This window comes from Bos taurus, chromosome 17, assembly GCF_002263795.3.
Source record: "Bos taurus isolate L1 Dominette 01449 registration number 42190680 breed Hereford chromosome 17, ARS-UCD2.0, whole genome shotgun sequence".
Taxonomy (NCBI): domain Eukaryota; kingdom Metazoa; phylum Chordata; class Mammalia; order Artiodactyla; family Bovidae; genus Bos; species Bos taurus.
In genome coordinates, this window is record NC_037344.1 from 44,847,746 (window position 1) to 44,975,582 (window position 127,837).

The 127,837-nt window shown below is 51.4% G+C and overlaps 1 protein-coding gene across 3 annotated transcripts; it reads left to right on the top strand.

The window, feature by feature from the left end:
- The first annotated feature begins 6,213 nt into the window (after nucleotides 1–6,213).
- GALNT9 (polypeptide N-acetylgalactosaminyltransferase 9) lies at nucleotides 6,214–121,156 on the top strand. 3 transcript variants are annotated; one of them, XM_005217645.5, is made up of 11 exons: nucleotides 6,214–6,930; nucleotides 40,434–40,614; nucleotides 59,431–59,597; nucleotides 61,820–61,994; nucleotides 66,391–66,588; nucleotides 80,048–80,165; nucleotides 109,193–109,378; nucleotides 111,255–111,392; nucleotides 112,888–112,983; nucleotides 118,933–119,100; nucleotides 120,248–121,156. In XM_005217645.5, the coding sequence occupies exons 1-11, from the start codon at nucleotides 6,690–6,692 to the stop codon at nucleotides 120,392–120,394; spliced, it is 1,815 nt and encodes a 604-aa protein (XP_005217702.1). In that variant the 5' UTR covers nucleotides 6,214–6,689; the 3' UTR covers nucleotides 120,395–121,156. The 3 variants fall into 3 exon arrangements, with proteins under 3 accessions (XP_005217702.1, NP_001077110.1, XP_010812120.1); XM_010813818.4 differs by lacking the exons at nucleotides 6,214–6,930; nucleotides 40,434–40,614 and adding an exon at nucleotides 54,479–54,701; NM_001083641.1 differs by lacking the exons at nucleotides 109,193–109,378; nucleotides 111,255–111,392; nucleotides 112,888–112,983; nucleotides 118,933–119,100; nucleotides 120,248–121,156 and adding an exon at nucleotides 91,357–91,883 and having other exon boundaries at nucleotides 6,302–6,930.
- Nucleotides 121,157–127,837: the final 6,681 nt, after the last annotated feature.

Genomic DNA, 127,837 nt, shown 5'->3' on the forward strand with positions numbered 1-127,837 from the left:
CACAATTGGCTAATATGATCACCTGTCTTACTGCGTTCTTTCTTATAACAAGATAGCATAGACTGAGTAGCTTATAAACAGCAGACCCTTATTTCTCATAGTTCTGGGGACTGGAGGTCTAAGGTCAAGGCACTAGCATGGCTGGGTGAGGCCCCTCTCATGGGCCACAGACTGCTGATTTCTGGCTGTGCCCTCACCTGGTGGAAGGGGCAAGAGAACTCTCTGGGGTCTCTTTAATAAGGGCACTAACCTCAACCATGAGGGCTCCATCCTCATGATCTAAGCACCTCCCAAAGGCCAAATCTTCTAATAATACCATCACCTTTAGGGGTTAGGATTTCAACACATGAACTTTTGGGGAGACACAAGCATTCAGACCACAGACCATCATAGACTTATCAAGGGTTGCTTTCAACTAATCACGATTTACTTCTTGGTCTGAAATAGGTGCTTCTGGCCAAGAGGCATTTGCTGTTGCTCTTACATCAGGGGAGGAAAGGAGGTTGGGTAGCACTGACAGCATCTGCCTGGCTGAGACACCAGCCCAGGGTTTATGATGTTCGTCTCACCTACTCAGGTGGTACAGTTGCTAAAACCTAAACGCAATCAAGAGTCGTTCCCATTCAGATGAGACTCCTGGACCCACCAGAGGTCAGTCCTCCAAGCAGCTGACCTTGAGCCACATCCTTCCAACAGCTGGGAGATATGCAGCAAGAGACATTTCATCAGGTTATGGAGAAGCCCCCTCCAGGTGTCCACAAAGAAATATTGTCTGTGTCCTTCCCTTGAACCTGCGTGGCAGAAGCAAAACTGTGTGACTTCTGAGGCTAGTTCACGAAAGACGGTGTGGCTGGCCCTCTCAGAAGTCTTGGTCTCAGGACCAGCCTCCATGTTGTGAGGAAGCCCAGGCCACACAGAGGGGCCAGTGTGAGAGGAGGGGCCAGCATGGGTGCTCAGGCAGTCCAGCCCAGATCCAGCCACCTACTGGCCACAACTACAGACATCTGAGCAAACGAACCTTCAGATGACCCCATTCCACTGCTTAATGCCAACAGGGGCCTCAGAGATGAGCCTATCCTGTGAGTCCTGCCTTGGTTGTAGACACACATGCTGAGAGACTGAATGCTGTGGATTTAAGCTGATGTTTGGTGGTGGTTTGAATACCCTGATGGAGTAACGATTCAACAGCCCAGGCCTCTGTGATGAAGGGACATCGTGAAGTTAGCATCATGGATCAGTAGGAAACAGGAGAGATTAGCCTTCAATATGGCAAAAGAAAGAATATATTTTAGGATACTTTACGGGCAGAAGAGGCAGCTGAGTGTAGAGTTTAAAAGTTGAAGCCAGATGGCCTGGGTTGAATCCCACCTCCATCTCTAATATCCGTGTGACTTTAGGCAGTTATGAAACCTCTCTGTGCCTCTATTTCCACATCTACAAAATGGGCATTATGGCACCTCCTTTTGTGGGTTGCATGAGAGTTAAGTGAGTGCCTTTTGTACAGTACTTGGACCAGCATCCGGCATGTGGTCAAACACTCTTTACGTGTTTGGTAAATAAATTAAGAGTCAGATACTGATAGTCTCCCAGATGATGTTTTTTTCTGTGTGATACCAGTGAGAAATAGACATTTGAACCTGCTGACAATTACTGTTGGGAAACAGATGATGCTATTCTGCTGGAGCAGTTGTGAAGCTGGGTCAGCTTCGGGACCCAAGAGACAGAGGAGATTCAGCTGTGAGGACACTCACAAATTCTATCACCCTTTTAGAATGCCTTGGGGAGAAAAGATAGCAGAAAAGAGTACCCAACATCTTTCATTCGGATTAACACTTCCTTGTTCCCCACCTCCCAGCAAAATCTTTCTCCACCTCCTTCCCCCTCTTTCTCTCCCTCTCCATCTCTCTCACACATCCCTCTGACCTCCCTCCCTTCCCCTTACATGCACCTTCCTGTCGTCCTGTGCTTCTTTCCTCTCTTGACCCAGTGAATCGTGGCCATTCTGCCCGGAGAAGGCAGGTGGTGGCCTGGCTTGCAGATCTCAAATCTCCCTGCCTCTCTTGCCCACTGGGAGCCTGTATCACCTGCCCGAGGACTGATGTGTCCATCTGTGTAGCTAATGGGCTGTGGGCCTACCAGCTGTCATGGGGAGGGCATCCAAGAGGGGATCTGTGCTAATGAATAGACTGCCAACATCTCTGTTGATTTTTTTTAAAGATTTTTTGATGCAGACCATTAAAAAAATAATTTTATTTATTTATAGCTGTGCTGGGTCTTTGCTGCTGCACAGGTGGCAGTGCACTGGCTTCTCACTGTGGTGGCTTCTCTTTTTGCAAAGCGTGGGCTCTGGGGCACACAGGCTTCAGTAGTTGCGGCACATGGGCTCAGTAGTGGCTCCCAGGCTCTAGAGCATGGGCTCAGCAGTTGTGGCATACGGACTTAGTTGCCCACGGCACATGGGATATTCTTGGATCAGGGATCGAGTCCGTGTCTCTTGCCTTAGCAGGTGGATTCTTTACCACTGAGCCACCTGGGAAGCCCTCTGCTGACTCTTTTAAGCTTCCTAGAGTCAAATCTAGTCAAGTCTCAGTCCGGAAGGCAGGACTGAAGTTGGAATCCCGGGGTATCATTAACTCCCCACTTCATCTCGGCATGAACTGGAGCTGTCGGGTGTTTCTGCAGCTCAGTGTTTGGAGGTCAATCACTCAGGGAGAACTTGGCCCGCACAACCTCTGCCCTCACCTCAGGCCACTGCCAGCTGAGAATCTCCACCGGGAGGAGCCACGATGATTCAGAAGCTCAAATTTCAATTCTCAGAGGATCTTGGCTCAGGAGCAGATGCCTGAGATCCAACCTCATCAATGAATCTGGTCTTAAGCAAAATTCACCACATATTTCTTTCCCACCTTCATCTTCTCTTCTATAAAATGGTTGCTTTAAATTTTAATTTGACAACAATCATGCATTGCTACCTTGGGGAGCTTGGTGATTGGGAGTGTGGCTGGAGGGGAGGTTGGAATAAAATCCGATTTTCTGGAAGGTTGCTGTGTGGATTGTGAGCGCCCTTTACCCAAATATCTCCAGATTGTCCTCTTCCAAGAGCACAGTAGAATTTCACTTCTATCCCAGCTGTTGGTGCTGGGTGGTCCACATGATGCTTTCTGGATGATACATTTTGAGTGGAAATAGCTGGCGTCACTTTTAGACTGGGTGTTTAATGACCTCGTGAGGCCCTCCTGGGCCATCTTCTCCCCTCTGTACAGCTGTGGGCAATGCTCAAGGTGGCTACTCTCTGAAGACTGGGTCCTGAAGTGAGTAGTTAGCAGAACACCCCTGTTGATCCCCATAGATGTAAAGCATGTTTGAGAAATAGCCCTCCATTGTTTGAGCTGTTGAGATTTGGGCATTTGTTTCTACATCACCCAGCCTCTCCTGACTGATAACTTTAAGATAATAAAACACAGCATGCCATATTCTCAGGCTGAATCCTGAATAGGACCTGTCCTCTCCATGAGCCAGGAAAGAATCATCAATGAGTCCTGACTTTCAGTTTGTGGTCCACGAAAGGGCAAGACCCAACTCAGAGTGAATTCTGTTCAGACCCTAGTGTTATCTCAAGGTAGACCTCACAAGGGAGGCTGACTTCAAGGACATTAGAGGACCCAGCACACCCCTTCTGGGGGAGCCATTTCATGTTTCCATGTTTCCACCCTCTCGTGGTCTGCACCAGCATGATGTTCATGCTCCTCAAGGTTGCGACCACAAGACTCCCTTAGTCCCATGCATACCTTCCAATGTGGTATCTGAATACCAGTGAGGGTTTTCCCAGGCCAGCAAACCAGCACTCTGGTCTTGCAGCTTCTGAAGGGCTGGCATCTGAGGGAAACCTGGGAGGCCAGAGCTTTGTCAGAGGGAAAACAGTGGTGGTGGAAAGAAGGTGGAGTGCTTCTCCTTCCATGGTCCTGCCTCAGATCCACATTATTGGTAGCACAGCTCATAGTTAAAATATATTCAGTATATTTTACAAAATCAAGTGAATACCAGGTTGCTAGCCTACTAGATGCATTCTCCTCCCTGCATAGCAGCACCCCCCCAAATTTCCCAAGTCAGTGTGGTTATATTTCAAATGAAATGTCACCCAATATTAATGCATATTGGATGCATCATATCCTACTAAACCTTAGAATGCAGAAGAACGTATTTACATGGACAAAATTATGTTTCCTCCAGCAAAACCACTTTAACATTGCATTCAATAGACATACAATGAAAAGTGCTTCATTTTTTTTTTCTTGAGTGACAGTGGCTAATAAATTTGACTCTGGAGTCAAAATGTCAGGCCTTGAAGCCCGGATCCATGTTTTGCCCTTGATGTGACCTTGAGCAAGGCGTTTGCCTTCTCGATGCCTCAGTTTCCTCACAGTTTAATTAGATCATGCCAGCTTGTACTGTAATGCTATTGGTCTTAATCAGTTAATGGCCATAAAGGACCTAGAACAAGGCCTGGCAAAATCTTACCACTGCATAAATGTTTGTATTATTATTCCAAAAGCCATCCTTGTAAAATGGGGAGACATCCTAGAACTTGGCATTTTTATAAACAGGAAAAATGCAATATTTCTTAAGGAGAGACAGGGGAATGGCTATTCATCAAAAACAGACCAGTGTTTATCTAACTTGCTGCATTGTGAGACTCTCCTGGAATGATGATGAAAACAGAATCCAGGTTCCTCGAAAAGGAAGTGATTTATTTGGTGAGCACCTTGTGGACAGCTGGCCTCAAGTCCCAGTGGCTATGTCCTTCCTGGTGATGGTCCTCTGAATTTCTTGGACTAATGTCCTGAGAAAGAAAGGAGAGTTTTGATGAGGGAGAGGAGCAAGGAATCTTTCAGCTCTCAAGAGAATCTACCCAGGGGCACAAAACCTCCAAGCTGGATAGACTGGTATGGCTGAAGTCTAGAAATGCATGTTTGCAAAAAGAACATTGAACTAAGAGCTGGGAGACCCCCAAAGTCCCCCTATACACTCATACATGGATACACACACACACGGACACATACATAGACACATGCCCATGGACATACACACAAATGCATACATGGACACACACATAAATGCACACACAGACAAATACACACATGTACACATGTGGATGCACACAAATGCACTAATGAACACATAAATGCACATACATGGACACACACAGGAGCACACACTCAAGTGCACACACAGAGACACACATGCATACATGTATACACACATGTGCATATGCACACACACACCAAGAGCTCCCTCAAGCCCAAAGGTCCTTATTCATCTCTTTGTAGTGAGCGACCAACAGAAACCAGCTCTTAATGAATGTTCCTGCCTTTATTCACTGAACAAATATTTACTGAGCACCAAGCATCAAGCACTGGGGAGAAAGTGTGAAGTAGATAGAGCCTCCTGCCTTCTCGGTGCTCAGGGTCCAAAGCTGGGTCTTTACTCTCTTGAACCCCGGCTGTCTCACCTATAAAACGCGGGTTTGAGGCTGTATTAGAGATTGACGTGGAGGCGGGGTCAGCCAGGTTTGCTGTTCCCTGAGGTCTGAGGACCGCGTCCTGGAGCACCGGATGCCCAAGAGCCTACGCCTCCCCCGTCCCGCAGTGGCTTTTGCGGTTCTGCCTGTGTGTCTCTGGGTACCACGGACTCTCAAGCCCTGGGCACCAGTTCTTGGACTCAGCTCTTCCCAGCCCTCTGCCCTGCAGAGAGGGAAGGGGAGGGAGGCCGGGGGTTGATTCAGTTTGAATGAGGGAAAGGTGAGACAAACCACCAAGGAGGCTTTGACCCTACTGTCCCCCTTCCTTCTCACAAAGAGCCTCCCCTCCCACCTACCCCTGCTCATCCACGCAGACTACACTGCCTTGACCAGACACTCACTCCCCAAGATCCTGCTTCCGCAGGTCAAGTTTGGGGAGGGGGCGTGTGGAGAGATTGTTCGCGCGCTCCGCCCCGCCGCACCCGCCGGGACGCCCTTGGACTGGGTCTCCTGAACGCGAGGCCCCGCCCCGCCCCACCCGGTTCTGGCGCCTAGGGCGCGAGCCAGACCTTGCGCCCCACCGGGTGGGGTGGGGTGGGGGTGGTCCCTGAGGGGGCGGTCCCGGAGGGACGGGCCTGCGGGGGCGGGCACGGGGCCCCGCGTGCATGCTGATGAGCTGGGCGGCCGCGTCACTCCGCACCGGCGCCGTGGCTGCGGGGCGGGCAGGAGCTGCACACCAGCCGAGTGCCTGCCGGCCCGCGCCTCCCTCGCTTCTCCGGGTCCCGAGGCCCTCCCCGCCGCCCCTGAGAGGGGGCCGCGCCCCTCTGAGGAGGATGCCGAGTGCCCCCTGCGCCCACGGCCCCGGGCAGCCCCTGCTGGTGGGGAACCCGGGAGGTAGAGGGGCGCGCTGAGAGGGCGCGGGTGGTGCTGAAGGGACAGCTCCCGGGCGCGGGCGGCAGAGCGCGCAGCTCTCCCGCAGCATCCGCCTGCAGCCCCTGCCTGCAGCTCCCGGCCCTCAGCCCCCCTCCTTCAGCACCCCAAGCCCGCAGCCCGCGGTGAGCTGGGCTGGCTCATGGTCCCCGAAGCAGCGGGCCAGGCGGAGGCTCCTGTGTCCACCGGGCCCACGGGGATGCCCCGTGGGTGAGGCAGCCCCCAGCTTCCAACCGCGTTCATGGCGGTGGCCAGGAAGATCAAAACTTTGCTGACGGTCAACATCCTGGTGTTCGTGGGCATCATCCTCTTCTCCGTGTACTGCCGCCTGCAGGACCGCTCAGAGGGGCTGGTGCAGATCGTTCGCAGTGCCGACCGCCGGGTGCGCAGCCGGCACGCCAAGGTGGGCGCGCTGGCTGAGCGCGAAGCCATCCTGCAGCGCCTTGACCACCTGGAGGAGGTAGTCTACAACCAGCTGAATGGTGAGCTGAGCCAGCGCCCCGCTCAGGACAAAGAGGCTGGGAGAGTGGGTGGGGGAAGAATTGTTTCCGGGCTTGGGACGCTGAACTGTGTCCCTGGCGCTACAACCTGCGAGGACCCCAGGGACCTGGTGGCCAACCAGGGCTAGGATCGATTTCCTGTTACTTGTGGAGTGAATCAGGTAGAAGGCAGATGGGAATACAGCCTCTGTGTAGCTGAGGATGCTGGTCTGAATGACTACGCATACACTTATGTGCCCAGAGGACACTTGAGTACCCCAACCCACCAGTACACATGAAGGGACTCCACCTTGTTCCCTGAGAAACTGAGAGAACTTCTAGAGGTTGTAGGACCTGTGTTAAGAGCAGGCAGTGCCCAGATCTAAGAGCAAGGGAGTCTGCCATGCTGCTTCAGGAGCTGTGGGGCATCAGGGCTAAGCCTGGACTCACTCCCCTCTCTTGAGGAAGAAGTGGAGAGAGGCAGGATGGCTATGCTGTCCTTCAGAGGTGTCCTTTAGATGTTGGTGGAGAAAAGTGGGCTTCCCTGGTGGCTCAGACAGTAAAGAATCTGCCTGCAATATAGGAGACCTGGGTTCAATCCCTGGGTCAGGAAGATCACCTGGAGAAGGGAATGGCAACCTACTCCAGTATTCTTGCCAGGAGAGTTCCATGGACAGAGGAGCCTGGTGGGCTACAATCCGTGGGGTTGCAAAGAGTTATGCCCCAACCACTGGAGCTGTTCAGTTCCCTATCCTGGGGATGCTCAGGGCTCAATCAACCAAGTGCTGTGGGTCAAGTATGAGGCTGTGAACCTGTGACTCATGGACAAATAGAGTCTAGGTCCTGGCAGGGGCTTGGCAGATATTAATTACCTAAATGGACCCTGAGCCATGGTGCTTGGGAACCTGGAGTCCTTGGAAGCTTCTACAGGAACTGGCTCCTGGAGGTGGGCTCCTTGTTTCATCCCAAGCGGATGTGAGTCACCCTGAGGGTCAGTGTGGGAGTCAAGGAGGGTCAGGGCCAATGTGGAGCTAGGTGGTGGGGGAAGAGGAGTACTTTTCCACATTGGGTTGCAGCAGAGCAGAATAAAGCAACTGCTGCTCCCTGGGCTTACTCTGTGCCAGTTGCAAGGAGGAAAGAGGAAAGTTTATGTTTACCCCATTAGTAGGTATTCCCCTTCTGTCCTGTGCTATTCTGGTTTCTGCACCAGCAGCCCCTGGCAATGCTCTTTAGGAAGAGTCAGTAACAGGATCCAGCAGGAGCTGTCTGGGAGCCAGCTTGCATAGACGGGGCCTGTTCCACACATCACTCAGTCCAATGTGGAGATCCTCTTGGGATTTCCTTCTGGATGCCCAGCTGGCCTTGGAGCAGCAGCTCTGAACCCGAGGCTTGGTTCCTGATGCCCGGGATACGAGAGCTGTCTGCAGCCATGCCCACCCTCTCTGGGAGAGTAGCGCATCCTCTGACTTCCCAAGTGCCTTCTCACCACCCCTGAGCTCCTGGGTTTTTGTCTGGAGGTAGTTCTGGTGGGTTGCTTGGCTTTTCTGATCTTCCCTATTCAGCTGAAACCACGAGGGGAGAAAAGTTTAGTTCAGCTGTCACTTGACCATTCCAGTGGTGATTCATCTCCAGGAAGGCAGTGTGCCCCGGTAATAGCACACAGCTTTATTGAAGTGTGTTTGCCAGGGTGTTATGGTCTGTTTTATGGGGAGAAGTGGAGGATTATATAAAAACATTGGCAGCACGTCGGGTTGTGTAACATCCTGACGGCCAGCTCAGTGCTGAGAGCCGTTCTCTCCCCTCCCCCACGTCAAGGTGAGAAGGAGCTGGGATTCTTGGAGGCAGGAAAAGCCAGGACCTTCAACCAACTGATGGGGGATGATGAAGTGTTTTGGGAAAGTGGAGTGTCATTCCCAGGCCCACCCCAGCCTCTCCCCCTCCCTTCTCCTGGCTTCTTCCTCCTCCCTCCTCTCTTCTCTCTTCCTACTCCTCTTCCCACCCCTTTCTCCTTTTTAAAATCCTTTCTCCCTCACCCCTTCACCAAATCTCTTCCTCCTATCAATTTTCCTCTCTTCTTTCTTTGCCCATCCCTTAGCCCAACTGTTCTGTCCCTCTCCAATCTCTGTTCTGTCTCTCCCACCAATCCCACTCTTTATCTTGCATACCCATCTCAGACCATGTGCCTAGCATAGCGCCTTACCCAGGGGTCATTCAGTATTTGTTTCTGGACATGACAAGAGAGCCCCAATCTAGCACTCAGCCTGGGTGGGTCCCTAAGGAGAGGACAGTGCAGGAATGGTTGACCTTTGTTCACAAGAAGCCCTTTGAGAACAGTGCTCACCCTTCAAACTGGCACAGATTCTTCTGTTAAAGGATTCTGAAAAACATCAAGGAGCGTGCTTCCCAGAGGAGGCAAGCCACAGCCTTTTACACTAGTGTCTATTGTGTTTTAGATCCAAGGAATAGGATATGGATTCCTAGGAGCTTCTACTTGATACGAATTCAGCTGAGTTTAGAAAGGAGAGGGAGAAACCCCAACAAAATTGATTTATTGCTTATATTTGCTTTGCCTTGACTGCTTCCTAGAAACACTTCTCCTGGCTTGAAGGAGCTGGTGGGGAGGAAAGATTGTCCCTGGGGAGCAGGGCCCAGAAGCAGAGCATCCTCCCCAATACCCCCCACAGCTTTTCTTTAGCTGGTCCAGTGCCCTTTACTTGAAATGTCTTGTTGACTCAGCAAAGACTTATTAATGGTGTGTGTAGATTCAAATTCACAGGACCTGGAGAAGGGTGGGGGTGGATTTTCTTTAAGGAAATTCAGTGTAGTCACATGCTGTATGTACATAAGAGTTTGCTTCTAAGTTTAGTGCTCAAGGCAAGAAAAAATGTTTATAGGCAAAAATTATCCTTCCAAATATCTTAAACTGCACATCAAGTACAGCATCCCTGGTTTCATGCCTGCAACTGGCACAGTGAGTCTTATGAAGGTGGAATTGGAGAACCTCTAAGCTCAGTGGGCTTCCCTGGTGGCTCAGGCAGTAAAGAGTCTGCTTGCAATTCAGATGGCCTGGATTCAATCCCTGGGTTGAGAAGATCCCTGGAAAAGGGAATGGCTACCCGCTCCAGTATTCTTGCCTGGAGAATTCTATGGACAGTGGAGCCTGGTGGGCTACAGTCCATAGGGTTGCAAAGAGTCAGACAGGACTGAGCAACCAACTTTCAATTTCACTTTAAGCTCAATGAGAAGGGAGGGGAAATCCCATTCAGTTGGTCATACGTTCAAGCCCTTCTGCCTTCTATGACCCCTTAGGAGCAGAGGCTGAATTCGAGCTGGGGATGGGAGGGGGAGGTTTCCATTTGGGTTGGTTGGCTGCTTTTTAAAATTCAGACAACATGCGTGTTAATTCCCTCTAACTTGACCCTCTAACCAGCCCAAGTCCCTCACAATCAGAGGTCAAAACCATGTATCCTCTGTACAGATGGAAAAGCTGAGGGCCGGCGAGACAGCAGGGTTTGCTCAAGGTTGTTTAGGAAGTTAGCTGTGGCGGCTGCTAGAAGCATACTTGCTTTAGAATGATCTACATTTCTTAATTTATCAAAAATTCAAGTTAAAATAACAGAAGGTCCAGTTGTGGTCTATCGGGTAATGGCCTTGTACATCTCAGGTGGGGCCCGCCTCCCACCAGCTGTGCCAACACCACTTCCCCTCCATTGGGAAGAGGTACTTGCTGGCCCTGCTCTCTCAAATTAAAGAAATTCACATAAGACTGGTACTGGGTTTTGCCATAATTGTGCATCACACCTGTTCTATTGTTCATCTGAGGGTGGGAATTTTTGTCTGTTTTATTCACAGTTCTAATGCCAAGGGTCTTGGGTGGTACCTTGCACACAGTTCATGCTCCAGAAATATTTGTTGGATGAGACAGTGAGTGGATCTTTCTCTAAACGATTGATTGTTTTTGTTTAGAATAAGTTTATGTAAAAAGACATTTGCAAATCACCACTGTACTCGTAAGCAGGAGGGGACTAGGCGAATGAATGTAATGAAAACAAAATCATGCTCTTTAATTCCAGCATGACAGGGCTGTCAGCAGAGGCTCTGAGCCAGAAACCTGCCCTCTCTTTGTTAGAAGGGAGATTCTCAAGTGTGGGGGATATATTGACATGAAACCAAGATTTTCTCCTTGAAGAAATCAGGGGATTGAGACAGGCTTTAAGAGGGGATAAGTCTCACGGTGTGAGTCAATGTTATTTAACGCTGTGTTCGTTTTCAGCCAACAACCCTGTCCCACGTGCTGGTCCTCCCGGGATTCTGACTGCACACTTTGGGAAGCCCGGGTCTGTAGCAGAGTATTGCTTAAGGGGATGTGATGGGGGGTGAAGTGGGTGGAAAGAGTGGGGAAGTGGCTGTCAGGTTGCCAAGGGGCACTTGTCTCCGAGGCTCCATCCACTGGAGGGGGCCCAGATCAGGAAGCTGAAATCCTAACAATAGTCTGAGCACCATGAGTGATGTTTTTGTTTTTTTAAGTCTTTATTGAATTTGTTACAATATTGCTTCTGTTTTTACCTTCTGCTTTTTTGGCCATGAGGTGTGGAGGGGGTTGTTTGACTTGAATCGCTTTTTCTGTTCTCCTCCATTGGATCTCAGCTCCCCCACCAGGGATTGAGCCCACAGCCCCTGCATTCAAAGTCTTCACTACTGAACTGACAGGGAAGTCCCCACCCTGAGTTTTAGTAATCGAAGAATTTTGGAGTTGAGACCAGGAGGTGCCTGGAGAGAGGCGAGAAGGAGGCAGATGGAGAGAATGCCAGGAGGTCACCCTGTGTTTGCCTTGGCCCCTCGGGCTGCAGGGGGAGCAAACCCCTCCGTGTGGAACTTTCCTGCACTGTGGTGGTTGCTTTGGTGGTAGGCAGGTGTCACAGCTGAGAAGCTGAATTTGGAGAGGTATCCAAACAGTCCCCACCTGGCGTGGGAATTCAAATATCACATGGGAGCACAAGCCATGTGAGGACAGCAAGTGCCTCAAACCTGGCATGGGGTGGATGCCCGATCAGTGCCCTTCCAGTGACCAAAGGATGAATGCCCCAGGTGGGTGGAGCCTGCAGAAGAGCCTGGTGGAGGGGGGCGGGGTGGGTGTCTGAGAGGGGCCTGGAAGGTTCCTGGGGACGGCGAGGGGCTGGCTGCCCCTCTGGACCACTCCTCACCTCTGTGGTATGCCTGTCCCAGTCTGCCCACTCCTGAGAGCCCGTGTGCATAGAAGGTGCTGACTTCTCAAGAAGGGTTTTCAAGCCCTTTGCTATGCACGAGCAGCTCCGTTTTGAAGATGCCTAAGATATTCCACTTGCAGGGCATGTGTGTTTCATCGGAAAGATTTCCCTAGTCATTGTGAATTTTAATTCTAGAAGTAGCTCCCCGCTGGTTCCTGGGCCCTTCCAGCTAGAGTTCATCAATCTCCTCCATCTTCCTTGAATCTGCTTTATGAGTTAAAACGTCCTGCATTGCTGATCCCAGCAGTCAAAGCCACCGTGGCCGGAGAAATAGTTGCCATTCGTTCAGGATTTAATCACGGGTCCTGGCAGGTCTTGCTTCAGAATGGCAGCAATTAATTGGTTGGCCACTTCCTCCCCCAACCCCCACCCCCACCCCAAGTCATTAATTGGCTGGCCTCTCCCCCTGCATCTGTCTCACATCCCCCACAGTTGTTGATTTACTACAGAAAGTGAAAAAATAGTTGGTGCTCCCAACCAGAGCCCAGGCTTTTGCACAACCACAGCCAGCGAGGGGGCTTTTGACACGAATGGCTTTTTCCATTCTCCTACATGGGAGCCGCCTGCAATTACATTTCACTCACCCTGAGAAGATTAACAGCATGTTGGTTTTGTTTTTTTTCCCCTTCTTTGCCTGTGCTCCTCTGCCTGCTGGTCTGCCTGTGACCCCATCCAACCACCCATATCAGAACAGCCGAAGCCACTTATGGTCACAGAGGTTAGCGCTGTGCAGTCCTGGGCCTTGGCATCTGGGGCGATGAGAGGTAGGGGTGCTTCACCCTGAGATAAACACCCCTCACGCAATTCCCCTGGGAGGAGCAGACCTCACTCTGGAGGGGCTGGCTCTATCCAGAGACTCTGCAGATCCAGCCGGGGCCCCACTTCTAGGAATAACTCAGGCCAACCGTGACCCTCACCTTGGGAGCCTGCCAGGGCTGAGTGATTGCATTTACAATTCAGCTCAGCAATTTGCATATTTCAGAGGTTCGGCACTATTTTCTGAAAGGACAGTTTATCCTTCGTTGGCTGATAACTTGACAAAAATAAGTCTCTATTCACTTCCATATCCCATGTCCTACTGGGGGCATTACTGCCTGGGATCCAGCTCTTGGAACAGCTTTTCTGCTCTTTGGTCAGCTTTTCTGTTCTGCTCTCAAAAAGCACAGGTACCCTTGAAGGGAGGATAGCCAGGTGTCAAAAGAGGGATGGGGAGAGGCTGATTCATGGTGAGATGGGTCCTTGGAAACTGCTCTGCAGGCTGAAGCTTCTCATTTTCTGGAATGAAGGCAGTATCTTCTTTATCCTTATCATTCACCCCTCCTATGTTCCTGATGCTGAGTCAGGGTGTAGGAGCGAAGGAGATGCAGGTCCCTGCCTCTCAGGGCTGACGTCCTAGGAGGGAGGCAGGTGAGCAACGAGTGCTGTGAACAGGGCAACTCCAGACAGAAAGGAAGCCACCAAGAGGAAGAGTGATGGAGAGTGGGTGGGTGGGACGGGGTCTCACTTTAGATGGGGTGTGGCTTGAATAGCATTTCCCCAGATTCGTGTCCTCAGAATGTAACCCTGTTTGCAGACGTACGCAGATGAGGTTGTACTGGAGTAAGGTGGGCCCTGATCCAGTGATTTATAAGGACAATATTGTCCTTATGAGACCAAGAGGGACGCAGACATAGAAGATAGAAGGCAGAGACGGAGACTGGGGTGATGCGTCTACAAGCCAAGGACTCCGAGGATGCCAGCAACTCCAGAGGCTGGAATAGGCAGGAAGGACCCTTTCCTGGAGCCTCCAAAGGGAGTGTAACCATGATGCCCTGAGTTCTGACCACCAGAGGACCACAGTGGCTGTGTGTGCTGGGAGACTGACACCAAGGGTGGGTGGGGAGCTCCTCTATGATGATCGAACTCAGATGTGAGTGAGCTGTGAGGGGATCGGGGAAGGGCATCGGGGCAGGGGCCAGCCCCACGTGAGTGGTGCTGTGCTTCATCACTCAGTCCAACTCTTTGCGACCTCATGGATTATAGCCCGCCAGGCTCCTCTGTCCATGGGGATTCTCCAGGCAAGGACACTGGAGTGGGTTGCCATGCCCTCCTCCAGGGGATCTTCCCAACCTACGTGAGTGCTATGAAGGAGGAGAGTGGTGTGTGGCTATCAGGAGAACGCTTGGACTTCATCTGCGACCATGGAAGTCTGTGCCTCTGTCTAGCTGGTTGGATTTATAAAGCACATTTGAGATCTCACTCAGATCTGAGGGACCGAAATGACAGCAGTGACAACACACAGTCTCTCCAGCCACCTGAGGGACAGGACAGTCTTGATTCTGGCCTGCTCAGCCTGTGGCCTGCCTTGGGGTCCCTAGTCAGGGCTTCTCAACATGTTGCTGTTGACATCTGGGCCAGGTAATCTTTGCACACGGTGGTACGGTGCTGGTAAGCTGTTGAGCAGCATCTCTGGCCTCCACCCACTGGACACCAGCAGTTCTCTCTGCTCCCACCTCCAGCTGCGGCATGAGACATTGTCAAGTGTCCCCTGGGGGCCAGAAAACTCCCGTGGAGATCCCTGCCTTCTGTCTAGAACATAGGGGTTGACTGGCTGGGTTCATACCTGGCTCCACATCTCAGCAAGTCAGTCACCCCCCTCTAGTCTCAGTTTTCTCATCTGTAAAGTGGGGATGATGGAAACACCAACCTCAGCAGAACCTTGTAGAGGCAAAAAGAATTGGCTTGAGTGAAGGGAGTCATCCTTGTGTCCAGTGAGATGGCTAACCCATACTGATCAAAGTTCGGGATCCTGCTGGGCACAGGAAGAGTGCCATCCTGAAGGCTGTCCCCCATGCATCCTCTTTGACCTTGCTGACTATACCAAGACAGTCTCAATTCAATGGCAACGTGCCTCTTGCATGCTCTGAACTTGCCTATCTACCTTTAGAGCCACCCCCAGGCTCAGCATCCTTGGCTGGCTGTGTATCCAGCTAGACTTTAATAGCCAAATGCTGTTTCATTTTTTACTGATTAACATTTTGGGCAAAGGATAGAGGTCTCCTATCTTGCGTATCAATACCTCACTTATTTAAGAAGCAAATTCACTTAATTCAAAAGTGCATCAGTTTAAAGCAGGCTATTAAGTAACATGAATCGAGTGGTTTACAGAGACATGGATACTGCAGGAAGGCTGGAGGAAAGACCAGTGTGAGGTTGCTGTCATGGATGGCCCTCGAGGCTCCTTGCTGTAGCACCTGGTCTTAGAAAGTGGTCTCCCCTAGGGTTGTGGATTGATGGCCTCAGAATTGATGAAGGGAGATGCTGGACTCTGGATCTGTGCTCTTTCCAAGGCTTTCTGAAGCTCTGAGTCTGATAAAACATAAATAAAAATAAAATAACCCACTTGTGCAGATGTAGCCCTGACTCCTGGGTCTTGAGAAGGAGGCAGCAGCATTGAACACACCCCAGGCCACTCCCCAGCACCCCTCGCCCTGCCTCGCTTCGCGGGGGTGGTCCACCTTGGCAGGCAATCCTGCCATACACGTCTGGCCTGGCTCAGGCAGCGACCTTCGACCTTCCGGTCCTCCAGAGAGGGGCTTTGCTCAGAAGCCTCAGCTGTTGGGTTTTATTTTTAAGTAAATGAGCCCAAGTGCAATGGCTCTTAATATGCTGCCCCAGGCCTAGCAGTGTGCCAGAGAAATAAGATCTACAGGTGCCTGGCCTATGATGGGTCCTGGCCCCGGTAGCTGCTCCAGTAGCCTCCTGGATGGCTCCTCCCTGGGTTTTCCACCCTGGTTAGAAGTGAGGCTTGGCTTCAAGGCTAGAGGGGCAGTGTGTGCCCAGAGCCAGACACAGGGCTGGTACAGGGGGACAGTGGCTGGGACGAGGGGAAGTCCTAATTGTCCCAATTGTGTGTGGACTGACTTGCCAGACAGGACCTCCTGGAGGTTGAGAGGCTCAGGTCGCAGCTGGTTCATGAGCCTCTAAGTATATTTCTTTAAAAATGGAAGAAATCTCAACAGGAAGTTACCAAAATAGTCATATATTGTAGACATTTTTATGTAACGAGTTAATGCTTTTGACACTGGAGTGCAATGTAGTTGTGCTGTTCACAGAAAGATCATGGAATTTGTAGAAATACTGGTTCTTGCAGATGTCCTGGTCCGAGAACACAGCGTGTTTAGAGGTGTGTGATGAAAGCCTTCTTCTCAGGCTCCTGCAGGTCAAAGGCTGACACGGGTCTCCTGGGGAGGGTGCCCTGTGGAGGCTTTTCCTGCCTGTTTCCTTGCCTTTCCTGGGGTTCAGCACCCATATCCTGCATCCATATCTGGCCTCCATCTCCGAATCCAGCAGTGTTTCGCCTTTTTGTGCCATTCCCCCAAAGTCACATCCCAACCCCCACTCTCCTCTTCGCCTCCCTCTTCTACCTTTAAGCGTCCTTATGATCACAGGGGCCCACTGGATAATCCAGCTCAAATTCAGCTGATGAACACCTTTAATTTTCTCTGCCATGTTAACCTAACATATTCCCAGGTTCTGGGGGCTGGGATGTGAACAGCTTTGGGGTCCATGATTCTGCTGATCGCAGTGAGCAAACTGAACAGACTACTGAACATGAATACATGGTAGGGGGCAAAATAAGGCAGAAGGATGAAGTGTCAGGGGAGAGGCACTGGCATCTCCATCCAGTGTCCGGAGAAGGCCCCAAGAAGGGAGTGACTTTTAAGTGAAGTCTGAAAGTAAGGATGGGGATGTGACCTGCAGAGATCTGAAGGAGGGAGCTCCAGGCCCAGCAAGTGCAAGAGTCCTGAGGCACAGTGCATGCTGGAGGGTTGGCTAGAATATTGGTCAGGGAGTCCGTGCTGGAGACTCACACTGGGAGCTGTATGAGTGCTCCAGCTGCTTTAACCAGGTATCACACTTGGAGGGCTTAAACCACGGAAATTCATTGTCTCACAATTCTGAAGGCTTGAAAACCAAGATCAAGGTGCTGGCATGGCTGGTTTCTGATGAGGCCTCCCTCCTGGCTTGCGGACAGCTTCTTCTGTGTGCCTGAGCATTCCTGGTGTCTCTCCCTCTGTAAGGCCACAGTCCTATTAGTTTAGGGTCCCCCGGTGACCTCATTTAATCTTAATCACCCCCCTAAGGCCCCTCTCCAGATACAGTCACATTGAAGTTAGGTCTTCAACATACAACCTTTTTTTTAAAAAAGTATTTATTTATTTGACTGCATGGGGTCTTAGTTGTGACACGCAGGATCTTTTGTTGCAGTACACGGACTCTCCAGTTGGGGCACATGCGTTCCAGAGTGTGCAAGCTCAGTAGTTGTGCCATGCAGCCTTAGTTGCTCCTTGGTATGTGGGACCTTAGTTTCCTGATCAGGGATCAAACTTATGTCCCCTGCATTGCAAGGTGGATTCTTAACCACTGGACCACCAGGGAAGTCCCCTCAATGCACAGCTTTTAGAGGACATAGTTGAGCCCATAGCAGGAGTTACCCACATGCAGATGCTATCGAAACCCACATAGCTTTATGGTCTCACCCAGACCAGGGAGTGAGTGCAGGGGAAGAGACAGGTTGGCCGAGCTGGGACAGTCTACCAGGAGATGAGGAGTAGCCAGAAGAGAGGTGAGGCAGGCCAGTGTCTGATCCTGGGCATCAAGGGGACCAGCACCGCTGAGTACTTTGATGGGTCACACTCCATGAGCACTGAGGGCTGACTGCTGCTCCAAGGGTGGGGGTGACCTGGACAAAGGCAGCTTAGATGAGGGTTGGGGGTGAAGTTGGAAGCGGCAGACATGGGGCCTTTCTGCAAAGCACTGTGGATTTGGGGGCTGGATGACTATTGGTGGTTGGACCCCCATGCAACATGGGACATGGAGAAGTACTGTCAAATTTCCCCTGGGGGCATCTCCTCCCCCAATTGAGAACCAGTCCTGTGAAGGAGGATGAGATGAAGGTCTGTCCTGGAGAGGGAGATGGGGCAGACAGAGGGTGTTATTTCCAAGATAAGAATTAGCTGAGAGGGGAGGATTGGGTGCCAGAACCCATCCTGGAGCCCATGAGAGGGTGGCACCCCAGCTCAGGAGCTGGGGCCTGTCCAGCACCTCGGACAGCTCCTCCTGCTCCTGCTTCTGAGGTAGAGGGACAGTAAGTGAGCTAGCCAGGTGGGGTGGAAGCTGGGGTACTCTCTTTTTTTCCATTTTCTCAGAGAGGCAGCAAATAAAGTTATCAGTTGAGGTTTCGATCCTGAGCTGGAAAGATCCCCTGGAGAAGGGCATGGCAACCCACTCCAGTATTCTTGCTTGGAGAATCCCATGGACAAAAGAGCCTGGCGGACTCTGGTCCATAGGGTCGCAAAGAGTCGGACACGACTGAAGTGGCTTAGCACACATGTACTATTAAATGGGTTTTTAAAAAGAAAGCATATGTCTGGTTTTGTATTACCTACATCCTATTTCAGAATAGGGGCCACTACAGATGTGTGTTGTGAATAGGAACACTGAGTTGGTGGGGCTGAGAACCCCTGGTCTGTAAGGTGGGACCCCCTCACAGGGCAGGTAGGAGCCTGGGAGAGGCTGCTAAAGGCCTAAGGGGCTGCAAGGGCCTGGGCAGAGAGGGGCCTTGTCACCTCCCAGCCGCGAGGGGAGCTGATCTCCTCCCCCCATTCCCCTCAAGAGTGGTGCATCCCCAGGCCTTTTCTGGAGAGCAGGGGGAAAGTTTAGGAAAGATCCGTCTGGCTCCAAAGGCAGTGGGCACTGGCGGGGGGCTGCCTGGCCCGCTGTGCCTCCTCCGGGATTCTCATCTTGGACGCCCCTTCCTCTCTGGCACTGCCACCCCCACCGTCCTTCGCCTCCACCCTGTAGATGTTGCCACCTCTTGGAGAGCATTCTCAGGTGAAGGGCTGCTCTCCTTCCCACACCCTGAGCCCTGCTTCCCAGCCTTCACGTTTCTGGGGGAGACCCCAGGACAAAGGTTGCTCACAGCTCCAGAGTTGAGTCCCAGCCATTGGTTGGCATCATTCTGAGATGTTTCGCACTCACCTGATGGTAACAATAACCAAGGTGGATGCACCATGCTATGCGCTCGAGGTCTGTGACCATGTTTGGTGCTCACAACAGCCTGTGCAGGAGATAATCTATCTTCAATTCGCTGATGCGACCATGGCCAAGCAAGGTCAGCCCCCACTGGCAGCAGTGGGACTGGGACCCAGGCACACTGGTGCCAGGGTCCCTGCCCTGCCCTGCCTCCCCGACGATGAGCTGGAAGACATCAACTTAGTGAGCTCGGTGGTGAGGACTGATACCTCCTGCTCGAGCAAAAAGGACTACTTTTACTTTTAACAGAATAGTTAAGTCAAATCGGTTCTATGTGCAGCCCCCATCTGAAACCCAGCAAGCTTCAATTTTATTCCAGAGAAAGACAATAACGGAAAGTGCCTGGGACTATTTTCACACTATTTGAGCATATTGTGGAAAATGTGTTAATATTCTGTGTGCTTGAGCACTTTGCAGTGGACACAGGGAAGCAAACAAGCTTATATCTTCCTTGATGGGGGCAGAGCCTTGCAGCTGCAATGTGACTGCGGAGTCAAAACACCCAGGTGAGCAGCCCTGCTCCCTGCAGCCTTGTGCAGGTTCCTTCACAGCCTTGCTCAGTTTCCTCACCTGTACAATGGGATGAAATAGTAATTATCTCTTGGTTTTATTCTAAGAAGTAAGTGGAGGAAGCATGTAAGCTCGTGGGGGTAATGCCTGGCATGTGGTTCTGGCTCAGATGACCTGGTTCAGCACCAGCTCTGGTTTCTGCTTGTCCACAGTTTCTCTGACCTCCCCTCATCCAACTCCACCAGGCCTGTGATTCTGTTTCTTATGCAGCCCCACCCCTGCAGAAAAACATAATGCTCCAAGATGTCCACGGGAGGTTGAAGAAGGGGAATCAGGGAGATAGCTTAATCCAATTAATACTTTACTCACAGAACACGATCTGCTGTGCAGAGCACAGGAGGGTGTGCCCAAAGCTCGGAGGTTGGGTGGGTGCTTTCCTCTGAGAATTTACAGTGAGGTGGGAAAGAGGCAGCCAACTGGCATTCTCTGTCCTCTAAGGCACTGAGTATCAGCAACAAAAGGGAGCACTGTGTTGATGGGTTGTGTTGAAGGTTAGGAGGCTTTCATGGATGAGGAGGAGTTTGGAGCTGCACACTGGAGTTGGATGGACCTGGGTCCAAACCCCAACTGGATGACCATGTCAGGCCAGTTCTCCTTGCTGAGCTGTGCTTTTCCCATCTGTGAAATGGGAAACATGATCACCCTTCCATGATAGGATTTTGAGGAGATTAGACAAGGTGATGCATGTGAAAGTGCCTGACACATAGTGACTCCTCAGAAATGTAAGCAAAGACAATGGAAGGAAAAGAATTGAAATGGGGCAGAGTTTGAACAGATAGGGTAGCATGATGCCTGATACATAACATTTTCTCAATAAATATTTGTTCCCCGGATGGGTGGGTGAATTGATGGATGGGTGGAGGGAGGGAGGAAGGAAGGATGCTTGAATGGATGAGTGGATGCGTGGGGAGGTGGATGGATGATGGATGACAGTCAGGCGGATCTTCACAAACCCACTGGACAGTGGGCCTATGACTCTCGCATCTTGTTGGCTGTTGGGATGGAGTGAGTGTATTTTCCATGAGAGAAGGATGTGAATTTGGGGAGCTGGGGTGAAATGCAATGGACTGAATGTCTGTGTTCCCCGCATTCCTATGTTGGAGCCCTAACCCTGGTGGGGCCTCTGGGATGTGATTAGGGTTAGGTGAGGTCATGAGGGCAGCCCCTGTGATGGGATCACTGGCCTCCTAAGAAGAGGAGGATGGGAATCTCATGGTCTGTGCACGCACACACCAAGGAAGGGCCCTGAGGACGCAGCAGGAAGGCTGCCCTCTGCAAGCTAAGGAGAGGGTTCTCATCAGGAACCAAACTGCTGCTTTGATCTGGACTTCTTGCCTCCAAAGCCATAAGAAATGTCTGCTGTTTGGCCCCCTGTTGGTGGTACTTGTTATGCAGCTTAAGCTGACTGAGCTGGGGGGCCACACTGGGATGGGGGCACCCTGCCTTTTCGAGGTCAACATAAACTCTCATGCTTATCCACCATTCTTTGTCTGGAAGGTCACTGTCTCCAGGACAGAGCTCAGGGGCAGTACTCCTGGTCCCCATTCTGTTTCCTTCCCTTGGGGGCCTGCGGTGGCCCCTTCATTCATGCATTCATTCCTTCCTTCATTCATAAGCACCTACTATGCACAAAGTCCTGGGGCTCTGGCCTGAGCATGGCAGGCAGCAACTGCCCTGGAGGGCAGCAAGCAGGCCAGGGTGAGGCTGAGCCCTGTCCCCAGTGGGGCTGGGGGCACTGAGTCAGCCTCACTCTCTGTGGCACCCAAGCTCTCGGCTCCCTAAGGACCTGAGTGTAGCCTCCGAGGTCTCCTTCTGCCTGTGACCCCCCAGAGCTGGGCTGGTCCGGGGGACAAGCATTTCCTGGGAGACTCTGCCATCAGGACTGGAGTCTGATGCCATGGGCATGGGGGTGTCAGGCCCTGGCCACCCTGACAGTCTCGGGAGGCTTTAATCAGAACCAGGTGACCTTGAAGTGACAGGACACCCAAACATTCCCCCATTACTGCTCCCCAGTAGCAACCAGACCCAAATCCGGGGACATATTCCTGCACAGAGCTGACAGAGGGACGTTCCACGGCCCCACGTACTTAACAAAGTGAAGGAGCCAGGAAATCCATTTTGCCAGATATTTCCAGTCATTCCTTATCTCCCTTGCTTTGGACCCATAAATATTCATATTAGTTGAACACAAGTACTATGTGTGAAGATTTATCAAATATTATATTAGTCTCAGTGAGAATATATTTTACAGGTACTGCCGTGTCCTGCGAAATCTTCATGACTTCATAGTTGCAGAAGGGCAGTCAGTCTTCCCGCTATTGACAATATGTTATTGGTTTGGGTCCCCAGGGAATCTTAAAAGACCTGTCTGTAATGAAATTACCCGTTGTGTTTGGAGAGAGTGGATAAAACGGAAGCTGGGAGGGACGTTATCTTCAAAGGCAAACCAGGGGCTCTTGCTTTTATCTCTGCTTTGTAATCATTAAAATTAATAGCCAAGCACATAAAATTAGCCTAAATTCTCACTGGGGAAGAGAGAGGGAAGCTGGGGTGGTGGGATGTTTGGCTTGCCATCATTGCCACCCCTCAACCCCCAAACCCATGCTCCGTGAAGTCTCTGGTCAAGGTCATGGGCACATGGAGGACTGTCAGGAGTCTGGTGGGTGATTAGTGGGTCATGGCGGGTAGGATGTGTTTCTCCACTGCAAACTGTGGAGTCCCACTTTCTGGGTGATGCTAGGAGAGGAGACTGATGGTGTCTTTTTTTTTGTTCTGGCTGCACTGGGTCTTTGCAACGCCTGGGCTTCTCTAGCTGTTGTGTGTGGGTTTAATCACCCCACGGCATGGGGGAATCTTAGTTCCCCACCTAGGGATTTAATCTGTGTCCCCTGCAGAGGAAGGTTGATTCTTAACCACTGGACCACCAGCGAAATCCCCTGATACCTCTTTGATCCCAGGGGAGTGTAAGGACCCACCACCTGGCACCACCCATCTGGAGTCTGTCTGTTCTTCTCGAGCATCCCAGTGTGTTTGCTGTGTGCTGATCATCTTCAGAAAGCATGGATTCATGGTCTCATTGGAGGCCTGGAAGGGTAAATTTTGCATCTCCTCCTCCAGGTTCATGGGGGTGAGGGGCTGGGAGGAGGAAGGTCTTTAGTAGAGCCCCTCCTTACCATACCTGTTCAAGGCCTGTGGGTCCCCAGGCCACCCAGAGGCTATGTGCCCCTCACAGGGGCCCATCTGGCCCTCTGACTTCCTCCCCTCTGTGTCCCTAAGTTCCCCATGTTCAGAGCATCCTCAGGGAAAAAAGCAAGTCCTGGACTCAGTCATCTTTCAGATCCCTTCTGTTCTTCCCTTTTGTCCTAGTAATTTCTTCCCATCTTGTCAGATATTTACTGCTTTTTCGCAATTGATCTTGCTACTTGGTTTTAAATCTAACATTCTTAGGTGGTTTTAGGGCGCAAGTTGGCCTGACTGGCCTGGCCTGGCCCTGTGGGTCCCCTACTGATGGAGTCCCCTTATCTGGGCTGCCAGCTGCCGTGTGTCTCCAGAGGTGTCCTGCCCGACTTTCTGGTGAGGACAGCCTCTGACTTCCTGAAGGTGTCTCCATCCGACCTCTTCCTCTCAGATTATCTTGTGACCGGCAGCCTCTTCATTTGGGCGGCTTCCTCTCCTGGAATATTGGCTTAAGTCGCCGTGACAGATGGAAATCAGTGACTCAAAGACAAGCTGGAAGCTTGAAAGCCACGCTTCCTTCCAAGTTGAAAAATCACAGCCGCCCACATAGCCCAGGTTTCTGTGCTGGAAGGAGTGGGTTGGCCAAGTGTGAAATGACTTTGCTGGGGGAGAGGAAGGTTGGAGGAGCTCCTCTGGAGCTGGTGGCTTCGTCTGCGTACCTGTAAGGCTCTTGGCCCGGGATGGGCAGCCAAGTCCTTCTTGGGTGGGAGTCCACTGGGGAAGGTGGCCTGGTCTTTCTCGTTGTGGTGTCCTCTTATTCCTAACATGGACCCCCTTACTTCTCTGGGTGGAGAATTCAGAGTTCTGACAAAACCCTGATTGATATGACGTAACTGCACTATGCTTTGTTTTTCTTATGGAACACGAAATCCAGAGGATGATAGACATCCTCAAGAGCCCAATCCCATTTAAGTTCCAGCCCCCACCTTTCTCTTGTGTGAGTCTACTTCATGGTCATACAATGGCTGCTTGGACCCCAGGCATTGAGTCCTCATTCCAGGTAGGAGAAAGGGGGGAAAGAATGTAGATAAAAGGCAAAAAACAAAAACAGATCCCACATATACTAGCTGAGTCTGTGCCTTTTAGACACATTTCCCAGAAATTCCACCCAGAAAATTCCATTTAAATCTTAATGACCAGATCTTGGGCATGTGCCACTTCTAGCTGCAAGGTCAGCCCAAGGAGGTGAGCGCTTTAGCTTTTTTTTTTTTACTATCCAAAACAAATTGTGGTTCTACTAATAAAAAGGATGGAGAGAGTAGATGCTAGCCGAGCAACCATGGGGTCTGCCGCTGGCCTTTTTCTTACAATTCCCCCCCTCCTCCCCCTCCCCCTTCACCATTGTATGAGTTTCCTGGGGCTGCTACATAACAAATGACCACAAACAGGGTAGCTGTAAACATCCAGAATTTATCCTTTCCCTGTCCTAGAGGCCAGAAGTCTGAAATCAAAGTGTTGGCAGGTTGAATCCTCCTGGAGGCGCTGAGGCAGAATCTGTTCCAGGCCTCTCTTCAGCTTCTCTTGGCTCCTGGCAGTCCTGGCTCCCTGGCGATCCTTGGCTTGTAGGCACTTCACTCAGATCTCTGTCTCCCTCCTCATGTGGCTTCTCCTTCTGTGTCTCTCTGAACTGTAAGGACGCTCATCGTTGGATTTAGGACCCACCTCATCCAGATGACTTCACCTAGAGTCCTTAGCTTAGTTAACATCTGCAAAGACCCTGTTTCTGAATAAGGCCATGGTCACAGGTCACATGTGCAGGGCTTTGGGGCCACCATTCAACCCACCACCCTTGTCCATTCACCTAAACCAAGGGCACAAGCTCTTGACTCCTCAAGGCGCTGTGCAGAACCCGCAGTGAGGCGGGGGCTGCAGCCCTGCCTATGGAGGGGTGGGGCCCTAGGCTGCAGCCTGTGAAGAAGCAGACCTAGGAAGCCATCCTGCTGGATCCTTCCAGAGGAAGGCTTCTCACAAGACCTGCTTGCACTGATTTCTACGAACACCACGTGGGGACTTGGCGTGCCTCTGGGACTTGATCCCCATGCTGGGCCCTTCTTCCTGTTGGCTGCTCGCTCCCCTGCAGGGTCTGGGCCGTCTGCTGAAGGTCAGTGCCCAAGTTTCCTGAGGTGTACCCAGCCTCTGGGCACCCCAGAACCCAGGCTCCTGCATTCTAGCTGGCTACCCTGGGGTTCTGAGGTACCCAGTGGCTGGAGCATCCCTCTGGACTCCAGGGTCAGGGTACCGGGACAGCTGGCCTCCAGGCCTGGCCCTGCCTCCACCTGGCTCCTGTGGCTTCTCAGCAGATGCCTTTACCCCTCTCTCCCCGAACTTCTACATCTGATGGTCTGTGCCCCCACCATCCCTAGGGCACTGTGGTTCACATGCGCCGACTGTAGACAAAAGTTGTTGGACTGTCCAGCCCAGGGCTCCTGGGAAGGACTGGTGAGAGCAGACCATTCCAAGATCCCAGTTCTGGGGGCCTCCCCACCCCCATGAGACTGCACTTCAGCAGGCAGGTCTCCACCCAGCTCTCTGCTGGGTCCCTTGCCCCATCCTGAGGATGTCAGGATGTGAGGCCTGGGGCAGAGGAGCGAGGAAGGGACCACCCAGGATATGAACATCTGAAGCTGTTACAGTGGCTTCTTCTGTCCTGTGCATCTCTCCACTGCTGCTGTGACAACTCATGGGCTGGGAGTTGCTTAAAACCACACAGATATTTTTCTCTCACGGTTACAGAGGTCAGGAGCCTAAGATGGGTTTCCCTGGGCTAAGATCGGGGTGTGGGCAGGGCCACACTCTCTGAAGGCTCCAGGGGGCTCCTTCCCAGACTCTCCCAGAGGCCCAGGTGTCCCTTCCTTTGTGCCTTCACTGCCGGCCCAGGCTCCATGCCACAGGCCTCCTCTCTGTGTCAGATTTCCCTGCCCTCTCCTTTCAAGGACACTGGTGATGGCATTTGGGGCCCTCCTGGGTAACCCATCTATCTCTCATCTCAAGGGTAATACCTTAATCCCACCTGCAGGGTCCCATATAAGGCAATGCGTTCACACATCTGGGGATTAAAACCTGATACGTTTGGGAGACATTACTCAGCCCACCACACCCGTCCCAGCTAACTAACAGATATAAACTCTATTTGTTAACTTAATGTGATTTTTTTTCCAAAATATGAATGAGATGCTAATATTTAGAGATACGAATATGTACTGCTGCCTTCTCTCCGAAGTCTAGAAGATCTAGTGTTTTTGGACCCATTAGATCTGGAGCAGTGGCCACTGTGCGTGGGGCATGTGCACCCATTCACCCCATCCCCACCACTCCCTTTGGCCCCCTGACACATGCCAAGTGACAGTCCTATTTATCATTGACAGCCATTGTCACTTTTCTCAGGGCACAAGAGAAAGCGTCTGGGAAACGGGATCCAAACTCCTCCTAGCCGCTCCCCCCTCCCCAACCCCCCACCCCCACTATCCTGCCTCCAGCCCCAAGTCAGTCCCCCCTCCCCCGACATGGCATGAATAGCATCTCACACCCATGCTCTGATAGAGCTGTCTCCTCCTCCCCATGGTGTCTTCCAAATTATCTCTTCTAATTAGAAAACTGCGTTCCCTCAGGTCACGGGAAAGGAACTTCCAATGATTATTCCATAAAAGTAGAATTGCTGTGGGCCTTCAGCAGCCTTTCACATCCGTGTGCGATCTCTGCCAATTACAGCCATGATGATGAATTTAAGAGGGGAGGGCCCTCTGGTCACCCAATCCTCAAACGGAAGCCACTTTTCCTCTCGAAAGTCCAATCTCTACCTCAGAAACCAAATGCGTTTCACTGAAAGTGTCACCTCGGGCTCTGGACAAGAGCACCGGAGCAGAGAGAGTTCTGGACACACACTCCATCTGCAGGAGCGTGGTGGGACTTTGGATTTGAAAAGGGCCCATGAGTTGTGCCTGCCCTCTTGGAGCCCAACCTTGACCACTTGCTTCCTTTAGCCCGGGACCCAACTCGGTTCCCTGCACCTGAGCTCCCAGTGATCTGGGCTCCTAGGAGAGCCACCCACCCACCAGGCCTCTGTGTTGGGGCCTCAGGCACCTGTTCTGCCTTGGTGAGTCCAGCTCCTGTCTACCTGGACGGAGCTGGAGCATACCTGAGCAGGTTACCCACCTGGGCTAGAGCACAACTGAGTGGGCCACCTCCCTTTGTGTAGACAAAGATGGCCAGCACCCTGCACGGCTCTTGACATTTGAGATACATCATATATTTTTGATGGACAGATGAAGAAATAAATGGTACAATCACAAGATGAGATTTTATGTTTGCAGCCATATAAAGTTACACTTATGTAGAATTTTTAGTGACATAAGAAAATGCTTAAGATGTAGCGATAAGAACAGAACATGGACTTATATATACATCACATGTATTTATTAAACATGTTTGAAACTATTATATGTAAACTTATAAAAATAATATAGGGCACTAAAATATTGATATTGGTTTTCCTGGTGGAGTGACATCCTGGGTGATTCTGTGTGTATATGTTTTCAGAATTTTCCACAATAAGTATTTATGACTTTTTCAATCAGAAGAAATGCACTTTCTAATTAGAAACATAAAAACAGATACTGCTGACCACAGTATAAAGCACATCTAACCCTTTTGGAAAGTAATTTGGCACCAAGATCCACAAAAATATTTTACCCTTGACCCAGTGGTTCAATTTCTGAAATAAGAACATGATCCTAAATATGTAAAATAAGTAAATGTATAAGCATAGAGGAACTGTTAAGTAAATGTTTAAATATCATGGTGGTTTAAAAGATGGCTGTTAATTATAATTATTATCGACTCACATAAAACAGTGTGGGAGACACTGACAGTAACTTTATTCTTTTTCATCTTTATTTATTCATGGGGTCTTAGTTGCATTAACACGAGAACTTTCATGGTGGTACACAGACTCTTCAGTTGTAACACAAGTGCTCCAGAGCTCTCAGGCTTCAGTAATTGCAGCATGTGGGCTTTGTTGCTCCAAGGCAACTAAGTTGCCTTGCGGAATCTTAGTTCCTGGGCCAGGGATCGAACCTACATCCCCTGCAGCAGCAGACCGATTCTTAACCAGTGGACCAACAGGCAAGTCCTGACAGTAACTTGAAGTGGCAGCAAAAGCAGGATGCAGCTTTGCGCCTTGTGCTCCCCTGACTTTTGTGCTCCCCGGGCCCCTCTGCAAGGGCGGTGCAGAAGCCAGGAGCCAGCGGGTGTCTGGGAAGCCTTGTTCATCCTGGCCTTCCCGCTGAGCTGGAGAAGCTTCCTGAACTCCAGCTGGCAGCTCATTTTCTGAGTAAGATGTGATGCCCCACTGGGCATGCAGAGAGCTTCTGCGGATCCCCTGACCAGGCTTGTGTTCAATCTAGATGCTGTGACACGGCCGCACTGGTTATCCACCGTCACTTAGTTGGTCCTCAAGCTATGCTAACTGTGAGTGTTCCCACCACCATCCTTACCTCTAACCCCAGCTGAGAGGGGAAAGAGCTGGTATCCGCCCCATGGAGGGAGCCCTTTACCTTCCTGGAGGGGAATTATGCAGCCAGGAGCACCATGGAGCAGCAGATGCCCTTGAAGCCTTCTGTCACTCATCTGCAGTGAGGGCCTGGTGTTCACCTACACACTGGTCACCAGCCTGGGCCAAGGCACAGCCAGAGGCCTTCCACTAGTACCCTGTCATGAGGGTGAATCCTTCCTGCCCAGGATGTAGTGTAGCCCCTTCTTTCTTGAGACTGTAGTAATAGTTGTTCAGCCACTCAGTTGGGTCCGACTCTTTGAGACCCCATGGCCTGCAGCACACCAGGCTTCCCTGTCCTTCACCATCTCCCTGAGTGTGCTCAATTTCATGTCTATTGAGTCGGTGATGCTACCCACCCCTCTTGTCCTCTGTTGCTCCCTTCTCCTCCTGCTTTCAATCTTCCCCAGGATCAGAGTCTTTTCTAATGAGTCGGCTCTTTGCATCAGATGGCCAAAGTATTGGAGCCTCAGCTTCAACATCAGTCCTTCCGATGACCATTCAGGGTTGATTTCCTTTAGGATTGACCGGTTTGATCTCCTTGCAGTCCAAGGGACTCTCAAGAGTTTTCTCTAACAGTACAGTTCAAAAGCATCAATTCTTTGGCACTCAGCCTCCTTTATGGTCCAACTCTCACATCTATACATGACTACTGGAAAAACCATAGCTTTGACTATATGGACCTTTGTCGGCAAAGTAATGTCTCTACTTTTTAATACGCTGTCTAGGTTTATCATAGCTTTTCGTCCAAGGAGCAAGTGTCTTTTATTCTCATGGCTTCAGTCACCATCCGCAGTGATTTTGGAATAGTAATAATTGTAATTAAAATGTCCCTGGTGTCAAAATGAAAAACCGATGATCTTTATGAGTCCTCTCTAAGATGCTTCTTTGAGATTCTCAGAAGTTTAGAGCATGTGGCTAAGAGGCTGGGTGGCCAGGGAGAGCCTCGGGGCTCTCTGTGAAGTGGGCAGAATGAAAGCACTTGGCACAGAAAGGCCCTTGGGGGTAAAGAGACAGATGTAGGCTGCACCTGTCATGGCTTGGCCACTGCAGCGACCTCCAGTCCCAAAAATGCAGAGAGGATGCTGGCTTTTGTTTGTCTCCTTTGTCGGATTGTCTGAAAAGTTGTCCAACAGAAGTTTCAAAGGCTGAGCTAATGAATGCAAATTTCCCATTGTTCTCAAAATCACATCTATTCAAGGATAAAATGAGAAGCTTGGGTCACCCTTCCCTGGAGGAGGAAATGGAGGATTTCAAAACAGGAAAAACCACCCTTCCGCTCTTGTTGAGGAAGCCCAGCGCCTCTGAATCTGCACCTGCATGGGCACGCATCAGCCGGACGACAGGCTGAGCGCCTGTGGGATGTGACTGTTGCTCCACCCTGGCACGCCCAGTTCTTGGGATCCGTGTCCCCGCGGGTGGGGTGAGGTTGCATCTGTGTGTAGGTTTTCTGGTGCCACTCTGACAAGACGCCACAGACCTGATGGCCAAAGCAGCAGACGTTGCCCTCTCACGGTCCAGGAGGTCAGATACCTGAAACCAAGGTGTCAGCAGGGCTGAGATCCTTCTGAGCCTCCAGGGACAGATCTGTTGCAGAAAGGGGGACCCCTCCCATGGCCTGAGAGTGGGCTCTTGACTAACACTCGGATATGAATTGTCCAAGGAGACACATGTGCTGGCAAAGCAAGAGACTTTATTGGGAAGGGGTGCCTGGGCAGAGAGCAGGAGGGTCAGGGAACCCAAGAGGACTGTTCTGCCCCGTGGCTCCCAATCTCAGGTTTTGTGATGATGGGATTAGTTTCCAGGTTGTCTTTGGCCAATTATTCTGACTTAGGGTCTTTCCTGGTGATGCACGCGTCACTCAGCCAAGGTAGATGCCAGTGAGAAGGATCCTGGGAGGTGGTAGGACATGCGCTGTCACCTTTTGACCCTTCCTGAACTCTTCTGGTTCAGTACAGTTCAGTTCAGTTCAGTTCATTCGCTCAGTCGTATCCGACTATTTGCAACCCCATGGACTGCAGCATGCCAGGCTTCCCTGTCCTTCACCATCTCCCAGAGCTTGCTCGAACTCATGTCCGTCGAGTTGGTGATGCTATCCAACCATCTCATCCTCTGTCATCCCCTTCTCCTCCTGCCTTCAATCTTTCCCTGCATCAGGGTCTTTTCCAATGAGTCATTCCTGGTTGGTGGTGGCTTATTAGTTCCATGTTCCTTACCAGGACCTCCTGTCGTAAAATAACTCACGCAAATGGTTACTGTGATGCCTGGCCAGCATGGGCGGTTTTGGTCAGTGTTTCCCCTAAAAGATCCTTCCTCCCTCTTTCAACTCCTGGCGGCGCCAGCTGTCCGGGGCTCATGGCCACATCACTGCTGTCACCACTTCTGCTCGCCATTGTCTGTGTGTGTGTCCCAAATTCCATCTTATATAAGGTCCTAGTCACTGGGGCCCCATTCAGGATGACCTCATCGTAACTACATCTGCAAAGACCCTCTATCCAAATAAGTTCGCACCTACGGGTCAGCAGGGTCAGGACCTTGGCATGTCTTTGGCGGGAGGGGGAGGGGGGCATGTTTCAACCCACAACCGTCTGCAGAATCTGGTCTTTTGCTTTTTCAGGGGCCCTCAAACCAAGGACAATTAATTGGAACAGGAGCCCCCCAGAAGCAGGGTGGGAAGGAGGGGACCTGGCTGTCCCCCAACACCCACCCTTACCCCCTGTGCCGGTTATTTGGTGGACCTTGGAGTTGGCAGATCTGAGGAGGAAAACCCACTGCAGGTGTGACTCAAGAAGGCCTTGGCAGGCCCTCCCTGACCATAGGTTCAGGGAAATGTGGGCCTCAGATCCCACAGTAACGGCTGAGCCATCTTTAATCTTTACAATTTCCCTCTCTCTCCATTTGCCCTCATTTCCTGGGGGATCAATCAATCCTGCCTCTGTAGAAGGAATTCTTTGTGAGAAAAGATGTGAGTCAATGCTGGGATGTGAGAAAAGAGGGGAGATGAGAGCTTCGGGAACCCTGCAGGGAAGCACCGATGTGCGTGACTTTCCTTCAAAGTGAAATCAGATCCATGGGTTTTCAATCAGGGGAGCTGTGACAGATGTCTCCTGCTCCAGAGAACTGTGATGAGGACTATCAGAGATCCAAGGTTGGCGGGGCTTGCCTCCCTGAGCGGGTACAGGGGTGCTCTGGAGGGCCAGCCTCTCAGAGCCCCTGCTGCCTCTCCTGGGTCAGCCATCAGCAGAGCAAGAGGGGCCAGGACGAGGCCCAGAAGTTACCCACCCAGGACGCTGGCCTGGCTCTCAGCACCTCTAGAGCCCAGAAGCAGTGTCTGTACATTATTCCTGTCTGCAGTGTATCATGTACCCTTGAAAAGGTGAAAGGCCATGAGCCCCTGTTCCACACACGGCAGAGGTCCTCCACGTGGGATCCCCAGCCAGCATCAGCATCCCTTGGGGCCTTCTCAGAGATGCCAGCTCTCTGGCCCACCTGGACCTGCAGAATCAGATATTTTGAGTGGGTCCCTGCAGCCTGTGTCCTCCAGGGGGCGCTGCTCTAGATTGATAACTGCTATTCTAAGGGCTGCTGTTCCTCCCTCCTCCAGGGCTCAGTCTCAAGGGTGTGCACCCATGGAGCTGGCTTGCTGGTTTGCTGCCCACCCTAGCTGCCAGGCTCAGTCACTCCTTCTCCTTTCACTCTACCAGCTCATGTTCCCTCCAGGCTCCATGGCTGTTGGGGGATGAGCAAAGAAGAATGCAAGCAAGGCTCCCGGGGCTCTGGTTCCAACCTTGACCATGTCCAGCTGGTCCCATCAGCATGTCCACAGTAAAGGCTAAATTATTGTCAACTAGAAAAAAATGCACAACATGAGAGTTTCGAATTAAGTTTTATTTGGGGACAAAATGGGGACTGCAGCCTGGGAGACAGCGCCTCTGATAGCTGTGAGAAAACTGTTCCAAAGGTAGGGGAGAAGAAAAGGCAGAGGAACCAGAGATCAAATTGTCAACATCCTCTGGATCATCAAAAAAGCAAAGCTCCTAAAATGTCTCCCTCCACAGGTGTGCCTTGTTCTTCTCGTGAAATCCTTCAGGATTTAGTGTCTTTAGTATTGTTCCTATTCTCCGTAAAAAAAAAAAAAAAAGAGTTCCAGAAAAACATCTATTTCTGCTTTATTGACTATGCCAAAGCCTTTGACTGTGTGGATCACAATAAACTGTGGAAAATTCTGAAAGAGATGGGAATACTAGACCACCTGACCTGCCTCTTGAGAAACCTATATGCAGATCAGGAAGCAACAGTTAGAACTGGACATGGAACAACAGACTGGTTCCAAATAGGAAAAGGAGTACGTCAAGGCTGTATATTGTCATCCTGCTTATTTAACTTATATGCAGAGTACATCATGAGAAACACTGGGCTGGATGAAGCACAAGCTGGAATCAAGATAGCCGGGAGAAATATCAATAACCTCTGATATGCAGATGACACCACCCTTATGGCAGAAAGTGAAGAACTAAAGAGCCTCTTGATGAAAGTGAAAGAGGAGAGTGAAAAAGTTGGCTTAAAGCTCAACATTCAGAAAATTAAGATTATGGCATCTGGTCCCATCACTTCATGTCAAATAGATGGGGAAACAGTGGAAACACTGGCTGACTTTATTTTTTTGGGCTCCAAAACCACTGCAGATGGTGATTGCAGCCATGAAATTAAAAGACGCTTACTCCTTGGAAGGAAAGTTATGACCAACCTAGACAGCATATTAAAAAGCAGAGACATTACTTTGTCAACAAAGGTTTGTCTAGTCAAGGCTATGGTTTTTCCAGTAGTCATGTATAGATGTGTAAGTTGGACTATAAAGAAAGCTGAGTGCTGAAGAATTGATGCTTCTGAACTGTGGTGTTGGAGAAGACTCTTGAGAGTCCCTTGGTCTGCAAGGAGATCCAACCAGTCCATCCTAAGGGAGATCAGTCCTGGGTATTCATTGGAGGGACTGATGTTGAAGCTGAAACTCCAATACTCTGGCCACCTGATGCAAAGAACTGACTCATTTGAAAAGACCCTGATGCTGGGAGGGATTGGGGGCAGGAGGAGAAGGGGATGGCAGAGGATGAGATGGTTGGATGGCATCACTGACTCAATGGACAAAAGTTTGGGTAAACTCTGGGGGTTGGTTATGGACAGGGAAGCCTGCATGTTGTGGTTCATGGGGTCGCAAAGAGTTGGACACAACTGAGCGACTGAACTGAAACTGAAACATATATATGATTTTGGTGAAGGGGGAATACATGCTACCAAACACATATTTTTCCAGAAAGTTTCTACTGGTCTCATGACGCTTCTTTCTGGTCATGAGAAACAGTCGTCACCATGAAGGAGCTTAATGCTTTTCTAGATATAAGGAGATACAAGAATTTGGCTCATAAAATCAGCTCCTGAGAATGTCTAAGTATCTGAAGACCTGTCCTCCCAGTTCTCCCCTCACTCAAGCACAGAGTGCCTCATCTCTGCTCTGCACCCTGAACTCCTTTCAGGGGTGTTGAAGGTCAGCAGCTGCAGCAGCACATGGCTCAATCCTTGTAGAGGTAGCTGGCAAGTGCCCATGGCAAGTGCCAACTTGTAGCTGACAATATTGAAGGGCAGCCCTGCCCTGATATTCACAGATCCTGCATTTGTGAACCCACTTGCTCAGTAAACTTTATTTATAACCCTCAAATCAATACGCATGGTGCTTTTGTGGTTATTTGTGGATGTGGGCACCTGGCAGATGGCTGATTCAGGGAGTAAAGACATGGAGAGTTTTCTGAGAGAGGGGACCCTCACAGCAGGGATTTCCTTGAATCCTGCACCCCAGGCACCTTGGTCTAGTCCCAGCCCTGCTGTGAGGAGAATCTGTGGGAGGAACCTGGACCCCATTCTGTAGGCAGGGGTTCGGAAGCTCTGGAGAGGCAGCAGCACATAGCAGCGAAGCACCTTCCTATGGTGCCATGTTGCCTGCCTGCAGATGCAGGTTCTGGTGCTTGCAAACTGTGTGACCTTGAGCAGGTCACTTGACCTCTCTGTGCCTCAGTTAACTCATCTGCAAAATGGGGTGAATTATAGCCCTACCTCACAGGGGTGTTGTGGGAAATGAATGTGCTCATATCTAAAAGACACATGCTACCTGACTGTTACTGTTATCGTCTTTATGTTTGTTGTTGTTTAGTCACTAAACCATGTCTGACTCTTTTGCAGCCCCATGAACTGTAGCCCACCAGCCTCTTCTGTCTATGGGATTTACCAAACAAGAATATTGGACAAGTGTGTGTTAGTTGCTCAATCGTGTCCGACTCTTTGCAACCCCATGGACTGTAGCTCACTAGGCTCCTCTGTCCATGGGATTCTCCAGGCAAGTTACTGGAGTGGTTGCCATTCCCTCCTCCAGGGGATCCTCCCAACCCAGAGATCAAACTTGGGTGTTTTGCATTGCAGGCAGATACTTTACCAGGGAAGCCCAAGAATATTGGAACAGGTTGCCATTTCCTTCTACTTTCACCCTATAATGCTGTACAGAAAGCCAAGATGCAGGGACTTCCCTGGAGGTCCAGTGGTTAAGAATCCACCTTCCACTGCCAGGGACGTGGGTTCAATCTCTGATCGAGGAACTAACATCCCACGTGCCTTGTGGCAACTAAGCCCCCGCACCATGACTAGAGAGAAGCCCTCGAGATGAAATGAAAGATCCCATGTGCCACAACAAAGACCTGACACAGCCAAATAAACAAATATTTTTTTAAAAAATAAAGTCAAGATGCAAACCAAAAAAAAAGATGCAAACCAAAATATGCATACTTGGGGGAAATTAACAGAATGTCAGAAAAAGCCATCAATACTGTCTTGACATTTGAAAAATCTTCACTAGGTGCATGGGTGCAGTTACTGATAGAATTCCACTTTGGTCCTCATGGACCCACATTGCCTGGCTCCACAGAGAATAGTATTTACATCATCACCATGTGGCAAATGTGGCCTCCTCTCTCATTTTAGAATCAATGCATGGACCAATCTGCGGAAATCTCGATTGTAATTACAGAGCAAAATGTAGATGTTACAAACGGTCATTTAAAAAAAAAAAAAAAAAACTTATTTATTTGGCTGCACTGGGCCTTGGTTGCTGCATGGGGGATCTAGTTCCCTGACCAGGGACCAAACCCAGGCCCCCTGCATTGGAAGTGCAGAGTCTTAGCCACTGGACCACCAGGGAAGCCCTCAAATGATCTTTGACACCATCAAAGTGATGGCAAAGCTAAATGGAAGATGCAGAGAGAAGTATGTTAAGGTCTTTTCTGTTTTTTGCAGTTCAACATTTTATGTTTTTCTTTTTATTGTGGTCAGAACATTGAACATGAGATCTGCCTTCTTAACACATTAAAAAAAATGTTTCTAAGTGGAGTGTGGTTGAATACAAAGCTTTGTTGATTTCAGGTGTACAGCCAAGTGAATCGTTAACACATTTTTAAGTGCGCAAGGCAGTATTGCTAACTAGGCACAGTGTTCCGCAGTAGACCTCCAAGTTGGTTCAGATATATATGTATCCCTGAAACAAATACATATACACCGAAACTTCATATAATTGAACAGCAACCCTGGGAGTATGCTAATTTCTCATCTAACCTGGTAGGGAGTCCATAGACAGCAGCTAAAGTGGATATTTCCTGAAATAGATCCTTAAGTGTTCCTTTTAAGGTCACAAAAGTAACCATGAGAATAACTAAAAATAATAACATAGCTAGGAAAAATCAAGGGAGGGAGGAAGAGGGACAAGGATGTAGGCGGTAGGACTAAATCCTCATCTTTCATGCCAGGAATGCAAGGGAAATTGTCTCAGGCTGACAGAGCAAGAACTAGCCCCATAAAATTATTATGTGTGCCGGCAGTGGACAAAAGGAGAAAGCCTAAAACCGCAAGAAAATTATTTCCCTTGAAGAGAGGGAGACAGCGCAGGAAACGTTAAGTCTGTGTTTTATAACTTTCTGGATGGTTTGAATTTTCCAGTGCATGCTTTCTGCTTTTGCAAACGGAAACTGGTGTGAAGGAGTCTGGTTGCCGCTGTCAGGGCCTGACTACAGCGGGTCAGGGTCAGTGGGCCCAGGCCCCCCCGGCCCCCCTACACACAGTCTCTGGCCCCAATGAGCCGTGAGACTTTCTCTTTAGGTCTGGAAGTACATGTGCCCATGGGAGACATCTATTTACAGACCTTTCAAAGAAAATTGCAAGTACAGTACAGACGTTTAAAAACAGCATGATTATATATATTTTGCAGTATTAAAATAACTGGAAGTGATTTGCGTCATGTGATTTTTCAATTTTACATCCAACAAGTATCCTTCAGTTCAACATAGATACCAATGCTACATTTGTCATTTAAAATGGAATATTCTGGATCATGGGAGGTCCCTGGAGCCTGTGGCCATGGCTTTGGTGAGCACAGGAGCCCCTTGTGTGTATGGAGGAGGGAGGTCAGCCCCCCACATTCCTGCCCTCACTGGGAAGTGTTAAAAGATAAACTGAGGCAGATTACAAATCTTAAGATTAACCCACGGCAGATGCATGGTGATGTATGGCAAATCCAATACAATATTATAAAGTAAAAATAATAATAATAATATTTAAAAAATGCAAAGCAATAAAAAAAAAAAAACAAATCTTAAGATTATATTTGGGCTGGGGAATTCCCTGTTGGTCCAGTGGTTAGGGCTCCATGCTTCCACTGCAAAGGGTGCCAGTTTGGTCCCTGGTTGGGGAACTAAGATCCTGAATGCCACTGGACGAAAAAAAGAAAAAAAGATCATGTTTGGACAAAAATTGACTGGAATGGGACAACCTCCAACAGGAAGTGGTAGAGCGCCCCACCCCCAGGAGCTGGAGAAAGTATAGAGAAAAAGTGTAAAAACAAAGGAGGTTGTTGATTGGTAGGGCTTAAAGCCCAGCTTTGTGTAGTTAGCTGTGATTGGCTGTGTGTGATTGGGATCTCCATTTCCCAACCTTGAGGTATTCACAGGCTTAGGTTTGGGTTTACTTGCATAGCTATCATGCATTAGACCCCCCCAGCCAAGTGGACTTCTTGCTTAATTAATTTAAAACCTTAAGGAGGGAGTGGGTATCACAAGGGAAGAGCCTGATATCCAGTGTGGAGCAGCATGTGACATTAGTGTTAGATATTTCTCAGGTTGGCACTTCTAGTGGCCTGAACTAAGACCAGAAACTTCTCTGTGAAAGCTAATAAATGCATTTCCAGGATGGGAGTTCACTTCAACCCTTTCTGTCTTAAGCTTCTGCTCCCTGGACCTCACTCTCAAAGCCAAGATGCCCCACAGTCGTCCATCCCAGAGAGAGCAAGGTGTGTGGTCCTTGCCTGGTGGGCACTGCTCTGGTCCCTGATTCCCCCTGGGATGATGTCTCCTCTCCTGGCACAAGTGACCAAATAGAACATTCCAGAAGACCGCTCCCCTGACTTGTCCTTCTCAGGCACTCACAGGTCCTTGGCTCCTGTAAGCAGAGGAGACCCTTGGGCATGTGGAAGACGGAGGTCAGCCCTCTCCCAATCCCTGCCCTGGTCACCCCGGGAGGGTTCCTTTTCAGCAAGTGCCACCCTCGTCCTGGAGGTCCCCTGGTGTCACCAGAGAGTAGCTTCATCTGTTCTTGAACTTTTGTAATTTCAACTTTTAAAAAATGCACAGCAAGAGAGTTGCAAGTTAGGTTTTTATTTGAAGCAGAATGAGGACTGCGACCCAGATAGAGCACCTCAGATACTTCTGAGAAACTGCTCCAAGGAAGTAGTGGGGAAGACAGGATATAGTGATTTTGGTGAAGGGGGAGTACAGGCAATCAAGCACTTATTTTTTTTTTTGTAGGAAGTTTCTGCTTATCTCATGAAGTTTCTGCTAGTCCCAAGAAACAGTCGCCACCATGAAGGATTTTAGTGCTTTTCTAGATATGAGGAGATATAAGAGTTGGGCTCATAAGATCAGCTCCTGAGAATATCTATCTGAAGACCTGTCCTGCTGGTTTTCCCAGAGCCCAGAGTGTTGAGGTGGTCTAAACACAGATTGGAAAAGAAATTCCAGACACAGAGCATTTCAGAAGGGAGTGAGTTTATTAAGAATAAAGAGCAGTGGGCACTGTGAGTGTAGTGGGCCAACCTCCTGACAGACCTGGGAGAGTTGACAGCTTTCATGAGTTAATAGCCAAATTTTATAGCCTCAAGACAAAGAAAATGCCTGATGGAAGGTTGGCATCAGGTGATTGGCTAGGGTGCTGTAGGATGGGTAACAGGATGGGCACTTTTGCCTAACTTGGAGTCAGGAAGCCTGCTGGTGGTGATCAGAGGGGCTTTTGGCAAATTACAAAGGGGGTTCAGGCAGTTCCAGAGAGGACCTTGTTTCTGGGCTTTGCTTATATGGTCTTGGGACAGGACTCAACAGAATGCCTTGTTTCTGCTCTCCACCCTGAGCTCCTTCAGAGGGTGTGGAAGGTTGGCAGCCACAGCAGCACATGACTTAATCCTTGTAGAGGTAGATGGCAAGTGCCTGTGGCAAGTGCCAATCTGTTCAGTTCAGTTCAGTTGCTCAGTCGTGTCCGACTCTTTGCGACCCCATGAATTGCAGCACACCAGGCCTCCCTGTCCATCACCAACTCCCAGAGTTCACCCAAACCCACGTCCATCAAGTCAGTGATGCCATCCAGCCATCTCATCCTCTGTCGTCCCCTTCTCCTCCTGCCCCCAATCCCTCCCAGCATCAGGGTCTTTTCCAATGAGTCAGCTCTTCGCATGAGGTGGCCAAAGTACTGGAGTTTCGGCTTTAGCATCATTCCTTCCAAAGAAATCCCAGGGCTGATCTCCTTCAGAATGGACTGGTTGGATCTCCTTGCAGTCCAAGGGTCTCTCAAGAGTCTTCTCCAACACCACAGTTCAAAAGCATCAATTCTTCGGCGCTCAGCTTTCTTCACAGTCCAACTCTCACATCCACACATGACTACTGGAAAACCATAGCCAATCTGTAGTTGACGGTAAATAGAATTGTACTTATGTTTTCCTCTGTGCCTTGGGAGGCTTCTTGCTCAACAATACTTTTGAGACTCATCCAGGTTGTTGCATATTTGGTAGTTCCTTCCTTTCCATCCCAAAGTAGCGTTGCATTGTGTGGATGTGCGATTAGTTGGAATTACGACGATCAACAATATTAAGGACTGGGAGCAGCTGCTTTACATTTTTAAAGTTCACTTATTTTTATTTGACATTAAAAAAACCCAGTAGCGTTTGCTTCTTCGAACAGTTTTGGGTTTGCAGAAACACTGAGTAGAAAGTACAGAGAGTTGCCATGTAGCCCCTCCCCTGACTCAGTTTACCCTGTTATTCACACCTTGCATTAATGTGGTACATTTGTTAAGATTAATGAACCCACATTGACTCATCCTAATTACTCAAAGTCCATAATTTACATGAGGGTTCACTCTTGGTGTCCTACTTGCTCTGGGTTTGAACAAATGTATGTTAACATGTATCCATCATCATAGAAAGTTTCACTGCCCTAAAAATTCTCTGGGTTCTGTCTGTTCATTCCTACCCTGAAACCTTGGCACTGGTCCTTATACTGTTCCCATAGCTTTGCTTTCCTGCAATGTCCTATAGTTGGAATTCTGCAACATGTGAGAAATTGGCTGCGCTTGCATCCGAAAGAAAGGGGCTGTCAGGGCGAGGCCGGGAGGAGGGTGGGGGAGGGACACGGTAGGACCTGCAACCTGCCTGACCCCTTCTTTTCTCCCACCAGGTCTTGCCAAGCCCATTGGTCTGGTGGAGGGGCCAGGAGGCCTGGGCCAGGGCGGCATGGCGGCCACGCTGCGGGATGACAGCCAGGAGACGGAAGGCAAGTTCGAGGAATACGGGTACAACGCACAGCTCAGCGACCGCATCTCCCTGGACCGTACCATCCCGGACTACAGGCCCAAAAAGTGAGTACGTGGCCTCTCCCACAGGCACCTCCAAGCAGCACCCCTGCAGGCCCGGGCTCCTGGCACCCAGACATTTACAGAGCAGAGCGGAGGCAAGGGCGCCCTGGCTGGTTGGGCCCTCCCCATCTGCCTTCTCCGGGTTCTCTGCCCTCGGCGTCCTGCCCCCTGTGCCCTGGGTGTCCCCTGCGGGTGCCTACCACAGGACTGAGTCTGGACCCGCCCAGGAGGCTGGGCCTCACCAGCTGATGCTCCAGCTGATGCTTTAGATGACACAAGTGACAAGTGACACAAGCTTGAAGCATCAGGCTCTGCCAAGTACATTTGTCCAGGAACTGCGACGGTGGGTGGAGAGTCTGCCTGAAATGAGCCTTGCCTATGTCTAAAAGATATTCCCATGTCTGTCAGTTGCCTCTAAATCCCAGGCTCACTGATCCCCAAAGCCACAGCAGTTGAGTCAGAAAAGTCAGACCCACGGATGGCTGTGGCCTTGCCTTCCGGTCCCTTGACTGATTCCTGGTCTCAGACCACTGCATTCTATACTAAAGCTCACCAGGTCCTTTGGCAGAGGTGAGATTGGAACAAAATGCCATACTGAATGGACCTCATTGCTTTAATAAATCACCCAAGCAGGGTGCCTAGGCACTGGGCATGAATTAAGAGTTTGGCCAGACTCCTTGCTATGGCTCCAGCCACAGCTGGGAACCTAGAACAAGCAAAACACTTTCAGCCACACCTTTCCAGCAGAGATCGGAGTTTAGGCCTAGGCTGGGCTGAGCAGCCGTGTAGTCAGAGTTGATACCGTGGGTCCTGAGTTGGTGACAGGTCGTGCCTTGGCCTCTGAAGCAGTCTTTCAGGAAAGGCAGATGGGGGTGGGAGTGTGTCTACTCTTAGCTCCTGTCTTGGCTTACCCCTCTTCCTGCCGTGGCCTCTGAGACAGGACTCTGGTTTATAAAGTGGTCCCAGAAGCTCTTCCCCGATGGCTCAGTGGTAAAGAATCTGCCTGCCAATGCAGGAAATGCAGGAGACATGAGTTTTATCTCTGGGTCAGGAAGATCCCCTGGAGAAGGAAATAACAATCCACTCCAGTATTCTTGCCTGGGAAATCCCCTGGACAGAAGAGCCTAGCAGGCAACATTCCATCGGTTTGCAGAGTCTGATGACAGCAACTGAGCACAAACACACACCCAGAAGCCCTGGGAGGGAATGGGAAGGCTGACGGGAAGGGCTGGACCCTGAGAGGGTGCATCATTGTTGTGGGTTCAGGTGGACGGTGGCAGATCAGTTCCACTGGGGATGGGGGCAGCTATGGAGTTGGCCGCGGGGTTACCCCAGCCTAGGGAGGACCGGGGAGCGGTTCTCCCAGACTCCTCATTCATCCAAACTTGAGGGCTTGCAGCAGGGGCAGTGAGGTAAGATGCCCAGAGACCAATTTCCTGGTGTGGGGCAGGGCTGGTGTGACCACGGGGCCACAGCAGAAAGTGCTGGGGCCTGGGACCTGGTAACCAGCCTGTCTGCCCCATTCTGATTCCATGTCCTCACCCCACCCTGTCCCTCAGATGTGCTGGTGTGTTCCCTGGACAGCTTGGAGCCACACGGTGGGAGGTTAGGCTCCCTTGTGACTCCATCCCAAGAAATTACCCTTCTGTCCCCGTTACAGTCAGAGAGCCTAGAGCGGGCGGCTCCCACCTGCTCCACCATGCGCTGCAGGTGACCGTGCTACTCTATTTTCATCACATTTATTTTCATGGTAACCACTGAAATAGCACAAGTAGTGCCTCTTTCCATTTGCAGGGATGACATAAAGGTCCCCTTTTGAATAAAAAGTGCATTTAGGTGTAAAAAGCCCAATTTGGAGAAATATCCTAGGTAAGTAAGAAGGCAGGGGGTGCCGAGATTGACAGCAGACAAGCATGGACCTGAACGAGTCAGGTTTGGGAAACGCCAGTCTGTGCTCTGAGGGTGCGTGAGCACGCGCATGTGCTCGCGTGAGAACTTATGTGAGTGCGCCTGTGTTCCAGTGTGCGTTGATTTCTGAAAGCCACCCCCACCCCCGCCACCCTTCAACTGTGTCCTGACTTTTGGAGAATGACCCCAGTTATCCAGTCAGCAGAGTCAGCACAGCTGCTGGAATTTAGCACCATTCTTGGCTCTGAGCCCCTGGGCAGCCGTGGTGTCATTCAGAGGACCCCAAAGGGCAGCTTCAATAACTCACTAAAGGGCTCGCAGGGCTCAGCAGAGCTGTTACACATGTGGTACAGCTTGTTGTCACTGAAGGACAACAGGAAGGAGTCCCAGATGCCCCTCGGAGCCGTGGGGCTCACGGGGACAGTGCCAGATTCTCTCTGCAGTGAGGTGTTAGCACACGGGGACGTACTGCCATCAGGGGCACCCTTGAGCCTTGGTGTCTGGGTTTTTACTGGCTGACCTCAGTCTCCAAGCTCCTGCAGAGGTCCAGCGGAGGCCCCACATGAACTCGCTTGCAGCAAAGATTATCCTGCGAGGCTCCAGGCTTCTCATCAAGCAGGATGTTCCAAGGGCTCAGAGGTCACCTCCCAGGAGGTACAGAGCGTGGACAAGCCAGACTCCCTCCTGTGACCTCTCCCCATGCACATGGTCTTAGTGGGGACACCTCAGCTGACTTGGCTCAGAGGTGGTGCCATGCTCCACCTCCCTGTGTCACATGGCATATCGGGTCACAGGACCCCGTCCCTGTGACTCCAGGAGACTTGCAGCCACTGGACGTGGGTCAGAGACAGTAGGAGAGTGTTCCTTCCCCTGCTGCATCTCTTCCTTTACCTCATAGCATTCGTTGTCATGACTGAAGAAAGCCCTTTCTTACCCTGTTTCCCAGTTACCACATCCTTTCTGTGGTTCTGTGGAACCTTCTAGAACCCTTCCACGCTGCCTCTGTATGGCTGTACCCCTTGCCCAATAGGCATCGGGCTTGTGTCCAGTCACAAAGAAGTTATGGCGGTGCTGAAGCCTCTGTGATCCTCTGATTCCCCCAGGCCTGCTTTCCAAGTGGTCCCAGCCCTCAGGGCTCAGAGTGACTGGACCTCTGGCATTCCAGACGCCCCAGCCCTGGGCCAAGGGCAGAGGTCTCCCAATGGTCTTGCTACCTCTCCAAACATCAGAGCAGTGGCAGTTACAGAACAGATGAGAATCTGCCTGTAACACACTTGCCCTTTGCCTCCTCCAGATCCACTTCTCTTTCTTTGGGTAGTAGCTCCTGGTTCAATGTGGGGACCAATGGAAACCTCCCACTTCTGCTGGAGTTGGTCACATGACCCAGGGCTAAGCCAATCAGAGCTTATGGTCAACTAGCCACAGTGATTGGATCAGGAAGATCACATGGTCTACAGCAGTTGAGAATGTGTCTTGGAATTACTTGAGGCCATGAGGAAAAGCCAAGCTTTTACCCCCCAAAGTAAAACTGCAAGTTTAGGAGCCTGGGGAGCTACACCATCTTATCAACAGGAAGAGCTTGAGCTCCCAGGGCTCACCTGCGAAACCCAAGAAAAATATCCAGTGCAGGGTAAGGCAGAGCTGGGAGGTGGAGAGGAACTGGGTTCTAGTGTCATGCTATGAGCACCTAGATTTAGCTGTCCCTGAATCCACTTGCAATAAATTACCAATAAATGAAAAAATAAATCCTCTAGACTCTGCAGTAAATTAGAATATGCACACATTCGTTGTTGTTTTAGTTACCAAGTCACGTCCAAGTCTTTGCAACCCCAGGCTCCTCTGTCCTTCTCTGGGGACAGGAGCTTCTGTCCCCAGGCTCCTCCTGGGATTTCCCAGGCAAGAATACTGGAGTGGGTTGCCATTTCCCTCTCTAGGGTGGTCTTCCTGGTGCAGAGATGGAATCCATGTCTCCTGCTTGGCAGGTGGATTCTTTACACCTACATGTGTATATTTAAATGTTTTGCTCAAGCAAATTTGCATTGGCCTTTCTGATTTCTAAGTGGAAAGTGCTCCACCTGATGTGTGTGGTGTGTCACTGCACACCCTCCTGTCCTTGGAAGCACCTCCCGGGTCTTGCTGGGCCTGGGATCTGCTCAAGCAGCTAGAGCAATTCTGACTTTCCCTTTGAGGATTCAGACCCGCCCTCCCCTCACAGAGCAGGCGGGCCACCTGTGAGGGACCTCAGTCTGCCAGAATAAAAACTGACAGAGCGATCAATCCCAGTTGTCATTCTCACATTACAAAAGAAGACATCAGGGCGAACTTTGAAAGAGCTGACATTTACAATCCACCTTAATTGATAGAAACCTGATTTACAGAAACTGTGATCTGCAGGGGCAGAGCTCTCTGCCTCCCTGAATTAGAGAATGTGGATTATATTTAGTTACTTGTTTGTTTATATACAAATTCTTCCCCCCAAAAAGAAATGAGAAGTCTTTGGCACCAGGCGCCCCTATCCCCATGGGCAATGTGGCTGGGGAACTAGAAATAAAAGGAGGCCTTCCCATTCTCCTCCCCATGCCTCTCCTTCATGTCCCTCCCCCATACCCTTCCACCTCTCCCCTCCTGCCCCATATGCTCTACCCTGGGCCTCTCTCGAGCTTATTGCCTCCAGTCACTCAGCCCAGAGCTTTCCTCTATGCTCAGCAGACTGCATCCAGGGGATTATTCAAGGCATTTTGAGAGCATTGCATAAAACATGGGCCCCAGTTTGCTAAGTTGGTAAGACTTAAAACCCAGTTGAAAATGACTTAAGGAAAAAAAAAAGGAATTTATTGGCTCAGGCACCAAATTGTAGGCTTTCAGGTGTGGCTTGATCTAGGGGATGCTGCTGTTAGCCATCAGCTCTGCTTGCCTTCAAGTCGGCCCCAGGATCAGTCGGGATCCTGGAAGGAAACTGATGGCATCCTCAGGTGGAATGTAGGCAGAATCTAGGAAACCCACGAGGGATGTTGAGGCATCAGAGAGTACAGCAATAAGTGCTCAATAAAATGCAGTATTCTTGTGCCTTATGTTCTGCAGTGGGGTGGGGGAGTGTCAGAAAATCTTTTCTGAAAAAGGCCATGTGTTAAAAATAAAACAAACCCCTCACTGTTTACTCTCACAATGATACCACACTCACAAGAATTATGGTATGGGATGTGTAAGTTTTCCCACACTGACCAATTCTCTGACATCAGCTACATGTCCTACAGTTCGATTCTGTTCTGACACCATCTGCTTGCAGTCAGTGTTAGACCCCACAGGTGAAACTCAGATGTGAATCTCAAATCTAGGCTGCCCCTGGCACTTCTGACCCCTCCTTGGCTTCAGACACTTGCTCACGGAACTCAGGCAAACACCTCTGTTTACTGGCCTCTTCTGTAATAAAGATATGATAAAGGTCACAGAGGGACAGCCAGATGGGGAGTGCCCAGGGACATCTGGGAGGGTCCCAAGCACAGGAGATTCCCCTGGAGGAGTACCCACCCTCCCGGCTTCCCAGGCACTCGTCGTAAAGAGCCTGCCTCCAGTGCGGGCAGATGTAGGAGACGCAGGTTTGATCCTTGGGTCTGGAAGATTCTCTGGAGGAGGGCATGGCAACCCACTGCAGTATTCTTGCCTGGAGAATCCCGTGGACAGAGAAGTCTGGCAGGCTACAGTCCATGGGGTCACAAAGAGTCAGACACGACTGAAGTGACTTAGCATGCAACCTCTTGGCACGGGTTATTTGGGAACCCAGAAACTCTGAATCACCTACTTTAGAGACTTTTATAAATGCTTCATCACATAGGCATGGTCCATTTTTAGCTTCACTTTCAGCCCCTTCCTCCCTGGAGGGTGGAGATGGGGGTGAGTGTTCTAACTTCTAATCATGGTTTGGTCCTTCTGGTGACCGGTCCCCAAGCAGGACCCACCCAGAATCACCTCATTAGAACAAAACTTCTTCCCTAAACCCAGGAGCTTTCAAGGCACTCAGGAGCTCAGTGTAGGCACTCTGACTTCGCCCATCACCCTGGAGGTTCCAAGGGTGTCACCCTGTGTCAGGAGATGGGGGCAGAGACCAGTATGTATTTCTCATAATTTCATGAGGCAGAGAGTAAATGTTTCAGGCTTTTGGGAAGGGTTGAGAGCAGCCACATTTGATACGTAAGTGAATGGGCTTGACTATGGCCCCACAAAACTATTTACACCATCAGGAAGCAGCCTGTGTCTGGCGAATTTTCCCGGTCTTACCTTCTCACATCACCCGGTTCACATATCACATTTTTCAAAGGTGGATTCAAAACCCTTCTCTGGAGCCCTGCCCCGCCTTCATCAAGAGGTGGAGACAGTGTCCCTCTGCTTGCAATCGGGTGGGCTTGTATGGCTGGTCATCCCACTGAGGAGGACGGAGGGGAGGCAGTAGGGCTTCAGGGGTCCCCAGCCAGCCAGCCACGGCCCCTGGCACACGAGCTGTCATGTTGTGAGGAAACCTCAGCGTGTTCTGTCAGAGTGTCCACCTGGCCAGGCTCTGAGAGCCAGGATCAGAGACACGCCAGCCAGCGCGCCTGCCCCCGGCCCCACCCAACAGCCCAGCCTGCAGTACCTGACCTGATATCGCCAGCTGAGGCTTCTAGGGGCCACGACAGGGACTCAGAGGACGATGTGATGGGCTAAGGATGCCTGGCACCCAAGGGAGGAGGTCCCAGCCTGGCCCTGCAGCGAGGCTGATACAGGGCTTGCGAGGCTGACAGTGGCAGCTGATATGTCATTGTCATGGCCATGCCTGCTGCTTTTGAGGCCCTCAGCAAACGTCCATGGAGGATTAAATGAGCAAATGCACAAATGCAAGCTCGGTCTATGCCCATTGGAAACTTTCAGAGTTTGGTTTCCTGAGCAGCCTTTAGCTCCCGGAGCCCATCCATCCAATCAGAAACTTCCCTACTGACTGGTTCTGGCAGGTGTGGTCCTCAGAATCACACGTGAAGGTAGGAGCCTGTGCATGTCTGCACTGGGCCTGCACACACGTGTGGATGTGTGCTAATCCCAGCTGGCAACCCCTTCCAGTCTCAAACCAAAGTCTCTACCTTTCTCCGTTAGGTACACTATCGATTTCCCTTTGTCTGGAGGTAGATAGGTTTTCTAATTAAGCAGCAGCTTTAATTATGCCACAAAGCACATAGCATAGATCTTGATTATTAAGACTGGGTCTCGGATAATGGAAGGAAGACTGGCAAACCCAAATTAAACAGCATCATAAAAATGAATGGCCTCATCTGAGACCCCATCCTGCCCCCCGTTAGGTGTTGGCGAAGACTTAGGGCCTGTTAATCGTCTCCGCTGCGCACGGCTTGGCTGTCAAGTGTAATAAGTGCAGACTTAGTGGATGGCGACTGTGAGGCACTGCAGGCAGGCCCCGCATGCCGATCCGACTCCACGCCGTGGCTCCAACACCGCTGCTGGCGGGCTGAGGGTCTGCGAGTGGAGGCGTGTCCCAGACGGATGGGATGGGATGGACAGTGTGGGGTTGTCATGGAAACATGCCGGTTTCTTTCCTCCTCGGGTGGAACTGCTGTAGCCAGTTGACCCTCTTCCCCTCCCACCAGCTCCCAGAGCCCCCGGAGCCGCGTCTGTGCTCAGGGAAAGAGGGGTCTACAGAGGGTGGGGACCCAGCAGGTGAGCCTGCTTCTCAGCGTGGGATGGTCACTGCTGGGAACAGACCCCCAACCTCTTGCTGTCCTGCTGACTGGGCTCTTCCTTGGAGCCAGCTGGTCCCCTGGTAGCAGGTCCAAGGCTTTATTAGTTTCAAGAGACAGGAGAAGCAGGGGCCGCCTGCCCCGTGGCTCCATCTCAGCTGCGGATGTGCTGGATGGCAGACAAGGGCCCAGTCAATGTGGGGCTGGATGAACAAACACCTGGGGTCCCATGTTTCCCTTCCCTTCCACCGTCCTCCCCATGGGCTCACCAAGCATCCTCAGAGGCCATGCTGGGGCTTCTGGAGCAACAGAATGAAGACATCGGTGCTGGGCTGGCCTCCTGCATGTGAAAGGTCATTGGCCTCTGGCCCAGCGACCTCAGGGGCTGTCTGAGGGAGGGCCTGGAGGGACCGGAGGTCATAGGCCCTGAAGATCGTGCACTTGGGCCCTGATGGACCTTGCTGTCCAGGCAGAGGCACTCCAGGAGGCCCAGGGCTCCTCTGTAGCATTGCACCCAGGGATTTGCGGCCTGGCCACTGGTGTAGTCCACTCGTTTTCCTGGGTGTGGGCAGGCCTCAGGGCACCTGGATAGCGACCATGCCCTTCAGCCCACAATTCCAAGTGTGACTATCCCACCGGGCCTCTTATGAGGGGGATGTGGGAGGGGTCTTTCTGTGCATGGCCCAACATTCTATTTCTGACTGGCTTTTGCTCTGAGCTCTGAAGGTGTGCGTGCTCAGATCTCCTCAAATATGTGGTGTCGAGATCGTGCATCGCAGTCCACACGTCTCTCTGAGGGTTCATGCAAGTCACCCTGCAGCTGCTTACTGCATGCAAGTGGGGGCCTGGGTGTCGGAGAGTGAGTGCTCCATCTGTGCTTGCCTTCAGCTCCACGCGCAGGTGCCTCCAACAAATGTGAGCCATTTGGCTTCCCTCAAATCTGCCTGCTAATGTGGGGGACACGGTTTTGATCCCTAGTCCGGGAAGACCCCACATGCCTCAGGGCAACTAAGTCCTTGTGCCACAGCTGCTGAGCTGGTGCTTTAAAGCCGGAGAGCCAAAACAAGAGAAGCCACCGCCATGAGAAGCCTGGCACCGCAACCAGAGATTAACCCCCACTTGCCACAACTAGAGAAAGCCCTCCATCAACAACAAAGACCCAGTAGAGCCGCAAATCATTAAAAATAAATAAATGAATAAAATGTGAGCCGTTAACATCTCCACGGCGTGTGGTCGTGTGCAAGGTGCCCTATGTGTGCACGCATGAGAACGCACACATGGGCATGTGTAATACATGCGTGTACATCTATGTTGTATGTATGTGTATTTGCATAGTGTTTTACTTGTGTGAAAGTGAAAGTTGCTCAGTCGTGTCTGACTCTGTGTGTGGGCTTCCTTGGTAGCTCAGCTCGTAAAGAATCCACCTGCCATGCAGGATACCCCGGTTCAATCCTGGGTCAGGAAGATCCGCTGGAGAAGGGATAGGCTACCCACTCGAGTATTCTTGGGCTTCCCTGGTGGCTCAGCTGATAAAGAATCTGCCTGTGATGTCGGAGACCTGGGTTCAGTCCCTGGGTTGGGAAGATTCCCTGGAGAATGGAACAGCTACCCATTCCAGTATTCTGGACTGGAGAATGCCATGGACATGGGGTCACAAAGAGGCGGACACGAATGAGCAACTTTCACTTCACTATTACTTGTGTGCATGTGTGCTTATACATCTGTGCAGTGTATGCACACAAGTGCATGTGTGTGCATATACAGATTGTTTCTGAGAGGTCTTGTAGCCAACTCCCTGGACAGAAGGATGGACTCAGTCTTGGGAAGACAGAACCCCTAAGCAGGAGGCTCTGGTGTTTCTCATCCTGCTGGTCTTCAGTTCCTACCTTCCCTAGCAGCCTCGTCTGTGCTGGTTTTCTGTGGGGGCTGCTCTGCCTCTGTGCCCATCAGAATCCTGCCTTGGGCATTGTGGTGGCCTGAGCTAGTTGGGGATTCCAGGCTCACCTTGATGTCCCCGAGAGGGCAGGAGCATATTGACCCCGCAGGCAGATGCCGCTGCCTTGGTGACAGGCTTCCTACAACCCTCCTGGCAGCTGTTCCCTGAAACATCAGTCTCAGCTTCCCTGGCCTGTGCTCAGCCCAGACCTGTATCCTCCGCCTGGAGATGGATGTGTGCCCTGTTGTCACCAGGCGAAGCTTACTGTCCCCCTGGGAGGCCACCGCCACTTCATCCCCTCTCCATCCCGAGTTTATCTCTCCTGCGGCACAAAGGGCGTCCCCATAAATTTCCATTAGTGTCGCTGCCATGGCCCCGCTTCCCGTGAGGCCAGCCGGGACACCGCCTGCTGCGCATTCCAGCCACGACCTCGGAAGTGGCTTCGAGAGCTCATAACCGCCTGCTGCTCTCCGGGTCTATAAATCCTCTCCAAATGGCTTGGTGGTTGAGGATGTCTGACTTCTCTGGCTCCAGGTGGGGCACGCAAAGGCCGAGTCAGAGCCTCTTGGTGTGGGGGGAGCACACAGCCCAGCCCCTCCTGCAACTGTGATCTGGTGGGCGTGGGGGCGAGTGTGAAGCCCGCCAGCCTGCGGAAGCCTCCACTGTGTGCCCAGCACCGCGCAGGACACCGTGTGTCCACGAGAAGGATGGAGCTGCCAGGCTTTGGGGAACATACCTGTCGCAGTTATAGCTGCTGCTCAGTCAGCTGTGTTAAACCACATTTTAATGGACTCAGAGGCAAGGGGTCAGACCGGGTGCAGAGGAAATTGACTCTGAGCGATGCCTTCTGGGGCTGCTCTGAGAAGGAGTGATGTTGGTGGGGGCGCTCAGTGATGGGGGCTGGAGTCACCTGAGGGTGCCATCATATACGTGCCTGCCAGCAGATGTGCAGTCCACCGAGCACCCACACAGGGCCCCTTTGCATGGCCTGCACCTCCTCTCAGCCTGGCAGCCAGGGCAGAGTCCGGTTCCCTCTGTGGTACCACTTGGCCCCAGAACAGAGACCCAGCACACGGAACCTTGTTGCTCTTCATGGCGCAGCTCAGAAGCCAAGTGACATCCTTCCCTGTGTTCTGTTGGCGAGAGGCTGCTGAGCCCCTGAGGTTCGAGGGGAGGGAGGCAAAGTGCCAGGAGGGTTGGGAGCTGATGTTGCAGCATCTTTGGAAAGCATAATCTGCCAGAACACCCATCTCAGACTGTCGTGGGGTGACATTTGGGGGTACAGGGGCTGATGACATTTCAAGGTAGAAGTGGGATTCCCCCTAAAAAGAATGAATGTTCCATATCAGAAAGAATGCTTTCATATGAATAACCCAGCAACTCAGGAGTGGCTGCAACTACAATGGAATTCCTAATCTCAGATAACAAGAAGTCCACAGGCTTGAGAGGGGACAAAGCTGTGCATTGGTGGCTCAGTGACATCACCGGGGACCTGTACTCTTTCCAACTTTCTGCTCTGCCACACTCAGTGCGTTGGGCTTATGCTCCTCATGGTCACAATATGGCTGCTGCAGCTCTCAGCATCACATCTTCATAAGTCAAATTTCCAAAGGGCTAGAATAAATACGTTCCTACATCTTGTTGCTCTTTAAGAACAGAGGAAGCTTCCCAGGGCCCCCAGCAGGCTTTCCCTCACGTGTCCTGGGTTGTTGTGTGTCTCACCTGTGAACCATGAAAGGCAAGGGTGCTTTCCTGCTCCTTCTCAGAGCCCCTGCAGAGTTTGGTTTGTTCAGTCTCTGCCTCACAGGATGATGGGGACACCCGAGTCTTGGAGATGGGAGTTTGCTGAGAATTTAACTCAGGGGTTTGGCAGTTGGTTCTCCCCTCCTCTAGAGGCAATCAAGGTTCCAAGCTGGGACTGTGTGTGTCCCAGACAAGGACAGGGTTAGGATGAAGCAGCTCGTGTCATCTCCACCAACAATATGATAAAAGCCCCTAGCTCACCCGGACAGGGACATCTTGAGATGGAATGTGCTATGGCCAAGGCAGTGGCCAGGCTAACCCCTGTGAGCGTTGAACCCACCAGCTCCCCTGTCTTCCCCTCTCTGCATGCTCAGGGACTCCAGGATGCTGCAGCCAGGCAGACCCCTCCTGAGGGGCATCCTTGATTTCAGACAAGTGCATCCCTGCATCACGCACATTTTAGGACCTGTGCTGGATCAGGACTCCTTCTATCACAAGTGACAGAAAATCCATCTCAAATTGTCTTAGTCTGGAAAAAGAGAGAAAGGGGAAGAGGCAGGGAGGGGATATATGATTCCTGCAACTACAAAGTCTGGAGGAAGCGCTGGCTTCATGTCGAGTTGGATTTGAGGATCAGCTGATGTCATCTGGACCTGGCATCTCACCGTCTCTCTGGTCTGCTCTTGCCTCATGGCTTCATCCTGACCACTGGGAGCAAAATGAATGCAGCTGCTGCAGCCTCACATCTTATCTCCCCAAGGCCTCAGACAACATTTCTGTGGCTCTGTGTGTCTATTCCGGAGCTATTGGTGAACTGCCTGGCTCAGACCTAGTCACATCCCTCACTGCATCCAGGGGCTGGGACTTAGAATGTGATGATGGGAAGTGGACTTCATGTGTTACTGGGGAAGGGGAAGGGGAAGGGGCTGAGCTGGACCACAGCAAATGTCCTCAGCCTGAGACAGGATGGACAGGACTCTGGCTGGCGTTACATTTTCAGGGGGAGGAAGGGACCTTGAGAGGGTTGCACTGCAACAGGTGTCAGTCACCAGGTACACTGGGATGGGTGCCGAGAGCCTGATAATGCTAGAATGGTTGCCGAATTCAAGGCCTCCAGGGTCAGACCTCAGATCCTGGACCAGGGCTCCTTACTGGGTAATGTCACCTCAGGGCACATTTAGAGGTGTTTGGAGGCACTCTGGATTGTCTCGACCTAGGTGGGGGCCAGGGATGCTGCTAAATGCTATCGTTTACAAGACAACCCCCACAACAGAGAATTAACTGAATTATCCCGCCCCAAAATCCAGAGGGCTGAGACTGGGAAAACCTGGTCTGGTTGGATTACACGTGGCTCAGCAGGGACTGAAGAGTCCTCTGAATAAGGCAAATGCCCCCAAGGTGGGTACACAACTCCTCTGTCAAGGGCTCATGGGTGTGTGTGGCATGTGTGAGCGTGGACATGCGTGTGCCCATGTGGGGTATACATGCACACGTACCCTCAAATTCAGCTTGAACCTCACTCACGTTTAGACTTCTGGTGTTTCCCCCATACAGAATTATCCAGAGGTTTGTCCACATGTGTCATAGCTTTAAACGTGCATCTCACAGCCCGCCTTTGAGTTCACAAGGAGCTATGATGATATGTGTTGAAGCCTTTGGAGCGTCTGCAGTCCTGGGTGCTGGTGAGGCAGTGACCAGACAAATTGGAAGCCCTGCCTGGGGCTCCCAGCCCGGGAGGCAGAGCAGAGTAGTAGTCAGTGATGTGGCCATATAGGGGAGATGTGTGCCAGGCAGGGCGGGCACGCAAGGCCCTGAGGCAGGAGCAGACTCTCGTGCTCTTGGAAGCACTGGGGCCCTGAGGGGCCATCAGGTGAGCAAGAGGAAAAATACAGAGGTCAGGTCAGAGGGGACCCAGCTCACATCCTAGAGATCGTGCCTTTCTTAGTGGGTGGTGAGCACATGCAGGAAGAGGGTCAAGGGACAGGTAGGGGAGACCAAAGTCAATGCCAAGGCTTTGCCAGAGCAGCTGGGGCTGGAAAGGGATGAATTTGTCGTGAAGGGGAGCAGGGAGGGTAATAGTAGGAGGGAGGGGGTCTGGGAGACAGGGTCTCGTTCTCTCCTGACCTGTGACTGTCTAGGGAAGGGTGGGGACACCCCGCTACGGGTTTGAACATAAAAATGTTATGTTGATGTAACATTCAATGTCGAGTTGAAATAATTATAGTGTATCACCCGGTCTTCTCTCAGTTTTACAGTAAGCCAAGAGCGCGTGGGTGTGCCCTGGGTCTCCCTCCCCCTCCGGAGGCCCCGGGTGGGGATGATGGAGGTCCTTCTCCCTCTTTTCCCATGTCCCCCACTCTGTCCCCTGCATCTGCCCCACTCCCAGACCCATTCTGGATCACTGTGATTACAAGCTCTCAGAGCCGCCCTCTTGCTGAACTCTGATTCTTTCCAAACTCCGTCAACTTGGTTTATTTTCTGTCTGACAGAAATAGGCCTTTTAATTACAAAGAGCCCTCTGGTTCTACTTAGACGGACTTATTCCAGGACTGCTGCGTGATGGTCAGTTTTGTTTCCACCATCACATCCAGCCCCTCCCTGGCTCCAGTGCAGGGCAGGGAGGCCACTGAGCCTTGAAACTGAAAGCTGATTCAGGCACAGAAAGAGATGTGGAAACACAGTGCCACGGCTGGGAGGAGAAGCAGGCACATCGTGGGACGGGCTGGCCCGGCGGCCAGTGGAGCTTGTCCTGGTACAAAGGCAGGACCAGAGCAGCTCGGCCTAAGGTAAAGTTCACGTGCGCTACGGGCTGGGTACCTGGGATCAGAGACTGTAAAGAAAAGCAGAGAGGAGGAGGCTGCTCTTTGGACGGTAACATTCCTATCTCCAGTGGGGTATTAGCACAGGTTTCTTACTGCCTCACTGACATCTTACCTACTTATGTGTGAAAAACAAACCCTTCTATCGGCTCAATATTTATTTTTTTAATTTTTATTTTTTGTGGCCCCTGCAAAGCTTGTGGAATCTTGGCTCCCCGATCAGGCATTGAATTTGGGCCCTCAGCAGTGAAAGCAAAGAGTCCTAACCACTGAACCACCAGGGAACACCCTCTGCTCAATATTTAACACAAACAATTTTATTTTCCAACTGAGAAGGGGATTATATGCTAAGGAAAACAGATTATTTTTATGCAAATTTGCGCTGGAGAAAAATGAGCCACCTCTATTGCACGATTTCTAACTTAAATAACAATTTGTAAGCTGCAAATGTTTGCAACGGGTGTGATTTGTTAAGTGTAGACAAACAATAAAGTGAGACAGCTCATCGCCCAGTGGGAAACATGCCCTACACACCCCCAGCCCATGGGACGGCCCGGTCCTTGCCTGGCTGGGTCCTACTTATCTTTTGGATTTTTCTGTGGGCTGAGTTGTGTGTCCCCCCAAATCCATATGTTAAAGTCCTAATGCCAGGACCTCAGGATGTAACTGTATGTGGAGGTGGGGCCTATAAACGGGTGACTGAGGTAAAGTGAGGCTGCAAAGTGGGGCTAATCCCACAGGACTGGTGTCCTTATGAGAGGAGATCCGGACACAGACACACAGGTACAACTGTGTGGGGATGCAGGGAGGAGACGGCTGTATGCATGTCAAGGAGCGAGGTCTCAGAGACCAGCCCTGGGACACCCCGGCCTTGGACTTCCAGCCTCTGGACCTGGGACTATAAATATCTGGGTGTATGTTTCCAGGGCCTAAACGGACTGACTGTTCTGGGACCCCCATACCTCCTCCACTGCCTTGTCCAAAGACACCTCCCTGTGGCCACTCTTCACCCCGTCACCCTGCTCTATTCTCTGCAGTCAAAACCTTTGTTTCCGTGCTCGCCCCCCAACCCCCGTGCCCTCACAAGTGGAAGCCGTGGGGGCGGGCACCTTGTCCCTTCTGGCCAGTATGGCCTCCAGCCCCTGAAAGGAGTCTCATGTGAAATGTGTCCCCGGGAGACGGCTGCAGATGCTGGTGGCTTCTCCACAGGCAGCGCCAGGTGGCTATTGCCAGTTGAAACCTCTTTTAGAACAGAAGTTTGTGGCCCAGTGGCAAAGCCGGAGAGGTCCCTGGCCTCCTAACCTGGTCATGGAGGGAGAGGAAGGGGGACGAGAGCTCCCACGCCCTCCAGACTCCGCCAGCTTCCTCCACACCCTGAACACAGTGGAGGTTCCTGCTGCGCTGAGGTCGCTGTGCACCGAGACGGGGGCGGGGGAGCCCATGAGTGTCAGGACTCGGCCATGCATGACCTATTTACTTGTTCTTTCTTCCCCTTGTCAACAAGTGCTTGTAAGCCCTACTGCGTGACCAACTTTGGGGTCTTGGGGTACAGCAGTGAAGGAGCCTGCTCTTGGGTGGCCTGCAGTGGGGGGCGAGAGACCCTAAAGAAGCCACGTGAGGACGCCTGAGGACAGTGGGCTGGGAAGAAGGTGCAGGAATGCCAGCACCCAGGCCTTTGGGATGGGGAGGCAGTGGGGGGCACTGCAGCCCCTCCCCTGCAGGCCCCCAAGAACCCCTCCTCCAAACCCATCCTTCCTGTCTGCAACTGCAGCTGCGGCCACTCTCAAGATAGATTTCCTTCCTCAAGGTGTGTTTTTTTTTTTTCCTGTTTTACACATTTTGCAGGTTCATGAAAATCATACATTCCAACTTTCTTCCTCTACAGAAACATGGAGTGAAGTCTTCTTGTCAGAAAGCATTTTCCTGAGTGATGAACTCTCCCTGCAGCACCGCAGCCCATACCAATGTGACAGTGACGCAGGGCTCTCCTTAGTCATAGAGCCAGGCTGGCACTCTAACCCCAGCTGGGAGCAGGCAGGGAGGGAGGGCCCCCCTCAAGGCTCGCTCCCCGCTGGCTGGGGGCAGCCAGCACCAGCTCTGAGGGCAGCACTCACTACAGGAGGGGGGAGTTAACCGCCAGGATCCTCACATTTCTGTTAGGGCTGCTGAGGGAGCTGGAGGGCTGAGATACAGAGAGCAGGTGCTGTGCGCTGGGGACCCTCAGCTGTTGCTATCATCCTGATTGGTTGTCATCATGATTAATTATCCATTAGTATTAGTTATTATCACAATTCGTTATCATCAGTATCAGTTATCCTCGTTATTATTTATCATCATGATCAGTTATTCTCATAATTGATTATTATAGTTATTGCTTATCATCATGGTTGGTTATGCCCAGTATTGGTCATCTTTCTCAAACAGCTCTACCCCGTTCTCACCCTTGCTGCTGCTGCTGCTGCTAAGTCGCTTCAGTTGTGTCCGACTCTGTGCAACCCCATAGATGGCAGCCCACCAGGCTCCCCCGTCCCTGGGATTCTCCAGGCAAGAACACTGGAGTGGGTTGCTATTTCCTCCAATGCATGAAAGTGAAAAGTGAAAGTGAAGTCGCTCAGTTGTGTCCGACTCCTATCGACCCCATGGACTGAAGCCTACCAGGCTCCTCCGTCCACGGGATTTTCCAGGCAAGAGTACTGGAGTGGGGTGCTATTGCCTTCTCCGTTCTCACCCTTAGCCCCCAACAACTACAATGACTTCCCATTTTTATTTTTTTTTAATATTTATTTTTGTTTATTTGTTGACTGCACAGGGTCTTATTTGCAGCAGGTAGGATCTAGTTCCTTGACCAGCGATCAAACCCAGGAGCCCTGTATTGGGAGTGTAGAGTCCTAGTCACTGGACCACCAGGGAAGTCCCCCCGCCACCACCATCTTTAAGTAAAGCTCTTTCTCCCGTTGTGGGATAGGCATGACTGATCTTGGTCTAAGTGTGTCCCCCAAAAGATGTCCAAATCTATCCGCCAGGACCTCAGAATGTTTCTGATTAGGAAATGGGGTTGTTGAAGGTGTAATTAGTTAAGATGAGGCCATACTGGAGCAGTATGACCCCTAACCTAATGACTGGTTAGCTGATGAGAGTAGGAAGCACATGGATGGATAGGAAGGAGGCTGTGATGAGAGTGGGTCACTCCCAGTGTGGGCCCTGTGGGACTGCCCAGGTCACAGGCCCACAGACCCAGCCCAGCCTGTGAAATTCCTGCTTCATAAAAATCTAAATTTCTCTGTTTTGCAAATACATGACCACTTTCTGTAAATGTCCTATGAGCCTAAGGAAAAAAAAAAATTCCCTGAAGGAATTAGGGGTTTCCTTATGTAAATTCCTTCATGGTCTCAATTTTTCAGTCTGCCCAGTCTGAAGGTGACGCACAGTTATGGTTTCATCAAACTCTCCTTACTTTTCTAGTCATTTTCCCTTTTATACCCAGCTGCAAGTTCACTTTGGGATAACAGTTTATAATTATTATGTCTCCTTCATAAAGAGCTTTCTCCATCCTGTGTGATATCTGTGCTGAATGTCTGGCTTAGGGAGGCAGTATTTGTCTGGCATCTCTTTCTCACTTGTTTATATTTCCAATCTTTTTTTTAAAAAACCACTCTATTTTAATTGTGTTTATTATAAACCATAAACAGCAGAGCTGTGTGTGTATGAATATGTGAGTGAATGTGTGCATGTGTGTATGTGCATTAGTGTGTAAGTATCTAACTTCATTGAACAGCCTCTGCTATTTTAAAGAGAATTAGTTTACTTACATTTATTGTAGCAGCCAACATACTTGAGTTCCTTCTGTCTTACTTTATTACCTACTTCAATTTTTGTTCCTTTTCCCCCCACTTCTCTATTTTTGATAATTTCCCCATGTTCCCTTGTGAATTTATTCCACTGTATTATTACATTAACAGGCACTCACCAGCCTTATCCCACGCTCAATTATGGAATATTTTGCTTTCCCTGCTCCCTTCATTTCCCTTCCTACATCCCTACTTCCAAGATAAGACCTTTGGAGAAGATACTTCATCATTCTATTTTATCTTGACGCTGAGGTTAGGCGGAGGCCACGACTAGGCTGTCCCATACTGACATCTCTCCTAGTTCCACAGCCCTCATCTGACCCTTGTGTACTTGTCATCACTGTTTACTCAGATCCCACTTCAGAGGACAGCGTCTGTTGAGCGTAGGACCTTCCCAGTAGACGCCCTCTGTCTAGCAGCCACCAACACCATGACCTCCTGGGGCACAGATAGAGCTGGGCATGGGGAGTGGCTGATGTGGGCTCCAGGCTGGAGCTCTCCCGGACCCTCCACTGGACTGCACTAAGAGATGGTCATCTCTCCTTCACTTCTCTTTCATGCCTCCCAAGGGTGTCAAAACAAATACAGGTGCAATTTCCCTGTCTTTCCTCAAGGAGAGAGCAGGGTCCAGGGTCAGAGTATGGAAGTCGGGGTTTCTGAGATGAACATCATCCCTCTGTTTCTCTCCCTGTGCTCATTCCTTTTCTAACCGTGGTATCCCTATTGCTCTTCCATCGGTAGCGGGATTTAGAAGTGGTCCCGATGGGCCTCCTACGGGGGCTCCAGGCTCCCACCTCCCCGTCCTGTCCCGACACTGACCTCTGCCCCCCATGCCGTCTCTCCTGCAGGTGCAGACAGATGACCTACTCGGATGACCTGCCCCAGATCTCTGTGGTGTTCATCTTTGTCAATGAAGCCCTCTCAGTCATCCTGCGCTCCGTCCACAGCGTGGTCAACCACACGCCCTCCCAGCTCCTCAAGGAGGTGATCCTGGTGGACGACAACAGTGATAATGGTGAGTGGGGCCAGCTCAGCACCCCAGCGAGGGAAGCATGTTGCAGCCCTGGAGCCCAGAATTCTGAATTCAGGGTATGGCCAGGGCCACGTTTCCTCCAGAGGCTGCAGGAGAGGATCCCTCCTGCCTCTCCCAGCTTCTGCCGGCTGTTGGCATCCTTGGTGTCCTGGGCTTATGGCCACACCTCTCCCGTCTCTGCCTCCATCTTCACAAGGTGTCTTCTGGTGTGCTTGTGTCTCTCCTTTTCTTATAAAGACCTTCGTCCTTGAATTTAAGGCCCATCCTAATCCAGAAGGTTTTCATCTCAAGACCCTTAACCATTTATATCCACAAAACCCCTATTTCCAATTGAGGTTCTGGGTGGACCTGAGTTTGGGGGTGGTGGCTATTCAACCCCTACAGCCATCATCCAGAAAGGCCCCCCATGTGTTAAGTCTCTCTATGCTAATCACACCTTCACTTCTTGTTTGTGGACAAAACTCCAGTGGGAGGCTTGCTGATGGGGAAGGGGCCAGTGCTCACAGCTGGAGTGTGGGCCCCAGGGATCTCTTGTCATGGCCCCGCATCAGCCTCCACCCAGCCCAGGCATTTATCCACACCCACCAGGCACATGGGGCTCCAAGCCCCCAACAAGGGTCTGGAGGTTCCTGGCCTGTCCTCATCTGTTCCTCTGCAGAAGCAGAGAGGAGCATGGACCCCACTACCGGCAGCTCCCACACCAAGGTCCTGGTGCGCTGAGCTGTGACTGTTGGGTCTCTCCGTCATTGCAGTCTCTCCTTCTCACGTCAGGAGTCAGGGGGAGCATGGAGGAAAGCGGGGAGAGGCGTCCCAGAGCCCTCCTGGCCTGAAGGAGCTCCAGACTCGCCTGTGCTCTGTGTCTGTGCCAGGAGAGCCCCGCCCGACACTGTCAAGGGAGGGAGAATGAGGCCTGGAGAGGGCAGGACAGAGCACGGGGACACTGCTCCGGGACCCACTGGCTATGCAGCTGGAGCCCTCTGTGGGGCCAGGCTGCCCTCCTGGGAGTATCCACTAGAGCCTGGTGGTGGGCATGTAGGGGAAGGCCTCTGGGTGGTGGAGGTCTTCTGCGAGAAGTCCCTATAGCCAAGGCATGAGAGTATTGACAAAGACCCAGGAGCAAGGATCCGGTTCAAACCCTCTCAGCTCCTCCTGCTCAGCCCCGAGCCCACACCCCAGCCCTCTGCTCCTCCCTGCACCTCCTGCCCACCCACTCCCCTACCCCTAAGAGCAGCCAAGGGTGTCTCCACACTGCTCATTTCCCATACCTGTAACGTCCTCCTCTCTTCCCCGCCGGCTCCCTGTCCTGTCACAGCCCACGTGACCTTCACAGGCCGCCCCTGTCCCTGCCCCGCCGACCTGGAGAAGCCCCCGCCACACTCAGACGCCCACTCCCTTTCCCCTTTTTCTTTTTTCATTTTGGCTAATGTTTGCTATTATTGTGACCTATTTTGTTGCTTGTAGTTTTAGCCCTCGGGAGCTTCCTCACAAAGACTCCTGGGCCCTCATCCGTTTTTTCAATGACTTATTGAGTTGAAATTCTCATAATGTAAAATTAACCATTTACAAAATAATTATAGGGCTCAGGGGTATCAAGGACATTCATATCATTGTATAGCCATCACCACCATCACCAGCAGAACCTTTTCATCTTCCCCAAATGAAACTCTGTCCCCATTAACTCCCCACCCCCCTCCCATTCTGCTTTCTGTCCCTGTGGATATGTCTGCTCCAGGGACCTCATGTAAGTGGAATCACACAGCACTTGTCCTTTGGGGACTGGATTATTTCACTGAGCATCATGTTCTCGAGTTTATCTACCTTGTAACATGTGTCAGAGTTTCCTTCTAAGGCCGGACCGTATTCCATTGTGTGGATGCGCCACACTTTGTTTATCCATCCATCTGCCCGTGGACTGCATTCCTACAGTTGAGTAATTCAGCCCCGTTTTCTCTTATTCTCAAAACACGTTCTCTGCCTGGATCAATCTGGCTTGATAGCTCGTGGTCTCTCCCGCTGGAACACAGCTCCACAAGGTGGGGGTCTTATCTCTCCGAAATGCCCCCAGCACCTTGAGCCATGTCCAGCTGTGGTGTGTCCTCTTACAGTTTATGAAGTATGGATCCGGAGCCCACAATGACCGTGCATCTCAGTGGCCTCGGGCTCTCCCACAGTGCCATACCTGAAACTTCTCTGTGTCCCCACAGTGGAACTCAAGCTCAACCTGGACCAATACGTCAGCAAGAGATACCCGGGCCTGGTGAAGATTGTCCGCAACAGCAGGCGAGAAGGCCTGATCCGGGCACGGTTACAGGGTTGGAAGGTCGCCACGGCCCCCGTCGTTGGCTTCTTTGATGCCCATGTGGAGTTCAGCACAGGCTGGTAAGGCTGGGGCCCGGGGCCAAGTGGAGCTGTGCCCTGGGTGGGGTCTGCTAGGGCCTGCAGGAGCCGGGCAAAGAGGATGAGTCTGGTGGGCCACGAGGCCACTCCATGTGCAGTTCCTAGAACCCAGAACCCTGTTTGTGATGCCTGTGTATGAGGACTGATCTGTGTCCCCACCTTGTTCCCAAAGGAATTTGAATTGTCCAGTCATTCCAGCAGCGACAGTTCAAATGAGGATGTTCATGTGACCTTAGGTCACAAGGTTGGGTCTCGTGTATATGAAATGTGGTCTATCGGGTCTCGGTTAATAGAAACCCAAATCTAGTTGGAAGCAATTTCTCATCCTTGTGAGAAAGTCCTAGGACACAGCATCTGCCCATTTTCTCCCACCCATCTATTCAGGGGCGAGATGGGCTTCTAATGAGAAACCTGGAGGGGGATCTGGCCAGGGGAGTGATCAGGACACCAAGGAGTGGCTGGGATACAGGGTAGTGGCCGGGACACCACAGAGACACCCAAGCACGTGTGCAGGACGACCTAGAGGTGCCCCGGGGGGCAGGGACCCTGCAGGGCCTCGGTGCTCAGTGTGAACCCCAGATCAGCAGCATCTGATGCCCCTGAGAGCTACCAGGAAGTACAGGTCTGTGGGATACAGGGTCTCAGGGTGGGGCCCCAGATCTGTGCTCTCTCGCCTGGGGATGTTCATGAGGCTCTGCCCAAAGGTGGCCAGTGATGCCTTAAGAACAGAGTCATTTGTCCAGCAAATTATCCACACAAGGCTTCAGAGCTGCGGGTGGCCCTGCTGCCTCTATCCAGACCCTGCTGTCCCTAGGCAGGCGGTGAGCTGATGCTCTCACAGCAGGTGCCTGAGGATGTGTTGCTAGAACAGAAGGATGTGCTTCAAAGTTTTCTGGAAAGCGCCTGCTGGGCTCTTGGTATATTTCCTAATTTCCTCTCTGGTGGCTGCATCTGGGAGTCGCCCCCTGAGCCCTCACTCCCACCAGGCCCTGCAGAGGACCTGAGAGGAATAAACAGCAGCTGGGTGGGGAGGGCAGAGCTTGGCGATCCCATGGGAAGGATCGGGACAGGACAGTTGGGCCACCAACATGATGCGAGTGTTTGAGCCCTGGGCAAGCCTTGGTTTCTTCATGCACTGACTGGTGATGTTAGAGAGCTGGATTGTTGCCAAGGTTACATGTGGGATGCTTGTGAACAGTGCCGGCTTCGGCACACAGGTGTCAGACAAGTGCCCAGCTGGGACTGAAGACTGAAACCCCAGGGGACCACCTGTGTTGGAGGGGCTGGGACATGAGAAAGTGGAGGGAGGGTCACCCAGTGCATGTCCTGGGGCTGCCATAACAATGACCAAAGGCTAGTGGCTCAAAACGAGAGAAATTCATTCTCTCACAGCTCTGAGGCCAGAAGTCAAAATCAAGGTGCAGGCAGGGCTGGGCTCCCCAGGAAGCCCTTGGGGGGGAGCCTCCCACCTCTTCCAGCTCTGATGGCTCCGGGTGTCCAGGCCTGTGGCAGCATCCGTCCATCTCTGCCTCCGCCATCACATGGCTTCTCCTTTGTGTCCTCCCTCTCCTTTCTCTTAGAAGGACACACCTTGGATTCAAGGCTCACCCCAATCCAGGGTGATCTCATCTTGGGTTTTTTAACTGAATTACCTCTGCAAAGACTCTGTTTCCCAGTAAGGTCACATCCCAGGTTCCAAGTGGACCAGTCTTTGTGGGAGGACACCATTCACCCCTCTTCCAGCTCTGGGGCCCCAGGAGTCCCTGCGCTTGTGACCGCATCCCTCCAATCTTTGTGTCCGTCTTCACATGGCTTCTCCCCTCTGTGTGACTGTGCCTCTCCCCTTCTCTCTTCTAAAGACCCTTGTCTGTGGATTTAGGGCCTGCCTAGGCTTGCCTGGTGGCTCAGATGGTAAAGAATCTGCCTGCAATGCAAGAGACCTGGGTTCGATCCCTGGGTCAGGAAGATCTCCTGGAGAAGGAAATGGCAACCCACTCCAGTATTCTTGCCCGGAGAATTCCATGGACAGAGGAGCCTGGTGGGCTAAAGTCCATGGGGTTGCAAAGAGTCGGACACACCTGAGCCATAATGCACACACACACACAGGTCACTCAGTGTGATCTCACCTGAAGATCATTATGTTAAACCCACAGTGGTAGGGTATGCAAGGGGTCCACAGTGGGCGGGGAGCATGAACCCCTCACCCAGGGGCAGCCTGCAGCCCCTACCAGCCGAGCAGCAGGGAAAAGTCAGCCCTGTGTACCCAGTTTGCCCCATTTCAAGAGAAACTAAAACTCACTCTTCTTTATATCAAATCTCCCAAGTCACATCTTTAAACTCTCTGAAGCCTAAACTAAGAGGTTCACTGAGATATTCCCTCAAGGGAGATGAGAGGGTCATAGGGAGGGGGTGGGCATGCTGATCAAGCCCCACAGTGCCTGGCCAGGTGTCCCCAGCTGGGGCCCCTGAGGGTCTGGCCTTCGGGACCTCTCAAAGTTCCCGGTTTTCCTAACTGCTGCTTTGGTTGGACCAGGGGTTTGGTGCCTGGTAAGCAGGTGAATGGAGCCCTTTCCTTCCACACTCCTGCACTCCCGCTGGTACATCTCAGCCAGCCCAGGACCACCAGTGTGTTCTCAGGGCTGGTTCTGACCCAGCGCATGCCTAACCGAGATGTGAGTTCTGAATTCCCCTGCTGGCCCCCATTTCCCTCTCCTGCCACCCTCATGAAGCGACTTCTTTTCCCATGACATCTGTCACCTTCGGTCAGTAATGACATGCTATGGTCCGCCCTCCACCAGGGTCATGCATACTGTTGTGTAGGTTGTGCCCTGCTCAGCTGTACTCGAAGGGCTTTCTGTCCCTCTCATGTATGTTAAACTCCCTGGAGCATTTGGAGGATGTTTGGGAGAGTCACAAGTCTATCACATCAAAATGCCATTTGAAACTACTGTAACTTTAATTTTACCACTGAAAACCCAGTTATCCATCTGCAAATAGCCCTCCCCTCCCAGAACTGCCTCTATAAAGATTCTGCCTTATTAGCGCATGTGGCATTTGCAGAGAGCTTTTCATCTCTGAAGCACTTTGCTAACAGTAATTAATTAATCCTTCTCATGAAGCTGAAAGGCAGGTAAATACCAGGCTCTTGCTTGGAAGGATGGGAAGAAAGGCTGGCTATAAGGTGAATCTGGCCAGGCAGGGTCAGAAACCTCTCACCCTGACCCCAGCCCCCGCTGTCCCTCCCTGAGCTCGGCCCCTGTCCCCCTGTTCATCTCTCTGGTCCCCCAGTCAGCAGGCTGCTCATGACCCTGTTGAACTCCAGCCCCTTGGGCAGCATCTCATCCTTGCAGGAGACAAGGTCATCTCCAGAGTGAAATGCTACCTGTTTGCCCCTGGGGACTCCTGCATTGGAAATTCACAACCCACAGCCTTTGTCCTCTGGTCTCTCTCCTCTCTGCCTTCCTCGCCTGCACGGCCACCATCTCTCCACTCCCGCTGCCTGGCCTGCTTCCCAAGCACACCAGCACATCCCAGGGGCTCAGTGCTGGCTGCTCTTTCTGTGTGCAGCACCCCACTTGCCTCCCCTAACAACCAGCTGCTACATCCTACACCACCTCTGCTCATCACCCAGTGCAACCTACCCTGAACACCCTATTTAAAACAGCAATTCCAAATCACCCTTATTTTACCCTCTTTTTCTGTCACAATGCATATCACCTCCTAATATATCATTTACTTATACATTTTTGTCTGTCCCCCCATACCCACTCAGTCAGGCCCACCACATACTGTTGTGTAGGTTGTGCACTGCACAACAGCGCTTTCTGTCCCTTCAGTATATCCTAAGGTCCCGGAGGCATAGCTTTTTTTTTTTTTTTTTTCTTTTCTAGTTCACGGGTATGTGCCTAGGTGTTACAAGAGGGTGTGGCACATTCAGGCCTCCATTCCTGCTTGTAAATGAATGTACCTTCCAGCCCTGGAGGGAAGGCCTGCCAGGAAGTAGGATTCACTTGCCAGAAAAGCCAGGCTGTGAGGCAGGCCGGCTGTCAGACTAAGCTGACTCACAGAGCTCTCTGGAGCCAGGACAGCTCATCAGATGTCAGAGATCGGGCCTGGATGGTGTTTAGATCCCTAGTGTCAATCGCTGGTTAGCCACGGGCTGCCTCAGGCAGAGCGAGACCTCGGGCAGCCGGGTGTGCGGCCCAGACGACTCCGGGGCTTCCAGAGGTGCAGCGCTTGGATCTACCCTCCGCAGGGTTGGTCTAGCCCAACATTAGATGCGGGTGTGGCCGCCTGGGTCCTGGCTCCCTATCTAGGGGGACGGGACGGGGGTCCCTGGCATCCGTGCCCTTCCTCAGGGACCTGCGTCTCCTTGCAGGGCCGAGCCCGCCCTTACGCGGATCCGGGAGGACCGCCGGCGGATCGTCCTGCCAGCCATCGACAACATCAAGTACGACACGTTCGAGGTGCAGCAATACGCCAGCGCAGCCCACGGTTACAACTGGGGCCTTTGGTGCATGTACATCGTCCCGCCCCAGGACTGGCTGGACCGCGGCGACGAGGCGGCGCCCATCAGGTGAGCTGGCCACTAGGGCCACTGGGGCGGGGCCTGTAATGGAGGAATCAAGTGGGTGGGGTCACTGGGGCGGGGCCTGGCCTGGAAAGAGCCAGGACAGTGAGGTGGGGCAGGGCTGCAGCAGGGGCCTTGGGAACTGGAGGAACAGGTGGCATTCCTCTGCAGAAAGCCAAGGCCTGGCACCAGGTGGGAGAGTAGAAACAGCAGGATGCGGTCAGTACATGGTTTCCCTGGGTGTGAAGAGGGACATGGCGGTGTGATGGGGAAATGGGAAGTGGCTCCAGATTGTGACCTGAGTGATAACCAGGAGATCAAGATGGCAGAGTAGAAGGACATATGCTCATCTTCCCCTGCGAGAACTCCAAAATTACAACTTGCTGCTGAACAACCATCGACAGGAGAATGTTAGATCCCAACAAAAAAAAAGATATCCCACATCCAAGGGCAAAGGAGAAGTCCCAGCAGGATGGTAGGAGGGGTGAAATCACGCTCAGAATGAAACCCCGTACCCACCAGAGATGCTCGAAGAGCTCAAACAAAACCTTGTGTGTACCAGGAGACCCCACAGAGACTGAGCAAGACCTGACTTTGAGTGTTTGAGTGTCTTCTGCAGAGGTACGGGTCAGCAGTGGTCTGCTGCAGGGTAGGGGCTCTGGGTGCAGCAGATCTGGGTGTGGCATAAGCCCTCTTGGAGGAGGTCTCCATTAACCCCACCATAGAGCTGTCAGAACTTACACAGGACTAGGGAAACAGATTCCTGGAGGAAGAAAGGAAAAAGGAGTAATGTCCCCCCACAAGAGACTGACCCAGACTTGCTTGTGAGCGTCCAAGAGTCTCTGGCAGAGGCGTGGGTCGGTGGTGGCCTGCTGCAGGGTCAGGGGCACTGAATGCGGCAGGGCATGCATGGGACCTTTAGAAGGAGGTTGCTATTACCTCCACCATAGTTTGGTCTCAGGTCAAACAACAGGAAGGAAACACAACCCCACCCATAAACAGAAAATTGGATTAAAGATTTACTGAGCATGGCCCCACCCATCAGAACAAGACCCAGTTTCCCCCACAGCCAGTCTCTCCCATCAGGAAGCTTCCATAAGTCTCTTATCCTTATCCCTCAGAGGACAGACAGAATGAAAACCATAATCACAGAAAACTAATCAAACTGATCACATGGACCACAGCCTTGTCTAACTCAATGAAACTATGAACCATGCCATGTAGGGCCACCCAAGACCGACAGATCATAGTGGAGAGTTCTGACAAAATGAAGTTCATTGGAGAAGGGAGTGGCAAACCACTTCAGCATCCTTGCCTTGAGAACCCCATGAACAGTATGAAAAGGCAAAAAGATAGGACACTGAAAGATGAACTCCCCAGATTGGTAGGTGCCCAGTATGCTACTGGAGAAGAGTGGAGAAATGACTCCAGAAAGAATGAAGAGACAGAGCCAAAGCAACAACAGTGCCCAGCTGTGGATGTGACTGGTGATGGCAGTAGAGTCTAATGCTGTAAAGAGCAGTGTTGCATAGGAACCCGGACTGTTAGGTCCATGAATTGGAAGTGGTAAATTGGAAGTGATCAAACAGGAGATGGAAAGAGTGAACATCGACATTTTAGGAATCAGTGAACTGGAATGGGTGAATTTAACTCAGATGACTGTTATATCTACTACTGTGGGCAAGAATCCCTTAGAAGAAATGGAGTAGCCCTCATAGTCAACAAAAGAGTCCAAAATGCAGTACTTGGGTGCAGTCTCAAAAATGACAGAATGACCTCTGTTCATTTCCAAGGCAAACCATTCCATATCACAGTAATCCAAGTCTATGCCCCAACCAGTAATGCTGAAGAAGCTGAAGTTCAATGGCTCTATGAAGACCTACAGGACCTTCTAGAACTAACATCCAAAAAAGATGTCCTTTTCATTATAGGGGGCAGGAATGCAAAAGTAGGAAGTCAAGAGACATCTGGAGTAACAGGCAAATTTGACCTTGGAGTACAAAATGAAGTAGGGCAAAGGCTAATAGAGTTTTGTCAAGAGAATGCACTGGTCATAAAAAACACCCTCTTCCAGCAACATAAGAGACGACCCTACACATGGACATCACCAGAGGGTCAATACTGAAATCAGATTGATTATATTCTTTGCAGCCAAAGATGGAGAAGCTCTATACAGTCAGCAAAAAACAAGACCGGGAGCTGACTGTGGCTTAGATCATGAACTCCTTATTGCCAAATTCAGACTTACATTGAAGAAAGTAGGGATAACCACTAGACCATTCAGGTATAACCTAAATCAAATCCCTTATGATTATACAGTGGAAGTGACAAATAGATTCAAGGGATTAGATCTGATAGATAGAGTGCCTGAAGAACTATGGTCAAAGGTTCATGTCATTGTACAGGAGGCAGTGATCAAGACCATCCCCAAGAAAAAGAAATGCAAAAGGGCAAAATGGCTGTCTGATGAGGCCTTACAAATAGCTTAGAAAAGAAGGGAAGCAAAAGGCAAAGGAGAAAAGGAAAGATATAGGCATCTGAATGCAGAGTTCCAAAGAATAGCAAGGAGAGATAAGAAAGCCTTCCTCAGTGATCAGTGCAAAGAATTAGAGGAAAACAATAGAATGGGAAAGACTAGAGATCTCTTCAAGAAGATTAGAGGTACCAAGGGAACATTTCATGCAAAGATTGGCCCAATAAAGGACAGAAATGGTATGGACCTAACAGAAGCAGAATATATTAAGAAGAGGTGGCAAGAATACACAGAAGAACTGTACAAAAAAAGATCTTCATGACCCAGATAACCACAATGGTGTGATCACTCAACTAGAGCCAGACATCCTGGAATGCAAAGTCAAGTGGGCCTTAGGAAGCATCACTATGAACAAAGCTAGTGGAGGTGATGGAATTCCAGTTGAGTTATTTCAAATCCTAAAAGATGATGCTGTGAAAGTGCTGCACTCAATATGCCAGCAAATTTGGAAAACTCAGCAGTGGCCACAGGACTGGAAAAGGTCAGTTTTCATTCCAATCCCAAAGAAAGGCAATGCCAAAGAATGTTCAAACTACCACACAATTGCACTCATCTCACACGCTAGCAAAGTAATGCTCAAAATTCTCCAAGCCAGGCTTCAACAGTACATGAATTGTGAACTTCCAGATGTTCCAGCTGAATTTAGAAAGGGCAGAGGAACCAGAGATCAAATTGCCAACATCCATTGGATCATCGAGAAAGCAAGAGAATTCCAGAAAAACTACTTCTGCTTTATTGCCTAGGCCAAACCCTTTGTGTGGATCACAACAAACTGTGGAAAATTCTTCAAGAGATGCGAATACCAGACCACCTGACCTGCCTCCTGAGAAATCTGTATGCAGGTCAAGAAGCAACAGTTAGAACTGGACACGGAACAACAGAACTGGTTCAAAATTGGGAAAGGAGTATATCAAGGCTGTATATTGTCACCCTACTTATTTCATTTATATGCAGAGTAAATCATGCAAAATTCTGGGTTGGAATCAAGATGAAATCAAGACTGCCAGGAGAAATATCAATAACCTCAGATATGAAGATGACACTACCCTTATGGCAGAAAGTGAAGAAGAACTAAAGAGCCTCTTGATGAAAGTGAAAGAGGAGAGTTAAAAAGTTGGCTTAAAGCTCAACATTCAGAAAACTAAGATTATGGCATTTGGTCCCATCACTTCATGGCAAATAGATGGGGAAACAATGGAAACAGTGAGAGACTTTATTTTGGGGGGCTCCAAAATCACTGCAGATGGTGACTGCAACCATGAAATTAAAACATGCTTTCTCCTTGGAAGAAAAGCCATGACAAACCTAGACAGCATGTTGAATAGCAGAGACATTACTTTGCCAGCAAAGGTCCATCTAGTCAAAGCTATGGTTTTTCCAGTAGTCATGTGTGAATGTGACAGTTGGACTATAAAGAAAGCTGAGTGCAGAAGAATTGATGCTTTTGAACTGTGGTGTTGGAGAAGACTCTTGAGAGTTCCTTGGATTGCAAGGAGATCAAACCAGTCAATCCTAAAGGAAATCAGTTCTGAATATTCATTGGAAGGACTGATGCTGAAGCTGAAGCTCCAATACTTTGGTCACCTGATGCAAAGAACTGACCCATTGGAAAAGACCCTGATGGTGGGAAAGACTGAAGGCAGGAGGAGAAGCGGGTGACAGGATGAGATGGTTGGATGGCATCACTGACTTGATGGACACGAGTTTGAGTAAGCTCCAAGAGTTAGTAATGGACAGGGAAGTCTGGTGTGCTACAGTCCATGGAGTCACAAAGAGTCAGACACGACTGAGCGACTGAACTGACTGATAACCAGGTCAGGTGGAGGAGAGAGAAGGAGGGAGAAGGAGGGAGACAGACAGATAGAGTGAAGAGAAAGAGAAAGAGCCAGTAAAAGAGACAGAGAAAAAGAACACAGACTTGGAGACAGCAGAAAAAGGGAGACACCAAGGAAAGAGAGAGGGGAACGAGACAGATGAATCTCAGGGAAGCAGCAGTGAGCAGTGGTGTGAAGCAAGATCTTCATTCCCTGCCCAGGAATTGAACCTGGGAAGCCTGGATGAGAACCAAGAATTCTAGCCACCAGACCAGCAAGGGCTAGAGGCTAGAAGCTATTTTTCTCTGGATCTTTGCACCCAGTGAAAAGTGCATTTATCACAGAGGCAGGAACTGTAAATGCAGGTACAAAGTTTATTATTACAGACATAGCACGACAAGTGGGAGAGCACGTAGAGAAAATGTTTGCTTAGTTAAGACAGAAGCAAGGCAGAGACAAACACCCGGAGAGAAAGGGTGGGCCCCTCCTAGTGGTGAGCGGCACGGTAAAGAGGTGGTGAAGTCATTTATATAGGTCAGTTCTTCTGGGTCTTTGTCTTCCTTCAGGCTAATTATCTGGTTCCTTTTTCTACACCTGACCTACCCTGGGACCCTCCCCTGGGTGCGCACGCACCTCTCAGCCAAGATGGATCTCAAAGTAAAGGCTTCTGGGAAGAGCAAGACTCATTATGGCCTGATGTTATCCCTTGACTTTCACTCCCATAAAGGAGCCTTTTGGGGGCATAGGTAGTGTCTCCTTTGTCCCAAAAAGGGGGAAGCAGAGATCCCTTAATCCTTTACTCAAACAAGGTTTGCCCCTCTTTGTCCGTGCCATGACTATTACTTTAGGTATTTACAAGAGACATGTAATGGCTATTTACCCTGCTTCTGCTGTTACTTCCATCTCAGAGGGCAAACAGGAGGCTGATTGTAAATGCCTGATCTGGAGCCCACCTATCTCTTGGTCTCAGGAATCCAGCCTGAAGCCCCTGTTCTTCCTGCTCCCTGAAGTGCAAATAGGAAACCCATTGTAAATGTCTAACCTGGGGCCCATTTGTTGCCTACTTCAGGATGAGCAGAGGAAGACAGAGATTCGGGGGAGGGTGCACACTAAGAAACAAAACGAGGAAGGTGCCAGGGAGCAGAAAGGAATAGGGGTGCAGAGAGGGAGTGAGAAGAAGACAGAGACCCAGACAGAACGAGGGAGAGACAGACAGACAGAGGCAACACCACGAGAGTCATAAAGCAGCAGAGGACAAAGAAACCAGCAGACCCAGGATGGTGGGTGTGCTATAGAGAACGTGCTCCAAAGCACTTATTTTATTTTGAATTGGTTCCCATACCTGAAAATGTAGAGTTTTTCCCATGTTAAAAATGCATCTTTATTAAGATGAGAAGGTGCACGTTCTCACAGGGCAGCCAGTCACTGGAGCTGAGAAGTGACCCCCTGTCTAAACAGGGCTGAGGTCTCCAATTTGCTGCTGTCCCCACCACTCCCTAATGTCTCTGTGTTGCTCTGCCTTCAGATTTGCACAGTCACTCTTCTTGCACCTGGCTTGCTTCGTTCGTTTCCATCACTCACTGACCTTCTGCAGTTTTCAGCCCCTCCCTTCTTTTCCCTGGTCTGTTGAACCCCTGGGAAATCTATGCTTCAAAATCAACCGGGGCTGCCACTTTCTCCCGGGGGCCCAACAGGCTGGAGGTATTTTTCTTGGAGTGAATGTTCATCTCCAGGGTCTGTTGATCCCCTGGAGCCTTGGCCAGTTCTCCCCACAGAGGTTTGGGATTTCAAGGCCTCAGGCAGGGACCTCTCCTGCCTCATCTCTCCAATCTGGTGTGTCCCTGCTGAAACAGGCCATTCTGCCCATGAGTGACCAGAACTGTCCATCATGGCACATTTACAAGTTGTTTCTTCCCCTAGGAGGGTCTTAGAGGGGCTTTTGGGCACCTACCCTCCATTAGCAAAGAGCTGTCCAGCAAGAAATTAAGTCTCAGAGCAGCCTGGATGCTCAAGCTGAAGAAAGAATGCTCTGGCCAGACTGCAAGTTGTCTTAAACTTTGCTCCTTATTAATACCACCTGGAAAGAATTAGAAAGCCCTAATCCCAAAACCCGAAATAAAAAAACAGGCAAAGACCTTGAACAAATGCTGTACGCAAGGAGGCAGACAAAGCACTAACACACGCATGGGAAGCCGCCCACTGCAGTCACAAGGGAAATAAGACACAATGTCGGTCAGATAAACCAATGGCAACACGGACCAGTCACAACTCTCAGCGTGGCCGGTGGGAGCAGACATTAGCAAGACCGCTTTGGAAACCTGGCAGTTTCTCCTAGAGGTAAAAACACTTCCTACGTGACCAGCCGTTCCACCCCAGGTATTTGCCCAAAAGAAATGAAAACATATGTCTACACAAAGATGCGAATGTTCATAGCAGCAGCTTTTTTCACAACAGTCCTGAATTGAACCCAAATGTCTATCAACATGTGAACAGGTAAACGAAGTGTGATGCTTCTCAGAACTACAAAGGGTCGTATGGTGATGCCTGTAACAATGAGGACGAAACTCAAAGTGTGGCAAAAACGTCAGACACAGAATAGCACACACCGTCAGCCCCCAGGACAGTCTCCAGAGTCACAAACCCCTGCCCCTATCTTTCCTGGAAGTGGATGGGAGAAGGGCCCTCCAAGGACCCGTTGACCTTCACTGAAGGGAAGTTCTGGAGACTCACCATCCCACAGGGAGTACATTCAAGGAGAGAGACGGTCTCCCGAGAAGATACTACAGGGTTTATAAGAAGGCCGAGATGGAAGGCTGGGCACAGCAGACAGCCATGTCTATGTCCTGACCACCCAGAACCCATGAATTCAACCTCACTGGGAAAAGGGTCTTTGCAGATGTAATTAGAATGTTGTGACGGGGAGATTACTGTGGATGACCCAGCTGGGTCCTGAATGCTGCTGAAAGTGTCCTTGTAAGAAACACACAGAAGAGGAAAGACCATGCCACTCCGGAGTCAGAGATGGGAGGGATGCAGCCACAAGCCAAGGACATTGGAAGAGGCAGGGAGGGTCCTCCTCAGGAGCTTCAGAGGGAGTATGGCCCTGCCCACACCTTGACTTTAGACTTCTGGCCTTCAGAGCTAGCAGAGGACAAATATCTCTTGTCTGAAGCCCCAGTTCATGTGGTATTTGTTTCACAGCTGCAAGAAATGAACATGCCGGTGTCCAGAAGAGGGCCCTCTGCAGAGCCCTGCTCCAAGGTTGGGAGATCCCAAGCCTCACTGGGCATCTCCCAGCAGGGTGACCCCATGGGGACAGAGCCGACACACAGCCATGTTGAGATGAGACCCTGAGGGCCGTTCACATCCAATAATGCGTGTGACAATCACAAACATTCCTCAGGTCCACATGGTGCCATTGTCACAGCTAGTCCCCAAGTTGTATCCTCCATGTGCATGAGTGCAGCCCACTGGGGAAGCAGAGCCCTGACAGGGGCCTCTCAAGGCCACCTTCAGGGCTGGTGGCCAGCTGGCCCATGCAGTCCCTTTAACCACACCCAGCCAAGGCTTCCTGAAAATTGGAGAGGAAGCCAACCAGCCTCTCCCCAGACCCTGCTGGCCCTCAGCAGGCTCCATGCTGGGACTCACTGCCCTCCTAGTGATGCTGCAGACAGCTCCCAGACGCCCAGCCATTCTTCTTGGGGGGAGAACAAGGCGTTCTGAATCTCCCACTCTTAGTATGCACAGTGCCCAGGGAGCCTAGAGTGGTGTGACCTTGTCCTTCAAGTTCTAGGGAAGCCACTTGAATCTCAGTATGTCACCTGATTTGTCATATATGTCTCAAACTTGGAACCAATGTTTATACTTAAGAGATTTCACACGAAATTGGTATCTACTCTTTGAAAAGTAGAAGATTCTAGAAAAACCCAGGTCCCCATTCCTAGCTGGTGATGATCCACTGGAGCTGAGTTGTTACTGAGCTCTCGGGGTGGGGGAGGGGGACAGTGCCACAGTCCCCACTGCTCCCAACAGCCTGCTTCACACGCCCTTTGGGCTGGAGAGTCTGGAGTGACAAGACTCCAAGGGCAGCCTTGAGGTCTTTGCTTCCAAGGTCATTATCCAGAGGATGGCCCTCCTCTCCAGCTTCTCAGGGAAGGGGTCTTCCCACAACCTCCCCTCAGCGGCAGACCCATGAGAAGAAGCCCTGGTACCCTAACTCCTGCAGCAAAGGCTCCTGGCAAACCTTGTGATGTTGCCCCTTACCGCGTCATGAAACCTGACCCCAGGCTGGGAACCTGCATCCCTGGGGCCAGTCTGTGGGCCTGAAAGGGTCTTTCCTGAGAACTGCTCTGGGGTTTCTGGTCTCCCTCGGACCTGGGGCAGGGAACCGATGCCCTTCTCCTGAAGGACACAGCTCCCACACCTGCTCTGAGGAAGTTGGCCTGGGAGAGGCTGGTGTGTGAAAATTTACCTAAGGAAATTTCTCTGCCAGTCATTATCCTGGAAGCTCAAGGAAGAAAGGGGTCAAAAGAAGGCTTAGATTTCTGCAGAGAAGTATCTCAGCCTTGACAGATGGAGAAAGAGAGGGCAGTGAGGGGCTGGGAGGCCCTCGTGGCCCCAGGGGTCCTGTGTGCTGGAGGTGGCTGCCCGCATGAACTGTATCATTGAAATGGAGCTATTTCCTGAATTCTGAATGAGGTCAAAACGGGACCCATGACCAGTGGCGTGTTTGTCTCTGTGTGGCTCTGAGCTGCTAGCAGAGCACAGATGTGGGGCATTGGCTGCGTTGTGTGGGCCCCTCCCCGCCCGCCTCCAGGAGGGCAGCTGCAGCCCGTAGGCTCATCTGGCTTGCATCTTCCTGGGGCCACAGAGCCCACATATGGGTTTGCACCCCTGTCCCTGGGGCAGTCCAGATTCATGCCAATGTGTCTTGTGGATGCAGAGAGACCATGGGTGTAAGCCGGCTTCCAGTGGGGCCAGATGAACCCAGAGGAAAAGAGGGGATGTTGTGGGGTCGGCGGAGGGGCCCACACCCAGCACCTGCTCCCCTCCACAAGCAGGGGAACATGGAATGAGGGTCCAAGTCACACCTGTACTCACACACAGATGCACACTCATGCATAGAGATGCACGAAGACACAAATGCAAGCACACAGACACGTGTACATGCTCACACAAAAAAAACCACACATAGATTCGCACACACAGACACACACACACAAGACCACACATAGATTCGCACACACAAACACACACCCACACAAGACCACACATAGATCCACACACACAGACACACCCACACAAGACCACATATAGATCTGTGCATGCGTTATAGACGTGCATGCATGCATGCTCAGTTGCTTCAGGCATGTCTGACTCTTTGTGACCCCACGGACTGTAGCCCACCAGGCTCCTCTGTCCATGGGAGTCTCCAGGCAAGAATACTGGAGTGGGTTGCCATTTCCTCCTCCAGGGGATCACCCCAACCCAGGGATCGAAACTTCATCTCCTGTGTCTCCTTCATGGCAGACGGATTCTTTACCACTGAGCCACAGGGGAAGCCTGTGCATACAGGCACACTCACACATAATTGCTTCTCTGGTCACAGTGGTAGGTTGGTGACATTTTCCTTGCTGACTTGTCACTTACCTTCTCCCAAGCATCACTTCTTATGGCACTGGGTGGTCTTGATAAGCACCTCGCCTGCTGGGTAGGTAACAGTCCGTCAAAAGAACGGCTTGAAACTCATTCGACCATCTACACTGATGAACTCTAAGTTGATTTCCCTTTTGCCACTATAACTCATGCTGCAGTGCACAGCTTTGTGCAAATAGCTTTCGGATCAGTCTCCTAGGATAAATGCCAGCCACGGAATTAGGGGGTAAAATAGTAACAGTAAATGGTTCCCAGGCTCCAGACCCTCCTCCATATAGTTTTCATCTGCACAGCTGCCTTTGGAGGAGGCACCATTCTGCCTCTCGTGTTACTGGCAGGGAAGCTGAGCACAGAGAAGCTGACCAGCTTGCCCAAGGGCACACAGCTGGTGTGCAAGGAGCTGGGTCAGCACTGCATCACTGCACAAGCACTGCTGGCTCTCTGTTCAGAGCTTCAGACTTTTCCAGGAGGGTTGAGCCAATGCACACCAGTTTCTCCACCACCTTGTCACCAGCGCATGTGGCCCCTACACCTGGTCGGCTGTCCTCCCCTGTGTTATGCTGATCACCTGGCAGTGCCCTGCCTGTGAGCCGGTGTTCTTCTTCAAGACATCGAGAGCAGGTGCCTCTCTTGTCCCTTGTCACTCTCCCAAAAGCTGAAGAGCCCATTTGTGATCTTCATTTTATCAGCTCCTATTCATATAGAACTCCAAGGCTTCATGGACCTGGGGATGTGTGCCTGTGTGTGATGCCTAGATGTGTGTCTGTGTGTATCTCTGTGTATGCATGTGCTGCATGTATCTCTGTGTGTTTGCTGCAGGTGTGTATCTGTGTTTATGTGTGTGCACACGTGTGTTTCTCTGTGTATTGTCTGTGTGCATGTTATGTGTGTCTATATGTATCTGTGTGCATTTGGGTGTGTATGTTTGTGAGTACATTCGTGGGACTATGTGTGTGTATTGTGTGTGTCTGTATATCTGTACATCTGTTTATTGTGTGTGTCTGTCCTTATGGGGTATGTGTGTTGCATGTGTGTCTCCATGTGTCCATGTATCCGTGTGTCTGTTGCATGTGTATGCTTGTCCATGCATGTGTGTGTTGCGTGTGTCTCCATGTGTCCATGTATCCATGTGTCTGTTGCGTGTGTCTGCTTGTCCATGCATGTGTGTGGCATGTGTGTCTGTGCACCTGTGTGTGTCTGCATGTCTGTGGCCTCTGCAAGGCAGGAGTCCAGGAGAGCATCCTCATGGAGAGGCTGTATCCAGGTGGGCAGCACATCAGCCCAGATGTAAGGATGCTCCCCAGGGTGACCAAGTTCCTCCTCCACCGAACCCGAGAACCCTCGGCCTTCACCGTTTTCTGTAATCACAGCAAGAATTTCTCATGCAAATAAATTCAGAGCCAGCTGACTCTGCTACTGTCGCCTTGTGAGGTGAAGTTTATTTTAGAACTCGGAGCAATAATAAAAAAATCATTACAGCTGTAATAGACTTGGCAGGGACTTGGCAGTTCAATTCATGAGAGATCACCCTGAGATTTTTGTGTTGTCGTTAAGAAAATGAAAGAAATAGCTGTCGTCGTCGGTGAACTATAACTTAACTAGTTAAACGCTTGCTACGCGTCACAGATGACATTAAAATTTTGTTACTATTAGATTTGTGGCCCAAATGTCATGACAAAACAAATTGGATCTTTACACAAATAAAAGGATAATTGCCTTTTAATGCCTCTGTTATTCTTGGACAACTCATGGGCACTTGCTTCTGGTGTCCCAGTCACTGGGACCAGAAATGCTTCTTTTAAACTGTGATTAAGAACAACTTTTTGTGTTGTTTTCAGTGAAGAGAGATTTCATACCTGTGAGAGCAGTGGGTGGGCACAAGTGGAAGCAGAGGAGAGGGCAGCCACAACCCTGTCTTTCGGGGGTCTTGGGGGGCCTTCGGGGACAACGGGGGAGCCTTTGCCAGTCCTCTAAGAGCTTGGAAGAAACTGAGCCCTTAGGCTACAAGGTGGTTGTCTTTGTTTTGAAGCAAATTCTTCCATCCAAAGCTTGGAAGGGGACTTCCCTGGTGACTCGGTGGTAACTAATCTGCCTGCAAATGCAGGAGACATGGGTTCAATCCCTGATTCGGGAAGATCCCACATTCCTCGGAGCAACTAAGCCTGCACAGCTACTGAGCCTGGGCCGGGAGCCACAACCACTGAAGTGTGCACACCCTACTGCCTGTGCTCTGCAACAAGAGAAGCCATCCCAGTGAGAAGCCCACGCACCGCAACTAGAGAGTGGCCCCTGCTCTCTGCCACTAGAGAAAAAGCCTGTGCAGCAACGAAGACCCAGTACAGGCATTAATAAAAGTAAATAAATTTTTTAAAAAAGCTTGGAAGGTCCTGCTTTCTCACAAAACAGAGATTGTGCCTATTGCTAGAAAGATATTTTTCCTTTATGTTTTTTTCTCCTCCAACTAATAGGTTCTCAGTATACACTGAGTTTATGATGTGAGTGTATCAGAAATGAATGAATGAGTCTGTGAGTGTGCAGGTCCATTCACAGTGATACCGCCCACTTTTCTCTGCCACTCCATCCGTTCATGACCTGCTTTGATCACCACTGCTCCATGAGTCCAGTGGAGGTCTCAACACTGATAAATTGCTAATACATCTTAGAAGAAAATATAACTAGCACATTGACACGTGATTTTACAGATACAATTGCTTGGGGCAAGGCAAGATTTACTCACATTTTAAAAATGTGTAGATGTAAATAGAATTATTACAGGAATATAGTACAGCTGGTCGGAGAAGGCAATGGCACCCCACTCTAGTACTCTTGCCTGGAAAATCCCATGGACGGAGGAGCCTGGTAGGCTGCAGTCCGTGGGGTCGCTAAGAGTCGGACATGACTGAGCGACTTCACTTTCACTTTTCACTTTCATTCATTGGAGAAGGAAATGGCAACCCACTCCAGTGTTCTTGCCTGGAGAATCCCAGGGACGGGGGAGCCTGGTGGGCTGCCATCTATGGGACTGCACAGAGTTGGACACGACTGAAGCGACTTAGCAGCAGCAGCAGCAGCAGCAGCATAGAGTTGAGCAGTGCACAAGCTGTGTGACTGCCAGTTGTGGCCCTGATTCCTGATACACAGATAAAATAACGAAGGAGGTAGGTAAGTGACTGAAGCTTGGGAGATTATGATCAGGGCAACTAAATAACTCACTGGGTAATCAGATTTTTAAATTTTTAAAATCTACACTAAGTTGTCTGAATGGAATGTTGGTTTTTTGGTCATCTCTGATGGGTGCAAAGACAAGCCTGAGGCAAGCCCTGGGCACAGTGACCAGGTGAAGACAAGGAACTCAGGGATGACGTGTGAGGACTTGGAAAGAGGGTGGTGGCCCCCCCCCAAGGCTGCTGGGGTCTGCGCCGCACACTGATGGCCTGCTCGGTCCCTGTCTGCTTCTCCCCAGGACCCCGGCCATGATCGGCTGCTCCTTCGTTGTGGACCGGGAGTACTTCGGGGACATTGGTCTGCTGGACCCAGGCATGGAGGTGTATGGTGGGGAGAACATAGAGCTGGGCATGAGGGTAAGTGTCACTCAGCCGCTGGGGCCACTCACGGGGATGGTGTGCCCAGCAGACCTGTCAAAAGTTGTGCCTGGCTGGTCTGTGAGCTGCTTGTTACAGGTCAGGAGGAGGTAAAAGCCCCCAAACTTAGGTCAATGTAAGAAAACTCTGTGGCAAAGGGACTGGGAAGCGTTATGAATGTGGTAATGAGAGACTGTATTTCAGATCTTACTTTATTTCTCAAGCCACTCATTCTGTTGCTTTGCACTGAAGTCAGGGCTGGTGGGGAGCTTGGAAACTAAGAGCTGGTCCTGTGCACTGGGAGTTTGTCCATCAGTGGCGAAGAGACAAGGTCGTGGGCTTGTCTTGGTGGAGGTGAAAGGCAGAGTGCGCATGGGCACTGTGGGCATTGGAAGCCCCCATGGCTTCTGCAGGGGGCCAGTGTGTAGAGAAGACTCCAGGCAGGATGTTTTCTTCTAGTTATTTTCTTTCCGAGTTCACTTTATTTTTGTTTATTAATTGGAGGATAATTGCTTTAGAATGTTGTGTTGGTTTCTGCCATACAACAGTGCGAATCAGCCATATATCTCCACCCTCTTGGACATCCCTCCCTGCCAATTCACCCCCGAGGTTGTCACAGAGCACTGAGCTGAACTCCCTGTACTACACAGTAACTTCTCACTGGCTCTCTATTTCACACACGGTAGTATGCATTGGAGAAGGAAATGGCAACCCACTCCAGTGTTCTTGCCTGGAGAATCCCAGGGATGGGGGAGCCTGGTGGGCTGCCATCTCTGGGATCGCACAGAGTCGGACACGACTGAAGCAACTTAGCAGCAGCAGCAGTATACATCAAGGCTACTCTCTCCATTCGTCCCACTCCCTCATTCCCCTGCTGTGTCCACAAGACGGGCCTCTACATCTGTGTCTTCTAGGAATGTTATGGTTCCAGGTCTTATGCTCAAATCTTTAGTTCATTTTGAGTTAACTTTTGTGCATGATAGTGTAAGATAGTGGTTCAGCTTACTGTTTTGTGTATAGCTGTTCAGTTTTCCCTGGACTGTCCAGCACAATTTATTGAGGCTATCTTTTCCCTGTTATATATTCTTGGCTCCTTGGTCATAAATTCACTGGCAATGTGTGCCTGGGTTTATTTCTGGGCTCTCTATTCTGTCCCATTGATCCCTGCATGTGCCTGTTTTTATGCCAATGCCATATGTTTTGATTATTGTAGCTTTGTAATATAGTTTGAAATCAAGGCATGTGATGCCTCCGGCTTTGTTCTTCTTTCTCAAGATTGCTTTGGAGTCTTTTGTGATTCCACAGAAATTAGAGGAATTATTTGTTCTATTTCTGAGGGAAAATATCATTGGCATTTTGATAGGGATGCACAGAATCTATGGATAGCTGTGGGTAATATGGTCATTTTAGCAACATTTTTCCAATCCATGAGCAAGGATACTTTTCCATTTATTAGTGTCTTCTTCAGTTTCTTTCATTGCTGTTTTGTAGTTTTCAGTGTGTTGGTCTTTCACCTCCTTGGTTCAGTGTACTCCTAGGTAAAATGGGATTGGGTTCTAAGCCAGTGCCCTGTTGAAGGCTGGTGCTCTGGGCTTCATTCTCAGCTCAGTGGGATGGTCACAGCATGATTGACATGATGTGACAGAGCCCATCCAGAGAGGGATGGGCAGAGCTTTCAAGGTCTGTGGACCTGGGGTGCCACAGGACCCTGCTTCCAGGAGAGTGTGGGTTTGAACCCTCAGCCCCTGATCATGGGCCACCAAGTCCTTGCCTCACTCCTGCATTAGCAGGATACTAATACTCCTTCCTTTCCTGTTGCAACTGCAGTCCAGTGACCCTGCTCTACCAGGGTGCACAGAGGCCCAGGATGGGGAAGCAGCTTAGCCAGGTGTACCCAGGGCTGGAAAGCAGACTCACACTAGCTCAAGGCTAACTAACCAGTGGTTAGCTGTCTCTACCCAGTGGCAACACTGGAGCTCCCTAATCAAACATTTTTGACACAGGATCTATTAGCCTTGACAGAGCACCATCACTGGGAAGCTTAAACCAACAGACTAGTCCGAAGACCCAGCATGGCTGGGGGTTGCTGGGGAGGATCCCTCCTGCCTCTCCCAGCTTCTGGTATCTGTTGTCAACCCTAATCTGATGCAGTGACTGGTCAACGTGGACAGAACAGCAGGCAAGATGCCAACAACTTCTTTTTAAATGTATTTTCGGCTGTGCTGGGTCTTTGTTGCTGTGAGCGGGCTATCTCTAGCTGCAGTGAGTGGGGCCACTCTCTAGCTGCGGTACTCAGGCTTCTCATTGTAGTGGCTTCTCTTGGTGCGGAGCACTGGCTCTAGGGCTCATGGGTTTCAGTAGATGTAGCACGTGGGCTCAGTCGTTGGAGGCATACGGGCTCTCTAGTTGTGGTACACAGGCTTAGGTGCTCCAAGGTATGTGGGATCTTAGTTCCCTGATCAGGGATCAAACCCATGCCCCTTCAGTGGCAGCATGGAGTCTTAACCACTGGACCACCAGGGAAGTCCCCTCTGGTCACACTTGCCCAAGAATCCTCCAACTAGTCTTAATTATCAGGGTTGCCCCATCCAAGGGCAGAGTAACTTGGAGAGCTACAGATGACCCCGGTTGGTGACGCCCCCTCTTAGGGGAAGCTGAATGAGCTTGGTCATGATCCAAACTGTGAAGCAGGGCAGCTCCCATGGTCTGTAAGTGACAGTCGGCCCACGGGCTCTGGCTTTGTGGGAGCAAGGCTGCCAGGGCCAGGATAGCCAGAGGCTGACAGGCATGTGAACCCACACTGCCACCTCTGACCTCACTCCCGTGCCCTCCTGCCCCTCTTCAAAGAGGCCAAGACTCAGGGTTTGGGGACAGCCAGTGAACTGACCAAGTCCTGCAGCAGTGGGTGGGCCGGCCATGAGTCGCTCACCCACCAGCAACCAAGCCTGAGGTTCAGAGCTGTTTCTGATTTAAATAAGAGGAAGCCAGCATGGGCACTGAGTTCCAATTTTTAGGACATTATTTGTGATAAGATTCATCATTAGCTGTGATGCTGCGTCCTGATGATCCGACCAGGGTTCTCTGCCTCCCTAATCAATAAAAATTAATCAGAGGCCAAACAAAAAATTTAGGCAAAACTTTATTGGGGCTTCAGTGGCTACAGAAGGCAGTGAAAACAAGCAACAGTTTCCCTAGCCTGCTCCCCGAGGTGGGGGCGAGCTGAGCTGGTTCCCTATATGCGGTGAGGGTAGGGGTGTGTCCAAGGGTTCAGGCTGGAGGAGTGGCTTAGGTGGTCTGTCCACCCCATAGATGGTGCTGTGTGCAGGGGTGCATGCATAGTACCCTGCTTTTGCTCCTGGCTCTTCAGAAGTGGCTGTTGGGTTTTAGTCTTTTTGTATCTTTTGTCCAGAATTTGCCCCAACTGCGCATGCTCACAGTTATTTTTAGTCCCTTAGAGTTTCTTTGTGTTTTGTTGCCCAAGGAGACCTTTGTCCAGGTACAAGCACTGCAGCAAAGGGTCCCAGGTTCCAGCTGGTCTCACCGAGGCCCCAGGATGCTGTGACAGCCGCTCCACCACTCAGAGTGCAGAGCAGAGCAGGTTCGCAGGCAGACTAGGAGGGACTGGGAGACCCATTACGAGGAAGCGGCAGGTCCCTCAGCCTGGATCTCAGACTCCAGCAGCATCAGAATCACCTAGAAGCGCCATACAAATAGATCACTGCACTCCATCCCAGAGATGTGGATTCAGTATGGCAGGGTGGAGCCCAGGAATCTCCATTTCCAACAAATTCCCAGGGTCCACTCACTCCACTGGAACCCACTTTGAGAACCAGCTGCCCACTCCGCACCCCCGGCTGCCACTCTGGGGGCCGTGAGCCAGCCAGGCTCACATGCTGCTTGCTCTGAGCCCACTCCATAAACACGGACAGAGGGGAAGGGGCCAGGGGCCAGGCCTCGGGGTCTCCTGCGGCCAGGCTGTGCTGAGGTGGGGATGAGCTTTGATTGATTTGGGGTCCTTGGGTTTTTATGTTTTGTTTCTGGGGTTTCACTTGGGTTTTTATTTGCCTGCGGAGACTTTATTCACAGGAAAGATTATATAAGATTTATTTTTAAAATTTTATATACAGTTTATTGAAGTTACACTTTTCCAAACCTGTTTTAAGGTTTTAAAGTGAAACCTAGAGATCATATTTTTATGGTTATAAATATAATAAAAGAACACTCAACTTCCCCTTTTCTTTGATTAATGCTTGACTAACTCAGATTGAATATATTAAACACTATTAAACAATAATCAGTTCCATTTCTGCCTAGTTAAATTCCCTTGAACCTTTTAAAATGACACTTATAAATGTGGCATATTTTCTTTTCTCTTTAAGAACTTCGAAGACCTGATATCCCTGCAGAAGCTCCCCTAAGTGCTTACAAAATTCTCCTGTGTCTAGTATATCAAACTTATACCACATCTCAAATTCTCTGAAGCATTTCAGGATTGTGTGCAAATGTTTTAAATTCTCTGACAAGGTCCAATTTTAAACCACGAATTTAGAATCAACCCTCAATTATATATGTTAAAATGGAATCAGAGGATTAATCTGGTAGTCTTCAATATGCTGACTTTTCCCAACTGGTTTCATCATTAAAGACCAAACCTTTGCAAATGATTCTTGAACCTGGCAGGAAGTGCCAGTTCTCCGTATTTGGTCTATTCCTCCTTCTCTGCATTGGATTCCAATCCTTCCGGAGTTAGAGGATGTCAGCTCAGGGGGCAGAGTCAGAGTCCCGAGGAAGGTGCAGTGGTCCTGCAGGATGGGGGAGCCCAGCCGCTGCCCCCTGACACTCGAACTGGGTGGGGGGAACACGATGCTCAGTGGACAGGCACCTGGGCAGAGGGACCCCACCCTGGGAAGGATGAGCCACCATTGGAGACGAAAGGCATGCATGCAGGGCTGGGCAGAGGAGAAGCACCCCCACGACCTTTCACTTCCTGTCTCCTTCCAAACCAAACTCAGCTGGCAGCTAAGGGCAGCCGGGGTCGACTTGCCAAGCAAGTCAGGTGGGCCCAACCAGGGGTTGTGGGCCATGAGAGGCAGGAGGAGGAATACGAGGGCAGGGACCCCAGGGGCGCTTTGCAGTGTCTCAAGTCAGGGGCAGTGCAGGGTCAGGCAGAAGCCAGCCTGGGGGAGCTGACAAGGGAGGGAGAAACAGGGGGGACCTGGTCCAGGCGAGCAGGCACCAGGTGTCTGGGAGCCGGATGAGGGCAACAACTGCATCCTGCAACCCCAGAGGAGAGAGAAGCCAGGCTAGACGCCACCACCTGAATCTAGGAAGCAGGCCATGTAAGGTAGGGTTGGGGTCTATCTGAGGCCCCTGAACTGTCCAAATGAGAACTGGATATGGGGGGTGGGGGAGATACTGCCCTGGGTGTTGCCACGTGGGCACCTGGGAGAGGGCGATGGAGAGATGGGCACGTCTCCATGTCCAGTGGTGCCTGGAGCACCAGGAAGACTGGTGGGAATATCCTCCTAGAGAACGGGAAAGGAGGTGAGCCTCCACAGGGGGTTGGGGGGCATCTTCTGAGGAGAGGCAGGAGCTGGAGGCCAGGGTGCCTAACCATGGACACCAGACACCCTGCTGGGAAGAGAGGGCACCCCGCACAGGGCTGGGGAGACAGAGGGCACAGGCAGGGAATGACCCGTACATAACACGAGCAGTGCCCAGGCATACCACATACAGTGTGCCTCCCACAGTAAGTAACGGGGCTCCCAGAAGTGGGGTAACTGCCCAGGACTCCTGGGGGACAGCTGAGCCTGTATGGGGGACCCGGGGTGCTGACAGGCTCAGGGGGAGGGCAGAGCTGGGGAGTCCCCTGGCCCTGGCTGGTGAGACAGGAGGGGGTCCAGATGTGGACCCTCCCCTGCACCCACCATGCTTCTTGAACACACAGTGGCCACCACAGGTTTGGCCATTAGACGGCAGGGGGAGGGCCAGGACGATGCTCACATGGGCGGCTTCGAGCAGGTGGTTACAGTGGCAAGGGATGCGGAGGCCAGGGGTTATGTTTGCAGGAAGGTAGGAACCTTCGGAGATATTGAAGGGGCATCCAGCAAAAGGGGACCAGCACCAGGCTCTGTCTGTCCCTGGTGCTTTGACCACAGGTAGGCCCCCAATGCCCCTGACCTGGGTCTCCACTGTGTAAATGGGGCTGTGGGCTCTGCACTGGGCAGGTCCTCCTCGCTGTGGGGGAGGTGCTGGGGTTGGCGCTGCCGGTGGGACACCAGGAGCCAGTTCACTAGCTGAGGTGAGGCAAGTGTAGGTGTAGGCATGGATTCAGTGTGGAGGTGAGTGTGGACTCGCATGTAAATAAGGATGTACCTATAGATATGGGTGTAGGTATTCCATCCCATTCAGATATAGATCTGAATATAGACACAGATAGACCAGCACGCAGATACAATTATAGATGACAGAGCTAGACATACATACACAATATTTATTTTTTTTGTTGTTTAGTTGCTAAGTTGTGACCAACTCTTTTGCGACCGCATGGACTGTAGCCCTCCAGGCTTCTCTGTCCATGGGATTTCCCAGGCAAGAATACTGGAGTGGATTGCCATTTCCTTTTTCAGGGGATCTTCCCCACCCAGGGATCGAACCTGCATCTCCTGCCTCAGCAGGCAGATTCTTTTACCACTGGCAGATGGATTCTTTTACCATTTATGTAAAGTAATATGGTATGCTGTGCTTAATCACTCAGTCATGTCCAACTCTTTGTGATCCCATGGACTGTAGCCCACCAAGCTCCTCTATCCATGGGGATTCTCCAGGCAAGAATACTGTAGTGGGTTGCCAAGCCCTCCTCCAGGGGATTTTCCCAACCCAGGGATCAAACCCAGGTCTCCTGCATTGCAGGCGGATTTCTTTACCATCTGAACCACCAGGAAAGCCCACAAGAAATTTAAGACCCTCTGATTAAAATCTGTCTGTACCCTCCATCTGGGCTTCCTTGGTGACTCGTGAGTGCGTGCTAAGTCACTTCAGTTGTCTGACTCTTCGCAACCCCATGGACTGCCAAGCTCCTGTGTCCATGGGATTCTCCAGGCAAGAATATTGGAGTGGGTTGCCATTCCCTTCTCCAGGGGATCTTCCCTGGGATAGAACCCAGGTCTCCCGCATTGTGGGCAGATTGTTTACCATCTGAGCCACTAGGGAAACCCAAGAATACTGGAGTGGGTAGCCTATCCCTTCTTCAGGGGATCTTCCTGACCCAGGAATCAAACCAGGGTCTCCTGCATTGCAGGTGGATTCTTTTCCAGCTGAGCTACCATATAATATTACTTTTATAAATCACACATACTTTGGTATATTGAGTGTCCAGATGTGTGCATATATGCATATATATATATTTAACATTTTTAGTTACAGATATATATATTCTTTTTTATATTTTTTCTATTATGCTTTATCCCAGGACGTTGAATATAGTTCTTTGTGCTCTACAGTAGGTCATTGTTATTTATCCAGTCTTTAGTTAATAGTTTGCCTCTGCTAATCCCAAACTCCCAACCCATCCTTCTCCCCTCCCCCCCTCTTGGCAACCCTAAGTCTTTTCTCTATGTCTATGAGTCTGTTTCTGTTTTGTCGATATGTTTATTTGTATTGTATTTTAGATTCCACATATGTGTGTTTGTGCTCAGTCCTGTCTGACTCTTGCCACCCCATGGACTGTAGCCCACCATGCTTCTCTGTACACGGGATTCTCCAGGCAAGAATACAGGAGTGGGTTGCCATTTCCTTCTCCAGGGGATCTTCCCGACCCAGGGATCGAACCAGAGTCTCTTGACTCTCCTGCCTCGGCAGGCAAATTCTTTACCACTGAGCCACCTGGGAAGCCAGATTCCACATATAAGTGATATTATATGGTATTCATCTTTTTCTGATTTACTTCACTTAGTATAATAATCTCCAGTTCCATCCATGTTGTTGCAAATGGCATTACTTCATTCTTTTTATGACTGAGTAATATTCCACTGTATATATATGCAACATCTTCTTTATCCATTCATCTGTCGATGGATATTTAGGTTCTTCCCATGTCTTGGCTATCATGAATAGTGCTGCTATGAACACAGGTGTGAATGTATCTTTTTAATTATAGTTTTGTTCAGATATATGCCCAGGAGTGGGATTGCCGGATCATATGGTAGTTCTATTTTTATAAAGTTTTATTATTGACCAGATTTAAGGTAGCTTGCCAGGAAACAGAAAAATCCCAGCAAGATAAAGTAAATTATAAATAGCAAGAAGAAGAAAGAAAAAATCAGGCAGAGACATGAAAGGGAGGCTGGACCTCCAGGAGCGAGCCCGGCGGCCGGGATCAAGGACCCCAGGACAGTGACTCCTCCCGGCCCAGGAGGAGCAGACTGTCCTCACAGCAGACGGGGCCTGGGGGTGGGGAGGGCCAGCAAGCGGCCTGAGGGATGCCCGCCCTGCGGCTTGCAGGCTGCCCTGTGCTGTTAACAGCCAGCGTCGGGACACCCGTGGGCCCGAGGGCAGCAGCTCCACTGTCACCCGCCCTGGGGGCTCCTGCCCAGTCCTGAGTTTTAGGGCAGGGTCTCCCTACAAGCCCAGCAGCCCACGGACCACAGCAGACTGCAGAGGAGCAAAGGGCAAGCCCAGACCTTGGGGGGATCAGAATGAACAGGCGTGCCTCCCTGACCCCCTGTTTAGGGCAGAGATCAGACTCATTTCAAGTGACCTTCCCTAGGTGCCATTCTCAGTGGAGCCACTGTTGAACATTACACAGCAATGTGTCCCCATGGCCATCGCTGACCAGAAGCACTGGAGCAGTTCCACACACTGCCACTAGAGGGCAGGGTGGGCCCCTCGGTCCTCTTAGTCCCCAGTCTGGGGGCGGTGCCCACTGGGTCCCCTGCAGGCTGCTCGCCCAGCTCCTGGAGATGCTCTGGCAGGGCCGGGCTGCGCATGCCTCCCCCTTCCTTGGGGCTCCAGTTCCTGCCCTCACAGACCCTCGGTGCTTCCAGCGGCTTCTGGGGAGAGGCCTGTGCTCTGTGCTCCCCAGCCTCCACACAGCTCGGTTCTTTTACTGGTGGCTGGCTGCCTCCTGAGCATTGTCTTCCTCACAGCCCAGTCCACCGGTGACCCCTCCGGTGTCGCACCCCTGTTTGAAATGACTAGAGCAGTTTCTGTTCTGGTGGGAGCGCCTCACAGCTCTGGGCATCAACCTCCAAGAAAAGCTGTGTCCCTGGAAGACGGGGGCCTGGGTAGAAGACTCCCACCTCACAAGACACAAAGAAGGGCAGGAAGTGAATGGAACACTGCCCAAAGCTCAGGAAGGAGGCTGGACTGATAATCCACCCTGAGGGATGCCAGCATGGGAGTCAGGTCAGGGAAAGCGGCTGATTCCTGTGTTTCAAGTAAGCCCTGGTGCACCCTCTCCCACATCGATACCTAAATTATCTGCCACCCCAAACTGCCCCCTCTCTCTTAACTTGATTATTTCAAGTGGAAAATCTCAGATTGAATTCTAGGCTCCATCTCCCTTTTGAGTAGATCCAGGGCCCCTCCCTGGAGAAGGAAATGGCAACCCACTCCAGTACTCTTGCCTGGAAAATCCCATGGACAGAGGAGCCTGGTAGGCTGCAATCCATGGGGTCGTGAAGAGTCGGACACGACTGAGTGACTTAGCAGCAGCAGCAGCAGCAGCAGGGCCCCTCCCACTGGACACCAGCTCCTCGCCTCCCCCAGGGCCCACCTTGATGCCTCCACCTTGGTCTTGGCTAATTCATCTGAGATCCCGCTGAGTCAGGAAAGCTGAGGTCAATGCATCAGAGCCCAGTGAGGCTGACCTTGACCTCCAAATGAGGGGACCCAGTTGGCCCTGATATATAATATGCATAGGAAGCCCCATATAATATACATTGAGCCGATATTTAGAGACTGTGGGTCAAAGAGGCATTTGCTTGCAGTCTCCTGGGCTGTGATGTGTCCCATCCAGCACCGTGAGTGCTCAGCTGTGTGGCAAGGCCCTGGGGTGAAGGGTATGGGCAGTGGGATGAGTTAGCAGGGCTCCCCCAGGAGAACACAGAGATGGGCAGGCACATGCTAATAAAGCTCTTTCTATGCCTGTCAACCTGGGGAAATGAACACAGGACACACAGACATGGGTCCCCAGCTACAGCTAGCCTGTGTACCAGTTACTCTTGCCGTGTAACAAATATTCCTCAATTTAGCTGCTTAAAATTACCCTCTTATTTTGCTCACAATTTGGTGGGTCAGGAGTTTGGGAAGGGCTCAGCTTATGGTTTCTCACCTGGGTGCTGTCAGAAGGTGGCTGGAGTGCACTCATCCAAAAGCCCAGCAGGACATGACATCCGAGGTGGACACCGCCTGTCTTGGAGTTCAGCTGGGGCCGTAAGTGACAGTGCCTCCCCGTGGCCTTGCCATGGCCGGGCCTCCTCACACGTGGTGGCCCCAGGCCCCAGCATCCACGTACCAGCAGACAAGGCAGACACTGTGATTCTCTTTCACATCCCAGTCTCGGGAGTGGTGGAAGCACACACAAGCCAGACCAGATCCAAGGCTCAGGAGAGGGACTCAGGACAGCGGGAGAGTCCAAGGATTTACACTCTTCCTTAACTCCCAATGTCATGGTCTCCTATTTGCTTGTTCAACACCGTGTGGCTCTTCACACACCCCACCACCACCACCTCCACTAGCTGTGACCCTGGGCACTTTTCTCCTTCCGCTCCAATTCACTCATCTAAAAGTGTGCTTTTGAGACAGGATGGGGCCTGGGACGCTGCACCTGGACAAGAATACAAAGGAACTATAAGGAACTAAAAGTAACTGCACCCATGTTCAGTTGGGTCAAATTATGAACAATAAGATACAAAAAGGCCACAGCCCAACTGCCATTTCTGAGGCGGGGGCAGCAAAATCAGGGTCCTGCCCATGATCCCTGCACATAGCATCACCAAGGGGGTGGGCAGACCACCTAAGCCATCCCTCCAGCCCCACCCACCAATCAATCCACCCCCACCGTCACCCTATCTACCGGAACAGCAAGGGCACCTGTCGCTGGTTTTCACTCCCTGGTGCCACAGCGCGAGTCCTAACAAAGCCTTGCCTGAATTTCTCATCTGGCCTCTTACAATGTCTGATGATTTAGAGTCCGAGGACCCATGTCGGTATCAAGCCCACCTGGAGTTGCTCCTCCGCAGTCTGCACCCTTCTTGTTCACGCTACACAGAAGCCAAGAGAGGGGGCTCTTTCATCATCACCCTGAGAATCCCAAACTTCCCCCACGGTGTGTAACGCTCCCCATCCCGCTCCCTGTGTGTCCCAGTGCCCACCCTCTTACCACCCGCACCACCCTCTTCAAGCCCGAGCCTTCTCTTACTCAGCTCAGAGAGCCCCACCCCGCCTTGTTGCCCCGCCCCTCCTCGCCTGTCTTTGCCCCGCCCCGCCCCGCCCCACCCCGCTTCGTCCCGCCCACCAAAGCTAAGCCTCATCTTCTCACACTCCGGCTCTATGTGGCTCTATCCGTCACTCGTCTAGCTTATTAGCTTACGGTTTACTGCGGGTCTCCTCCCGTCCCTCACTGTAAGTCATGTGCTCTGGGCTGGGTCCCATTCACTGCTGCATGCGACCGGCCTTCAGTGTTTGGTTTACTTATAGAATAAAAGATGAATCATCTGTTCTAAGTGCTGGGTTCCGGGGCATCAAAGGGAAGCGAGGTGTTCATTGGCTGAACAATCGCCTGTTGAGGAATAGAGTATCGACCGCCGTCCTAGGTGCTGGGGATTCAGCAGGACACACGCGTCCCATCCCTTCATTCCCAGTGTAGTGATCATGGAGGCTGTCATTTTAAATGGGATGATCAGGGAAAGGGGTACTGAGATGGTGACATCTTAGCAGTTGTGAAGGAGGAGGGGAAGAAGTTATGCAACGCTAGGGAAGTGTTCCCAGAGGAAGAGAAAACCGCAAGTGCAAAGGCCCTTCGGCAGGAGTGTGGCGCCCCCCCCCCCCCCCCCCGCCCCGCTCCACTACGCGCCGGCTGACACCCTGAGTGGCTCCAGGCTGTGTACTCCTCCGGCCTTCTCAGGACCCCTGCTCCCACTCAGACAGGCCTGGCAGCCACCACACTTTCTGATCCGCCATTAACACAGGTGGCCACACAGCCCTTCTGATCGATTCAGTCCAATTAGAGGAGTAATTCTGTGGTCTCGGGGCCAATTTACATTTCTGTGATTGTAAAACTGCCAACTGCTCAGCCCCTAATGAGGAAAGTCCTAGAGCCAATTAGGTGGAAATGAATCCGTTGCGTCCATTAGGTTTAATAAAGGTCAGGACAGAATCAAACGGGAGTGCCTGCTCAGGAAAGCTCTGCTGTGCAGAAACTGGAAATCGTTTGTTCCCAGTCACTGCCTCCCCCACAGTGTTTCAGGCAAGCCTGGAGGCACTGAGGGTAACTGCAGCGCCTTCAGCTCCAACCCTTTGAGGGGCTGCATTAGCGCTACACCATCTGGGCCCGGGGGGTGGTTTACCTGTTCTCCAGGAGTGGACCCAGAGCAGGGAAGTGGCCTGGTTACTGGTGGAGGGAGACACCGAGGCGGGGGAGGTGCGGGGCATGGGCAGCCCTCAGGCTGGTCCCTGATCTTTCTCAGTGAGGGCGGTGAACAGACTGTGAAGGCCCATTGCAGTTCTGCTTCAGGGAGGGCCTGTTCTAGTCATGAGTGGCTCTGTCTGCCTGCTAGGTGAGGATGAATGCAGGCAGGGGAGGGAAAGTCTCCACCCACTGAATGTCCTGGGAGAAAACCCTGGACGACATGGGGTCTTCAAAAGGGCCCTTGAGACTTGCATTTGGAGGCTATCTCTGCCTGTTAGGCACCTGGGCCACCTCTGAACCTCGGTTCCCACTTTCATCCCCCAGGGGCACACAGGACGTGACTCCTGGGGCCGTCTGGGGATTAAATGAAATGTAACCGGCGTGGGATAGTGCTCATTGTTTGCACAAGGATTTCTGCAATACTATTTTCTCCCCTTTATAAGAGCGACTTTCATTAGAAAAATACAAGGTCAGCTAATGGGAACAAAATTGAGTCACCCAGGATCCTGTCTCTGCCTTTGCTGGAGTGGACATCTTCCCAGAGGTCCCTTGTGTGTATCTAACCGGTCTCCCCATGTGCACAGTATACATATGCATGATGGGCACTGCATACTTGCTTAGGTTCTCTATGTGTACATTTCTTGAAAGCCCAACGCCATGCGTGTCCTTTGTCCACCTGCTGTAGCAGTTACTTGATAGTGGGGCTCTGTGACCGGCAGCCCCTACACCCCACACAGCCCTGAGATCGTGTTCTCTTGTCTGGATCTTTCTTCAGGTTTCAGTATCTCCTCAGGATAAAATTTCTAGAAGTAGACTTGCTAGGTCACCTGAAACACATGTTTTTATGGGTTTTGATACAATTTGCCAAATCCTCCTCTATATGTGTATACGTGTCTGTGTGTGGTGTGTGTATACATGTCTATGTGTGGTGTATGGGGGTCTGTGTCTGTGTATGTGGTGTGTGTGTGATGTGTGGTGTGTGGCATGTGTCTGTATATCTACATGTCTGTGATGTGTAGGTCTGAGTGGTGTGTGTCTATGTATGTGGGTTGTGTGTGTGGTATGTATGTGTGTGATTTGTGGCGTGTAGGTGGTGTGAGCATGTGTGTGAGCACTCAGTCCTGTCTGACTCTTTGCCACCCCATGGACTGCAGCACACCAGGCTCCTCGTTCCATGGAATTTTCCAGGCAAGAACACTGGAGTGGGTTACCATCTCCTCCTCCAGAGGTGGTGTGTGTGTGTGTTCTCAAATGGTACATGATGAGATAGTTTCCTGGGCATGTAACACACACGTGTATGTGTGCTAAGTCGCTTCAGTTGTGGCCGACTCTTTGTGACTCTAGGGACCATAGAATCCATAAGGACCATAAGTCCATAAGTTCCTGAGGCTCCTCTGTCCGCCTGATTCTCCAGCAAGGATACTGGAGCCTTGATTAAATATTTGTTGTTGTTCAGTTACTAAGTCATGTCCGACTCTGTGACCCAATAGACTGCAGCACACCAGGCTTCCCTGTCCTTCACTATCTCCCAGAGTTTGCTTAAATTCACGTCCACTGAGGTGGTGATACTGTCTAACTGTCTCATCCTCTGCTGTCCTCTTCTCTGATTAAATATAATCGTCCTTTTTTCACATATGGAAGACACACAGGGAATGTTTTGTTGGTCAACTTGCATTTCTTCAATTACTAATGAGCTAGAACATTTTTGGACATTTGTTAAGCATGTTTTTCTTTCTTTGCTAATATTTTCTTGGGGCATCTCATGGTAGATTTTAAGAGCACTTTATACAGTAGGGATATTGATGCTTTATTGTGTGAGACAAATGCTTTCCTTGTTCTTAATTTTATGATGTTGACTTTTTATATAGATAATTTTTTAATGTAAATATGTACTTTTTTAAATGACATGCATTTGCTCTCGTTCTTAGAAAGGCCTATTTGAAAGACTATTTGACCACATCTCCTTTGACACTTTATAGTTCCTTTTTTACATTAAAAGCTTTAATCCATTTGGAATATGTTCATTATATAAGTAAGGTTGTGATCTGCTTTTATATCATTTTTAAATGGTAGACTAACTCTTTTCATATTATCCATTAAATAGTCCACCCCTTCCCACTGATGGGAAAGGTGCTCTTTATCATATTCTAAGTGCTTCTAGAAGTGTTTGTATCTATTTTAAACTTTCTACTCTTAGCCTGCTGCTTTATAAAATATGCTGCTTCTGCTGCTGCTAAGTCGCTTCAGTTGTGTCCGGCTCTGTGCGACCCCATAGACAGCAGCCCACCAGGCTCCCCCGTCCCTGGGATTCTCCAGGCAAGAACACTGGAGTGGGTTGCCATTTCCTTCTCCAATGCAGGAAAGTGAAAAGTGAAAGTGAAGTCGTTCAGTCGTGTCTGACTCTTCACGACCCCATGGACTGCAGCCCACCAGGCTCCTCTGCCCATGGGATTTTCCAGGCAAGAGTACTGGAGTGGGGTGCTATTGTCTACTAATTGAATGTGTCTTCATTTTTATTTATTTATTATTATTTTTGGTTGTGCTGGGTCTTCGTAGCTGCACGTGGGCTTTCTCTAGTTGCAGAGAGCAGGGGCTACTCTCTGTTGCAGAGCACAGGCTTTAGGGCGTGTGGACTTCAGTAGTTGCAGCACGTGGGCTCAACAGTGTGGCTTGCAGGCTGTAGAGCACAGGCACAGTAGTTGTGGCACGTGAGCTAAGTTGTTCTGAGGCATGTGGGATCTTTCCAGACCAGGGATCGAACCCATGTTCCCTGCATTGTCAGGCGGATTCTTATCCACTGTGTGTGCGTTCAGTCGCCAAGTCATGTCTGACTCTGAGACCACCATGGACTGCAGCACACCAGGCCTACCTATCCTTCACCATCTCCCAGAGTTTGTCCAAGTTCATGTCCATCGAATCCACTGATACCATCCAACCATCTCATCCTCTGTCACCCTCTTCTCCTTCTGTCTTCTATCTTTCCCAACATCAGGGTCTTTTCCAGTGGATCAGCTTATCCACTGTACCACCAGGGAAGTCCATATATCTTCGTTTTTATTTTAGAGTCTTTCTGGCTTCTCTCTTGTTTTTCCTCTTTTGTATGAACTTTAGAAACATTTTATCAAACTCTGGTCCACCTGTACATCAGTTGAGTTTAGTATCACACAGGAATGGATGGGAAGATAGTTCTTGTGTTCTGAGACCCTTTGCCTTGTATTCTTCTTGAGTCCTGGTTTAGGTCATCATCCTGAGGCTTAGCTTACAGATCTAGAAAGTGCTCGGGTTCTTGTATGTGGCCTCACCTCATCTGGAAATCCTGTTGGATACCTGGTGGGGCTGCTCATCAACCCTCCAGATCTCCTCAGATCTCAACCACTTTACTATATCTTCCTCATCCTGCCTTGTGTTCTGGGTAATTTCCTCAGCTCCATATTCCAATGAATAAATTCTACCTTTAGCCATGTCCAGGCGACTATTTAAGCCACCTCTTTAGCTCTGGATTTTGATTTCAATTAATACACTTTATGACATCTTCCATTAGTGCCTTTCATATCTGGTTGTTCTTTTTTATAGCTGCCTATTTTGATCCCTAAGCTGTTTATTGATGAATGCTTTCCCCTCACTCCTTCATCTCTGAAAATCTTAATAGTCTACTTAAGACCTTTTTAGTCATTCTTTTCTCTCTCTTTCCTTCAGTTTAAATTTACCCATCTTTGGGTTTGTTGATGACTCTCCTAGTTGGATTTCGTTGTGTGCCTTGCAATTTTTTGACAGCTCATCTTTCATGGGAGTTGTATTTTCACACCACACTCGCTTGTTATTGGAAGTTTCAGGTTATCTTGTCCGAGCACTCCCCAGATCAGAATTTAGTGGCTTAGGTTTTCTTTTTTCTTTTTATTGAACTCTAGTTTTCACCCTGAGATCTCCTGTTTCATTTCTTATTCAGAGAACCAACCTGATTCCAAGGTGTTGTGTACACCTCTGCTTCCTCTCTCAGTTGATTGTTTATGGCTGAAAACCAGGGAGCAATCAGAGCTGATTTGAGCTTCTACTCATAATCAGGGAGCCTAGTCTCAGCCCTGGTTTCCTGCAAGGATCCTGGCTACTTATTCAGCACCTGTCTCCTCATAAAGCTTAGATGACTGTGCCTTAGAGCTTCAGCCTCACTACACTATCACGTTTTTGCTTTTTCTGAGCTAAGGGGAATTCCATCTTGTTTTCTAATATGTAATTTTAACTTTTAAAATCATTTTGTCTATCATTCCTATATGTTTGCGGGGGCAGGTAATAAAGATTTCCATATCCATGATACTAACTTGCTGCTGTTTAGTCGCTAAGTCATGTTTGACTCTTTTGCAACCCCATGGACTAGGACCCCTGCCAGGCTCCTCTGTCCATGGGATTTCCCAGGGAAGAATATTGGAGTGGGTTGCCATATCTTTCTCCACGGGATCTTCCCAATCCAGGTTTCAAACCTGTGTCTCCTGCATTACAGGCAGATTCTTTACTACCGAGCCACCTGGGAAGCCCCATATTAACTAAATATCTCCTTTTTCATTTCTTCCAACTACAGTGGGCTTGGGAATCATGACTTAAAAAGTACAGCCTCACTTATGTTTGAGGAGAGAAAACTCAAGAAGATGTGGTCCCACCTTCAATTAGTGTTCAAGAGACAGAGCTACTAAAATAGACGATTATGCCAAGCGCTCAAAGTACTAATGAGAGGGGGTAGGGGAGGGGTGAGAAGACTCAGCATTTAGCACATCTGTTCTCAAACTCCAGCAAACCTCTGAACTCCCCAAAAGGCTTGTTAAAACACTTGCAGAGTTTCTTTTTTTTTAAAATAATTTTATTTATTTATCGACTGTGTTGATCTTCGTTGCTGCACTGGCTTTTCTCTAGTTTCGGCAAGTGGGGACTACTCTCTAGTCATGGTATGCCGGTTTCTCATTGTGGTGGCTTCTCTTGTTGCAGAGCACAGGCTTTAGGGCTTGTGGGTTTTCAGTAGCACATGGGCTCAGTAGTTGCGGCTCCCAGGCTCTAGAGCACAGGCTCAATAGTTGTAGTGCGTGGGCTTAGTTGCTCCAAGGCTTATGGGATCTTCCCAGATCAGGGATCAAACCCGTGTCCCTGCATTGGTAGGTGGATTCTTTACCACTGTGCCACCAGGGAAGCCCCACTTGCAGAGCTTCTGATTCAACGGGTCTGAAGTCCAACCTGAGAATCTGCATTTCTAAGGAGTGCTGGGTGATGCTGATGCTTGTGGTTCAAAGACCACACTTTTTTTTTTTTTTTTTGGCTGCCTTCCCCAACCAGGGATTGAACCCGGGCCCTGGCAGTGAGAACAATAAGTCCTAACCACTGGACCACCAGGGAATTCCTCCAGGATCACACTTTGAAAACCATTTGTTTAGAAGGAAGGAAACTAGTTTTTTCTTTTCTTTTGTTTGAGATGTTCAAAGTGTTCAGTGAAACAAGTGGGAGGAATTTGGAATGAAAACTCAGCTCAAAAGTTTCTGTGCATCTGGCATAAGAACAGAACACAGAAGCAGCTGTTTTTTTATAGCATATTTGTGTGTATATATATATGGCCTGAGATGGTCCAGGAAGAGATGTTTTCTTGTCAAAAATTTATGAATTGAGCCCAACTGAGTCCAGGGAGCTGCGACTTGCTTTTCCAAAGCTAAATCCAGTCAAATTCTGCCCCTGGAGATGAATCGGTCCTGCAGAGTGAGGAGTTTGTGCGACAAGAGAGAGGCATTGCCTTGGCTGCGCTCTAGGAATTATTTCCTGAAATAATTGGGCCCGGGCAGAGAGTGCGTGGGGGGCGGGGCAGCGGGCAGTTGAACAGATTGTAAATAATTTCAAAAAATTAGGTTCACATGTGAAATCTCTAAAGAAATCATGCACATGGCTTTCTCCAGAGTGGATATGAAGCCCAGTTTTTTGGTTAAAGGGAGGAATTCTGTACTGCCAAAAGAAAGATGGTGGCTCGTACCTTTTGGGTGTGTGCCAGGTGAGACAGTGTGAGGCAGGATATCTAGGTTCCTTTCAGCCTCAGCCTATGTTATAGCCAACTTTTCCCCTAGAGGTCTGGGCTAGGAACACCAAGCTTGCTTCGCCTCTCAATTTGTTCTTAATACAGCTTTGCACAGTGCCTAGAGTCATGTTGATTTAAGGACTAATATAGATGAATGGGTGGGTGGGTAGCTGGATGAATGTATGAATGAATATATGAATGAATGGACGAGTGGGTGAGTGGATGGGTAGACGGATGGATGGATGGATGGTTGGATGGCTAGGTGGATGCATAGATGAGTGGATGGTGGATAGGTGTTCAATAAGTGTGGATGGGTGGATGAATGGGTTTATTAATGAGTAAGTGGGTGGATGGATGGACAGTTTGATTGGTTTAGGATCCATGGATTATTACAAAGGCAAAAAAAAAAAGAGAGAAAGAAGCCAATGTGAGTAGACATTGGCCATAGCTTGACAGGCAAAGTCCCATCCTCAGTATTTTCAAGGTGAAACTCAACTCTTATCATGCTTAGTGGATTGCAACACCCAGAAGGAAACATACACAGTTCATCACACGTAAACCTAGGAGTCAAGAATAAACTAAATTAGGCCCAAGTTTTTCTCACCATGTAACAGTCAGTTCAGTTCAGTCGCTCAGTCGTGTCCGACTCTTTGCGACCCCATGAATCGCAGCACGCCAGGCCTCCCGGTCCATCACCATCTCCCGGAGTTCACTCAGACTCAGGAATATGGTCCTTATAGCTGGCCTGGACAAAGCCGGCTTTAACATCAGAATAATACTCAGTAAAGCATCAGCTTCCGCCCCTCGGGCTCTCTCCGGCCCCGCAGTGAGTTCCCTGCTCTTAGGTCCAAAGAGAAAGCGTTTTCCCCTCACAGACTGTGGAACCGGTTCCCAGAGTGGTGATGAGGGCTCATGGATCGCAGGAGGAAGATGGCCAGTTGAAGGCCCGGGACACGTCGGAGGGAAGCCAGGAACCCGTGCTACAGGCCTGGGGACCCACCGACATCTGCCAGGAGCCTCCCTCTGCCAGAGAAAATGCCGTTCTGGGCCGCAGGGTGGGACAGTGATAAGATGCCAGGCCGGGCTCCCACACCCCACCTCTGGCTGCTCCACCCTGCCTGTTACCCTGCTGCGGTGCCTCTTGTGTGGATCCAAGTAATAAACAAGCCCACGGGGACAAGCCCTCCTCGGAGAAGCCTGGGAATGCCAGCCCCTCGCCCCGCTCCGGCACAGCTGCCACCTTCAAAGAGACGTGGGCCGCCAGGGGCTTCTCATTTGCTCCTCCAGCCTTCACTCAGCGGCCGCCCCTTCTTTTCCACCTGGCCGAGCACTTAGGCCGGATGGTCCCGCTCCCTTTTGTTTCTCACGCGTCTCTTCCCTCCTCCCCCCCTAACCTCCCCCTTTTCCTCTATCCCGTCCCTTCTTCTCCTCCCTTCTTCTCCTCCCTTCCCCTCCTCTCCCCCTCCCCTCCCGCTCTCCTCTATCCCCTCACCCCTCCTCTATTCCCTCCCCTTCCTTTCCTCCCTCCCCCTCTCCTCCGCCTGCAGGGTCGCTTAGCCCCGCCTCCCTTCCCCGGAGCCTGGCACCGCCCAGCCTTGTTGGGTGTGGTCTCCTCCACCACCATCCATTAACTCCCCGATGGGGCAATGCGGAGAGGCGGCGGCGTGCTCCCCGGCTTCAGTCTGAGCCGTGAGTCCTCCAAGGCCACCCTCCACACCCGCGCTCCTTCTCCATCCACAGCCACTGGGAGGGCGCGGAGCCGCAGGGAGATGCCGGTGGGTCCGAGTGGCTGCTTGGAGCAGCACGCCTTACCCCGGGTCCCCTAAACCCCCAACTTTCTGTGCACACAGACAGCAGCCAGACGTGCACTCTTGCCCGGATCCAGTGAAATCTGGTTGCTCATTAAAGTTATCAGTCAGTCCTGATACCGAAAAAGGGTCGTTCTCGTCATCCTCAGGTCTCGGGCCTCAGAGACTTAAATGGCCAGCTGGGGCCGTCGGGGAGGACTGGGCCGCGCCACCCTCTGCGTGGCCCCTCCGAGAACCCAGAGGACCTGAGCTCCCTGGGAAACGAGGGAGGATGGCTCTGGTGGATGAACTTGTGAAACAACATCACCAGGAGCGGAGGGCCTCACTCAGAAAACCCTTCCCACCTGGGCTCACAGCAGAGTCCTGGGGATGGGCGGGGGCTCAGATGCCAGCCAGGAGTCATCTCCAGGCACATAATTTCATAATTGATGCGGCCTGCAAGAGGGTGATACAGCTGCAGCTCCATCACCAAAAGCCTCCCAGTGTCACTTGCAGATCATTTGAGCAAGACAAGGGTCCTGAGCAGGTCACTGGTGAAACTGATGACTTCTGTCAAAGTGGCTCGGGAGGCGCCACTGTGTCTCGGGTCTGCATCTCCAAGAGCCAGCGTTTCTGTATGGTTTCTTCCCAAGTGGGCTTCAAACAGGCTGGACCAGAGGGAGGTCATGAGGATGCTGGGACCAAAAGAAAGCTCTCCAAGGCCCTCATGTGAAAGTCGGCAGCTTCTGAACTCTCAAATCAGGACACTCCGAGTTTGCCCAGCAGCTAAAATCCTCCTCCCAGGCAGTCATAGGATAATAATAGTAACCGGGCCTGCATGGAGGGAGGTGTACCCTGCTCTGCAAGATGAAATCTGAGAGGGAATTGGGATCTAAGACCCCTTGTCACCTGTGTCCCAGCCCCCAGGTGGCTGCCAGCCCTGGCCAGCTGTTTCATTATTCACTTATGGGGAAGCCAGCTGGTCTGGAGATGATGGCCACTGACAGGAGGGGGTTACTGCCAGTTTCCAGGAGGAGGGGCCACAGGGAGGTCAAGAGACAGAGAGTGGGGTACACCAGGGTCAGAACCTTTACAAGGTTCCCAGGGAAGGATCGGGGAGGCAGGGGAGCCCAGCGGTGGCTGGTTGAGTAACTCCAAGGCTCTGGGACATGGGACTGGCCCTGCCCTCAGTGTGAGAGCTCTTAGAGGGGCGTTGGGGTGGGCTCAGGCTGGTTGGTTTGCACATAAAGAGGCACTCAAGTGAGTGGTTTACAGCCTCCAGGAATTAGGAACCTGGGAGAGACAGTCCCTCCGGGTCAGCGAGGCCCCAGATGTCAAAGCAGCAGAGTAAAGAGAAAAGACAAAGAATGGATACGTGTATATGTATAAATGGATCACTGTGCTGTACACTGGAAACTAACACAGCACTGTAGATAAACTACACTCCAATAAAAATAAAAATTTAAAGTAAAAAGACAGTTAATACACAGGCCAGCCCTCCTCTCCCCTCTTCAGCCCTGACCTTCTGCAGAGCTCCCCTCTGGCCTCTCTGAGTCCATGCAGCTACGCCAGCCATCTCCTAGTGAGCCAGCTGTTACAGGTCATGAACGTGCATTTGGGCACAGGAGTCAACGCCTTCTTTTCCAATGCCCTTTGGGGTAATCTTTTTGAATAATCCTGAAGGAGGTGATGTCCCCAGGTCCTCTGAAAGTGCAAGAAGGATGGACAGACATTTGGGGAGGCGCTCACGGCTCAGACTGTGCCTGTGTTTCCAGGCTGGTGTTTTACGGCGGGCATCTGTTTGGACAGTCATTAACTGCCTGTGGGGAGATCGGATGCATAAAAAGGAGCTCAGCCATTGCAGTGGCACCTCCCTCCAGGTCTCCCAAAGACACTTCAGTTCTGATCAAGGAGGGCCAGCTGGGCCTGACTGTCCACACTGCTGACTGGCTCCCAGACCACTCCTAGGAGTAAGGAGTTGCAGTACCCTTGGCCTCTCTCCAGCTTCCACCCTGGGACCCCAGAGGGCTTCAGGATCAACCCTGAGTCAGCGGGGAGCAGGCGTCCGACCTTGCTTCCTCCTCCATCCTGGTAGGCGACCGGGGCTGCGTCTGTGAAAATCAGCCCAGCCTGTTGGCTGGGCCGCCAGCTCTGAAGGACCTGAGACTCGCTGGGTCTCTGCTCTGGGCCTGATGTGTCAGCACAGACCTGCCTTCTGTCCCAGTGGCCGGGACGCTGGACCCTCGGACTCCACTGCTGCCGGGAGAGAGCAGAGGCCCTGGTGGGCTCCCAGGCAAGCCTCCTGAGCGTCCCTACCATGGGGCGGGGGTAGTTCCACAGGGCACTGCATGTCCACAGAGCGAGCTATCCGGTGGTAACTGTGAGTTGGGCGTGTGAACAGGTCTCACTGCAGGGCTGAACCTGTAGGCCTCGTCACTTCATTGCCTCTCTGGAGGGTCCCAGTTGGAAACCCTGGTTGCAACAGCAGGGACCCCTGAGTTCAGCTTTATCCAAACAGAACCGTGGGGCTCGCCTCCCTCCGCCTCCCAGGAGGCCCCAGGGACAGCACGGCCTTGTGCCTGAGTGCAGACTCCAGTCCGCAGGGAGCCCACCATCTGATCATCAGTTCTGATGTGGTTGATGGGGGTGAGGCCCAGACCACAGGATTTTTAGCCACACCAGGAGGTCCTACTATGGAGCAGATTGGGGTGCCCCTGTTTTGGCGGTGCTTGCAGGCCCCCCACCCCATCTGTGTTCCCCAGCCCCGGCTCAGCGCCCTGAAGACAGACCGGCTCACAGAGAAGCGGGGCCAGCAAGGGGCCGCGTGCCACTCTCTTGGCTGCGGGGAGGCTGTGCGGTTAAGGAAATGAACTCAGAGTCGAGAAGCATCTCCATAAAAATGATATATAGACCCATCGCCTCCCACCACCACATGGATGAATGCCAAGGCCAAGCAGCCAGCTCTGTTTTCCTTTTCTGCTCAGGCCACAGGAAGCACTGGCTTTTTGATAGCAGGGCTCTCCAGGAATGTTGTTTTGATCATTGTGGTGCAGGAAGAAGATGGAGAAGAAACCACAAGAAATGGCGACTTGATTCACGATGAGCATCCGTAGAGGGATGGCACCAGGCGCTGTCGCCTTCCCTGCCGTCCCCAGGCCACACTCAGCCCAGTCACTAGGTCACCGTCCCAGCGCCTTGGCTTCTACTGGGGCACAGATCAGGATGACGCTGGGGCTGGAGGATGAATGAGCTTTCATTGGCATCCCTGCTGGCAGACCATTATTTCCAGACTTTTTATGTGTGAAAGCTGCTGCTCTGGAATTCCAGCCCTGAGGCTCCAGGAGCTGAGGAGACCTGCTGGCTGAGGGACAGGGGTCCCTGCAGGCAGGGGGGTCCCTCAGGTGGGGTGGGCAGGTGCCCTGAGCCTCCTTCCAAGCAGCTGCTTGCAGGCCTGACTCCTGGCCCTCTGCCTCACGTCTGCTATTCTGTTTGGGTGGCAGTTAACCACCTTGGTTGAGATATTAATAATCAGTGGTTGTGACACAGAGTGGGTGTGACCAGAACACTTAGATCATGTGGATCAGCCCCGTGACACCTTCCACAGCCCTGGGTGAAGAGCAACTTCAGGGGCTTTGTGCAACAGTTCTGAGTCCCTGCCCACCACAAACTAGCTGTGCGATGCTGGATGTGCTTCTTAACATCTCAGTTCTCATTTTCATCTGCGCTGAAGACAGGTTAATCCCCCGCCCATCCCACGTGGCAGTGTTGGGGTTTATCTTCACCTCACTGCTATCTCCTGGTCCAGCTTTATCAGTTGGGAATGTAGCAGTGGAAAACCCCACTGACAAGGCTTACGTTTTAGTGGGACAGACAGACAAAATGAAATCAGCAGTCCAATGGTGTCCCATGTGAGAAGGAGACAGAAGTCACAGAGGTAAATAAGGCTGGTCAGGGGAATGAGGCAGGAGAGGCTGCAGCTTTAAATGGGGTGTTCAGGAGGGAATCACGGAGGAGGTGACATCTGAGGAGTTGAACCTGGAGAGGCAGCCAGTCAGGAGCGTGTTCCTGATGGAGGCAGCAGCTGTGGCAGATTGTGGGGCAAGATCTGAGACCAGCAGAGAGAGAGCAGGGGTGAGGGGTGGCGAGTCCTGGGAGGATCAGAGGACTGGATGGCTGGACATGGGTTTTGAAGAACCTCTAGCCTGAGGTGGAGACTGGGCAGGGATGATGAACAGCAGGGAGGCCCCTCGGAAATGTCTGGTGACGATGGCCACAGAAGATGGACAGATGCTTGCCCTGCAGGTCTACAGAGCTTCTTTTGTTTGTTTCCATGTTTGGCCTCCTGGAAGGTTCCTGGATCACCAAGTGTCCACCTGCATTCCCAGGCTCGCGGGCAGCTAGGCCTTGTGCTGGAATTTGATAGAAATGTGTGAGCCAAAGTCATGGCCAGGCTTCCTGGGTAGCTCAGCTGGTAAAGAATCCAGCTGCAATGCAGGAGACCCCAGTTCAATTCCTAGGTCCCGAAGTTTTCCTGGAGAAGGGATAAGCTACCCATTCCAATATTCTTGAGCTTCCCTGATGGCTCAGACAATAAAGAATCTGCCTCCAATGCAGGAGACCTGGGTTCAATCCCTGGGTTGGGAAGATCCCCTGGAGGAGGGCATGGCAACCCACTCCAGTATTCTTGCCTGGAGAATCCCCATGGACAGAGGAGCCTGGCAGGCTACAGTCCATGGGTTCACAAGAGTCGGACATGACTGATTGACTAAGCATAGCACAGTGAGCCAAAGGGGTGGGAGTTGTACACGGGCCTGGCCTTTCAAAGCTTCCGCAGTGCCCTCCACCCTCCACCTGTAACTCCCTAGGGTCAGGCCAGGATGGGCAGCAGTCCCTCCTCCAGTGATGTGGAAGCAAGACGATGCAGGCATAAACCTCAGCCAGCATCTCTGACACAGAGCAGGCAGTGTTCTCACCATCCAGCAAGGGAGGCAGATGCTGCTCTCTGCCCTCTGCAGGGTGCAGAGCGGTGGTCCCAAGTGGTGGTGAGCTGGGCCAGGGGAACTGGTGCTGGGTGCATGCTCAGTGAGCCACGAGGAGCAGGCAGCCTCCCCAACCCAGGATGTCTGACTTGCTCAGACATGATTTGTTATCCTGGCTATGCGTGATGTGAGGAAGGGCCATCGACATTCCACTGAGAGATTTTCCTGCCTTCTTCCTCTGTCTGGAGGCAGAGTGGGGACACAGGAGCAATAGGGCTAGGCTGTCCTCTTCCCTGAAATGAGAGCTTGGTGGCTATGGTGGGTGAATGGCAACCTGAGAGATACATCCTCCTAAAATCTGTAAGGGGTCTCAAGATGGGATTCTCCTGGATTTAGGGTGTAGAGGGCTTCCTGGAGCCTGTTGGGCTACAGTACATAGGATCGCAGAGTTGGACATGACTGAAGCAACTTAACACAGCACAGCACAACAGGGCTTTCCTGGTGGCTCAGTTGGTAAAGAATCTGTCTGCAATGAAGGTGACCCAGGTTTGATCCCTGGGTTGGGAAGATGCCCTGGAAAAGGAAATGACAACCCACTCCAGTATTCTTGCCTGGGAAATCCCATGGACAGAGCAGCCTGGTGAGCTATAGTCCATGGGGTCGCAAGAGTTGGACACGACTTAGCGACTAAACCAAACTACTGTAAATTTGACAGCTGGTGTCCTTACCAGAGAGAGGAGAAGGGAAGGCAAGACACAGACCCACAGAGAAGGAGGCCGTGTGGTGGGAGGGACGGGGCCACCAGAAGCTGGGAGAGGCAGGTGGGGTCCTCTGCTGTAGCCCCCGAGGGAGCAGGGCCTCTGGAGCTGTGGGAGAGTAAGTGTCTGTTGTTTGAACCTGGCCTGTGGTCCTTATTTATGGCAGTCCCAGGAAATGTGGGTGGCCTTAAACTGGTGTCAGGCTCAACGTTCCATGCCTCTCCACAGGGGCCCCTGAGATGGGCTCTGGATGCTCAAGCTGGAGCCCGGAGGCATCACGGCCACTCTTCACAGTCACTGTGGGTGAGAAATGGGCTTTGAGGAAGCTGGTGCCACTTAAACTGGGCATAAGGGAGAACTTCTCGGCTGAAGAAGGCCAAACAAGAGGCCAGAGGGACCCGCAGAATGAAACCCATGCTCAAGGCTGAGAGACTCCCTATTGTACTTGTCATCAAGACTTTAGCTTAAAGCACCCATGCCTGCCAAGTTACGGTGAAGGTTTGTCCCAAGAAAGCATTTTTAATGTAGATTGCAGCATTGTTTTGAATAGTGAAGGAACTATTGAAGGAGGAAGGAGGAAGATTTAAATGTCTAATAACTGGGCAACAGGAAATGAATTAAAACTCATCTTCACTGCGATCGGAAACTACAGCTCTTAGGTGTTTGGCTGAGTGGACAAATGTTTGTGAACTGATGTTACATTTCAACTATAAAAGATGACAGTTTCCAGGAGACAGTGTCTGTGTGTGGGAGGCGTGGGCAGCACCGCATTAACATTAAGAGGCTGTGGATCAATCAGGCCTGGTCATATCCCATGATCTCGTGTGACTGGCTTAACCTCTCTGACCCTCAGTATCTTCTTCTGTACAGTGGGGAGAATGTTGCCTGTGGTACCCGTCCTTCCTGGGTAATGGTGGGGGTGAGTGAGATGAACTGAGTAAGGTGCTGAGCATGTGCCTGGCACCTCCAAAATGTCTAAATTAGAAGAGGCTTAAGGGTAACAGTCTGATTGAAGAGAGCTTGGGCCAAGTTGATCAGACTGATTTGTTCATGGTGACGTCAACCTGGTGGATGGTACTAGCATTTTTCAGTGGGATGGGGTGGGATGTGATATGGTAGGATATTAGTCTAGGTTCTCCAGAGATGATAAGGACTTGGCCCACACAGTGATGGAGGCTGAGAAGCACAAGACCCACAGCTGGTAAGCTGGAAGCCCAGGAAAGCCGAGGGTATGTTTCCAACCCAAGGCTGAGGGCAGGAGAAGACCAGCATCCCAGCTCGATGACCGCCAGGCAGAGAAAAAGAACTGTGCCTCTCTCAGCCCTTTTGTACACTCAGGCCTTCAGCTGATTGGTTGGGACCCACCCACACTGAGGAGGGCAATCTGCTTTACTCAGCCCACCTACGTAAGTGTTCATCTCCCCTGGAGACATGCTCCTGGACACACTCAGAGTAAGGTTGAACCAAATATCCGGGCACCACACAGCACATAAAGTTAACCATTACATGGGAGCGGGGTCTGGGGGAGAATGGATCCATTTCTATATCGGAAATGGATCCCTGGGCTGGGGTCGAACCCACGTCCCTTACCTCTCCTACATTGGCAGGCGGGTTCTTTACCACTGGGGCCACCTGGGAAGCCCCAATACGGTATACGTATGGCTGCGTCCCTTTGCTGTTCACCTGAAACTATCACATTGTTAATCAGCTGTACCCCAATACAAAATAAAAAATCCCCCCTGCCAAAAATTTAACCATCACAGGCAGGATGGGATAGAATAGAATAGAAGACTAACACAGCCCATGCCTAGTAAGGCTGAGTTTTGTTGAGGTGAAGCAGTGCAGGAAGTAAGCAGGCATAAAAGGAGATCATGATGCAGGTTGCATCAGTGAGGGATTTTGGGGAGCCCTGTTTGTAGAGGAGCAGTTGTTTCTTTAGACTTTTCTCTAGACTGAGATTGTGTCAGGGGTGCTTGAAGCCATTGTTTGCGTAGCAAGTGCACCCTTGGATTGAAGTTATCTGGAGTGTTTTGGGTGGCGTTTGCACAGGAAGCTGCTCTTTTAAAATTAGACTGTAGGTTGGTTTTTCCAGCTCAGAGGTGGTAGAGGCAGCTGCTGGTGGTAAGTAAGCTCTCTCGGGCCAGACTCCGGGCCCGGAGCAAATGCTGAGTGGGGGCGAGGGCCTCAGGAAAGGGATAATAATGAAGTGTCAGGGTGTCAGGAAAAATCCCTCCATTGTTTAGATCGTGGAATGTGCAAAAGAAATGAGATTTGGTAGGAAATTCAGAAGGGGAAGGAGAAGGCAATGGCACCCCACTCCAGTACTCTTGCCTGGAAAATCCCATGGATGGAGGAGCCTGGTGAGCTGCAGTCCATGGGGTCGCTAAGAGTCGGACTTGACTGAGCGACTTTACTTTCACTTTTTCACTTTCATGCATTGGAGAGGGAAATGGCAACCCACTCTAATTTTCTTGCCTGGAGAATCCCAGGGGCAGGAGAGCCTGGTGGGCTAACGTCTGTGGGGTCATGCAGAGTCAGACACGACTGAAGTGACTTAGCAGCAGCAGCAGGCAGAAGGGGAGGCAAGCCTGCGCCCAGGCTTTGGTGAACCTAGCCCAAGGCCTTAGTTCTCATTGGCCTCTTCCCCTGGAACAGCCCAGGCGGCCAGGCCTCCTCATGCTGTGCCCTCGGGAGGGAAGACCTGTCCTGGGGACCGTGGGCAGGGGATGCAGGGAGGGAGGGATGGTGCCCTCGGCCCCTGGCCCCGCTCCCTCCCTCCCGGCAGTTGGGAAGGAGCGGGGCCACTACCCAGGGCCCTCGGGTGCCCCGCAGGTGTGGCAGTGTGGTGGCAGCATGGAGGTGCTGCCCTGCTCCCGCGTGGCCCACATCGAGCGCACCAAGAAGCCCTACAACAACGACATCGACTACTATGCCAAGCGCAACGCGCTGCGAGCGGCTGAGGTGTGGATGGACGGCTTCAAGTCCCACGTGTACATGGCCTGGAACATCCCCATGACTGTAAGCTGGCCAAGCTGGGCGGGGAGGGGCTGGGGGCGGGGGCAACACCTGGGGGCCTCAGGGTCATCCAAGGGCACAGCCCATCCACGCAGTGCGGGGCCTCCTGGACAGCTCCATCTCAGAAACATCATTTCCTTCACCAAGGAGAGCCTGTTTCCAACAGCTGTGACACTCGTTGGCAGCCCCCTCCACCACCACAAGAGCTCCTTCACTAGATATTATGAGCCCCTGAGAGGCTGCAGCGGTGGCACTGAGGAGAGAGCTCCCCCAGGGCGACCACAGCCCCTCCTGGGACGCACAAGCATCCCTCTTGCCCTGCGGAAGCCTCTCATGTCAGTTCTGCAGGAGTCCACAGTGATATGATGACCCCATGCCTTGCACACACGAGTGTGCACAGCTGATGAGTGGCAGAGTAGGCATGTAACTCGGTCCTCCACAGGACCCTGTCACGAGGGTCTCAGGCCTGGGGATGGCGGCTTCTCTCATGTGTGGTGTCTGCAGCCGATCCACCCATCCTGCGGGGAGTGGAGGCAGGAGGCCCATGCCAGGGGTCTGCCTGCTGCTGCTGGCCAGAAGCAGGAGCTGGGTGTGAGCCAGAGGGTCCTAACCAGTGCCTGGGGGGCAGGGCAGCCTGAGAAGGGGGCTTGGGCATACGTGTGTGTGTGCACCTGTGCATGCATGTACATACATGGGCATGTATGTGCTGAGGACAGGCTCTCCTTGTCCCCCAACCCCGACCAGCTGCAGAACCAGGCTTCACACACAGGCTGCTTCCTTGGACACAGGAGGATTTGAGTCTCTGGGGATAGACTTGTCCTGGGAACAGTTTTTTTTTTAACATCCACCCACAGAAAAAGCTTGATCTTCTATTAGGATCCACACACACATATAAGCTCACATGCGTGTGTGGATTTTTAGCTGTCAAAAGATAGAGCTTCATGTGTATAACAAAAAAGTTAAGAAGCAACAATTATCTTCATTATATGCAAAATGTCCTAGTATTTTAAACTTCACTGGAACCTTCTGAATTGAGTCAGATCACAGCCCAGCATCTGGTGACATCTCTCAGGGCCACTCGCACCTGCATCCAGCAAGAGTCTGCCCTTCTCTCCAGGCCCTCAGGCAGTCCTTAGCTGGCATCAACGCCTCAGGAAACTGGGCTTAGGGAGCGGGCTTCCTCTAACCCACCCATATCCCCCACCTGTCACTGAGTGCCAGGGGCTCTGGGACCACCCTGAGCTTCAGTGTTTGGCTACAAGGACTCAGAACTCAGGAGAGCTGTCATATGGGAGTTGGGGTTTGTTATGAAGAAAGAACAGACAGTGCTGAATTCTCCCAGCAGCAGCGCATGTAGGGTGTCACCAACCAGGGAAGGTCAGCGTCTGGAGTTTATGAGGCTCACGTGCACGTGGCTGATGTCTGTGTGCCTGGACTTGGTCTCAGGTCCCTGCAGAGGTCAAGCTAATGCCCACAGCAACCCCCATAAATCATCCTGTAGCACAGATGCCCTGGCCCAGCCCAGGTAAACAGCAGTACTCAGGATGTTCTAAGTTACCTCCCCAGGTGAGTGTGCAGGGCATGACAAGCAAACCAGGCCTACACACGCCACCAGTGGCCGATGGAAGACCAGGCCGGTCTCCAGCGGGACCTGCTGCAAACAGGCCAGAGACGCCAGGCCTTTGCCATCAGCCCCACTGCCCTGGACCTTGCAGGATCCTGGGAGGGCAGGAGGCTCCCAGACAAGGAAGCCTGAGGGCGGGGACGCTCCTGGAGGGGTGCCTGTAGGTCCCGCAGCTCCCCCACCCTGGGTCGTGGCCTGGGTTGTTGGGGCTCCGCACACCCCAGCGCCTGCCCTGCCTCACTTCCGGCCTCACAGAACCCAGGCGTGGACTTCGGGGACGTGTCCGAGCGGCTGGCCCTGCGCCAGAGGCTGAAGTGCCGCAGCTTCAAGTGGTACCTGGACAACGTGTACCCGGAGATGAGGACGTACAACGACACCCTCACGTACGGAGAGGTACCGCCTCCGCGGATGGCTGGCACCCCGCACCCCGCCTCCCAGCTCCCTGGCCTGTCCCTGTGTGAACGTCCATGGACAGCAGCCGGCAGAGCACACAGGCACAGTCACACGCCAGTGTAAGAGCTGCATGGACACACACGCGTGCCTGCCACCGCGGATCACAAACTAGATTCGGAGACACGTGTGTATGTGTGTACATGTGCCGCATACATGTGTTTACACATGCCCACATGCACATGCGTGGATCCATGCAAATGCATATACATGTGTAAGTCTGTGGGCTTCCCTGGTAGCTCAGCTGGTAAAGAATTCACCTGCAATGCAGGAGACCTCAGTTTGATTCCTGGGTTGGGAAGATTCCCTGGAAAAGAAATAGGCCACCCATACCAATATTCTTGGGCTTCCCTGGTGACTCAGACGGTAAAGAATCTGCCTGCAGTGTGGAAGATCTGGGTTCGATCCCTGGGTTGGGAAGATCCCCTGGAGGAGGGCGTGGCAACCCACTCCAGTATTCTTGCCTGGAGAATCCCCATGGACAGAGGAGCCTGGCGGGCTACAGTCCATGTGGTCGCAAAGAGTCGGACATGACTGAGCGACTAAGCAAGCATGCACGTGTAAGTGTACACGGACACAAAAGTACACATTTGCACACAGTTTTGCTCACATACATACATACAAAGAGCTACCCCACACATCTTCCCCTCTGTACACAGACCCCATCCATCGAGCATGCTCTGCATGTTACAAATACTTGTTGCCAAGACAAAATGACATGTGAACATGAGCAGACACGTGCAAAGGCCTGCACATGGAGGTGGTCACACGCACCACCTTGTTCGTGTGCCGCCAATACCTGCATGTTGAGAGCACAACGGAAGGACCCAGAGACGCACCAGGAGGGGCACCAGTTGTGGGAAGACCCTCCTGTCTGCCCCAGCCCCCACATGCATGGCCATACCCGCCTCTCCTTAAAGCCAGGAAGAGCGATGTGTTCCTGCTCTGTTCTGTGCTGGGGGACAGACCTCTCCCATGTCTGTCACCCCCAGCAGGGCAGCCCGGCTTGCTCTCAGGGTGGAGTCAGGGTTGGGCAGAGTAGGAGCTGCAGGAGTCCTGAGGCTCAGAGCTGCACACAGGCATCTCTTGCATCTCTCAGCCACGCAAGCCTCTAAGCAGGCCCAGACGGGAACTGTGGGAATAGCAACACCCCACTACCAACCCTACCACTGTTAATGGGAGGAGCTGCAGTCATATAGCCAAAGACCTGAACTTGGGGAGGCCATTCACAGGAGCCAGCCAGTCCTCAGCCAGCCCACTGGCCAGAGTGCCATCCTCCCCTCCCCCTCCCCTTCTTCCCTTCCCCTCTCATCCTGGGAGGACTACCCCTTCCTGAGACTGCTGGCCCTGGGCAGGGGACGGGTGAGTAAAGCCCTTCTATCCTGCTTTGGCCTTTGGGTCCTTGTGATGGGGCTTCTCCTTTGGCTTCTGGTCGTAGGTGAGAAACAGCAAAGCCAGCGGCTACTGCTTAGACCAAGGAGCGGAGGACGATGACCGCGCCATCCTGTACCCCTGCCACGGGATGTCCTCCCAGGTAGGGAGGATGGTGATGTCTCTCAGGGACCACAGCCCAGACCATAGCCAGAAGTAGTGCCCAGGGAATGGGGTCAGGCTGGCTGGGGTGTCCTGATGCCACAGTGGCTGAGTTCAGGATAAATTAAGAGCAAGAGCTTTGGTGCCAAACAGGCCTTGAGCAAATCACCCAACATCCGTGCCTCAGTTTCCCCATCCATTGGATGGGATGATCATGGTACCTACTTCTCAGGCTGCTGTGTGGACTGAAGTGGAAGATGAAGGTGAACAGTGGCCACAGGGTAGACAAGCCCAGGCAGTATCACATTAACCACCAGTTCTTAGAGCTGAACACCTGCCAAACCATGCTGCAGCTCAAAGTCACCTGGAGGGCTTTAAAAACATCCATGCCACTGTCCAGAACCCAGGCCAGTGGAGTGTGCAGGCTCCAGGCTGCAGGTGGAATCAATGGGTTCAGGGGTATGGGACAGCTTGTAGGAGAAATGCTTTTTCTCAATGAGTGTTGAGTGTTCTTTAAAATTAACCCCCAAAATGACAATTGGCCCCCTCGAAGCTCTCTGAATCTGTACTCTAGGACATCCATAGATGCTGACGTGTCCACGCAGCTGCCCAGGGGTGCTTTGCGGATGGGAGGGACCCCTGAGCCTATAATGACAACAGAGCACACCTCTCTCCCTCCCACCCTGCCACCTCCTCACAGGACCCCTGATGACATTGGCCCATCGAGATGCTAATGTAGCCTCCAGGAAGAAATCCACTTGGCTGGGCCCATCAGACACAGGAGGGGAGTCCTCTGGCTGGCACAGACCCTAAGTGGGGGGCCGTGTCTTGTGGGGTATCTTTGGACAGCTCTGTTTGTCTGCTCCCTCGAGGGGAAGCAACACAAGGTAACAGGAGGACGTGGTCATTTCCCACTGAGCCCTGCTGTGGAGAGAAGCAGTGCAGGGCCGGCCTTGAGGTTTTTGGTGCAGGGACTCGCGTGGCTGGGTGAGGGGTGGGTGTTCCAGCGACCCTGCTCAGTTCCCCAGGGAAGCCCTCTCCACACGAGAACCCTGGGGCAGCCAGCAGAAGGGGCCTCACTGCTGCTCGAAACGGAGTGGAGGTGGAGGCAGGTGGATGGGGGAGGCCATCCCACGTGGCCGAGCCCCACGGAGAGATCTGATGGACCCGTGTCCACAGCCAGGCCAGACACACTCGCAGTGATTTCTTCTTTGCAAACATCTTCAGTCTGTTTGGTCTCCATGGAGGCTGTTAAAATATTAAGGGGGACAAGCTATATCCCCAAACCCCAATCCCCAGCTTTGTTAGTGTCCTGGGGCCACCATGATGAAGTACAGCCAACTGGGCACTGGCTTAAATGACAAACGTTCATTATTCTCTCAGCTCTGAAGACCAGAAATCTGAAATTCAGGTATGAGCAGTGTTGTGCTCCCTCCTGAGGTTCTAGGGACATTCCCTTCTGCTTCTAGTGGCCCTTGGAGTTCTTTTCTTGTGGCCACTTCCCTCCAGTCTCTGCCTTCATTGGCACACGGGTTGTATGGCCTGTATCTTCATCTTCCCCCTCCTTTCTCCCGTGTCTCTGTCTTCTCTCCTTATCAGGACATCAGTCATGTTGGATTAGGGCCACCCTAACCCAGTATGGGGCTTCCCAGGTGGCTCAGTGGTAAAGAATCCACCTGCCAGTGCAGCAGACCCAGGTTCGATCCCTGGGTCAGGAAGATCCCCTGGAGAAGGAAATGGCAACCCAGTCCAGTATTCTTGCCTGGGAAATCCCATGGACAGAGGAGCCTGATGGGCTATAGTGCATGGGGATGAAAAGAGTAGGACACCACATAGCAACTAACCCACAACAAGAAGCCCAGTGTTACCTCATTTTCCCTAGAGCACTTTGGCAATGACCATGTTTCCAAATGAGGTCATATCCACAGGTACTGGGAGGTTAGGACTTCAACATGACTTTGGGGGGGCTACAGTTCAGCCTATGACAATTGTTCAGTCACCCAGTCATGTCCAACTCTTTTCGACCCCATGGATTGCAGCATGCCAGCCATCCCTGTCCTTCACCATCTCCCACAGCTTGCTCAACCTCATGTCCAGCGAGTTGGTGATACTATCCAACCATCTTGCCCTTTGTTGTCCCCTTCTCCTCCTGCCTTCAATCTTTCCCAGCATCAGGGTCTTTTCTAATGAGCCAGCTCTTTGCATCAGGTGGCCAAAGTATTGGAGCTTCAGCTTCAGCATCAGTCCTTCTAATGAATATTCAGGATTGATTTCCTTTAGGGTTGACTGGTTTGATCTCTTTGCAGTCCAAGGGACTCTCAAGAGTCTTCTCCAACACCACACTTCAAAAGCATCAATCCTTCAGCACTCAGCCTTCCTTATGGTCCAACTCTCACATCCATACATGTCTACTGGAAAAACCATAGCTTTGAATAGATGGACCTTTGTTGGCAAAGTAGTGTCTCTGTTTTTTCTTCTTTTTAAAAAATATTTATTTATTTGGCTGCATCAGGTCTTAGATGAGACATGTGGGATCTAGTTCCCTGACCAGGGATCAAACCCAGGCCCCCTGCATTGGGAGCTCGGAGTCTTAGCCACTGGACCATCAGGGAAGTCCCTGTCTCTGCTTTTCAATGTGCTATCTGGGTTTGTCATAGCTTTTCTTTCACGGAGCAAGTGTCTTTCATGACTGCAGTCACCATCTGCAGTGATTTTGGAACCCAAGAAAACAGTCTGTCACTGTTTCCATTCTTTCCCCATCTATTTGCTGTGAAGTGATGGGACTGAAGCCATGATCTTTGTTTTTTGAATGTTGAATTTAAGCCAGCTTTTTCATTCTCCTCTTTCACTTTCATCAAGAGGCTCTTTAGTTCCTCTTTGCTTTCTGCCATAAAGGTGATGTCATCTGCATATCTGAGGTTATTGGCATTTCTCCTGGAAACCTTGATTCCAGCTTGTGCTTCATCCAGCCTGGCATTTTGCATGATGTACTCTGCATATAAGTTAAATAAGCAGGATGACAATATACCTGTATAGCCTGTAACAGTGACCATAAAGAAATCCAGTTTTGGACCAAAATCTTCACACCCGCAGATGGTTAGTCAACAGTCTTCAGCTAGTGGACACAGATGAATGCATGGACCCTTCATGGTAGGGCCCAGCCCTCTGTCCTCTGTCCACCGTACTGGTTTGACCAGTGTGCCTGAGAAGGACACAGGGCAGGTGTGTCCACCTCCACATAGGCACGGGACCCCTCCTAGGCTGGACTGGATAGCCTGGGGGTCATTTAGAGGCCCTTCCTTTAACTTGTAAGGTTTTATTCTGATAATTTTCAAACATCCAGAAAAGTCTTAAGATGACCAACCACACACTCATGGGATCAGCAAACAGCAGCCTGCCAGTCAAAGAATGGTTTTTAGCTTTTTAAAGGTTTATGGATGGAAAAGAAGAAAAAGAACATGCGACAGTGTCCACAGAGCACGCTTGCTTGCTCCCTGACCTTCACAGACACGGTTTTCCACCCCTGATCCAGATGCGATGGTGTTCAGACTGGGCTGTGTTTGCATCATGTACTTTTTTCTGAGTCACTTTAAAGCACACTGCAGACGTTGAATCCTTTCACCTCTGCATACGTCAGGTGCATGCTCAGTCACTCAGGTGTGTCCATTCTTTGCAGTCCTATGGACTGTCACCCACCAGGCTCCTCTGTCCATAGGATTTTCCAGGCAAGAATACTGGAGTGGGTTGCTATTTCCTCCTCCAGGGGAATCTTCCTGACCCAGGGATCGAACCCACGTCTCCTGTGTCTCATGCACTGAGCCACCTGGGAAGCCCCTCTTCTCTTCTGAATCTCCTCGTTTAGCAGCTAATCATCCTGCCCATTTTCATACAGTTTATTTACTACTCTCCTTCCTGGAATAACATCTCTCCACTCCCTATTTTCCCTTTGACTTTATTTCTTCAGTACTTTGTTTTATTATATTGCAGGGTTTGTTTTTTGTTGTTGTTTGTTTTTGTAAGTTGCCTTCAGCCCTCTGTGGACCCAGACAAGTGCCTGTGAACCTTTTGTTGTCCTGGGCTGGACTTTGAGCTTTTGGACTCCTATCTGGCAACTTCAGTCACATTAGACCCAGCACCATATTGAGCACACAGTAGGTGTCTAATTCTTGCCTGACTGGCAGTTTGATAAACATCACTTAACCCACTCCCAGCCAGTGCTCAATGACGGCCCATTCACTCACAAGTCTGGATTATTGAAATCCTCCCCTCAATCCCTTCTACTGGGGCATGTGACCCACCAGCTCTCAGGAGAGCCCAAGTAATCTGAGGGTGAGATCCCAGAGTCGATGCTTCCTGAGGATGCATTTCTGAAAAGTATGTGGCTTCCCCACAACCCAGCAGCAACGCTCTACAGTCACCCATGCCCCTCTCAGCCCAGTTCGCTCCCCCAGCTGGGTGTCTGAGGCAGGGCCAGGGGAGCCGCTGGCCAGAGGCACAGGAGTGGAGACTCCTCCTTAGTGCAGAGCAGCCTCCTGACCAGACCCTCCGGCTGTCCAGTCCTCCATGGGCACAGGGATGGGCCATCAGCTTCACCCACCCTGCTGGCCCTCCTGAACACTGACCATGCTCGGCTCCACTGAGTCCTTACCTGCAAGGCTGAAGCTACAGGTAGCCCACTTGGAGCTCTTGCTGGACATTTCATGGGCTGCAGGTCCTAGATTCAAACCTCCTCAACATCAGAAAGTTATCAGAGAAGGGGCATGAGCATATCTGTGATCACCTGTCCCCAGACAAAATGACCTGAAAGGGCCACTTTGGTCATAAATCTGCAGCAGGGCCTGTCATCTGCACAGCATCACCCAGGCCACCTGGCAGGCTGGCGGAGCCTTCTCTGAGCTGCTGTCAGCTGGCTGTTCTGGGGTCTTGGGCCCTCCCCACGTAGCCTCCACCCCCACCCCATCGGGCTGCCCCAGCCTCCTCACTGCAGAGCAGCTATCCCATTAGCAAGCTACAAGGAGATGCCGGAGGTGTCCTGAGTGTTGACACCTTGCCTCAGAGTCGATGGCACCATTTCTGCGATGTGCACACCACCCCCCCACACACACACCCTCCGCAGGAGGACTTGGGAGAAAATGTGCGCCCCACGCTTGATGGGGGTGTCAGAGTCGCAGGGCCATGTGAAGGTGCAGGGGAGGTGGTGTTCTATCAGATTGTACTGGAAAATACAGCGGTGTGTTTGTGTTTGTGTGTGTGCGCACGCCCGCGCTCTTATGTGAAAGCAAACAAGAGAAAGGCAAGGAGAGAAGCACAGTGACTTCTGTGCGCTCAGCGCGCTCTGCGTGCGGTGCCCTAGGGTCCTCACGGTAGCCCTGCCAGACAGGCACTGTCATTATCTGCTCACAAATGAGGAAATCGAGGCACAGAGAGGTGACGTGACTTGCTCAAAGCCACACAGCCCAGGCGCGGAGGAATCTGGAGCACTGGTTTCTTCATTAGCGCACAGATGTTGCTTACCTGGTGTTTGGCAAATAACGTGACCTGGGATCGTAAACTTGGGGCTGCTTGTGGTTCAAGGGGAGATGGGTGGCCTGCGCAACCGTGGAACCCTCTTCCTCCGAGGTTGAAGGGCCGGCCCCACGGAGGGTGGGGTCCACGTGGAGCTCAGGGGAAGGGGTCCGAGGCGGTCCTCCTTGGGGGATTTGCAGTAAGAACGGGGCTGGGGGCGTGGGGCCACCAGACACGATCTCCCCTGCATCCCGGGGCTCAGCGCTCTTCTTGGAGGGCCAGCCCTTCCCCCGAAGGTTGGCTCTGGTGACTGGGCTGGCCCCGCCCACCAAGCCCCACCCTTCCCCGCCCACGATGCCCCGCCTACCCCCTTCAGGGCCTAGGGCCCAGCCCTGCGCAGGGCCACCTTGTGCCCATGCACTTCGCTCTCATGGCCTCTCCCCAGCTGGTGCGGTACAGCGCCGAGGGCCTGCTGCAGCTGGGCCCCCTGGGCTCCACCGCCTTCCTGCCTGACTCCAAGTGCCTGGTGGATGACGGCAGGGGCCGCACGCCCGCCCTGAAGAAGTGCGAGGATGTGGCCCGGCCCGCGCAGCGGCTGTGGGACTTCACCCAGGTCAGCAGGCTGCTGGGACCCCTGGGTCTCTGGCCAGCTCGTGGAGGGAGCTGAGGGCAGCGGGGGCCGAACTTCAAGGCCCAGGGGGGCTGGATCAGCTGGTCCCACATGAACCCCCTCCATAGACGTTAGGGGATATGCTGGCAGTCAGGGTCAGGGAAGGGCTGGCTGGTCCCAGCGCCCTGGCTGCCTCTTCAGGGCCTCGCTGCCCCACACTGCTGACTCCTCCAGCCTCCTGGAGGTTGGGGGAGGGTTTTGGCAGAAAGGGTGGGTTCTGAGTGCCCCAGCTGCTGATTGAGTGGGACCGAACTGGACTTGCCCGGAGATTTGTTGAGGGCAAGTGTGCTAAGTTGCTTCAGTCCTATCGACTCTTTGCGACCCCATGGATTGTAGCCTGGCAGGCTCCCCTATCCATGGGACTCTCCAGGCAAGAATACTGGAGTGAGTTGCCTTGCCCTCCTCCAGGAGATCTTCCCAACCCAGAGATCGAACCTGTTCCTGCTTCTCTTAAATCTCCTGCATTGGCAGGCGGGTTCGTTACCACTACTGCTACCTGGGAAGCCCCAGAGATTTGTTGAGATTGACCCAACTCCTCCCAAGCAGGAGACCCTGGGACAGACATGTGCACAGTGCTCTCTGGGGGCTCCCGGTTACAGCAGGAATGAGCTGTCACTGTGTCACGTAGAGTCAGTGAAATCAGGGTCCCCAGGAGGCTGGCTTTGGGGCTAGGACAGTGAGGTTCAGAGTGCATGGAAAGGACCTGTCTGGAGGACAGCGAACAGAATATGAGCCTGGGATCTTCAGGTTTAGGCTAGAGCCCTTGATGTTGGGAGGACCAGAGGGCCTGCAGAGGTGGCCAGTGGGTAAATCAGACCTGCCAGGGGTCAGGGGAGGATATTGGGGGGCAACGCCCATCTCAAGGGCCCTAGAGTCCATTGTTTTGATCATTCCTGGGGCCCCAGGAGAAGAGAGGTGGCTGTTGGGAGGCAGTGTTGGAGGGCAGACAGTCAGTGGGGCCAGAGGGATGGAGACAAGAGGGCTGGGAAGAGGCAGGACCCTGACACTCAGGTGGCTTTGGCATCACCCCCACTTCCGGGAAGCTCTTGGGATGGGACCCGTGGGCTCACTGGGTCTCCCTCCCTCGCAGGGCGGCCCCATTGTGAGCAGAGACACAGGCCGGTGCCTGGAGGTGGAGATGTCCAAGGATGCCAACTTTGGGCTCCGCCTGGTGGTGCAGAGGTGCTCAGGACAGAAATGGACCATCAGAAACTGGATCAAGCCAGGGCGGCACTGACCCCCAGCCTCACTCTGCGCCCCCACCCCAATGAAGAGTCCGAGGACCTGGGGCAGGTGTGGAGCCCTCCCACTCAATCCACCACTTGAACCCAGAAGGCCTTGGTCGTCCCTGCACCACCTTGGGTACTGACTTCTCCATGGCTGCTGGCGGGCCCTGTCACCTGGGACCCAGGGACCTCCCTGTGCTCTGGAGGCCGATGCCGGGACCAGCCTCCCTCCAGGAGCGCGGACCCCCCTCAGCTGGCGGCTCTGCCTGAGCACGTCAGCTGACAGCCAACTCCAGCTCCAAATCACGTGCCTTTTCTACGGTATTCCTGTCCAGCCGCCCGCGGCCACTTCTTCTGCATGTGCTGAGCCCCTGTCCATCCCTCAGGCAGAAATAGCCCCCTGTGAACTCTGAGTTCCCAATGTCTCCAGCCCTGGGTGGGGCTGCCCCTGTGACTATCTCTACCTAAACCCTGGCTGGTGAGGGGAGCGGGGCAGCAGCAGCTGTGGTGACATCAAAGACAACCCCAAGGGCAGTGCTGGGTGAGGAGGCGGCTGTGACTGCTTTGGTCCAGGAAAGAGCGATTAAACAAACATACAGACCTGATGTCTCGTCCACAGGAACTAGTCAGCAGTCCAGGGAGGGACCCCTGTTCTAGCGGCTAACCCAGGGTCAGGCGCCTTTTCGTGTTACTCTAAGGCAAGGGTCAGCAAATGATAACCCATGGCCCTTTGCCTATTTTTATAAATAAAGTTTTATTGGCACATGGCCACACCCCTCTGTTCATGTATTGTCCACGGCGGCTTTCATGCTCCAGGACCAGAGCTGAGAAGCAGCACACCCCCCACCAGGGCTGTCCTAAGGCCTCCAAGATGCCCTCTTGGGCAAGAGGATGCTTCATGATTGCACTTAGAATTGCAGGACACTGGGAGGGAAACTGGACAAAAAGTCCTGGCTGTCTCTTTCCCCCATCAGGCCCAGTGCCAAGTAACAGTCCAATTCTAGCTGCTAACCTCCTTCCCGATGATGGGAGTCTTCAGCTGTGCATCAGTGAGGGGCCGCAGGGCAGGCTTGGCTCACTTAGCCATGGAAATGAACAGCAGATGAGATGCCAAGCTGCTGAAAGCCAACCAACTGTCTCCTCCCACACAGAGGGTCTTCTGGGGATGGAAGTTGGGGGCACCATCAGTGTCTTCCTAGTTTCTCCCCATTCTTTTCTTTTGTTTTTATTCATTCATTTATTTTTGGCCATGCTGGGTCTTCACTGCTACATGGGCTTGTCTCTAGTTGCAGCGAGCAGGGGTTACTCTCTAGCTGTGGTGTGCCGGCTTCTTATTGCAGTGGCTTCTCTTGTTGCAGAGCATGGGCTCTAGAGGGCTTAGTTGCTCTGTGATGCACGGGGCTCAGTTGCTCCACGGCGTGTGGGATCTTCCTGGACCAGGGATCGAACCCGTGTCTCCTATATTAGCCTGCAGATTCTTTACCACTGAGCCACCATGGAAGCCCTCCTCCCCATTCTTATAGAGTAACCTGGAAGGCAGGATGGCAGGGGTTCCAAACAACAGGGCTTTAAGCTGGGGGGAACTTGAAGATGTCTGTTCTCACTTTGCTGTAGCCAGGTAGTCTGTCCTCCCAGAAGTTGGAGAGTGGCCCTTCCCCCTTGCCTCCTGGGTTCCCCCATCTTGCTTCCTGCCTCCCAGCACTGCCTCTTCCTAGGAGAGGAAAAATCACTTCCACTAGTGCCAGGGATCTCATATCCTGTTGGTGAGGGGGGGAGTTTTTCCCAAAGATGAGCTTCCTAAAGAGATGAAAGAAGCCGAAGTGTTACTGGAACAAACTTGGGTCCACTCGCCCGCACACACAGTGAAGCCAATGTACTAACCCGGGTTTGTGGTGAAGGAAAGTGCAGGCGCCAAGCAAGGAGTCTGGGAAGTTCGTGCTCAAAAGATGCAAACTCCCAATGGCTTTCAGGGAAAGATTCTTAAAGATGGGGCGAGGGAGGGGGGTTGTGGCGTACGTAATCATCTGGTGGACATTCTTCTGGTTGGTTGGTGGTGAGGTAATGCAGTTAACTTCTCCCACCTAGTGGGGGTTTCAGTATCTGCAAAATAGCTCAAAGGGAACTTCCCTGGTAGTCCAGTGATTGAATCCACCGTCAAATGCAGAGAAAGAGGGTCTGATGCCTGTCTGGGGAACTAAGCCTGTGCACCGCAACTACTGAGCCCCTGTGCCACAACTAGAGAAAAGATCCCACATGGTTGGGAAAACAAAACATTAAAAAAAAAAAAAAGCACAGAAACAATATTGTAACAAACTGAATATAGACTTCAGAACAGTCACTAGCCAAGGACTGGTCTTCAAGAATTTAGAAGATTGGCAAGTAAAGTTACAAGTGTAGCAGTGTAGCAGCCATTAGCATGCCAAACGTATTGCCTATGCTTTAAAATAGAAAACATCACAGGCTGGAACTTATAAACCTCTCTCATGTTACAATTCATTAGGCAAATTGACAGTCCAGTCAAAGCCGGGTGGTTTGCAGCCCACAAGAAGCCTGACACCTGGAAAATTGCCTCTCAGCATCTTGACAAACCTCTCATCCTCTTGGGAGGCGGGGAGTTCCCGTGTTTTGAAAGCCTGCTCTTTCTGTCAGAGTCCTGCCTGCCACCAGGACACGTGAGGACAAAGGCACTGACTGGGCGGGGCAGTAGCTGGGTCCACAGGCAGCGGGACTAAGTCAGGTCAGCCCACAACTGCCCAGGACCATCCATGCTCTCATGCCAAGAGGCTGCTGTCTATCAGAACCTAGATGGAATCCAGCATCCTTCTTCCTAATACATGGCCAGGCAGCACTCTTGTTTCTGTTGTCTCCAGTCCTTACCTGCCCCCTGAGCACATGAATCCCTCATGAGGTTGGCCCTTTTCCAGAAAAACTGCCATAGAATCCAGGGGGTAACTCCGTGCTAAAAGCCCCTGCCCAAAGTCAGTTGGGAAGAGAGTTGAAGATGGACCATGATTCCCATGCTGCCATGTGAGGCCAGCCACGTGGTGGGGCCAGCCATGTGGTGGAGCCGCTGGGAATGATCTCTGCAGTTTTGTGGTTGATACACGGTCACGGCTGGTGGGACGTCCCTGCCAGTTGAGACTGCCTGCACTCCAGGCATACGCTTGTCTGGGGCCAAGTTCACAGAGCTTTCTAATTCATGGTGACATGCACTTTCATCATCCCCCTCTGTAACCTGGGTTCAGAATAGCCACTAATGTCATCCATGGACTGTACTGAAGCCAACCCAGCCCCCCTAAACCCTCTACCCCTTTTAACCACTGGTCCATAGTTGAGATCACCTCAGTGGTTACCAGCATGCATCGCATCTGTCAAACAAAGGGAATTCAACACAAGGAGTTGATCACACAAGTTAGAAAAGGGCTGAGGCATCTCAGGGACTTATCTTCCATGGGCTGAAGGGACCCAAGAGAGGGCAGTGTTACTGAAGCCAGGAGTTGGGACCCCTTGTGAGGACTGGGACTCTAGAAAGAGGGATGGAAGAGACACAGCACTTCCAGAAATGTTCCTAAAGCCAGAGATGGGGATGGAAGCATCCTGGTTTCTCTCTACCCTCCAATTTTCCAACGTTTCCTTTTGGTTGAAACTATCTGGAGCTGAAGGACAAGAAATCATGGGATACAGAACTCTCTGTGCAGCAGAGCAGGGACGTAGGGGCAGGAGTGGGGTCCGAGCACAGACCCGAAGGTGGTGGCCACAGGTCATCTCAACAGGACAGGATTCCTGACTCTGACAAGTGCAAGCTGGGCCAGAGGGTCGCCCTTCTTTCCAGAGGGCCCAGGACACCCCCCTCCCCATCACAGGGCCAGGACTGGGCACCAGAAGATCACAGAACAGCACCCTTGATGACATCAGGCGTGCTTTATCCCCTCCAGCTTCACCTGAAACTGGACCACTGTAGCTGGCAAGAGTCAATTTTGAAATTCTCAGAACTTTTGTGCACCAATTGAGAAACATTGTTGTTGACTCGCTGTCATGTCCGACTCTGCGAGACCATGGACTGCAGCACATCAGGTTTCTGCATCCTTCACTATCTTCTAGAGTTTGCTCAAATTCATTCCATTAAGTCGGTGATGCTATCCAACCATCTCATCCTTTGCCAACCCCTTCTCCTCTTGCCTGCAATATTTCCCAGCATCAGGGTCTTTTCCAATGAGTGGGCTCTTCGCATCAGGTAGCCAAAGTATTGGAGCTTTAGCATCAGTCCTTCCAATGAATATTCAGGGCTGATTTCCTTTAGGATTGACTGGTTTGATCTCCTTGGAGTCCAAACATGGCTGTTACTAAAAATAAACTATTTACAACTCAATCAATTATAATAAAAGCAAAGGCAATAAAAACTCAAAACTCAGCACTTCCTAGTGATTTACTCTATTTTATTATACTCTGTGCTTCTCAGATGATTGTGTCTACAAATCTGTGTGGTGGCAACGGTGGGGAACTACCTCTTTTCAACTCCACACTCCCAGAGGGCAGGTTGGGTATTTGTAAATGGAAATTGGCCAGGCTGCAAACCGCGTCAGGTGTCACAGGGCCGGCAGGTAGGCTCTGCCCAACACACCCTTGCTGTGCTCTCCCTGGCCCTTGATGAGTCTTCTCGGTCTCATGACCAGGACGAGGACAGACACATGGAACAAAGAGGACCTATTGCTGTGTGATTTCCCACCCTGTCCGCTGGGAGAAAGTGCTGGTGACTATTCTCAGAAGACGGAAGAGGGGGAGGGAGGAAGAAGGGAGGGAGCAAGGGAGGGAGAAATATGTCTAAAATGCCCAAGTTTAATCACACTTAATTCTTTTTTTTTTTTAACAACCAATGGGTTATTTGCTTGTTTATTTACGGTTGCTGTGGGTCTTTGTTGCGGCACAGGGGCCCTTTGTTGGTGCGAGTGGACTTTCTCTAGTTGCGGCCGGAGGGGGCTACTCTTCGCCGTGGTGCTCAGGCTTCTCACTGTGGTGGCCTCCCTTGTAGCAGAGCACCAGCTCTAGGCACATGGGCTTCAGTAGTTGAGGCACGAGGGCTTAGCTGCCCTGTGGCCTGTGGAATCTTCCCAGCCCAGGGATTGAACCCGTGTTCCCTGCATTGGCAGGCATTCTTAACCACTGGACCTCCAGGGAAGTCCCAACCCACTTAATTCTTGAAATGACCCCAAGTAGCCCTGAGAACCTCTGTGCCCATTTCTCAGATGGGACAACAGAGGCCCAAGGAGTGACGTGGCCTGGCACAAGTACACACTTTACTGAAGCAGCTGGGGGTCACACTGAGACCTGCTGACTCCAAGCCTCTGCTTCTTCCATTCTGCCCAGCTGCCTAGTGGATTTTTTTTTCTTTTTAAACAACAGTCATGTTTTAAATGGCAAAGATGCAACAAACAGCATTTAATAAAACCTAATAGCAGGCCCACTTCTTTCATTAATTCAATTATTAATTGGCTCTGCAGCAAATTCAGAAAAATCCACATCATCTGTTTAAAACGGTTCATTTGTAACCCAACCTAATAAACGGGTTTCTGGGAAAGCCCATTAATAAGCAGATGCTTCTGGTGGAACACAGTGAACGAGCAGGGTTTTTTTTTCCTTTCCTCCGCTCTTGATAGAGATGATGTGTACCAGAATTTAATTCTGTCTAATAAAAATATTCATCACTCCTATGAGTCTTCATTTATGGCTCAGACTGAGTGAGTGACCCTGAGGGAGAGGACTGCAGTGGGATTGGGCCCAGGGGGTGGGGTCCCCAGAAGAGAGGCAGGGGAGCAGGCAGTCCTCAACACCTGGGAGTAGGTGGGAGCAGCAGCCCCCAGGGGGGCAGGGATGCAGGCCTGGCAAGGGCTGGCCAGGGATCCAGCAGACACAAGGGATGGAGGGTCATCTGAGAACCCAAGAGAAGCATCTTGTCCTTGTTCAGGAGCAAAATCTAGCTAAGAGGGAAGCAATGTTGACAAATAAACACAGGGGTGGCTCTGGGGTCTGTGGGACCTTTGGGAATCAGCCCTATGTCCTAGGCCAGGAGCAGACACACCTGGATTCTATTTGCTGTGTGGTTTTGGTCAATTTCTTTCCCTGTCTGAACCTGAAAAAGATAAGTAATACCTGCCCCAAAGTTTGCCCTGAGGATTAAGAAAAAACAAATAACTCTTATCCATGGTGGTTTTGATTTTTTATTTGCTTCTTTTTCTTGTCTGTCTGTATGTATTTTTCTGCCAAGAAATGTGTCTGCTGTGAACGATAATCTACTCTTTCATTCATTAAGGTATTCAACACCTTCTGCAGTCTGGGCACTGTCCCTGGTACTGAGGACTCTGCAGGGAATGGAACAGAATAAAATCTTGCCCTGCCATGGAGCTGGGCCTCACCTTCACATAGCCAGTAAAATGATGATAAGCAGTAGACAAAATGCCTGTTGGAAGCTAGTAGGTGCTGAGAGAAAAAATAAAGCACAACAGAAGAGGGAGAGGCTGGGGTGAAATCGTTAAGAAGTCAATCAGGGAAACCTCGTGGAGAAAAGAACAGACGGGACAGTCTGTGCAAAGGCCCTGGGGACAGGAGCAGCCAGAAGGCAAGTGCCATGGGGTGGGGCAGGTATGGGGAGAGGAGTGGAAACGGTCAGAGAGGGCAGCCCTGAAGACCCTTGGGGACCATCTGGGGTCAGGCAGAGCAGCATCACTGAGTGGCAGGGACCACCAGGATTGGACATGGGGGTGAAAGAGAAGAAGGGAGCTTTTTCCATTCAGGTATCTGGGCTTAGAAGGGATGGTGGTGGTGGTGGTTTAGTCGCTAAGTTGTGTCCAACTCTTTGTGATCCCATGGACTGCAGCCCACCAGACTCCTCTGATCCTGAAATTTTCCAGGCAGGAATACTGGAGTGAGTTGCCATTTCCTCCTCCAAGGGATCTTCCCAACCCAGGTATCAAACCAAGGTCTCTTGCATTACAGGTGGATTCTTTGCATCTGAGCCACTAGAGAAGCCCTAGAAGGGATGGAGTTGCTGTCAACCAAGATGGGGGTCTGGGGACGGTGAAGGTGGGGGAAGGTTCACTGAGGATACCAATGGAGTCTGGGGTTGGGGGAGAGGTCTGGGCTGGGATCAGGGATGTCTCAAGACGTCAGACTGGGTGAGAGCACTGAGGAGTGAGTGTCACCAGGAGGAGAAACCAGGAAGGGCTCATAGGTAAAGGTCTTGGAGACCAGGAGGCCCTGGGGAAGGAGAACAAGTTTGCTGGGGCCTGCCAGATGAAGTGCCACAGAGCGGGTGCCTTCAGCAACAGATAGATATGTCTCCCAGCTCTGCATCCAGAATTCCAAGGTTGAGGTGCCGGCAGGGCTGGCTCCTCCTGAGGCCGTGCAAGAGGGTCTGTCCTTCCCCTCCCCCAGGTCCTGGTGGTCCACGGGCAGCACCC

What these genes read in the sequence shown, in the direction of transcription:
- GALNT9 (XM_005217645.5), top strand. Translation starts at nt 6,690, where the DNA reads ATGGCGGTGGCCAGGAAGATCAAAACTTTGCTGACGGTCAACATCCTG. An exon ending in CCGGACTACAGGCCCAAAAA is followed by an intron (nt 40,615 to 59,430) that starts GTGAGTACGTGG and finishes TCTCTCCTGCAG; the next exon opens with GTGCAGACAGATGACCTACT. An exon ending in GGCTGTGGGACTTCACCCAG is followed by an intron (nt 119,101 to 120,247) that starts GTCAGCAGGCTG and finishes CCTCCCTCGCAG; the next exon opens with GGCGGCCCCATTGTGAGCAG.